This window comes from Pygocentrus nattereri, chromosome 2, assembly GCF_015220715.1.
Source record: "Pygocentrus nattereri isolate fPygNat1 chromosome 2, fPygNat1.pri, whole genome shotgun sequence".
NCBI classification, from domain to species: Eukaryota; Metazoa; Chordata; class Actinopteri; order Characiformes; family Serrasalmidae; genus Pygocentrus; species Pygocentrus nattereri.
Window position 1 is genome coordinate 15,318,311 of NC_051212.1, and position 125,700 is coordinate 15,444,010.

General features: G+C 39.0%; 3 protein-coding genes and 2 long non-coding RNA genes across 8 annotated transcripts; 3 read left to right on the plus strand and 2 right to left on the minus strand.

Moving 5' to 3' along the window:
* Window positions 1-4,056: 4,056 nt before the first annotated feature.
* On the plus strand, window positions 4,057-5,531 carry LOC119266038. Its single transcript, XR_005131824.1, has 3 exons — window positions 4,057-4,176; window positions 4,349-4,421; window positions 4,661-5,531. It is a non-coding gene; the product is annotated as an uncharacterized LOC119266038 (long non-coding RNA).
* An 8,924-nt stretch (window positions 5,532-14,455) lies between these two features.
* Window positions 14,456-94,421, minus strand: LOC108416654 (carcinoembryonic antigen-related cell adhesion molecule 5-like). Of its 3 annotated transcripts, XM_037547420.1 has the most exons (11): window positions 94,356-94,421; window positions 79,024-79,056; window positions 69,907-70,176; window positions 54,685-54,957; window positions 38,972-39,244; window positions 30,720-31,067; window positions 30,280-30,549; window positions 20,121-20,396; window positions 15,267-15,515; window positions 15,045-15,146; window positions 14,456-14,904 (listed from the first exon to the last, which is right to left on the minus strand). In XM_037547420.1, the coding sequence occupies exons 1-11, from the start codon at window positions 94,384-94,386 to the stop codon at window positions 14,876-14,878; spliced, it is 2,154 nt and encodes a 717-aa protein (XP_037403317.1). In that variant the 5' UTR covers window positions 94,387-94,421; the 3' UTR covers window positions 14,456-14,875. The 3 variants fall into 3 exon arrangements, with proteins under 3 accessions (XP_037403317.1, XP_037403321.1, XP_037403324.1); XM_037547424.1 differs by lacking the exon at window positions 69,907-70,176 and having other exon boundaries at window positions 14,458-14,904; XM_037547427.1 differs by lacking the exons at window positions 14,456-14,904; window positions 15,045-15,146; window positions 15,267-15,515 and adding an exon at window positions 18,809-18,878.
* Window positions 21,308-34,637, plus strand: LOC119266020. 2 transcript variants are annotated; one of them, XM_037547492.1, is made up of 2 exons: window positions 21,308-22,461; window positions 34,401-34,637. In XM_037547492.1, the coding sequence occupies exon 1, from the start codon at window positions 21,771-21,773 to the stop codon at window positions 22,431-22,433; it is 663 nt and encodes a 220-aa protein (XP_037403389.1). In that variant the 5' UTR covers window positions 21,308-21,770; the 3' UTR covers window positions 22,434-22,461; window positions 34,401-34,637. The 2 variants fall into 2 exon arrangements, with proteins under 2 accessions (XP_037403389.1, XP_037403381.1); XM_037547484.1 differs by lacking the exon at window positions 34,401-34,637 and adding an exon at window positions 30,927-31,012 and having other exon boundaries at window positions 21,330-22,461.
* Window positions 61,983-71,723, plus strand: LOC119266037. Its single transcript, XR_005131823.1, has 2 exons — window positions 61,983-62,272; window positions 71,469-71,723. It is a non-coding gene; the product is annotated as an uncharacterized LOC119266037 (long non-coding RNA).
* Window positions 94,422-112,993: 18,572 nt separating the features above from the next.
* LOC119262467 (sialoadhesin-like) lies at window positions 112,994-121,461 on the minus strand. The gene is made up of 5 exons (XM_037534718.1): window positions 121,366-121,461; window positions 120,687-120,993; window positions 118,029-118,277; window positions 117,808-117,909; window positions 112,994-113,126 (listed from the first exon to the last, which is right to left on the minus strand). Exons 1-5 carry the CDS (start codon window positions 121,459-121,461, stop codon window positions 113,035-113,037), a joined length of 846 nt encoding a protein of 281 aa, XP_037390615.1. The 3' UTR covers window positions 112,994-113,034.
* Between the last annotated feature and the right edge of the window lie 4,239 nt (window positions 121,462-125,700).

The window sequence follows — 125,700 nt, forward strand, 5'->3', positions numbered from 1 at the left end:
CTGTAGGTGTGAAATGGAGGAGTGGGTGGAGCCAGAAAAGAAAACAAACCAAAGCACATGTGCACTGCAGCAGAGACCCAGGAGGGGTAGTTTGTTACAAGAGAACTGTAAATATATTATTATTAATATTTATTAAACACTAAAGCTGAAAGAACAGAATTACATCTCAGTTTTGTTTACCTTTGAAACAAGAAGAGCTGTGAAGGATGAATATGACTGGCAATGAAATAAGAGGAAAGTACAACAAAATTAAAACAAAAATATATTTTTAAAAAAGGGATTGAACACTGTAGCTCACATAATGAAATTTACGAGTTATCAAATATATCAAAAATATTATATTAACCTGCATCAAGACCTTCTACATATTTCTTTTTTTTGCTGACAGCAGAAAGTTTGTTACAGTAATAACAATAAAACAAAGAATTTAGGAAAGCAAATATATCAACTGATCATACAGGGTAGTGGAGTCATTATTTAAAAACCTCTATTACTGACTTACCAGATGAAATGATCTCTAATTGGGGTTTAACATGTTCCTCAACTATGAAAGGTAAAGCACAGCCATGCAAACTGCTAAACCGCAAACTTGGGCTTCTCACAAGATCATAACCATGACCAAAGAAACTTTCTCCAGCTCCAGCTTCTGTTAAGGGTCACATTGAGTTCAGCTCATCAGGTTTAGCTGTGAAATACACAATGATGAACACTTCAAATTAGCCTTTAATTAAGTTAATTAAAATGATTTTAATGACAATTCATTCAGGTTAATGAACAAACTGTGCTCTTACCTCGAGCTCTGTAGCATTTCACCATCAGCACAATGGACACCAGCAGATACGGAGATGCTGCCATTAAACTACTGAGCAGACTGAACACTGAGAAAGAAGCTCCTGATTTAGATTCACCTGAAAAACAAAATCATTGCAGTGCTGAAACTGTTAGACTCATAAAATTATCAAATAATAAGAAAATTTGTAATTCTGTGTACTCGATCACCTCTGACTGAGATCCAGCTCTGTGAAGACTCTCCTTTCTCTGGGTGTTTACAGTGGTAGAGACCTTCATCTGACTTTGAGACAGTACGGATGGTCATCTCTCCTGTAGTCTGAGTCTGGAGGAGTGATCCATTCTTATAGAACTCAGCTGTGAGGTTTGAGGGCTTTGGGTCACGATATAAACAGCGCACAGTCAGAGGATCTCCCTCAGTCACAGGATGAACAGGACTGTCCAGAATCACAGCACCATCTGCAGGACAGAGTAAGAACAACACTGAAGAAAGAATTTGTAGAGAATACAGGAACTATAACTCAGTAGTAGAGCTCAGTACTGACGTGTATGAATGTGTCAATGTGGGATTCTTTGTGTATTTTCATATGTTAATATTTTCAGTAGATTAGTCCTGAAGTGATTTCCTCTTTTACCAGCTTCTCTGTGATTTTACTTCCATCTGGATTGGCCATTTAACTGAAAAACTGTTGCTTAAGTTGCTTTAAATGTACTTAAAATGTGATCATTGGCTCCACATGAAGGAAATATATCAACATGATTACTATGTGTAAGTAATTAACTTACTTAATTTAAGTTGATGTGTGTCATTCGTGTGAAACCAATGTAGACAATTAACTCATTTAAAATGATCCACTTTGTTTTCAGTGCAGTGTTTTTTATCTCTCTGAATCTCCTGCTGTTTCTCCACAGAACTAACTCAGCAATGTGTTCATTCCAAATTCACGTTGTTTTTTGTGTTTATATTCAGAACACAGGATTAAAAAATAAGATGCTCTTACACTACAGCAGCATCTCCTACATAGGAAAATAGAATTATAAACAGAAGTGGACAGGGGGCAATAAGGGAGGGTGGTCTTGCACGTACAGGAGGACATTGCACATACTAGACAAATACACCAGATAACAAGTAACAATAAATAAAGCAGTGACAGTAAACAGTCCAGGTGACTGGCAGTAAAGAATTATGAAGGTGGCAGTGATTACAATAGCATTACACTGTGAATATACTGTGTAGCAATGTGTAGCAGTATGTGTGGAAATAATAATACAATGTGAGAGAGCAACGTAAAATATCAGGAGGGGTCGCACATCAACAGACACTACTGAATACAGTGTAATGCTGCAGTATATACAATTCACCAGAATGCATAAACCTTCTAAACCACTTATCCTTCTGGGTCACAGGGTGCAATTTATACAATTAATAAAACTAAGCTATGCTACATCTGTGTTAGCTGTGAAGAGCTCTGTTGGTCTGGGGGAAGAAGCTGTCTCTGAGGCAGGTGATGTGCACTGTGTTGCTTCAGAAGCATTTGCCAGAGGAACAGGACATGAGCTGGGTGGGAGGTATTCGAGATGGTACACTGAACCCTTGCCTGGCAGCAGAATGCCTAAGTGTCCTGAAGTTGTGTGAAGTCAGAGCCTGTGATGTTGGAAGCAGTTCTGACAGTTCTTTGATCATTTTAGTTCTCTTTTTAATCTCCTAGAACCCATATTAAACACTTCTGGAAACAATGGATTCTCAAACATTTATTGATCCTGGGTGGTAGAACTTCCATCCTCTCTACACGAGCAGCACATAAGCAGGAAGAGAAAGAATATCAGGTAAATCAGTGAAGTGAGATCCCACAGGCTGATTAAAGGGGCGATTATAATGGCAGTTAATAGAGTATTGTGTGTAGTCTGAGGTTGGGCATTTCAATCATATCTGATATTCTGGATGCGTCTGCCTGTTGCGAAGTGAGAACAGTGTCATAACTGTCAATCAGTTGCTATAGCAATAGTTCAGGGTGCTCAGCGCCTGCAGTCATCACTAAAGATTTGCCTTCCTTTTGATTTGACTGGTCAGCACAGAAAAAAGTTTTGCGATATAGGCTTCCTGACCACTTTGAGTTTGTGTACCAGTCTTTTGCTCTGTACAAAAGGCAGCCATGCTGAGCGCAGACATCGGAGCACTAAAACAGTGTGCAAAATGAGTCTCAGTTGTGCCTCAATCTGCAAACAATGCACCCATTGTGAAACCTCCCAAAGCTACAGGCTTTCATATGCTGGACACACTTTAGCACAGTGACAAGGCGGTGATTCCCCTCTGAGTTTTTCTATTACTCTATCATATTAAACCTAGATAACTAATCCAAAGTAAGTGATGTGGCTTGACATTTATACTGAGAAAGATGTGACTTTAATAAACAGACTAATATGTCTGTTTTCAACATTACCAGCCTCGTCTCACTTCAGACAGTGCAGACACTAAACTCCCAACCTAAACACTCAATTTATCTACCAAACAAATAATTATTTGTCTGCACTGGAAACGGCTTTTCCAAAGTAAAGTTAGAGATTAACAGAACAGACAGAAATGTATAAAACTCAGATTAGAAGCCATTAACATAATTTATGATAAAACACAATTATACAGAAAATAAATTAGAATTAATAACAATTGACCTGAACAAGTATTCTGCCTAGAAATGTATTTACTTTAGTGTATGGCAGGGGTGTTGATCTCTGGTCCTAGAGGGCCTGCATGGCTGGCTGCAGGAGTTAGAATTTTAAAACGTACATAGCAGAATATTTAGGGGGTATGGAGCCATTTGGGGTTTGGGTCTGATGTTACTTCTGACTGAAACACGGACATATGAAGAACGTAAGCCATTCTTTAATGACACCCTTTCGTCTTTTATATTGCCATTTTACAGTGAATCGTGTCCTAAGTACTTTACCTCAAACATGTGATATTAAAGTTGTTTAGCATGTTTGCTGTATTTTATTATACGACAGGTAGTTCCGGCCACGCAAGCTGATTGGTTGAGAAGCGTTCTAACCCTGCTGTTATTTCACCATAACATCACAGAACTCCGTTATTGTGAGCAGGTCATGAGGGAGCGTATATGGAGGACTTTACAACGGCTTTGAAAGCAGCTCAGCCAGTCAGATTTTAGGACCGGAAGTTTCTGTGGTTAGTCGACAGCAACCACAACGAGAGATGTCTGCCTGCCGGCTCTGCTGCCAGGTCTGTTTTAGGACTTCCTGGTGTGTTTTTAATTCACAGTTAAAAACAGGAACATGGGGACAGCTCGGAACCAGACCTCCCCGGCTTCTGGGCTCATTGGTCCTCATGGCCTGTCCCCAGAAAACAGGGACACCTGGTCAATTTACTTCACTGTGAGTAGTAACGTGGCTAATATTACCAGCACTGTTAAATTCCACATGACTGGTAAAAGTAAATGATAGACAGCTAATGCTGAACTGGGTCATGGTGTCTCTGCATTTGACTGCCTTTATTAATATTTTATCATAAACTGCTCTGAACATGTGTTTATGATGTGATGTACAGCTGCCAGATTCCATCCTGGAGGATACAGTTACTTGTCAAAGTGGAGTTTGTGGAGATCAATCCAGCCAATCCAGTGAGTGAGTGAATAAAAGTGGATGAGAAATTCAGTTTAATTTTGATTGTTAGTCCAATTACAGTTTGTTTACATTGTTTGGAGATTTATTTATTACATTAAAAAGGATAAACTAATGGTGGGTCTTGGTTTCTAAAGACTCTAAATGTGAAACGTCTTTGCTGTTGTGTGTTTTTTAAGCAGTGTGTGCATTTAAAACATTTTAATATCCGTCATAAATCTTTATTTCTTTTGAACAGTTGACCGTTAGAAGCCTGTAAAGACACTTCCCATAACAGAAGGAATATAAAGAAGGAATATTTCACTACTTTACTCTGAGGGCGGCCCGGAGCGGCTAATCGGGAGATTCTGGACGATTCCCGATGGGCCGGCTCATGTCAGTCTCGAGTGTGGGCGGCTGGATGGGGGGATGATTTTGACATTTATCCGTCACTTATCTGATCTTTTTACATTCATTCTCCGTTCAACTATCTATTCATTCTCCATTCATCTGACAGCGCAGCCCCTACATCGCAGGAGGTCAGATGGGTTCTACCATCTGAGGGAATCCCCCCCCATGTTTAAGTTGGTTGGGTCCGCGAGTCTCTTTTCTGGAGCGGTAAATTAAATGTAGCAGCAGAGCAGCGCGAAGCGGCAGTCGGTGGTGATGGAGGCAGGAAGACGCCAGGTGGAGCCGAAAAGGCCAGGTTAAAATAAAGAAAGGCGCTGGAAGAAGAAGAAGCTGCCAGATGTGCTGAATGAACAGAGCTGTTCTCCAGAGGACAGACCCCAGCTGCAGCCGGGGAAGAGAGAGGTGGGAGTGACGCTGTACTGTCAGGGTGAGGCTGCTGCGCAACGTTTGCAGCGTCAGCTTAGCGTAGTTTATTCTGTAGAGCCCAACACACACCACTAATCTCAAATATCCAGTTTCAAGCTGAGAATAAATAAACAGGAGTGAAGACAAGGTACAACCTCTACCAACCATGGGTGGCGCCAAAGCAGGGGCTGGGGGGGGGGGGCACTGGACCCCCCTGAAATCTGACTGGACCCCCCAGGTGCCACCCCAGATGACTGACATGTCACAGCCCCGCACGTCTTGTAGAAAAGCGCCTGGTGCAGTTTGTAAGCGGTAAAACCTGTTGACTGCTAGGCCCCTCCTGTGCAGTAGGTGGCGCTGTGTATCACAGAATTGTAATCCACCCCACTGAAGGAGGAGGAGGAGTCAACCGCTCAGGAAGCTCCTCTAACTTTGTGTCTGGCTCTGATGTGAGTATGAAGTGGCTTTCTGTTCAGAAAGAGCTGAACCCACTGCAGCAGCCTAGGGAGCTACAGGCACTGTCGGACTCAAGGTGGGCTGCCGTAATCTGAGGGACAGACTTCCAGCAGTTCTCAGACTGTTGCAGGATCTTGGACTTGAAAGAAGTGGTGATAGATGAGTTGAGGCGAGGGGTCTTCTTTCTCAGATAGATGTGCAGCTCACAGGGCTATTAGTGACCTTGTGTAAAGTTCTTGGTGATGCTAAATGTCTTTCTGACCTGCTCCAGTCCAGCACACCTGATCTAGCTAGAGCTGTGGAGCTAGTAGGTGCACTTACAGACACTTTCCAGGACTACAGACATGAAAAGTACTTTGGGGAATTATGGAAAGAGGTTGAGGAGCTGGCTGAGCAATGCAAGATTGGTGTACAAACACAATATAAAAGACATCCTAGAATCAGCTCAAGATGTCTTGACTCACTGGTGATGAGCACTGTAGGCCAGAGAAACTGTGATGATGATCTCCAGAGCACTTTTCTATCAGGTGATTGACCGTCTCATAACTGAACTGAAGAGGCGTTTTACAAAGAAAAGCTGTGAGATTATGAAAGGGCTGCAGTCTCTGAACCCAGAGTGCAACTTCCCTTAATGAAGAGCCCCTGTTTGCCTTTGCACAGACCTGATGAATCAGATTTAATTGACCTCAAGCATGAGGTTCATCAAACCAAGCGGCTTTTAGATAGGAGAGTGAAGAGTGGATTAGACAGACCGTCTACAAAGAGTTTTTTCCATGAGATTTTCAGGCTTTATAAGATTGCTGTGGTCACTCCAGTCAGCACTGCTTCCTGTGAGCGAAGCTTCTCAGCTTTAAAACTGAATAAAACCCACCTTAGGACAACAATGGCTCATGACCGGTTAAGTCACCTTGGAGCTCTCAGTGTTGAGTCAAGGAGGCTACGTGCCCTCAACTTTGATGACCATGTGAAACATTTTTCTACTTCTCACCACAACCGAAGAATTATGCTCTTCTAAGATGAGAATTAAGTAGCTTGGCACTTTGACAGAATTCTTAGTGCGTGCTTGATAAGCTCTGTACTATGTTCATGCCGAGACGGCACCATTGATCATTTTTTTCTAAACAAATTTTGTGGGTATTTGCATGCGTCTGTTTTTACATTTATTATGTTGTACATTTTGGACATTGTTAATAAACTGCAAATTTCATACACAAATATTATCTCCTGTATGCTTAAGATGTACTTGATATGAAAAAGTACACTTACAGATTTTGATTGCAGTTGATTGTGTTTCTTAAATATTCATTGTCGTTGTTTGTGGACCCCCTAAAATAGCTTTGGCCACCCTCTGGCCACCCCAAGGATAAAAGTCTGGCTCTGCCACTGCTACCAACACTAACACTGAATGAGCTGGACTTAATGCTGAGCATGCAGACACAACTACCACTCCAGGAGTACAGAGACTGACTGGCCCAGAGCAGTAACCCCAGCACCCCATACTCCCAGAAGACCTCCCACAGGATATCTCAGAGATGATGTTCGGTTGACAACTTAGCACCTCTCTTCACCCAAGCATCCAGACTACATGATCCCAAGTCAAATGAAATTACTACAAAGTCAATCATTGACCTTTGACCTATGGAGTTCTGGTACCATGTACATGTATAAACATAAACCCCTGTGATTTTAGTTTGTATTGAGGTGACCCTCTAATCCACTGAAACTGCACAGCAGCCTATCAAGGAGTTTGGTTCCAGAGCCAACACTGTGAGTGGAGGTGAGCCCAACTATGTCTAGTTGGTACCTCTGAACCTCCCACACAATCTCCAGCTCCTTCCACCAGTGACAATACATTTAACACACCAAGAGCCAGTTTCCACCACAGGGGTCCACGCTGCCAAGGACCTCCCTGTCATCTCCCACTGCCTATAGGGCACTGCCCTTAGTCCCGTCGGACCTCGCAGGTGATGGGCCCACATGGTCCCCCCCGTGTGGCCTTTTCAGACTTAGCCTGGCGAGGTTAGGTGGGCTGCCCAGCCACCAGGTGCTCACCAAGGAACCCTACCCCCAGGCCTGGCTCCAGGGGTAGGTCCCGGTAGATGATTTCTTGTGTCCCTTTGTCACAGAGGATATCGATCATTAAAGTATTAAATAATAAAGCTTAAATCTAGCATCATAGAAAAGCATATATAGTTACAAAATAAGTAGCAAAATAGTTAAATTAAATACAAATTAAAGTTAGTAAAAATTAAATGCATTGCAGAAATAAAAAACTATAAAATAGAACATAAGGGATTAAAGCAATACACATACTATGGTTTTAAGATAAAGTGCAGTGCTAAACAAAGGTAAACAAGAATGTCTGTCTGTAAACTGGTCAGCTACATTTCTGACCTCATCTGGGAGTTTGTTCCAGCAGTTGGCAGCATAATGATTGAATGATGCCTCAACCTGTTTGGTTCAGGTTGCTGCTTACTGACTGGTCCCTTGTGATCAGAGAGGTCTTTTGGGTTTGTATACTACAAGCAGATCAGCAATGTCTTTTGGTCCAAGGCCATTCAGTGATTTTTATATAAATACAACACTTTAAAGTCCATTCTGTACTCACCTGATAGCCAGTGCAGTGATTTGAGGTAATGTTTTCAGATCTCTTAGTTCTCATAAGACCTCTAGCAGCTGCATTTTGAAGAAGCTGTCTGAGTGTGGACTTGGGAGGGCCAGTAAAGAGACCATTGCAGTAGTCCGGCCTGCTGAAGACAAATGAATTAGTTTTTCTTGGTCTTGTTGTGATGTGAATTTTTTTAACTTTGATATATTCTTGAGACAGTAAAATGTTGCTTCCGTTATTACTTTTACATGACTGTGTATATTCAGATCTGAATGAATTATTATGCAGAGATTTCTGGCTTGATCTTTAGTCTTGAGAGTTCTGTGTCTTTATTTTGTACAGACAGTATTCAGAATATAGAAATTCTGTTCTCAATCCAGCGTTTTAGTAAAATGCTAAATAAAAACCTCATTGTCTTGAGGTCTACTCTCTCACAGAGCTTTCTGCGTTGCATCACTGAGTTTCATTTCCTCATTAGCTGAAGATGTAATTGCCACTTATTTTCCAAAAAAGTCAAACCTCAACTGTCTAAATAACTTCCCTCTGCTCTAAAGCCTCAGACATTATATTCATAGACTGACTATGCGACCCATGAGATAGGACTGTTTTTCTGTGTTTGTATTTGTGGTTATGCTCTACATGCAAACACAGGATGCTGGGCCTCTACCTCTGAGCTCCATGGCTCTGCTCGTTTGGCAGGAATGAGACACTGCCTGTGAGAATCGTTCACAAACACACAGGGATGGGATGCAATGGGATATACTGTAACTGTATTACAATCTAACGGAAGTATTTGGAATACATATTCAGACTACAGAAATTAAGTATGTGTAGGTCGGGGCAATATAACAATATTTATCATTCTCATTATAAATTAAATCATGATATGTCACAATATGCTTTTCTGAGCATGTCATGATATCATCAGATATTAAGGTCAGTGGTACTGAGCTCTGCTACAGTCTGAATAGACTTATAAAATCAGTGTGAATGGACTAATAGAATTAATTTACTCCTTAAAATCCCAGGATTTTTACATACTAAAGCTTATTATTCATTAAGAACAGGGACTTCAATGTAACCTGGCTGAGCTATTCTTAGTGTGTAATTAAACTTTGGCCCTGCTGGTGGGCCTTGGCCATTTGAGGGGTTAACCTCAGTGTTACTAAACTCTTTTAAGGAATGATGGAACTTAATAGTCTCCTCAGTAGTGCACAAGTTCACAAGTGATAAACTTGGCATCGGTGTTATGCTGGACTGCGTTGCCTGGAAAGTAACATACGGCATTACGTGAAAATCACAAAGCTACTCGCTTTATAGTCTAATTTGCAAGCCTTAGTTATTGGGATTTATCTATTTTATTGTATTGTAAATGTATTCTGAATATGTTTTTATGTAATGAATACAATACTGAATACAGTTAGAACTATTTATCCAGTGTTCACCGATTGTGACTTTTTCAAGGTATTTTGCAGTGCAGTGCTTCTTATATTCTCTACACTGAGTAGTGATAAATCATCATTCTCCTACACAGATTAGTCCTAACTGAACTTTTACACATCATGATAAAGAGATTCTTGGAGAAAAGTGCTGTAAGCAGCTCTACTGTAGGGCAGTACAGCGATTCTGAGATTTGTCTAGTGATGATTAGTGATAACACTAATTGGCTTTGACACATTTATCATGTCCTCCTGAGCCTGCTGTGCTGAAATGCCCCTCCTGGCTGTACACAGTACTGCAGACAACAGCTCAGAATTATAAAACAGTGAGTGGTTTTGTTTTAGGTGTGTTCTGTTCATTACACACTGATTGCTGATTAAAGCTGAATATCAATACAATAGAGAACCATGCGTACCTGCTAATGTCATTTCTTGAGTGTAACTTCTTGAGCACTGCTCTGTGGCCACTGTTATCAGATCTTTCCCTGTGAGTCACAAACTCACATACAAATGTCTCTGTTACACTTTTGTTGCCATCACATGTGACATACAGTGACATTTACTAGAACAGTAGTCACAACTATGTTTCAGCAATATGGATTTTGCTTCTTCATTATCAAATAGTTTTAATGGAGCTAATCTTTGGTTTTGGTATTGAGAGTTTAGTTTTCTCCATCACAAAAAATAGAGATTATTCTCTCTTTTGGACCTTTGTGAGCTCATTATGTTATGAAATGTATGTATTGTCTATCATCATCATTACCATCATCATCATCATGTGAGTCTTTTATCATCATTATGTGTTTTAATTCTTCATCGTCATAATGTGTGTTGTCCTGAGTCCATCATCATCATCATCATATGTGTGTTGTCCTGAGTCCATCATCATCAGCATACACTGATCAGACATACCATTATGACCACCCCTTGTTTCTATGCTCATTGTCCATTTTATCAGCTCCACTTACTGTATAGGTTCACTTTCTACTTCTACAATTACAGACTGTTGTCCATCTGTTTCTCTGATACTTTGTTGGCCCCTGTTCTTCAGTGGTCAGGACCCTCACAGAGCAGGTACTATTTGGGTGGTGGATCATTCTCATATATTTATCTGTTTTACAGATCTGAATCAGATCAGGAGCTTGAGGCTAGCACTACTATCAAAGCATAAAGATGAGCTAATAATTAACTTATAAACATAAACTCGACAGTTTTGTGATGAGCTCATCCCAAACCTTCACTGTAAAGGTGGTCCTCAGTCAGTGACGTGTATTTCTTTGATCTTACTTTCCCAGTGGTTCAGCACTCGTGAATCTAAAGTTTTTTATTGGTGTTGGATGCTCTACCTATTGGTTTTCTTATTAAGTTGAATTCCTGCTCTTATATTAATTGAATACCAGCAATTCTTCTGCTGTATTATCATCACATCATCAGCTCAGTTCCTGTATGTATCCAGATGTTTCTCCATGGTGTCCTCAGGCTCATCCAGATAAATATCCATGAGCTGCTCAATTGCTTCTGCTTCAGCAGCCGTCATCTTCAGCTTCTCATTCTCTGTTTTGATATTAATTAATGCCATCAGTTTACCAGCCGTGTCATATTTATATCAGTTATTCATTTTCCTTACTCGCTCAGAGTTGTGCTGTTTGCAAAGTATTTCAGTAACTGTAATAGTAGCATCTGCTCTATCAGTGTTATCCTGTATTATTGTGCATTGTTTTCTATTTAAATGTGTGTAGTTTTCTTTATAGTGATTGCACATTGCAACCTCCTAGCAACACCCAAGCAACCACTTGTCAACATTTTAGCTACCACCTCAGATACTAAACACTTTGCAACACCATAGCAATCATGTGGCAGCAGCTTAACAACCACCTGTAATACCATAGCAACCACCCTGGACACCATGCCAACCACCTAGCAACACATTAGCAACTACCTTGATCTTGAACTGTCAAGTCACCAAGAAAATATGTTGCATGCAACTTGCAACCTTTAACTACAGACGTGCATTTTCCCATCAAAGTACGCTGGTCATCAAAATCTGTTGATGTCTGTGAGTTCAGTTGTGCAGAGATTATCAGCGCTTACAGAACAGAGAACAACTGAATTTTCACGAGAAAGTGTGTAATTAGTCCTGTTTAACTGGATTTAGTTCAGTCTAGTCTTTTTATATGTGGCACTGCTGGGGCCTTTGTATGTTTCAACTGAATCCCTGAAAAGCAAAATACTGTGATATTAATTAATTATTTGTCTTAGTTACAATAATTTACTGGAACTATCCTGCCTCAAATTACAGTAATTTACTGGAAGCCATTGTCCAGTTATTTATAGTTTTTATTTCAGCACCTGTACTATAATATAGTATTAGAATGCTTTACAGTGTTTATTGTATAGACTGTATGTGCTATAATGGGACTCCACAGCTGTTTGAGGACCCTCAGTTTAAAATGAACCAAAGCAAATCTTTCTAATGAGCTTCTGATAGCACAGAACATTCATTCATACTGTTATACAGTTAAGAGAACAATCACATTCCAAACATCATAGTTCTGTTTATCAACCACACCATAAACTCTGCTCCACATTACAGCAGTTACTGCACTGATTCCTGTCATTAAGACTCCAAAGACTGTTTTCCAGAAGACAGCGTTCTCCTGACACCCGTCAAATAGATTCGTCCATCAGACTTCATGGCTGAACTTTTCTCCTGGATGCTTCCATTTCTCAGTAATAGTACTTACAGATGAGCAAATCTATCAGCGCAGAATTTCAACAAGCTAATTAGTTGCAAAGTTGGCATCCAATGACAGTGCCATGCTTAAAGTCACTGTACAGCCCATCTGACTGCCAGTGTTTCTCTATGAAAAATCATGGCTATGTACTTGATTTTACACACTGATTTACAAAGATTGTAGCTAAAATATCTCAGTTCAATGTTGGGGTGTCTACATACTTTTGGCTGTACAGTGTATCTGTCCAGGAGAAACTTTTGTTTTAACTTTGTTTAAATTTTGTTTAACTTTGCCCTTTCGTGTGTAATGATTTTATCTTTAAAAGCTCTTCTGATGTTGATTCTTGTTTTAGCATCATCAAATATTGTGATTTGGCACCATTTTCATTCCTTAACATCCCTTAGTTCTATGTTAGCTAAAGCCTGCAAAGTAGCATTTTACGCATCAGAGGGACCTGCAGAGACATAAAAAACAGTAGTGTGCTGCTTATTCATATCAGTATATATACACCATCACTTTAGAACACAGTGTTTCAGGGTCGTGTGTCACCCTGTTTAAAATATTAATCTTGGAAATGCAGGCTAAGTATATTAACCTACATTTATTAGGGGACAGTCGTGGGCTGGAGGTTAGGAAACCAGCCCTGTGATGGGAGCAAGGCACCTAACCCACAACTGCTCCCCGGCCACCTTGGGTATGGCTGCTCACCGCACCGGGCAAGTGTGCTCAGTGCCCTCTAGTGTGTGTGTGTGTTCACTAGTGTGCATGTATGAGTGTATTTCACTGCATTGATGGGTTAAATGCGAAGGTCTAATTCCACAGTGTGCAAACACAGTTGGCTGATGGTTCTGAATTCAATTAGATAAACTTGGTTGTTGAACAAACTACACCACCTTTTAGGATTACAGGTGCTAGCGCTAACTAGCCTTGCAGTTTCCACTACAGGACTAACTAGCCTAGCAGTATCGGCTAAGTGATTAACTGGTGGGCCCAAAGTTTAATTACATCCTTCAGTACCACTTTAGAATAAGAATGCCCTTATAAAGCAATTACTCATGATTTAATATTAGTTTCATTAGTGGTTATTAGTTTAGTCATAAATACTTATAAATGCTTATACATTATATTTAAACACATTAATAAATGTGATGGAGAAGACTGAATAAGATCAGTAACAATAAACATCTGTTTAAAAATATAAATGAATGCGGGTTAAACATTAAGCAAACAGGTCATTGGTTCCCTTTTTATTTGTGTTTTAACTGCTCATTAATGATTTTAAGGTCTTTAACACCTAATTAATAATCATTAATAAACAAATTTTCAACCACTCATCAACACTTGTTTTAAAGTGGTACCCATACCAACTATAACTTAAGAATAGCTTAGGCAGTTTGCATTGAAATCCCTGTAGTTGCTGAATAAATAGCCTCAGTATGTAATTAAATCAGTGTTTCTGCTTATGATGAGCTACATCTCCACACAGTCAACTATTTCTGAACTTAAAACTTAAAAAAGCTCACTGGTACCTTTACTGGTACTCTCTGAAATCAACCCAATACACACTTCAGAGTGCACATTCTCATCCTACATTACAAGACATCCATGTAGAAAACCATGAGAAAACAAACTCTCAGAAACATACAACCTAAACACATATATAATAAATCATTTTTAAAAATGGGGACGCCTCCCAAATCAATTGTTCCTCACAAGGTTCAACAAATTAGGAGTGAAATAGTCCACAGAGGCAACACCATTCGAGAACATATGAAATGCCCATACAGGTTCTGAGTGGTAGGTACTACTAACAAAATAAGGATACTAAACATATTTAATATCAGGCCTCATACATTTGGAGTAGATACATCAATGGAATAGAAAGAACAACAATAATTCTGCTGTTATTATATTTATTAAAAATCAAAAGCAAACGGTACAGAATCACACTTCAGTTATGTCTAGCCTTCAAACGAAAGGAGATATGACAAAAAAGATACTACAGATGATAAAATACCACAACAACTACAAAAACAATTATAAAAGAAAAATACATCTTAATAAATGAATAAACTCTTAGCTTAGATAAAACATGCAAACTGTTCCAATGTGATTATATTTTAAAAGGAGATAAATTAAACTACATCAACACTACTCTTGCATATTTATGATGAAAGTACAATGTTTATTACACTATAACAATAAAATATTCTGTGCTTAAGCAAGCCAGTATCAACTGTTTATAAAGACAGAATTGAAAAATAAAAATATTAATAGTGACAAACAAATGAAGATGTGCAAAAATATTCATTAAGCATGAACCTGATTTACTGTGAATAAGAGAGAAAGAGGTTTAAAACACACAGTTGAATAATTCTAATGTAAAACTCATGACACTCATCATCATGCTCCAGCTTCTGTCACTGCTTGTTCTCCTCATCAGGTCTAGCTGTGAAATACACAGTGATGGACATTACTAATGAGTCAAAGCTCAAGTTCATATATTAATAGGGAATATTAGCTAATATAGAAAAGTCCATCTGAGTGTGTTTGTTATAAGTGACCCACAGGAAGACTGTGAGTTCTCACCTTGAGCTCTGTAGCATTTGACCCCCAGCACAATGGTCACCAGCAGATACGGAGACACTGCCATTAAACTACTGAGCAGACTGAAGACGGAGAACGAAGCTCCTGAAACACAATGAAATAACTGCAGTGTTGTAAGCGTTGGATGGATGATATTATAAAATAATAAAAAATAAATAAAATACAAATAAAAAACTGAAATGCTTTCTGTTAAAATCAGCAAACCTCTGACTGAGATCCAGCTCTGTGGAGACTCTCCTTTCTCTGGGTGTTTACAGTGGTAGAGACCTTCATCTGACTTTGAGACAGTACGGATGGTCATCTCTCCTGTAGTCTGAGTCTGGAGGAGTGATCCATTCTTATAGAACTCAGCTGTGAGGTTTGAGGGCTTTGGGTCACGATATAAACAGCGCAGAGTCAGAGGATCTCCCTCAGTCACAGGATGAACAGGACTGTCCAGAATCACAGCACCATCTGCAGGACAGAGTAAGAACAACACTGAAGAAAGAATTTGTAGAGAATACAGGAACTATAACTCAGAGATCTCTGTACTGACAGATCTAAATATGTAAATGTGGGATTGTAAAACTCATCAATGGCCTCATTCAATATTCAAGTTTGGTTTATATTCATATGTATTTAGAATAGAGGGCATTCAAAAATCCAATTAAATTCATTCACTAGAGCAGCATGCTTCTATGTATTGAAGTATAAGTGTAAATAGAAGTGCACAGGGGGCAACAGGGGAAGGAGATACTGCACACACAAGAAGGGTATTGTGCATACTAGACAAATACACCAGACAACAAGTAACAATAAAAAAAAAAGTGTCACCAAACATCCAGATGACTGTCAGAGAAGAATGAGATAGAGGGCAGTAGTTGCACTGACGTTACACTGTGTAGTTAAGTGTAGTACTATGTAGAGAAATACAGGAGATCAATGTAAGAGATCAAAAGAGGGGAAATACAAACAGTAAACTATTGAACACTACAGTGTAAAGCTGCAATATATACACACTTTCCCAGAACAGTTATATTTATGAGATACATCTTATAGAATTTTCTAGATAAACCGTGATACAAAATGTCCCTGTGCTGTGGGAAAAGGTGCAAGATGCAATATATTCAATATAAATATAAATAGGGAGTACAGGGCCAATCAGTGTTATGTTAAATGTTGAGCTCTAGTGGGACTGACTGTCAGAGAGTTTGAACGAGTCGTACCTGTAAAATACAGACTCTAGCATCAATATATACACAAAACAAACTGCCAAAAATACATAAATAAATAAATTACTAGCACAAATGCATCAAATGTCTCTGCAGTAACCAAATCTCATATTTCTGTGTACTTTAATGTAACAAGTCATAACTTTATTACAAGGTAATTTTGGACCATTTCTATTGGTTCATTCATCTAACTAACATGTTTAACACACGGTAAATGATTCATTCAGCCTTATGAGTCCATTAAACAGCAGATTAACCTCACAGTTTCCATGTAAATGAGTCCTAATGGAACTTAAAGGGCTAGAGAGACACAACAAACTAACAGGCTAACAGATTTTCAGTCTTTCAGTTCAGTTCTTTATAAGGATCTTCTCATCCCTACAGCACAGTCTGATCATTTCATTCCTGCAGTGTTTCAGCCTCACACATAATGCACAGTGACTCCAGTGGGTGGAGCATAATGACATTAATAACCTCAGTTATGATACTTTGTTTGGTTGATTTTCTAAGTGAAAATAAGTGAACACATAAATATGGCATATGTCCAGAAATCTTAGTGCACCGATTCTATTTATCTGCTGAATTTAAACTGTTAGAGGAAATAAAATTAAAAAACAAAATATAAAATTTGCCTTTTTTCTTTTGCACAAGCCACGTTTTTTGTGCTTTAAATGTGCAGAACTTTGTTCTCTGTAGAGGATGTTAACTTATTGTTAACTTTCACCATCAAAGCATAATTTGCATTTGACTGTACCCCTCCCCCACAGCAACCCCCAACGACCCTGATGGAGAAGCGGCTTAGAAAATGGATGGATGGATGGATCGATGGATGGATGGATGGATGTACCTACGTAGAGGTGGTCAAGACAACTTGCTGAAGTGCAGACCGAGCATCAGAATGGAGAATAAAGGGGATTTAAGTGACTTTGAACGTGGCGTGGTTGTTGGTGTCAGACAAGCTGGTCTGAGTATTTCAGAAACTGCTGATCTACTGGGATTTTCACACACAACCATCTCTAGAGTTTACAGAGAACGGTCCGAAAAAGAGGAAATATCCAGTGAGCGGTCAGTTGTGTGGACGAAAATGCCTTGTTGATGTGAGAGGTCAGAGGAGAATGGGCAGAGTGGTTCCAGGTGATAGAAAGACAACAGTAACTCAAATAACCAACCAAAATCTCTGAGGAACGTTTCCAACACCTTGTTGAAAGTATGCCACGAAGATTTAATGCAGTTCTGAAGGCAAAAGGGGTCCAACCTTTAACTAGTATGGTGTACCTAATAATGTGGCCGGTGAGTGTATTCAAATAATAAAAGCCTATAGCAGTTTAGCTCCGTCCATTTACACTGAAGTTATAAAGAGTGTTTCTTCCTGGGCCACTTTTTGAATGACCTGCAATACCAGTAATAAAACAGTCAGTTTAATTCTAAAGGATAAAGAAATGTTGGAAAATGTTCATGTAATTTTAATTACTGCTGTTTTAGAACATCAAACCACACAAACATTAAGTGGATTAAGTGGAAAACAAAATGCAGTGCAGGATATGGGTCCTTTATTCACTGTAACACTTTCAAATTCTGCAGTTTCTTACAATGTTTCAGTCAGAAAGCAGGAGCCCAGCTCCTCATGCAGGTCCTGTCTGGATCATATTGATGTTAGAAGATCATGTTAGTTTCTGAAGCTCTAATCCTAGAAAGCCTTTTTCACAGCCTTTAAACGGCTTGTTTGACGTGGAATTCCACAGATTTTTCTGAATGTATGTATAAATACAAAGTTAGGATTTAAACAGAGAGTGGTTTGATATGAATTGGCCTGTTCTGGAGAAATTTACTGATTCAGAATTGATCACAGTGGTGGTGATAGACACCAGATGTTTAAAGTGTTCAATGCCTCTAAAGCTCCCACAGAAAACGTCTTGAAATGGTTATGAAGTCATTCTCTGATTTATAAGAAATTGTTTATCTGTAATTTTGAGAAGATTTTGGCCTAAAATGCAATCAAAATTAATCATGCCCCAATGCAAATTAGGTTTATTAGCATAATTTACAAACTTTCAGCTGTTTCCAATAAACCAATCAAAGAAGAACAAATGAACTGGCTCAACACGACTAATATAACCAGTGGTTCCTCCAAATTCAACACAAACTGCCACTTTTAATGATCACTGCAGTCTTAGAATTATTCAACCCCCTGAACAGAATCCCTCATAAGAGCACTCATTTCCAAATCAGGTGTCTCAACCAATGCAGTTAATCAAGGACGTCGTGAGCTGCTTGAGATATTAGATATTAAAATAAAACACGTCAAATTCCTGGACAGACTAGAGGTCTGTTGACTGTGAAGTTTGTTTGCATGTTAGAAATATTTGACTGTTGTCCAAACAGTGCAGAGATCATAGCCTTGCACAAACAAGGAAAAGGAAACAAAAAGATATCAAAGGCACTGAATGTTCGTAGAGAAACAGCTGGAAGCATAATTCACAAGTTTAAGTTACAGGAACACAGGCTAGACTACCTGGACGTGGTCAAAGAGAGGATGCTGTCAACAACTGCCAGCAGATTCCTGAGGAGGCAGGTGGTCAGAAACCCTCGAGTGACTGCAAAAGACCTGCAGCAAGATTTGGCAGAATCAGCAGATACTGAGATTCCAGTTTCCACAGTAAGGTGTTTACTACACCCTGAAGGTCTCCATGCCTGAACTACTAAATGTGCACCTCTACTGACCCAAAAGAACAAGAAAAAGCAAAAACTCCAATATGTTGAAAACCATGGAGATAAGAGCCACAGAGATGTTGGGATTCTGTTCTGCGGAGCAATGAAACAAAACTGGAATATTTCTGGCCTATGGATCAGCAGTATGTCTGGAAAGGGAAGAATGAAGCATACGTCAAAAACAACACCCTGCCTACAGTGAAGCTGCTTTGCTTCCTCTGGTACTGGAAACCATGGAGTCATGGATTTAAACCTTCAGGAACAGCACGTAAAACAAGGAATATTAGTGAACTGGAAGCCATCGCCCATGAGGAACGGGCTAAGATTTATCAGGAACACTGCCAGAAGCTGCTGTCTAGCTATACATCATGAATGCAGCAGGTCATAACAGCAGAAGGGCGCTCTACACAGTACTAAAGACGCTCGTCATGAAGGGGTTTAATATTTCTGAGACTGCAGTGGTCATTAAAAGTGTCATTTTCTGTTGAGTTTGAAGAAACTGTTCATTAAATTAGTCGTGTTGAGTTATTTAAATTGTTCTTGTTTGGTTTATTGCAAACAGTTGAAACTTATTTTTTTCTAATAAACCTAATTTGTAAAGGGGCTGAATAATAATAATAATAATAATTTTGACTGTGATTGTAAATGCAGGCTGATCATATTTCATATTTACCACTATATCACTGTCAATATTACATTAAAACATGTGTAGCTTCACTGGTGGTTTAGGACAGAACATTAAACTGTTGTAATTCTGACCGCTGGTTCCCGTCACCACCACTGTAAAGACATAATAAGGGATTAAGTTTTTCTCTAATGCATCATTCCACATCAAAACATTCTGACTCTGTTCACATCTGAATGACTAAATTACGCCAGAATCAGAATAATATAAAAATATATAGTATAATTCTCCTTTTAGGCAGCGAGTCAGACAAACCAAAACTAGCCATGTGACACTTTATACATTCCTGTTCACACAGCAGACTTGATCTGAAGTTCCCACACAGCCTTAATAAAACTTTTAAATGTTAAGGTGAACTGATCATGAAGCTCTGTATATTAAACCTCTGCTGTCTGCATCCAGGTTATAGTCCATGTTTAGCACCAGATCAGTAGCAGAAAGTTTTCTACTCACCGGTGACGTTTATCCAGAGAGCATCACTGTAGTGAGTGTAGTAGACTGGGGTTCCTCTCCCAGCTCTGCACCAGTACTGTCCTCCATCAGAGACGCTGACTGAGCTGATGGTGTAGGAGTGTGTTTCAGTCTTGGTCTCATTCTCAGGGCTCTGTGTGTGTTTGGACCAGTAAAACCTCCATCCAGCAGACTGATCCAGCTTACAGTACAGAACCACTGGATTTCCTATCAGTGCAGCTCCTTTATGGCTTGATGTGAGTTCAGGTTTAGGTTTTTCTGCAGTTGGAGATGAAGCACACAGTTCAGACTAAACTCCCACCCTAAACACTCAATTTATCTACCAAACAAATCAGTTTGTTGTCACAAATCCACTTTTCCCAGAGTTCAGTTAAAGATTGAAACCCCATGCTAAAGTAACACACAGAAAGCTTTAAGAACAGAAAAATGTCCAAACCTCTGACAGAAGCCACTAAACACACCTTACATATAAAAATACAGACAGCCCTGAAGGGGAAGACGACAAAAAAGAGTTGCTGAAGTTTCATTCACAGTTTTTTCTCCTTCTGAGGTGCACTAGACAGGTAAGGTATGATAAAGAACTGGCTAACACGTTTAACCAGCAGCAGCAGCTGTTTTTTCCCTTACCCATCAGGAATCAAGGGAAATAGTTTTCACCAGGTCTCTGAAAGGTGAGGGGAAAAACAGCCACGCCCTGCTGATCAAAGCTGGTCTATAGTGCTGATTGTAGCCACAGTTGTAGCTCACAGTGATTTCTTTCACTTAGTCCTCAAAAGAGAAAGAGGAAAAAACGCGGCTCCCCTGCTGGCGAAAGATAGCATAGCATGCTAATTGATTTGCTAATGCACCTCTGAGGCTTGTTGACCTGTTTCATCGACTCGTCTTCAACTCCTCATGTACTGTCGCTCTTCAGAACCACACATGCTGCGTTTTAGCGATGCACACTAGACAAGTGGTCACACTAGAGATGCAGGCAGAAATAAATAGTCCTATACTCTCTCAGAGCGGTACGACACTGTCACTGGGGCAGGACCCTTTTTCTCACTGTGGTGGGACCCTCAGGGGTACATCTCAGTAGCTTAGTCAGGGAACATAACTGAACCATAATCCACTGAAATGATATTTTCTAAGTTGTCCTGACTCCACACTCCCCGCCTCGCCTGCAGGCTTTTTATTTCAGTGTTCTGTTTTAAAACATCGGTTTATAAAAAGGTCCAAATGAGGTTTTCTGAGGTTTGTCTCCCCTTGATAAATCCAGTCTTATCCGTACTTATTAGTGAGGAGAGAACAGACTCCAGTCTAATGGATCGCGCTTTACTGATTATGTTTTATGTCAGAATTAATGAAATTGGCTGATAATTAGAGCAGTCAGTAGCATGTTTATGTGGTTTTAGAATCAGTGTAATGAGGGCTGTATTGATGTGTTGGGGTGTAACTGCTTTCTGATAAATCTCAGAAATTGGAGGTGAGGAGGGAGTCACGTGACGCAATCTGAGAAATGGCCGCTTAGGGGGAGACCTCCGTGCACCATTGCAACTTTTGCTCTGAATTTCGACATTACGGCTCTCAGATTACATTTATCTCCTCTCTGAGTGAGTCAAGCAGCTATTCGACCTACAGTTGCTGGATAAAATGGCATCTAAACGCGTCAGTCCACCTAAAACCAGGCAACGTGATAACGCTAAAGATGGCGCGGGCGACCGAGAAGAGATTGCTAGCATACACGAGCTTCTCAATATAGTGGACCTGCAGGAAAGATCCCGCCGCAACACTCTGCGATTTCAGGGTTTTCCAGAGCATTGCGAAGGGAGAGGCCCAGCAAAATTCCTGTGGGATGTGATTCCTGAGATGCTCGGCTTGGAGTTCCCGTCTGGGCTCGTGGTGGAGCGATGTCACCGCTTGGCAGTCGCTCGTATGGGGAGCAACAGGCCGGAGAGAATTCCCATCACCCGGTTCCTTAACTGGGAGGACAAGGAGTCAGTAACCAACGCGGCGAGGGAAAAGGGTGAAATCCGCTGGAATGGCAACCTCATCCGGATCTTCCAGGACTATTCAAAGGAAACGGTGTCTTTGCGGCAAAGTGTTGAGAATGCAAGAGGCCGCAGGAAAGCTTTCAAACTGAAATACCCGGCGGTTCTCTGTATCGCTACGGGGGGCGGAGGAGAGCGGCGTTTTGAGAGTGCTCGCACCGCGCTGAGCTTCATTTCAGCCCTACAGCCGGTGGCCGAGCCCCCACCTGATGGCGCATTGTACCGCGGGGGTCCTGGACTTGATGTAGGCCAGATTGGCCGTTAAACATGGCTTAGCAACAGAGAACTTGAAGGTAATGTAAATATTGTTACGGACAGGTTTTATGTGCGTTACTGCTTAAGAGCGCCGCTCTTAACCACCCACTTCATTGTTTATACATAGTTTACGTGAATTTTGGTCTCTTGTAAATGTAAACCGCTTTTCTAGATACTTGCGCATGTGCAGAAGTGAGTTACTGATTGAACGGTTGTTATGGATCCCGCTCTGTTGGTTGTCTGGACAATATTAATCACTAAGCTCCTTTGCTCGCTTACATTAATAATGTCCTTGTCGATGCTCTCAGGTTACAATGAGCCCCACGTCCTGTCACGTCGTTTAGGGAGCCGTTTAGTCGAGTTACAGAGACTGTTTAAAGTTCGCTGTTGTGATGGTGACACTGCCCTTCTCGCTGCCACAGGCTTGCAGATCACGGACCTAGTTGGTGTGTTTTCGGGGCGCCAGGAGAGTGGAAGCCCATTTGTTTTATTTACATCATCTTGTTTTGTTTTTTCAGTTTGGTTGGTTGTTTTTCTGTTTTTACCCCAGTCATTGCTACTCCTTTTATTAGTGCCAGTGTATCTATTCATTCAAAGGATAAATACGATCTTGGGGATTTGGTCATTTTACATACTGAGCTAAATTTGGAAGATGATGGACAGGTGGTCACCATACTGCTGTAATGTCAAATTTAATGTCAGCTAAATTAGGAAATACACAGAGTTTGAGCAGAACCACATGGAACGTGAAAGGGTTAAATCACAATATTACAAGATGAAAAGTAATGTCTTTCTTGAAATCAAGAAATTATGATGTGGTCTTTTTGCAAGAAACACATCTCACAGACAAGGAGTGTAAGAGGCTTTGTAGAGACTGGGTGGGCAATGTTCTTTCTTGGGAAGGTTCAACCAAGAGCCGGGGAGGTGGCAATTCTCATCAATAAACATTTACAATTTCAATGTAAAAAAGAATTTAAAGATAGAAAGGGTAGAATTTTAATTGTTCAGGCAGAAATCCAGGGATAAACATTAATATTAGCAAATATCTAAGCACCTAATTTGGATGAGCCATTTTTTTTGGAGACCTAGAGTGCAGTATGAATAGAATGGGTAATCACCCAGTCATTCTAGGGGGGGATTTCAATCAGGTCTTGGACGTAGTGCTCGATCGGAGTAGACCATCCACTTCCCAACCCCGGAGATCAAAGCAGGTTCTTGAAAATCTATGCGAATCTTTAGGTTTGGTGGATATATGGCGCACTTTGAGTCCTACATTAAGGGACTACACATTTTTTTCCTCCCCACTTCAAACCTTTTCAAGAATTGATTTCTTCCTCATATCCAAAACATTAATGCCCGCAATTTTATCTTGTAAAATTGGGAATATAATAATCTCAGGTCATGCCTGCGTGACACTTTATATGCAACCATTCACCCAAACAATAAAATCTCATCGGTGGAGGCTAAACTGAAGTCTGCTGATGGATGAAGCATTTAGAACAGCACTTAATGCTGAGATTAAGATGTATTCAGAAACTAACCTGCCTACGGCATCAACTGCGGCTGTGGCTTGGGAAGCACTAAGGCCTTTTTGAGGGGACACATAATCCAACACTGTGCTTACAAAAAAAAGAATAGAACTGCAAGACAGTTGGAATTAGAGCAGAGAATCAGTGTCGCAGAAGATAAATTCAAAATACACTTGTCCAATGAGTCCCTACTCAAACTGGCACAACTAAAATATGAGTTTAATACTCTTCTCTCACAAAAAGTGGAATTCTCTCTTTTCAGAGCCAGGCAGAGGTATTTTGAGGAAGGAGATAAGGCTGGCAGACTACTTGCCAGCTACATAAAAAAACAGGAATCTTTAAGCACAATTTCCAGTATAAGAGATCTAGGTGGGGAATTAAAAACCTCTACAAAAGAGATTAATGAATCATTTTATAATTTCTATAAAAACCTTTACAGTACAGAGTTGGCGGTGGATGACGGTGAGATTGAATCCTTTCTTGACAAACTTAGTTTACCAGTATTCTCAACAGACCAGAAAGAGGAGCTTGACAAACCCGTATTTGAGGAGGAAATTGTAGATGCGATCACACTTTTAACCACCGGCAAATCACCTGGCCCAGACGGGTTTACAGTAGAATTTTACAAAATGTATTGTAAGGAATTAACCCCGTACTTACTGAATATGTATGAAGAATCTTTTGCAAATGGTTCTCTTCCGCCAACTCTGTCTGAAGCATTGATCTCTCTCATCCTCAAGAAGGGTAAAGACCCCCATAACTGTCAGAGCTATCGACCAATTTCTCTTATTAACTGTGATGCAAAAATTCTAGATAAGGTCTTAGCAAAGAGATTAGATAAAGTAGTGGAGACACTGGTACATCCTGACCAGGTTGGCTTTATCCATCAGCGCAACTCTACAGATAATATCAGAAGGTTCATTGACATCATGTGGCATGTTCAGAATGACCAGGAACCTATAGCTGCTCTGTCATTAGACGCCAAGAAGGCATTTGACCGGGTAGAGTGGCGCTATCTTTTGCTGACCCTGAAAGCTTTTGGATTTGGAGATGTCTTCATAAAGTGGATTCATATCTTGTACACAGGGCCCAAAGCCGCTGTTGTTACAAACGGGCTTATTTCACCATATTTTAGGCTACAAAGAGGAGTGCGCCAAGGATCGCCTTTATCCCCCCTTGTGTTTTCTTTGGCATTAGAGCCTCTTGCGGTAGCTGTAAGACTGAATCCAGACTTCCCTGGTGTTCAGATAGGCCAAAAGACCCATAAAATAATGCTGTACGCAGATGACATCTTAACATTTATTTCTAATCCCATAAGATCGGTGAATTCTCTCTTAACAACTATTGATTCATTTTCCAAACTATCAGGGTATAAAATAAATTGGTCTAAATGTGAAGCCCTCCCCCTGACATCTTATTGCCCTAAAACAGCATTCTAGCATTCTCTTCACGATTTCTATGGCCTCAGAAAGGAATAACATATCTCGGTGTCTTGTTCCCCCCAAATTTGTCTGATCTGAGTAGGGTTAACGTAGAACCTCTTCTGGATCATTTTAAAGCGGAAATAGACAGGTGGTCCCCACTCTATCTCTCATTGTGGGGAAAGGCCAATGTCCTTAAAATGAATGTTGCCCCAAAATTTAACTACATTATTCAGGCTCTACCAATCTCCATTCCTTTGAAATATTTTCATCATTTTGAGAAGCTTTGCAATGTTTTTCTTTGGAATGGTAAACGGCCTCGTATACGCCTGAGTAAATTACAAAAACCAGTGGATCAGGGAGGGCTGGGCATACCTAATCTCCTGCTCTACCACTATGCTTTTTGCTTGAGACACTTGGTGCGATGGTCACTTCCCCCTGAAAGAGCTCCACCTTGGTTCGATATAGAGAGCCATGTATGCCACCCCCTTCCTGTTATTAGTTGTCCTTCTGTTGTGAAGTCAGATCACCCAGTCATTTCACATCTTCAGTGGGTATGGTGCAAAGTCTCAAAGCTGGTTGGATTCAGTCCATTTTTGAACAACCTTTCCAGCATATGGTCAAATCCTAAATTATGTATTGGCAAGTCTCCGTTTCTGTGGAAGGTTTGGGTACTGCAGGGCATTCATATGGTGGAGGACCTACATGTAGGGGATTCTCTTAAATCCTTTGAGCGTCTCCAGCATGAATATGGACTTCCCCTTAACCAGAGTTGGCGGTATCTCCAAATTTGCAGTCTTTGCTTACACGTGTTTGGGGCTGGTACACAACCCCCACAGGCAAAGGATCAAAAACATTTCTTTAATTTGCTCGGCCTTGGTCATGAAGCATCTAGGTATTACTATATTCTGCTACAGAAGTCCATCAAACCCTCTTCGCTAAAACCAGCATGGGAAAAAGATTTAAATGTTACATTCACTGATAATGATTGGTTAAATATTCTAAGGAAATCAAAGAAAATGTCCAGAGAACTTAGAACTAGGCTTGTACAGTTTCAAATTATTAATCGCTTTTATTGGACACCCAGTAAGTTATTCAGAGCAAACTTGAAAGACTGCCCTATTTGCTGGAGGTGTTCTTTGGAAGGTACACTAATTCACTGTCTGTGGGATTGTTCGGTAATTCAGGACTTTTGGCTGCAGCTACACAGAACCATCGAAATGATAATCGGGGTACAGTATCCCTGTCTACCCAGCCTATATGTTTTGGGGGGTCCAGGCCCTTTGATTTCCATGACTGTTTATTACTGTGATTGGATCCAGACAGCTCTTATGGTAGGCAGGAGGCTACTATTGAGACACTGGAAGTCGTCTCAGGCTCCCACCTTAAGTGAATGGTACGAGTTATTAAATAGTGGCCTCCTATGAAAGACTCTCTTTCAGGTTGATAGGGACACCTAATCAGTATTTTAAGAAGTGGCAGAAATTCCTCGGTCATATTGGTTCAGACTCAGCAAACCCCACCTCATAGCGCACACCTGTCCAAATGATCCAATCACATCTGTTAAAGTAGTAGCACTACATATATACCCTCCTTTTATTTATTTTTATTTATTTGTTGGTTTGTTTTATTATTTATTATTATTATTATTACTATTTTTTCTTTTTGTTTTGAAAATAAACAATGTTGTACATCTTTGATTTTATAATTATAATAATAATAACATACTGTAACTTTCTTTTCCCTGCTCCTGACTTTGTGATATTTACTACTGTTTATTCTGAGGCTTTGTAAATTGTGTTAATTATAAAATGTTCAATAAAATACTGATCATATATAAGATAAGTGACCGAAAACGTTTATAAAATTCAGCTGGGAATCCATCTGGTCCATGTGATTTCTGATTTGGCATTTGATAGAGAGCTTTAAAGGGGTTTGTCTAATGATTCTGCCTGTTTTTTCATTAGTTTAGGAAGAGAGACACTCCTTAAAAAACGGTCCTCATTAATTTGAATAAAACTCTCCATTCCTGTTTCAAAATATCTTTCAAATTCTTCATCTGTAAGTAGAGAGGTGTTAAAGCACCTTCATGGAGGGGGTAGAGCTTTATGTTCTACAAGAAAAGAAATGTTAATAGGAGCATGATCTGAGATGATACTGCTAATGTCAGAGTCAATTATTCTGTGTGAAATGGAATTATTAGTTAGGATGATTTATGGTGTGGGGAGTAATATGTAAATTCTTTACTGTTAGGGTTCTGTGATCTTCAAATATCCACCAGTCCAAAATCTAACATGTATTGTTTGAGTGACTGATTGTACCAGTTTGTGCTGATGAGAAATTCACACATGCATTTAAGACTATATTAAAATCCCCACCAAGAACAAGGGAGGAATTAGGAAATTTAGATATCTCTGTGAAAAGTAAATGGAAGAAAGCTGGAGAGTCTGTATTAGGACCATAAATATTAGCGAAGGTTAGACTGTCCTTGACTGTGGTTCCATTAATGATAATGTAACGGCTGTCGGCATCTATTAAAGTTGAGCTGTTTCTCAGAGCAGGTCCTCAGCATCTTTATCCACATGCCAGTGGGATTCACCTCAGTAAATGGCTAGTCCTACTCCTGAAAAAATAATAAATAAAAACAAAAACACACGCTGCGTTCATCTTGTCCTGTTTAATAAATACGCTGATAAATAGTCTATATAAAATCAGTCATTTGTATGAGTACATCTGTAGCTAACATGAGCTGCTTTCTTCAACTCTGTGCCACAACAACACACAAAGAGTCTATATTCATTATTATCATTCAAATTACAAACTGATGCTGACGTCACCGCTCAATGATGTCACGCTAGTTGGTTTGAGCTGGGTCTGCTAATGGTCTGATATGTGTTTCATGTCTGTAGCTTCATCTGTTTAAAGTTAAGCGGTGCATTTCCAATCAATTTAAAATAAAATCTAGATTATAAATTCTAATGAAATGTGAATGAAACACTTTTGATGTCCAAAGAAACGCGTTTGGTGTGAAAGATGCTGTCAGTTATACACTGTGTGCACAATTATTAGACAAGTAAGTATTTTGAAAATGTATCATTTTTAGGCATATTTTCTAACTACAAGCTGGATAAACTTGAATGCTTAATGGATTTAAGCGTAGCAGGTGATGTGTATCTGTGTAATGAGGGAGGGTGTGGCCTAAGGAGGTCAACACCCTATATCAAGGTGTGCATAATTATTAGGCAGCTTTTTTCTTCAGGCAAAATGGGCCAAATAAGAGATTGAACTGACTCTGAAAAGTTAAAAATTACCAAAAGTCTCTCAGAGGGATGCAGAACTCTTGAAATGGCTAAGATATTTGGGCGAGATCACAGAACCATCAAACGTTTTGTTGCAAATAGTCAACAGGGTCGCAAGAAACGTGTTGAGAAAAAAAAGACGCAAATTAACTGCCAAGGATTTGAGAAGAATCAAGCGTGAAGCTACCAGGAACCCATTATCTTCCAGTTCTGTCATATTCCTGAACTGCAACCTAGCTGGAGTATCAAGAAGTACAAGATGTTCAGCGCTCAGAGACGTGGCCAAGGTAAGGAAGGCTGAAACCCGACCACCACTGAACAAGACACACAAGCTGAAGTGTCTAGACTGGTCCAAGAAGAATCTGAAGACAGATTTTTCAAAGGTTTTATGGACTGATGAAATGAGAGTGACTCTTGACGGACCAGATGGATGGGCCCGTGGCTGGATCAGTAACGGGACAGAGCTCCACTTCGAGTCAGACCCCAGCAAGGTGGAGGGTGGGGTACTGGTATGGGCTGGTATTATTAAAGATGAGCTGGTTGGACCTTTTCGGGTTGAAGATGGGCTCAAAATCAACTCCCAAGCCTACTGCCAGTTTTTAGAAGACACTTTCTTTAAGCAGTGGTCCAGAAAGAATAAGCATCTTTCAAAAGGACAATGATTTTTATGCAGGACATGCTCCATCACATGCATCCAAGTACTCCTCTGCATGGCTCGCCAGTAAAGGCGTTAAAGATGAAAAACTTATGATGTGGCCTCCTTCCTCACCTGACCTGAACCCAACTGAGAACTTGTGGGCAATTCCTAAACGGGAGATTTACAGTGAAGGAAAACAGGACACCTCTCTGAACAGGGTCTGGGAGGCTGTGGTTGCTGCTGCACAAAAATTTGATCGTCAACAGATCAAGAAACTGACAGACTCCATGAATGGAAGGCTTATCACTGTTATTGAAAAGAAGGGGGGCTATATGGGTCACTAATTTATTTTTTTTATTTCTTAGAAATGTTCATTGGAAAGCTTAGAGTTGTTTGTTTATAATTCTCACTTGAACAGATGAAAATAAAAAGGTGAGATGGGAAAATGTGTGTTTTTCATTTAGCTGCGTAATAATTCTGCACCATTATAGTTGCCCAGTAAATGTGCACGTATAGATATTCTCCTAAGAAACCCAAAACCTCACTTTCCATCCATCCATTTTCTAAGCCGCTTCTCCATCAGGGTCGCGGGGGGGATGCTGGAGCCTATCCCAGCAGTCATCAGGCGGAAGGCAGGATACACCCTGGACAGGTCGCCAGTCCATCGCAGGGCAGACAGACAGACACAGACAGTCACTCACACCTAGGGGCATGTCCAATTGACCTGACTTCACTTTATTTTTCTTAAACAGGTTTATTAAAATTGTGGATTAACCGAGAGCGCTGTAGTTGGTCATTAATAAAAATAATCCTCAAAAATAAGACTTGCCTAATAATTGTGCACAGTGTACACAATTCACTGTCTTGTGAATAAACTGCATGTGTAACATTTAGAAGCAGAGCATTAAAAGCAGTTCAGTGTTTCAAAGTAATAACAGCAGAAAGACTTTGTGACTGAGACGTTACTCACCTGATACAGTCAGTGTAACAGCATCACTGGTCTCTGAGTAACGCGGCTGTGTTGACTGTCTTCCTTTACAGGTATAAACTCCTCTATGAGACGCAGCAACGTTAGAAATGGTGTATTCATTCCTCTGTTGAGCTTCACTGAGAGGTTTACTATCCTTAAACCAGTAATACTGCCAATGATGTCCACTTCCTATATCACACGTGAGAGTGACTGTCTCTCCGGTGAACACAGGATCAGCTGGGTGTATTGTCACTGTAGCTTTTGGTCTCGCTGTAAAAACAGGACGAATAATTTAGAAACTTTTGGAACTTAAATATGAAATCAGAAGATGTGAGTTTTGAAAATAGTTATTGAATAATGGGATAAGTGAACATGAAATTACAGGAAATGCCTCCTCTATTTATTCTAAAGTCAAATTTGTGGCAAGAAAACAGACGAACCTGTAACTGTGATCACGACTGGAGCACTGCGATGTGTTTTGTAGACGTTGTAGTAGACATAGCGTTTCTTACTGTTGTCGTAGTAGTAGCCGTCATAGCGCTGGTAACTGTAGTCGAAGTAGTTTTTCCTGCGTGCTGCACATTTAAACTCTGTTCTTCCTTTGTCAGACACTGTTACTCTGACTGTGTTGGTCTCTTTATCTACAGGACTCTGAGGCTGTATTGGCTGAGAGTCTTTGTACCAGAGAAACTCCCATCCAGTAGACTCCACCTCACAGGTCAGAGTAACTGTGTCTCCAGTGTAGACAGAGCTCTGAGGATCCACCCTCACAGTCGGTGTGGGTTTTCCTGTTGGTATGAAATGATGAATCAGAGCCGCTTTTCATTTTACAACACAAGCAGTAGTTCAATCGTCTTATACACTGTATTTTATTAATGAGTCTTTAAATCTGCTGTCATTGTTTCTGAATGGGCTGCACCAACAAAGGTTAAACTTTAGCTCCTCACTGAACAGGAGTGTGAAGTTATATATACAGCATTACTAAAGCATTACTTCTTTATGGGTTCCTGAGGTTTGTAGCCTTCAAAGTAAAGTGGTGAATTATTTCTTTCCTTCTTTTTCACTGTTTGGTTACTGATGAAATAATTAGTGAACACCGTTAAATAATGTTTTTATTTAGAAAAGTATCTTTACGTGTAACACATGAATGAATCTACATTCATAGACTGTAATGAGGTGTTAAAGGCAGATCCACAGTGAGGGCAAACAGTACCTTCCCTAAAAAATCTCCATTCTTTACTTCAGAACTGAGTAGAAGTGCTAAAGCACACTCCTGGTAAGTGCAGCTTATGTGTACTCTAGCGTCTTTGTGTGTGGCTAACATGTTTCCTCACAGCTGCTGCGCTAGCTCACTGTTAGCGGGTTAGCTTGTGGCTACTGTGTAAGCTCAAGGCTAGCAGGCTGTGAGTAATTCAGATTAGTTTGGATAGTTTCCAATTAAAGTTTGTTTCAAATTGTTTAGTGTTAAATAAAACACTAATAAACTGATAATGATAAAGTAATTATGGCTCCTGGTTTCTTCATGACGACTGAATGTTAAATGTTCTTTAATTGTGTAAACGCCTTTATGATGATCTCATGATATTCGTATACAGTCCTCTCAAAAGTTTTAACTACCAAAGACCCATATTTGATCAGGTGGAATCATCATGTGTTTCTGTTTCTTCAGGACAGGTTGTCCTTCTCTGTCAGTCAGTGAAACTAGAAGAAAACTGTTTAAATATCTGGTGCTGTGTCTGTGAAGCTAAGACAATAAAAAGCTGAGAAAATACATTTTATATTTTTATTTGTTTGATTTTGATTTTGTCACATTCTAAAGCTTTAGCTCAGTGTTTATTTGCTGCTAGGAAACCGGCCTGAATGGATCAAGTAAAACCATTTTAAAGTCTCACATGTTGTTCTAATAAACTGAACATCAGGCACATTTTAAGGCGCTGCTTATTTCTATTGTATCAGGAATGTCTGTGTTCTATGCTGCATATTTGCAACTGTGCTGTTGTGTTTACTGAGCTGTATGTGCAGCTAAAACATTTTACTATTAGTGTTGTGTGTATTTATTTCTTTTGAAACATTGACAGAGGACTGTAAAGACAATTAGATGGATTAAGATTTTTTAAGATTAATAAAATCTTAATGATTGGCTTTCGTCGGTTATTTAATCATTAACAGTGATAAAGAAGCAAAATTTCACCACTTTACTTTGAGGGCCACAAACATGAAGCCATGAAGAAGTGATGCTTTAGTAAAGCTGAATATATAACTGAGCCCTCTATGAGGCGGTGACTCAGCATTCAGTCTTTCTATTTAGCTCCTGACCATCATGAAGACCCTATGAACATCATGAAGACCCTATGAACATCATGACAACAGATTTTTACATATTATTAAGCTTTAAACAATATTTTCACCCTTTGTCACGATCGGCTCCTCCCAGTCCTGTCCATGTGTTCATGTTTTGGTTTAGCCCCTTGTTTTTGTGACTCTGCCCCTGATTGTTTTCACCTGTCCCTCATCTTCCTGGTGTGTATTTAAGCCCTGAGTCTGCCCTTTGTTTTCGCTGGTCTTTGTATTGGTCTGTGTTTGATGTTTGCTTTATTTCAATCTCTGTCTGTGTAGTTGGTTTGATTCTGGTGTCGGTCATGTCGGCCCCACGATCTCTCCGTATTGGCTCTCTGACCCTGGACTGTCTCCACCCTGATTTTGGATTTGCCCTTAATAAATCCCGCTTATCTCAGCACGTGCGTCCGGCTCCTCGCTCCACGTTACACCCTTATTATCTTTTCATTATTTATCTGTGTTTTTCAAGGTGGATTTCACTGGACGATGGATTTCTGAACTGGATTACTGACTGGATTACTAGCTGAAATCTCCACAGAGCCATGATGGTCAGCATGATCTGTGAATCATGTCGCTGTTTTAACCCATTGTTGGAATATGAAGGGCAAAGAGCAGAGCAATAATATCGAGACTTTGGGTGATATTCCAGCCAAATTACGCACTGATGCTGAAGTCACCGCTCGATGACGTCACGCTACTTGGTTTGAGCTGCGTCTGCTGACTGGTCTGATATGTGTTTCGTGTCTGTAGCTTCATCTGTTTAAAGTTAAGCGGTGCATTTCCAATCGATTTAAAATCAAATCTAGATTATAAATTCTAAGATGAAGCCGTTTCTTCTGACTGTATGTTTTCAGAGATTCTGAGGCTTTTAGCGTTTGTGAAAAAGTTATTTTAGCTGGACCTCAGCTGCTCCTTCAGCTCGACTACAGTCATTCCAAAAGCAGAGGTGACCGTGTTTGGTCAGTGAGGTTTTGTCCACAGTGAGTTCACAAAAGTAAATAGAGGGTGAATAAAATACTTTTGCTGTCTGAAAAAACGCGTTTGGTGTGGAAGATGCTGTCAGTTATACACAAACAATTTACTGAATCTGAAACTGCAGGTGTAACATTTAGAAGCAGAGCATTAAAAGCAGTTCAGTGTTTCAAAGTAATAACAGCAGAAAGACTTTGTGACTGAGACGTTACTCACCTGATACAGTCAGTGTAACAGCATCACTGGTCTCTGAGTAACGCGGCTGTGTTGACTGTCTTCCTTTACAGGTATAATCTCCTCTATGAGACGCAGCAACATTAGAAATGGTGTATTCATTCCTCTGTTGAGCTTCACTGAGAGGTTTACTATGCTTAACCCAGTCATACTGCCAATGATGTCCACTTCCTATATCACACGTGAGAGTGACTGTCTCTCCGATGAACACAGGATCAGCTGGGTTTATTGTCACTGTAGCTTTTGGTCTCGCTGTAAAAACAGGACGAATAATTTAGAAACTTTTGAGACTAAAATATTCAATTTTCAAATATTATATTCAAATAATCCGACGATGCATGTGAGTTTGGAAAAATGACTGAATAATGGGATAACTGATCATAAGTGATATGAGAAATGCCTCCTCTGTTTATTCTAAAGTCAAATTTGTTGCAAGAAAACAGACGAACCTGTAACTTTGATCACGGCTGGAGCACTGGTCTGTGTTGTGTAGGCTCCTCTGCGTGCTGCACATCTAAACTCTGTTCTTCCTGCATGAGTCACTGTTACTCTGACTGTGTTGGTCTCTTTACCTACAGGACTCTGAGGCTGTAATGGCTGAAAGGCTTTGTACCAGAGAAACTCCCATCCAGTAGACTTCACCTCACAGGTCAGAGTAACTGTGTCTCCAGTGTAGACAGAGCGCTGAGGATCCACCCTCACAGTCGGTGTGGGTTTTCCTGTTGGTATGAAATGATGAATCAGAGCCGCTTTTCATTTTACAACACAAGCAGTAGTTCAATCGTCTTATACACTGTATTTTATTAATGAGTCTTTAAATCTGCTGTGATTGTTTCTGAATGGGCTGCACCAACAAAGGTTAAACTTTAGCTTGGATTAAATGAAGGTTTATCAATAACACTTTACAATAAGGATACATGACAACATTAATTCATAGCATTACTGAATTTGATGCCAACATGTTCTAAAAAAGGGACGGGGGCATGTTTACCACTCGGTTTCATCTCCTCTTTTGACAATGCTCTGTAAGCGTTTGGGAACCAAGGAGACCACTTGCTGTAGTTTTTAAAGTGAAATGTTTTCCCATTCTTGTTTGGTATAGGATTTCAGCTGCTCATCAATTCAGGGTCTCCTGTGTTGTATATTTCATTTTATAATGTGCCAAATGTTTTAGTGACTGTTCTGGACAGCAGGCAGGTCAGTTTAGCACCTGGACTCTTATTACTGAGCAATGCTGTTGTAATATGTGCAGATTGTGGTTTGACATTGTCTTGCTGAAATAAACAAGGCTTCTCTGAAAACAACAGAAATATGCCAAAACATGTATGTATTGTTCAGCATTAACGGTGCCTTCATAGATGTGCACGTCACCCATGTCATGTGTGCTAATGCACCCCTATACCATTAGGAATACTGGCTTTTGAACTGTGCATTGATAACAAGCTGAGTGGTCTATCGTCCAGAGGACACAGTGTCCATGATTTCCAAACAGAATCTTAAATGTAGATTTGTCTGACCACTTTCCCACTTCCTCTCAGTCCATTCTAAATGAGCTCAAGCCCAGAGAAGGTGGCAGCATTTCTGGATCCTGTTCATGTACAGTTTCTTCTTTGCGTTTAACTTGCATTTGCGGATGCAGTGATGAACTGTGTTCACAGACAGTAAACGGCAGAAGTTTTTCGAAGCCCATGCAGTGATTTCTACTACAGAATCATGTCTGTTTTAAATGCAGTGCCACCTGATGGCCCGAAGTTCACGGCCAGCAAATACTGTATTTTGGCCTTGTCCCTTGCATACAGAGATTTCTGCATATTCTCTGAGATGTTTAATGATATTCTGTACCATAGATGATGAAAAACAGAAGTTCTATGCTATTTTATTTTGAAAAATGTTATTCTTGAATTGTTCCACAATTTGATTGTGCAGTCTTTCACAGAGTGGTGTACCCCTCCTCATCTTTCCTTCTGAAAGACTCGGCCTCCCTGAGATGCTTTTTTAATACCCGATCATGTTACTGACCTGTTGTCAATAAACCACGAGGTGTTTTTTTTTTTTTTAGTTGTGATGTGAGACTGATAAGATTTACTTAGCTAATGTTAGCATGCTAGCTACAATGTTTGTTTATACTGTTTCTGGTAGCTGTAGCTCTTTATCGGATATGTAACAAAATTTAAGATATTAGGTCATTTTAAAGTAAAACTTAACAGTATCTGTATAGTATTTGTAAATAATGTGGCTAAAGTTACACAGCTGACATACACTGTATTGCCAAAAGTATTCACTCTCCCATCCAAATCATTGAATTCAGGTGTTCCAAACACTTCCATGGCCACAGGTGTATAAAACCATGCACCTAGGCCTGCAGACTGCTTCTACAAGCATTAGTGAAAGAATATGTCGCTCTCCGGAGCTCAGTGAATTCCAGCGTGGTACCGTGATCTGACGCCACCTGTGCTACAAGTCCAGTTGTGAAGTTTCCTCACTACTAAATATTCCACAGTCAACTGTCAGTGGTATTATAACAAAGTGGAAGCGATTAGAAACAATAGCAGCTCAGCCACGAAGTGGTGGGCCATGTAAAATGACAGCGTGGGGTCAGCAGATGCTGAGGTGCATAGTGCGCAGAGGTGGGCAACTTTCTGCAGAGTTAATTGCTACAGTCCTCCAAACTTCATGTGGCCTTTAGCTTAGCTCAAGAACAGAGTAGAGAGCTTCATGGAATGTGTTTCCATGGTCTGCTAAGATGCTTAGAAATATCTTAATATCCCTCATTGTCTTTCATTATTGTCCCCCCTGGCCCATAACCCAGATTTCTCTTTTCAGCTGAATAGCTCTGGACTCTCAGTTTGGTTTGACAGAGGGATTAAAAACATTTCCCACCATTTTTCTGGAAGTTTGCTCAAATCGTTTATACAACTTCAAGAAGAGTACGAGTTACCTAGGTCAGACTTTTAAAATATCTCCAGGTTCGTCACCTGATCATCTCAACTATTAAGGATGGGAGATTCAGAAAGGAATTAACCCGACCTTGAAGAGTTGCTAGTTAAGAAAAGCCAGGCTAGAGGGGTGATTTCACCAATTTATGGCATTTTGCTAAAACATGTTAAACCATCATCAGACAGTCTGAGAGGAGCCTGGGAGAGGGACTTGGGCCAACCAATCACAGAAGAGGACTGGTGCAGTGTTTGTAAAGACTTGTTTACCAAATGTTCCTCATCTGGTGTTCATGAGCTTAATGTTAAATTCATGAATAAGATATATTTTACACCTGTTTGCTTACAGAAGATGTTTCCAGATAGATCTAATTTGTGTTTTAAATGTAAAACTGAAAGAGGAACATTTTTTCATGCTTTCTGGCAGTGTAAAAGAATTGGCACTTTCTGGGACAGAGTACATATTAGGGTAGAAGAAATCTTCCAAACACCATTTCAGAAGAGTCTCCTGCCCTGTAGCTTTTGGGAACAGGAGTGGAACGTATTTTTTACACTGATAGCAAATTTTTACTTCTAATGCTTTCATTTCTGGCAAAAAAATGTATCCTAACTCGGTGGGCCAGCCCCTCTCCGCCATCTGTTGAGCAATGGCTTTCCCAGGCTGCAGCTCTGCTTCACTAAGGTTAAACAAACACTCTGAAATATTATCTGAATAGGAACATGTGCATATCACTGCTGTCGGAACAAAACATTGTATCTCCAAAATGGAAACTTTAGAGGAGAAGGAACAAACATACATTACTTTCAATGTAAGTTAATGGAACCAGACTTCTTTCCAAGTCATTTTAGGCCGTTTATTTTGGCCCATCTTTCATTAAATTTACAGACAATATAAAGGCCAAAACGTTTTTTCAAATTATCTTAAAAAATGAAAGTCAACAGAAATGGAGATACGAGGTTTGCTGAGGATGGTCAGCTGTAAAACAGTTACACAGTCAAGTCTTTAGGAACATAATGAAATGTTAAATAATGATTATAAACCACTAAAATACCCTTTGCAGTAAAAATAGCCTTATTCTAAAAACAGGAGCTGAGAGAACAGAAGAAAGAACAGAGTCTCAGAGCATAATTTACAGTCAGAGGCTGAACATGACGCTGTTATAATGATTAAAATTTCAATCATAATGATTTACAGAAAAGAGAGCACAGAAAACACTGCAAGGACGCAAGAAGTGGGGAATCAGCGAACCCTGATTTCAGAACTGTAGAAGTTACAAAAGAAAAACTTTCTGAACTTCATAATAATCTGAGTGGATCAAAGACTCAGTGTGAGCCTGTCTTAGAGCAGAGTTTGTGTTTCTAAATTTGCCGTAGCTGCTCTGGTGAAGTGAACGTGGTATTTTCACTACAGTGAGCTGAAGTCTGTACAAAGTTATAGACCAGTTCTGAAAGAAGCTTAATATTGTTTTTAAACTTCTAAATAATCATTCAATCTAATGAAGACGTTTTATTAAGCTCTGATTCATTAGTTAAGTATTAATAATCATTCAATGTAATGAAGACGTTTTATTAAGCTCTGATTCATTAGTTAAGTATTAGTAATCATTCAATGTAATGAAGACGTTTTATTAGGCTCTGATTCATTAGTTAAGTATTAATAATCATTCAATGTAATGAAGACGTTTTATTAAGCTCTGATTCATTAGTTAAGTATTAGTAATCATTCAATGTAATGAAGACGTTTTATTAGGCTCTGATTCATTAGTTAAGTATTAATAATCATTCAATGTAATGAAGACGTTTTATTAAGCTCTGATTCATTAGTTAAGTATTAGTAATCATTCAATGTAATGAAGACGTTTTATTAGGCTCTGATTCATTAGTTAAGTATTAATAATCATTCAATGTAATGAAGACGTTTTATTAAGCTCTGATTCATTAGTCAAGTATTAATAATCATTCAATGTAATGAAGACGTTTTATTGAGCTCTGATTCATTAGTTAAGTATTAATAATCATTCAATGTAATGAAGACGTTTTATTAAGCTCTGATTCATTAGTTAAGTATTAATAATCATTCAATGTAATGAAGACGTTTTATTAAGCTCTGATTCATTAGTTAAGTATTAATAATCATTCAATGTAATGAAGACGTTTTATTCAGCTCTGATTCATTAGTTAAGTATTAAGTGAGCTGAAAACTTTTTCACACTCACCTGATACAGTCAGTGTAACAGCATCACTGGTGTGTGAGTAGCGTGATGTTCCTCTCTCTGTTCCTCTACAGGTGTATGTTCCTCCGTCAGACGCTGTAACAGAGCTGATACTGTACTGCTGTTTATAACTGACAGCAGTGGATGAACCATCTTTAAACCAGCTGTACTGCCAGTTAGAGACTCCTCCTCCCTGTATGTCACATGTGAGAGTGACAGTCTCTCCACTGAACACCTGATCATCAGGCTGTATGGACACCGCAGGTTTTGGTCTCTCTGTGGAGAGAAAGAAATCCTCAGAACAAATAATTCAGATAAAGATGATTTCTACAGTGCTGTGAAAAAGTATTTGCCCCTCACGTGATTTCTTCTACTACTATTTTTACATTCTAAAACAAAGACAACACAAGTAAACACAAAATGCAGCTTTTAAATGATCCCTCCTTTATTGAAGATAAAGATTTATTCAATACCAAAACCATGTGACCGACCTATCAACCAAACTATTGTGAAAAAGTAATTGCCCCCAAAACCTAATATCTGGCTGTGCCAACTTTGGCAGTAACGACTACAATCAAACGTTTGTGATGACTTGTGATGCGTCTTTTACATTGAAGTGGAGAAATTTTGACCCACTCTTAAAACAGCAGACCGGCTTTAATTCGGCTGCACTGTGTGATTTTTCGAACATGAACTGCCCATTTAACAAGTTCAACTGCCCATTTAACATCTTGTCACAGCATCTCAATGGGATTCAAGTCAGCACTTTGACTCGGCCGCTCCAAAACCTTAAGTTTATGTCTCTTTGAGCCATTCAGAGGTGGATTTGCTGATGTGCTTCAGATTATTGTCCTGCTGCATAACCCCACTGCGCTAGAGCTTTAGGTCACACACACTACCACCACCATGTTTGAGTGCTGGTATTGGTGTGATTCGCTAATGGTGGAATGTGCTGGTAGCTTTACGCCAGATGTATCAGGACTCATGTTATCCAAAAGTTCCACCTTTGACTAATCAGCCCACAGAATGTGATCCCAAATGTCTTGGGGGTCATCTAAATAGTTTTTGGCAAATGCTGGACAAGCCTTTGTGTTTTTTTTTGTTTGTTTTGGTCAGTAATGGTTTGCATCTTGCAACTCTCCCATGGATGCCATTTTTGCACAGTGTGTTTCATGGACTTTAACTGACAACTGAGGCCTCCAGGTTTTACATTTGCTGGAGTCCCAGAGCCTTAGCAACAACTTTGTAACCCACTCCAGACTGGTTCATTTCAGTGAGTGTGTTTCATATCCATATTTGAGTCTCTTTAGATTGGGCATCATGTCATTCCTGAGACGTTCTAGCCTGCTTCACGTTGCCAGACAGGTTCTATTTAAGTGACATTTAGAGTCAACAGTTCTGGAGCGTATTTCAGGTATTGATTTCAGAATTAGGGTAAATTTACAAAAAAACAATGAAGTTAATAACATAATAAGACAAAATTGAAATATTTAATATTTTGTCTTTGTACTGTTTTTGTTTCATCACAGGTCAAACTAAATTTACTTTACCATATGTCAGTATGTTATGTCAATTAGTATAGTTAGTAGATGAGCCACTACATTAGCGACCCCCGCAGGCCACAGTGTCAGTAGACTGTCTGTAATTAGTGCCTCTTTTAGTAAAGCTGGCTTGTGTGTGTAGAAGCATTTAGCATGTGAGCACAGGGTCTCCACTGAGCTGCAGGACTGGGGGCCCTGATACTGACCTGATACTGACCTAATGAATGTGCATTTTGAGCAGTGGCATTGTTTATCCACAAAAATATCAGGAGAGATTATGCAAAGAAACAGTTTGGAACAATTTACTGAAGTGAACTGACTGGAGGAGTCGTGTGTTTCTTTACACCAAGAAGAAGGAGGAGCAATTACTTTGACAGAATACAGCATCAGATAATTACGCTCTTTATGACTTGTAATTAAAAAGGAGACAAACAAAAAAAAACAATCATTGATTTTCTACAGGTTTATCCAATTTAGGATTTTCTTGTGTTTCTGTTCTCAGGCCAGACTTACACTTTTACTACCTGTGAACAATGGCCTGCCTGCCTCCCTGTCTGTCTGTCTGTCTGATAGTCTGTCTGTCTGTCTGATAGTCTGTCTGATAGTCAGTCTGTCTGTCTGTCTGTCTGTCTGTCTGTCTGTCTGTCTGTCTGTCTGATAGTCTGTCTACCTGCCTGCCTGCCTCCCTGTCTGCCTCTCTGTCTGTCTGTCTGATAGTCTGTCTGATAGTCTCTCTGTCTGTCTGTCTGTCTGTCTGTCTGTCTGTCTGTCTGATAGTCAGTCTGTCTGTCTGTCTGTCTGATAGTCTGTCTGTCTGTCTGTCTGGTAGTCTGTCTATCTATCTATTTATCTATCTATCGATCTATTTATCTAATCATGTACTTTTTACATTTATTAATAATAATAATATATAATATAATATACAGCAATGTGTATTATTTACTTTTTACTGTGTTGTTTTTTAACCAATCCCATTTTATCTCCACAGTAACTGCATTCTTTTAAAGCCAAACCTTTTCAGGTCAGGGTCCTCATGCTGAGGCAGTGTTTGTCTCAGAACCCATCAAATATTTTCAGAAGCGAAATTAAACATAAACTCATCTTAAAATTCCTAATATTTTCAATTCATTTTGACACAAACTGTAATTTCCATCAAAAAATACAACAGAGTACCATGATAAACGAATGAAAATGCATCAGCCTGTATTGTGACTCAGTGAAACTGTGGAACAGAGAAATAATAAAATAATGACTCACTAATTTGTTCTGCAAACATGTTCTCATCTAAATCTGTTCTGATCCATGTTGTCAGCTAGCATAGTAGCCCACCCCGCTCTGAGCTCTGAGCTCTGATGATTTCTCAGACTAAAGCTTGTTTTACACTAGAATAACACAGCAGCTCAGCAGAGCAGAGTTCTACATCTTTATAGTGGCCGGGAGTTCAAAGCAGGAGCTGCACTGACTCTTCATGTTAAAACGGTTTAGTGTGAAATAACAATAACTTCTGTTTATTTATGGCGTCCATACTGTATTATAACTTTACAGGCTGGTCCAGTTACTGAAACACAAAACACCACCATGACTAGAATACCAGAACATGTAAACTGCATTCAGACGTATATTTACAGTAAGAATTACATGTTAAGACAAAAATCACAGTCACAAAAACTGCAAGGAATGATGGGAAGCTCTGTCCTCTATCACCACAACGTTCAGAGACAGGCAGACTCTCACACAATATAATCAGCAAATCACAGCTAATTACTGCATCACTCTTTACTGCAGTCCACTGCTTTAAGGAGGACAGTAGATCACTGCAGTGTTTCTGCTGTAAATGTGCAGCAGTTCTCTACAGTTTACAGCAGAATTATTCTGTAAATTAACTGCTGACGTCTGTCTTTCTGCACAAAGAAGCTGAAACGTATCAGCTGTGATTGGTTTACTCTGCCTGATCCACAGCTCTGAGTGACAGAGTCTCCACTGTAGACACGGCTCTGAAACACCATCACAGCTGGTTTATATTCTGCTTGCAGTAAAAATGAAAAGCTTTAGAAATATTTCAAACACATCTACTGTGTTAATAGTGATCATAGTAGACTACAGTAATTAGTTACGCCTGCTGTGTAAACTGAGTGGCCACTCACTGGACATTTTATCAGTAACACCTACATAAAGGTTCACTTTGTAGGTCTACACTGACCGACTGTAGCCCATCAGTCTCTGTCCAATTTATACGCTCCTTTAATGTTTACCTATATGGTAAGTGTTTCTGATAAAATGGCCACTGAGTGTAAGTACCTGTCTGCAGGTAACAACGGAAGGTAGGAGTACTGAATATACTGGTTTGTCAGTGAATTTTTATGGACATAACAGAAAATGTGTTACTCAAACATTTGAACATATAAAATGTAAAAACCTCTCGTTGTTGAAAGTTTATGCTTTGATCATGTAGTATTGAAATACTCGGATATATAACTTTTAACAGCCTGAAAACAAGTTACTGTGCTTTCTGCATCTTTCTGTACATATATGCAGGTTACTAGCTGTAGCCAGCAGGGTTAAGGGTGAGATGGGGACTTTTAATTTGAAAGCAGCCCCTGGAGGCAGTCATCTTCGTGCTCCAGGTGTGTTTCAGTCCCGCGATAGTTCGCCACAGTATCGTTTAGTCTCGTCCGGTCTTCTGCCGGTCGTAGTCAGCAGTCCGCGTCGGGGCTGCCGAGTTAAGATGGAAGAAAGTCGTGACGCGGGTCGTGGACGCTGCAAATCACGTGCGTGAGGACGATTTCCAGAGCGGCCCAAGCGGCGTCCGTGATCATAGAGCAGGTCGGGAGGTTCAGCAGTGAAGCTCCGCCCGTGAAGCCCCTAACGAGCAGGTAGGAGCTGCAACTCTCACCTCCACCCAGACTCGCCTAAACCAGTCTTAAACACCCGGACGTGGGTTTTACAGCTGGAGCCGCATTCAGGGGTCTAGCAGGGGTCTAGCAGGATTCAGGGGTCTAGCAGGATTCAGGGGCCAAGCAGGGGTGTAGCAGGATTCAGGGGTCTAGCAGGGGTCTAGCAGGATTCAGCGGGCTAGCAGGATTCAGGGGTCTAGCAGGGGTCTAGCAGGATTCAGGGGTCTAGCAGGATTCAGGGGTCAAGCAGGGGTGTAGCAGGATTCAGGGGTCTAGCAGGATTCAGGGGTCTAGCAGGGGTCTAGCAGGATTCAGGTGTCTAGCAGGGGTCTAGCAGGATTCAGGGGTCTAGCAGGATTCGGGGGTCTAGCAGGGGTCTAGCAGGATTCAGGGGTCTAGCAGGGGTCTAGCAGGATTCAGGGGTCTAGCAGGATTCAAGGGTTTAGCAGGGGTCTAGCAGGATTCAGGGGTCTAGCAGGATTCAGGTTTCTAGCAGGGGTCTAGCAGGATTCAGGGGTCTAGTAGGGGTCTAGCAGGAGCTGAGGAGCTCAGTCTTAAGTGGACTAACACCGTCATTGTCCAGGTCGAGCTGGTCCAGTTTAAGGGGATGTTGGCTTTAAAACCAGGCTGGTTTGAATAGTCGTGTGCCTGTCTGTGCTCTGCAGGGTGCTGGTGCCTGTGGGGGGATAATAGCCACTGTTTTCCTGTTTTCTCATGTTTTAATACTATGTATTAAATGTATGTTTGTAAAGACTTGTTTCCCAAATGTTCCTCATCTGGTTTTCATGAGCTTAATGTTAAATTCATGAATGGGATATATTTCACACCTGTTTGCTTACAGAAGATGTTTCCAGATAGATCTAATTTGTGTTTTAAATGTAAAACTGAAAGAGGAACATTTTTTCATGCTTTCTGGCAGTGTAAAAGAATTGGCACTTTCTGGGACAGAGTACATATTAGGGTAGAAGAAATCTTCCAAACACCATTTCAGAAGAGTCTCCTGCCCTGTAGCTTTTGGGAACAGGAGTGGAACGTATTTTTGATACTGATAGCAAATTTTTGTTTCTAATGCTTTCATTTCTGGCAAAAAAATGTATCCTAACTCGGTGGGCCAGCCCCTCTCCACCATCTGTTGAGCAATGGCTTTCCCAGGCTGCAGCTCTGCTTCACTAAGGTTAAACAAACAGTCTGAAATATTATCTGAATAGGAACATGTGCATATCACTGCTGTCGGAACAAAACATTGTATCTCCAAAATGGAAACTTTAGAGGAGAAGGAACAAACATACAATACTTTCAATGTAAGTCAATGGAACCAGACTTCTTTCCAAGTCATTTTAGGCCGTTTATTTTGGCCCATCTTTCATTAAATTTACAGACAACATAAAGGCCAAAACGTTTTTTCAAATTATCTTAAAAAATGAAAGTCAACAGAAATGGAGATACGAGGTTTGCTGAGGATGGTCAGCTGTAAAACAGTTACACAGTCAAGGCTTTAGGAACATAATGAAATGTTAAATAATGATTAACCACTAAAATACCCTTTGCTGTAAAAATAGCCTTATTCTAAAAACAGGAGCTGAGAGAACAGAAGAAAGAACAGAGTCTCAGAGCATAATTTACAGTCAGAGGCTGAACATGACGCTGTTATAATGAATAAAATTTCAATCATAATGATTTACAGAAAAGAGAGCACAGAAAACACTGCAAGGATGCAGGAAGTAGGGAATCAGCGAACCCTGATTTCAGAACTGTAGAAGTTACAAAAGAAAAACTTTCTGAACTTCATAATAATCTGAGTGGATCAAAGACTCAGTGTGAGCCTGTCTTAGAGCAGAGTTTGTGTTTCTAAATTTGCCGTAGCTGCTCTGGTGAAGTGAACGGGGTATTTTCACTACAGTGAGCTGAAGTCTGTATAAAGTTATAGACCAGTTCTGAAAGAAGCTTAATATTGTTTTTAAACTTCTAAATAATCATTCAATCTAATGAAGACGTTTTATTAAGCTCTGATTCATTAGTTAAGTATTAATAATCATTCAATGTAATGAAGACGTTTTATTAAGCTCTGATTCATTAGTTAAGCATTAATAATCATTCAATGTAATGAAGACGTTTTATTAAGCTCTGATTCATTAGTTAAGCATTAATAATCATTCAATGTAATGAAGACGTTTTATTAAGCTCTGATTCATTAGTTAAGCATTAATAATCATTCAATGTAATGAAGACGTTTTATTAAGCTCTGATTCATTAGTTAAGCATTAATAATCATTCAATGTAATGAAGACGTTTTATTAAGCTCTGATTCATTAGTTAAGCATTAATAATCATTCAATGTAATGAAGACGTTTTATTAAGCTCTGATTCATTAGTTAAGCATTAATAATCATTCAATGTAATGAAGACGTTTTATTAAGCTCTGATTCATTAGTTAAGTATTAATAATCATTCAATGTAATGAAGACGTTTTATTAAGCTCTGATTCATTAGTTAAGTATTAATAATCATTCAATGTAATGAAGACGTTTTATTAAGCTCTGATTCATTAGTTAAGTATTAATAATCATTCAATGTAATGAAGACGTTTTATTAAGCTCTGATTCATTAGTTAAGTATTAATAATCATTCAATGTAATGAAGACGTTTATTAAGCTCTGATTCATTAGTTAAGTATTAATAATCATTCAATGTAATGAAGACGTTTTATTAAGCTCTGATTCATTAGTTAAGTATTAATAATCATTCAATGTAATGAAGACGTTTTATTAAGCTCTGATTCATTAGTTAAGTATTAATAATCATTCAATGTAATGAAGACGTTTTATTAAGCTCTGATTCATTAGTTAAGTATTAATAATCATTCAATGTAATGAAGACGTTTATTAAGCTCTGATTCATTAGTTAAGTATTAATAATCATTCAATGTAATGAAGACGTTTTATTAAGCTCTGATTCATTAGTTAAGTATTAATAATCATTCAATGTAATTAAGTTTTATTAAGCTCTGATTCATTAGTTAAGTATTAATAATCATTCAATGTAATGAAGACGTTTTATTAAGCTCTGATTCATTAGTTAAGTATTAATAATCATTCAATGTAATGAAGACGTTTATTAAGCTCTGATTCATTAGTTAAGTATTAATAATCATTCAAGGTAATGAAGACGTTTTATTAAGCTCTGATTCATTAGTTAAGTATTAATAATCATTCAATGTAGTGAAGACGTTTTATTAAGCTCTGATTCATTAGTTAAGTATTAATAATCATTCAATGTAATGAAGACGTTTATTAAGCTCTGATTCATTAGTTAAGTATTAATAATCATTCAATGTAATGAAGACGTTTATTAAGCTCTGATTCATTAGTTAAGTATTAATAATCATTCAATGTAATGAAGACGTTTTATTAAGCTCTGATTCATTAGTTAAGTATTAATAATCATTCAATGTAATGAAGACGTTTTATTAAGCTCTGATTCATCAGTTAAGTATTAATAATCATTCAATGTAATGAAGACGTTTTATTAAGCTCTGATTCATCAGTTAAGTATTAATAATCATTCAATGTAATGAAGAAGTTTTATTTAGCTCTGATTCATTAGTTAAGTATTAATAATCATTCAATGTAATTAAGTTTTATTAAGCTCTGATTCATTAGTTAAGTATTAATAATCATTCAATGTAATGAAGACGTTTATTAAGCTCTGATTCATTAGTTAAGTATTAATAATCATTCAATGTAATGAAGACGTTTTATTAAGCTCTGATTCATTAGTTAAGTATTAATAATCATTCAATGTAATGAAGACGTTTTATTAAGCTCTGATTCATTAGTTAAGTATTAATAATCATTCAATGTAATGAAGACGTTTTATTAAGCTCTGATTCATTAGTTAAGTATTAATAATCATTCAATGTAATTAAGTTTTATTAAGCTCTGATTCATTAGTTAAGTATTAATAATCATTCAATGTAATGAAGACGTTTATTAAGCTCTGATTCATTAGTTAAGTATTAATAATCATTCAATGTAATGAAGACGTTTTATTAAGCTCTGATTCATTAGTTAAGTATTAATAATCATTCAATGTAATGAAGACGTTTATTAAGCTCTGATTCATTAGTTAAGTATTAATAATCATTCAAGGTAATGAAGACGTTTTATTAAGCTCTGATTCATTAGTTAAGTATTAATAATCATTCAATGTAATGAAGACGTTTATTAAGCTCTGATTCATTAGTTAAGTATTAATAATCATTCAATGTAGTGAAGACGTTTTATTAAGCTCTGATTCATTAGTTAAGTATTAATAATCATTCAATGTAATGAAGACGTTTATTAAGCTCTGATTCATTAGTTAAGTATTAATAATCATTCAATGTAATGAAGACGTTTTATTAAGCTCTGATTCATTAGTTAAGTATTAATAATCATTCAATGTAATGAAGACGTTTTATTAAGCTCTGATTCATTAGTTAAGTATTAATAATCATTCAATGTAATGAAGACGTTTTATTAAGCTCTGATTCATTAGTTAAGTATTAATAATCATTCAATGTAATGAAGACGTTTTATTAAGCTCTGATTCATCAGTTAAGTATTAATAATCATTCAATGTAATGAAGACGTTTTATTAAGCTCTGATTCATCAGTTAAGTATTAATAATCATTCAATGTAATGAAGAAGTTTTATTAAGCTTTGATTCATTAGTTAAGTATTAACAATCATTCAATGTAATGAAGACGTTTTATTAAGCTCTGATTCATTAGTTAAGTATTAATAATCATTCAATGTGATGAAAACGTTTATTAAGCTCTGATTCATCAGTTAAGTATTAATAATCATTCAATGTAATGAAGAAGTTTTATTAAGCTCTGATTCATTAGTTAAGTATTAATAATCATTCAATGTAATGAAGACATTTATTAAGCTCTGATTCATTAGTTAAGTATTAATAATCATTCAATGTAACGAAGAAGTTTTATTAAGCTCTGATTCATTAGTGAAGTATTAATAATCATTCAATGTAATTAAGTTTTATTAAGCTCTGATTCATTAGTTAAGTATTAATAATCATTCAATGTAATGAAGACGTTTTATTAAGCTCTGATTCATTAGTTAAGTATTAATAATCATTCAATGTAATGAAGACGTTTTATTAAGCTCTGATTCATTAGTGAAGTATTAATAATCATTCAATGTAATTAAGTTTTATTAAGCTCTGATTCATTAGTTAAGTATTAATAATCATTTAATGTAATGAAGACGTTTATTAAGCTCTGATTGATTAGTTAAGTATTAATAATCATTCAATGTAATGAAGACGTTTTATTAAGCTCTGATTCATTAGTCAAGTATTAATAATCATTCAATGTAATGAAGACGTTTTATTAAGCTCTGATTCATTAGTTAAGTATTAATAATCATTCAATGTAATGAAGACGTTTTATTAAGCTCTGATTCATTAGTTAAGTATTAATAATCATTCAATGTAATGAAGACGTTTATTAAGCTCTGATTGATTAGTTAAGTATTAATAATCATTCAATGTAATGAAGACGTTTTATTAAGCTCTGATTCATTAGTTAAGTATTAATAATCATTCAATGTAATGAAGACGTTTTATTAAGCTCTGATTCATTAGTTAAGTATTAATAATCATTCAATGTAATGAAGACGTTTATTAAGCTCTGATTCATTAAGTATTAATAATCATTCAATGTAATGAAGACGTTTTATTAAGCTCTGATTCATTAAGTATTAATAATCATGCAATGTAATGAAGACGTTTTATTAAGCTCTGATTCATTAGTCAAGTATTAATAATCATTCAATGTAATGAAGACGTTTTATTAAGCTCTGATTCATTAGTTAAGTATTAATAATCATTCAATGTAATGAAGTTTTATTAAGCTCTGATTCATTAAGTATTAATAATCATTCAATGTAATGAAGACGTTTTATTAAGCTCTGATTCATTAGTTAAGTATTAATAATCATTCAATGTAATGAAGTTTTATTAAGCTCTGATTCATTAAGTATTAATAATCATTCAATGTAATGAAGACGTTTATTAAGCTCTGATTCATTAAGTATTAATAATCATTCAATGTAATGAAGACGTTTTATTAAGCTCTGATTCATTAGTTAAGTATTAATAATCATTCAATGTAATGAAGACGTTTATTAAGCTCTGATTCATTAGTTAAGTATTAATAATCATTCAATGTAATGAAGACGTTTTATTAAGCTCTGATTCATTAGTTAAGTATTAATAATCATTCAATGTAATGAAGACGTTTTATTAAGCTCTGATTCATTAGTTAAGTATTAATAATCATTCAATGTAATGAAGACGTTTTATTAAGCTCTGATTCATTAAGTATTAATAATCATTCAATGTAATGAAGACGTTTTATTAAGCTCTGATTCATTAAGTATTAATAATCATGCAATGTAATGAAGACGTTTTATTAAGCTCTGATTCATTAGTCAAGTATTAATAATCATTCAATGTAATGAAGACGTTTTATTAAGCTCTGATTCATTAGTTAAGTATTAATAATCATTCAATGTAATGAAGTTTTATTAAGCTCTGATTCATTAAGTATTAATAATCATTCAATGTAATGAAGACGTTTATTAAGCTCTGATTCATTAAGTATTAATAATCATTCAATGTAATGAAGACGTTTTATTAAGCTCTGATTCATTAGTTAAGTATTAATAATCATTCAATGTAATGAAGACGTTTATTAAGCTCTGATTCATTAGTTAAGTATTAATAATCATTCAATGTAATGAAGACGTTTTATTAAGCTCTGATTCATTAGTTAAGTATTAATAATCATTCAATGTAATGAAGACGTTTTAAGCTCTGATTCATTAGTTAAGTATTAATAATCATTCAATGTAATGAAGACGTTTTATTAAGCTCTGATTCATTAGTTAAGTATTAATAATCATTCAATGTAATGAAGACGTTTTATTAAGCTCTGATTCATTAGTTAAGTATTAATAATCATTCAATGTAATGAAGACGTTTTATTAAGCTCTGATTCATTAGTTAAGTATTAATAATCATTCAATGTAATGAAGACGTTTATTAAGCTCTGATTCATTAGTTAAGTATTAATAATCATTCAATGTAATGAAGACGTTTTATTAAGCTCTGATTCATTAGTTAAGTATTAATAATCATTCAATGTAATGAAGTTTTATTAAGCTCTGATTCATTAAGTATTAATAATCATTCAATGTAATGAAGACGTTTTATTAAGCTCTGATTCATTAAGTATTAATAATCATTCAATGTAATGAAGACGTTTTATTAAGCTCTGATTCATTAATCAAGTATTAATAATCATTCAATGTAATGAAGACGTTTATTAAGCTCTGATTCATTAAGTATTAATAATCATTCAATGTAATGAAGACGTTTTATTAAGCTCTGATTCATTAGTTAAGTATTAATAATCATTCAATGTAATGAAGTTTTATTAAGCTCTGATTCATTAAGTATTAATAATCATTCAATGTAATGAAGACGTTTATTAAGCTCTGATTCATTAAGTATTAATAATCATTCAATGTAATGAAGACGTTTTATTAAGCTCTGATTCATTAGTTAAGTATTAATAATCATTCAATGTAATGAAGACGTTTATTAAGCTCTGATTCATTAGTTAAGTATTAATAATCATTCAATGTAATGAAGACGTTTTATTAAGCTCTGATTCATTAGTTAAGTATTAATAATCATTCAATGTAATGAAGACGTTTTATTAAGCTCTGATTCATTAGTTAAGTATTAATAATCATTCAATGTAATGAAGACGTTTTATTAAGCTCTGCTTCATTAAGTATTAATAATCATTCAATGTAATGAAGACGTTTTATTAAGCTCTGATTCATTAGTCAAGTATTAATAATCATTCAATGTAATGAAGACGTTTTATTAAGCTCTGATTCATTAGTTAAGTATTAATAATCATTCAATGTAATGAAGTTTTATTAAGCTCTGATTCATTAAGTATTAATAATCATTCAATGTAATGAAGACGTTTATTAAGCTCTGATTCATTAAGTATTAATAATCATTCAATGTAATGAAGACGTTTTATTAAGCTCTGATTCATTAGTTAAGTATTAATAATCATTCAATGTAATGAAGACGTTTTATTAAGCTCTGATTCATTAGTTAAGTATTAATAATCATTCAATGTAATGAAGACGTTTATTAAGCTCTGATTCATTAGTTAAGTATTAATAATCATTCAATGTAATGAAGACGTTTTATTAAGCTCTGATTCATTAGTTAAGTATTAATAATCATTCAATGTAATGAAGACGTTTTAAGCTCTGATTCATTAGTTAAGTATTAATAATCATTCAATGTAATGAAGACGTTTTATTAAGCTCTGATTCATCAGTTAAGTATTAATAATCATTCAATGTAATGAAGACGTTTTATTAAGCTCTGATTCATTAGTTAAGTATTAATAATCATTCAATGTAATGAAGACGTTTTATTAAGCTCTGATTCATTAGTTAAGTATTAATAATCATTCAATGTAATGAAGACGTTTTATTAAGCTCTGATTCATTAGTTAAGTATTAATAATCATTCAATGTAATGAAGACGTTTATTAAGCTCTGATTCATTAGTTAAGTATTAATAATCATTCAATGTAATGAAGTTTTATTAAGCTCTGATTCATTAAGTATTAATAATCATTCAATGTAATGAAGACGTTTTATTAAGCTCTGATTCATTAAGTATTAATAATCATTCAATGTAATGAAGACGTTTTATTAAGCTCTGATTCATTAATCAAGTATTAATAATCATTCAATGTAATGAAGACGTTTATTAAGCTCTGATTCATTAGTTAAGTATTAATAATCATTCAATGTAATGAAGACGTTTTATTAAGCTCTGATTCATTAGTTAAGTATTAATAATCATTCAATGTAATGAAGACGTTTTATTAAGCTCTGATTCATTAAGTATTAATAATCATTCAATGTAATGAAGACGTTTTATTAAGCTCTGATTCATTAGTTAAGTATTAATAATCATTCAATGTAATGAAGACGTTTTATTAAGCTCTGATTCATTAGTTAAGTATTAATAATCATTCAATGTAATGAAGACGTTTTATTAAGCTCTGATTCATTAGTCAAGTATTAATAATCATTCAATGTAATGAAGACGTTTTATTAAGCTCTGATTCATTAGTTAAGTATTAATAATCATTCAATGTAATGAAGACGTTTTATTAAGCTCTGATTCATTAGTTAAGTATTAATAATCATTCAATGTAATGAAGACGTTTTAAGCTCTGATTCATTAGTTAAGTATTAATAATCATTCAATGTAATGAAGACGTTTTATTAAGCTCTGATTCATTAGTTAAGTATTAATAATCATTCAATGTAATGAAGACGTTTTATTAAGCTCTGATTCATTAGTTAAGTATTAATAATCATTCAATGTAATGAAGACGTTTTATTAAGCTCTGATTCATTAGTTAAGTATAAATAATCATTCAATGTAATGAAGACGTTTTATTAAGCTCTGATTCATTAATCAAGTATTAATAATCATTCAATGTAATGAAGACGTTTATTAAGCTCTGATTCATTAGTTAAGTATTAATAATCATTCAATGTAATGAAGACGTTTTATTAAGCTCTGATTCATTAGTTAAGTATTAATAATCATTCAATGTAATGAAGACGTTTTATTAAGCTCTGATTCATTAGTTAAGTATTAATAATCATTCAATGTAATGAAGACGTTTTATTAAGCTCTGATTCATTAGTTAAGTATTAATAATCATTCAATGTAATGAAGACGTTTTATTAAGCTCTGATTCATTAGTTAAGTATTAATAATCATTCAATGTAATGAAGACGTTTTATTAAGCTCTGATTCATTAGTTAAGTATTAATAATCATTCAATGTAATGAAGACGTTTTATTAAGCTCTGATTCATTAGTCAAGTATTAATAATCATTCAATGTAATGAAGACGTTTTATTAAGCTCTGATTCATTAGTTAAGTATTAATAATCATTCAATGTAATGAAGATGTTTTATTAAGCTCTGATTCATTAGTTAAGTATTAATAATCATTCAATGTAATGAAGACGTTTTAAGCTCTGATTCATTAGTTAAGTATTAATAATCATTCAATGTAATGAAGACGTTTTATTAGGCTCTGATTCATTAGTTAAGTATTAATAATCATTCAATGTAATGAAGACGTTTTATTAAGCTCTGATTCATTAGTTAAGTATTAATAATCATTCAATGTAATGAAGACGTTTTATTAAGCTCTGATTCATTAGTTAAGTATTAATAATCATTCAATGTAATGAAGACGTTTTATTAAGCTCTGATTCATTAGTTAAGTATTAATAATCATTCAATGTAATGAAGACGTTTTATTAAGCTCTGATTCATTAGTTAAGTATAAATAATCATTCAATGTAATGAAGACGTTTTATTAAGCTCTGATTCATTAGTCAAGTATTAATAATCATTCAATGTAATGAAGACGTTTTATTGAGCTCTGATTCATTAGTTAAGTATTAATAATCATTTAATGTAATGAAGACGTTTTATTGAGCTCTGATTCATTAGTTAAGTATTAATAATCATTCAATGTAATGAAGACGTTTTATTAAGCTCTGATTCATTAGTTAAGTATTAATAATCATTCAATGTAATGAAGACGTTTTATTAAGCTCTGATTCATTAGTTAAGTATTAATAATCATTCAATGTAATGAAGACGTTTTATTAAGCTCTGATTCATTAGTGAAGTATTAATAATCATTCAATGTAATGAAGACGTTTTATTAAGCTCTGATTCATTAGTTAAGTATTAATAATCATTCAATGTAATGAAGACGTTTTATTAAGCTCTGATTCATTAGTTAAGTATTAATAATCATTCAATATAATGAAGATGTTTTATTAAGCTCTGATTCATTAGTTAAGTATTAATAATCATTCAATGTAATGAAGACGTTTTATTAAGCTCTGATTCATTAGTTAAGTATTAATAATCATTCAGTGTAATGAAGACGTTTTATTGAGCTCTGATTCATTAGTTAAGTATTAATAATCATTCAATGTAATGAAGATGTTTTATTAAGCTCTGATTCATTAGTTAAGTATTAATAATCATTCAATGTAATGAAGATGTTTTATTAAGCTCTGATTCATTAGTTAAGTATTAAGTGAGCTGAAAACTTTTTCACACTCACCTGATACAGTCAGTGTAACGGCTTCACTGGTGTGTGAGTAGCGTGATGTTCCTCTCACTGCTCCTCTACAGGTGTATGTTCCTCCGTCAGACGCTGTAACAGAGCTGATACTGTACTGCTGTTTATAACTGACAGCAGTGGATGAACCAGCTTTAAACCAGCTGTACTGCCAGTTAGAGACTCCTCCTCCCTGTATGTCACATCTGAGAGTGACAGCCTCTCCTCTGAACACCTGATCATCAGGCTGTATGGACACCGCAGGTTTTGGTCTCTCTGTGGAGAGAAAGAAATCCTCAGAACAAATAATTCAGATAAAGATGATTTCTACAGTGCTGTGAAAAAGTATTTGCCCCTCACCCGATTTCTTCTACTTCTATTTTTACATTCTAAAACAAAGACAACACAAGTAAACACAAAATGCAGCTTTTAAATGATCCCTCCTTTATTGAAGATAAAGATTTATTCAATACCAATACCATGTGACCTGCCTAACCTATCAACCAAACTACTGTGAAAAAGTATTTGCCCCCAAAACCTAATATCTGGTTGTGTCAACTTTGGCAATAACGACTACAATCAAACGTTTGTGATGACTTGTGATGCGTCTTTTACATCGAAGTGGAGGAATTTTGACCCACTCTTAAAACAGCAGAACTGCTTTAATTCGGCTGCACTGTGTGATTTTCGAACATGAACTGCCCGTTTAACATCTTGTCACAGCATCTCAATGGGATTCAAGTCAGCACTTTGACTCGGCCGCTCCAAAACCTTAAGTTTATGTCTCTTTGAGCCATTCAGAGGTGGATTTGCTGATGTGCTTCAGATTATTGTCCTGCTGCATAACCCCACTGCGCTAGAGCTTTAGGTCACACACACTACCACCACCATGTTTGAGTGCTGGTATTGGTGTGATTCTCTAATGGTGGAATGTGCTGGTAGCTTTACGCCAGATGTAACAGGACTCATGTTTTCCAAAAGTTCCACCTTTGACTAATCAGCCCACAGAATGTGATCCCAAAAGTCTTGGGGCTCATCTAAATAGTTTTTGGCAAATGCTGGACAAGCCTTTGTGGTTTTTTTTTTTTTTATTATTTTTATTTACTTATTTATTTTTTGTTTGTTTTTTGTTTGTTCATTTTATCTCCTCAGTAACTGCATTCTTTTAAAGCCAAACCTTTTCAGGTCAGGGTCCTCATGCAGAGGCAGTGTTTGTCTCACAACCCATCAAATATTTTGTGAAGCGAAATTAAACATAAACTCATCTTAAAATTCCTAATATTTTCAATTCATTTTGACACAAACTATTATTTCCATCAACAAATACAACAGAGTACCATGATAAACGAATGAAAATGCATAATCCTGTATTGTTACTCAGTGAAACTGTGGAACAGAGAAATAATAAAATAATGACTCACTAATTTGTTCTGCAAACATGTTCTCATCTAAATCTGTTCTGATCCATGTTGTCAGCTAGCATAGTAGCCCACCCGCTCTGAGCTCTGAGCTCTGATGATTTATCAGACTAAAGCTTGTTTTACACTAGAATAACACAGCAGCTCAGCAGAGCAGAGTTCTACATCTTTATAGTGGCCGGGAGTTCAAAGCAGGAGCTGCACTGACTCTTCATGATAAAACGGTTTAGTGTGAAATAACAATAACTTCTGTTTATTTATGGCGTCCATACTGTATTATAACTTTACAGGCTGGTCCAGTTACTGAAACACAAAACACCACCATGACTAGAATACCCAAACATGTAAACTGCATTCAGACGTATATTTACAGTAAGAATTACATGTTAAGACAAAAATCACAGTCACAAAAACTGCAAGAAATGATGGGAAGCTCTGTCCTCTATCACCACAATGTTCAGAGACAGGCAGCCTCTCACAATATAATCAGCAAATCACAGCTAATTACTGCATCACTCTTTACTGCAGTCTACTGCTTTAAGGAGGACAGTAGATCACTGCAGTGTTTCTGCTGTAAATGTGCAGCAGTTCTCTACAGTTTACAGCAGAATTATTCTGTAAATTAACGGCTGACGTCTGTCTTTCTGCACAAAGAAGCTGAAACGTATCAGCTGTGTTTGGTTTACTCTGCCTGATCCACAGCTCTGAGTGACAGAGTCTCCACTGTAGACACGGCTCTGAAACACCATCACAGCTGGTTTATATTCTGCTTGCAGTAAAAATGAAATGCTTTAGAAATATTTCAAAACACATCTACTGTGTTAATAGTGATCATAGTAGACTACAGTAATTAGTTAGGCCTGCTGTGTAAACTGAGTGGCCACTCACTGGACATTTTATCAGTAACACCTACATAACAGCTAATACATTCGGGGGCAGTCATGGGCTGGAGGTTAGGGAACCAGCCTCGTGACCAGAAGGTTGCTGGTACTGTCCTCGTATTACTCCGTACCTCCGTCTTCTGACACCATGTTGTAGTCTCGTGCTAACTATATAATATTAATACTGTGGGTTACTTCTAACAGTGATTCACAGAAGCAAGGATGCAGTACGACTTCTTTTACTCGGGTACTCAACAACACACACACATGCAGTGAGTAGCAATCAATCACCCACGTGGTGATAATGACAGGCTTACATAATCGAGCACAGAGTGCTCGCTCGTATACACCACATCCCTCTTTTCCAAGACTGAGACATGGTCCACGACTATCGCCATCTGAACTTAATACATTAACTAAAGTGTATTAACTCAAACTCACTCTTATTTCAAGATGTAGATTCCAGAGCACTATAAATCATATTTTCAGTAAACAATTGACTTTTCAGTAAATCAGTATCAAACACTTTTCTTGTCAAACTTTGCATTGTGTTCTGTTCACCTTTGTGTTTAGACTTTAAACAAATGTAAATAACTTCAACTTAAACAAATCTTCTCTTCTTCTGTAAATTTTAACATTCACACTTCCTTTTTTTTTTTTTAAACAACAAGAACAAACTAAATGACCTGTTATGTCGTCCACTGGACTAGTCCCTGTACCTGGTAGGGCGTCTGACTGCCCTACCAGATCTGGTGTAGCAAGTAGGCTCATTGTCTCTGTTCTCACGTGTTGGAATGTGTGGCGTCTCGTCTGGTGGTTGGTCTGATCTGGGTGTCTGAGGTGTTACCTCTGAGTCAATGTGTTCATCAGGGTCTGTGTTCTGGAAAGACTTGGATGTATCCTCCTCAGATTATGTCTATTCCTCCTGAACATCATACCTGCTGGAGTCTGCACGGTGTAGGAACGTGGTTCATCTCTCTGTTGTATAACAACCGCAGGCTCCCAACCTCGACGTGTCTGCATGTGCACAGTGTCACCTGAGCTCAGCACAGGAAGTGGCTTTGCATGCTGGTCATAGTGTTGTTTTTGACGGCGCTGTAGATCCTGTATTCTGTCATGGACATGCTGCGGTGTGGACTGTTTCAGCACAGCCCTGGAACAAGGACGTTTGCTCCGCAGGACACGTCCCATCAACATTTGTGCAGGTGACATGTTTAGTCCCGTCACCGGTGTGTTTCTCAGTGACAACAGTACAAGATGTGGGTCTGTGCCGGTCTGCATGGCTTTCGTTAGCGCATGTTTCACTGTCTTGATGGATCGCTCGGCCATTCCGTTTGACGAGGGAAAACCTGGGCTGGAGTGTGTGAGCTTGATCTCCCATGAAGCTGCAAATGATTTCATTTCGTAACTCACAAATGGGACGTGATCGCTCACCAGCTCTTTGGGGATCCCATGCCTTGCAAAAACAGATTTCATTTTCTGAATTACTGTATAAGCAGTTGTATCAGGCAGACTGAGCACTTCTGGATATTTGGTCAGATAATCAACTAGCAGAAGATACGACTGACCGTTCAGCACGAAGATGTCTGCTCCGACTTTCATCCATGGCAGTTCTGGAACCTGATGAGGAATGAGAAGTTCTCGCTGATGTTTGGGTTGTAGCTGCTGGCATTGTGCACATTTCTCAATCATGGTCTCTATGTCTCGTGCCATGCCAGGCCAGTAAAGGATTTTTCTTGCCTTCGCTTTTATACGCTGCACTCCTTGGTGTGCAAAATGCAATTTCTCTAATATCACATTCCTGAAGCTCTGGGGAATGACAATTTTCTCTCCTATCATGACAATGTCATTTTGGATGCTGATGTCATCTCGCATTGGCCAGTAACAGTGTAGTGACACTGTGGTCAAGACTGCGCTTCTTTGTGGGCCAGCCTTTCATGTGGTTTTTACATATGACTTGTAATACGCCATCAGTGGCGGTTGCCTCCTTCAATCCACTGAGCATTTCTTCACTCAGAGCTTCTGTGGCCTGTAAGGCATATACAACTTTCTCCTCGCATGGGTTTTCATCTATATGTTCACTGCCTCTGCCCACTCTGGCACGTGATAGAGTGTCGGCAATGTGCACGTCCTTGCCAGGAGTGTATGTTACATGCAGGTCATACCTTTGCAATTGTAGCATCACTGTTTGCAGACGTGCTGGTGCTTTGCTCAGCGGCTTGCGCATTATGACTTCTAGAGGCTTGTGATCGGATTGCACAGTCACTGGTCTGCTGTAGACATACTGGTGAAATTTCTTGGCAGCAAATACTATGGCAAGCAACTCTTTTTCTATCTGTGCGTACCTCTTTTCAGTGTCAGTGAGCGCACGCGAGGCATAGCACACTGGGCGGCCTTCCTGCAGCAGACAAGCTCCCAATCTTTTGAAGAATCCGCCTGTAGTGTAAGTGGTATCTTGTGATCAAAGTACCTGAGCACTGGGGTTTGTGTGAGGGGTTCCTTTAAAGTTTTCAGTGCTGCACTGTGGTGAGGACACCACTGCCATACCGTGTCCTTTTTCAACAACTGTCTGAGAGGAACTGTGAGTGAAGCTTCATTTGGAATGTTTTGTGCCAAGAACTTTGTCATTCCTAACAGACATGGGAGACTATTTATCATCAGGGGTTGGCATGTCAACGATTGCTTTGATCTTGGCATCATCTGCTCGCTGACCTGCTGCTGTGATGACATGTCCCAAGTATTTTACTGTGTCGACTTTGAACTGAATTTTGTCTTTGTTAAACTTCACATTTGCTATTTTCGCTCTCTCCATCACCTTATGCAGGATCACATCATGCTCCTGTTCCGATGATGCTGCAATAATCCTGTCATCAGCGATGACATGTACACCTGGAATGTCACCGAAGGTCTCACAATTCTTTTGTTGAAATACTTCGCTGGAAGATTTGATCCCGAACGGGAGTCTGAGGAAACCAAAGCGACCCACAGCGTGTTGAAAGTGCAGAGCTTTGATGACGGTTCATCCAACTTAATCTGCCAATATACATCCTTTTCATCTAGGATGGAGAAGATGGACTTTCCCACTAATTTGCTGCGAACATCTTCAGGAGTAGGAATTGAGTAGTGCTGACGTTTGACTGCTTGATTCAGGTCGCAAGGCTCCAGGTGAAGACCTCTGCATATCTCCGTAGTAGCTCCTCTTTGGTAGCTGGAAGTGGTCCTGTCTGTGGCAACTTGGCTGTGAGCACTTCAATCCTCTTCAGCAGCTGCAGCTCCTCACACGCATTTCCACCCAGAATCGGTTTGTCTGCATGGCTGGTTACATGGAAGTCAAGCATAGCTATGCATTTGGTTGTTTGGTTGCAGCTCCTGTGTCAAGCTTGAACTTCACTCTCTGTTATTCACAGTTTTTGCTTTTCTGGAACTGCCTTTCTCAGTGTCTGCTCTACATACCTTTGCGAAGTGGTTGTTTTTTCCACATTTGTGACGTTACACCATAAGCTGGGCATCGTCTGGGCTCATGTTTGTTTCCACACTTATGGCATCCATTTGTCGCTTGCTTTTTGCTGTTCATTTTGCTTTTGTTCCATCCTGTCCGTTTTTGTACAGTTGCTTTTTTCAACGTATCCACAGATGTATCATGTTTGACAGGTATTGATAACATTGTTTTAAGCTGTGTTTTTTCAAGCTCTGAAGATCTACCTATCTCTATGGCTTTGCGTAGCGTTAAATCAGTGTCTCTTAGCAGCCTCTCTTTCAACCGAGTATCATTTATGCTGAATACTAGCTTATCTCTAATCATATCATCTTCATTTCCTGAAAACCGCAGTTTTTACTTTTCTGGTGTAGTTCTGTGATAAATCTGTCCACCGATATTCCTGCTGACATCGTGTGCGACCAGAACTGATATCGTTCGAAGACAACGTGCTTTTGTGGACTGGAGTCGTCCCTGAATGCCTTCATAACGTCCTCCATCAGTACTGTGCTGTTTTCTCCGGTTGGGGTGACGGTGAGCGTGTTATACACCTCTAACGCTTCTTCGCCGACAGTGTGAAGTAGAATGGCTCTTTTAACCTTCTCCTCTTTATCCAACGCACCTGAAGCGTCCATGTACAGCCGGAACCCCTGTTCCCATCTACGGCAGTTTTCAGCTAAGCTACCTGTGAGTATCAGCAGCGACGGTGGCTTGAATTGCTCCATTTTGCGCCGTTGAATTGCAGCGCACACTGTGTTTGCTGTGGATAAGCTTCGAAAATTGTTTTCACGGTACTGTTGAAAAGTTTTCACGGTACTGTTGAAAAGTTTTCACGGTACTGTCCTCGTATTACTCCGTACCTCCGTCTTCTGACACCATGTTGTAGTCTTGTGCTAACTATATAATATTAATACTGTGGGTTACTTCTAACAGTGATACATGGAAGCAAGGATGCAGTACGACTTCTTTTACTCGGGCACTCAACAACAACACACACACGCAGTGAGTAGCAATCAATCACCCACGTGGTGATAATGACAGGCTCACATAATCGAGCACAGAGTGCTCGCTCGTATATACCACAGGGACTAATAAGTGTATCTTAATTAATAATTAAAGGTGCACTTTGTAGGTCTACACTGACCGACTGTAGCCCATCAGTCTCTGTCCAATTTATACGCTCCTTTAATGTTTACCTATATGGTAAGTGTTTCTGATAAAATGGCCACTGAGTGTAAGTACCTGTCTGCAGGTAACAACAGAAGGTAGGAGTACTGAATATACTGGTTTGTCAGTGAATTTTTATGGACATAACAGAAAATGTGTTACTCAAACATTTGAACATATAAAATGTAAAAACCTCTCGTTGTTGAAAGTTTATGCTTTGATCATGTAGTATTGAAATACTCGGATATATAACTTTTAACAGCCTGAAAACAAGTTGCTGTGCTTTCTGCATCTTTCTGTACATATATGCAGGTTACTAGCTGTAGCCAGCAGGGTTAAGGGTGAGATGGGGACTTTTAATTTGAAAGCAGCCCCTGGAGGCGGTCATCTTCGTGCTCCAGGTGTGTCTCAGTCCCGCGATAGTTCGCCACAGTATCGTTTAGTCTCGTCTGGTCTTCTGCCGGTCGTAGTCAGCAGTCCGCGTCGGGGCTGCCGAGTTAAGATGGAAGAAAGTCGTGACGCGGGTCGTGGACGCTGCAAATCACGTGCGTGAGGACGATTTCCAGAGCGGCCCAAGCGGCGTCCGTGATCATAGAGCAGGTCGGGAGGTTCAGCAGTGAAGCTCCGCCCGTGAAGCCCCTAACGAGCAGGTAGGAGCTCCAACTCTCACCTCCACCCAGACTCGCCTAAACCAGCCTTAAACACCCGGACGTGGGTTTTACAGCTGGAGCCGCATTCAGGGGTCTAGCAGGGGTCTAGCCGCATTCAGGGGTCTAGCAGGGGTCTAGCAGGATTCAGGGCTCTAGCAGCATTCAGGGGTCTAGCAGGATTCAGGGGTCTAGCAGGTGTGTAGCAGGGTTCAGGGGTCTAGCAGGGGTCTAGCAGGATTCAGGGGTCTAGCAGGGTTCAGGGGTCTAGCAGGGTTCAGGGGTCTAGCGGGATTCAGGGGTCTAGCAGGGGTCTAGCAGGATTCAGGGGTCTAGCAGGGGTCTAGCAGGATTCAGGGGTCTAGCAGGGGTCTAGCAGGATTCAGGGGTCTAGCAGGGGTCTAGCAGGATTCAGGGGTCTAGCAGGATTCAGGGGTCTAGCAGGGGTCTAGCAGGATTCAGGGGTCTAGCAGGATTCAGGGGTCTAGCAGGGGTCTAGCAGGATTCAGGGGTCTAGCAGGGGTCTAGCAGGGGTCTAGCAGGATTCAGGGGTCTAGCAGGATGCAGGGGTCTAGCAGCATTCAGGGGTCTAGCAGGATTCAGGGGTCTAGCAGGAGTCTAGCAGGATTCAGGGGTCTAGCAGGATTCAGGGGTCTAGCAGGGGTCTAGCAGGGTTCAGGGGTCTAGCAGGAGCTGAGGAGCTCAGTCTTAAGTGGACTAACACCGTGATTGTCCAGGTCGAGCTGGTCCAGTTTAAGGGGATGTTGGCTTTAAAAACAGGCTGGTTTGAATAGTCGTGTGCCTGTCTGTGCTCTGCAGGGTGCTGGTGCCTGTGGGGGGATAATAGCCACTGTTTTCCTGTGTTCTCCTGTTTTAATACTATTTTGGTGCTGCTTTCTCTTATACTGTTTTGGGACTGGACATCTGCTGTAGTGTTTGCTCCGAGGAGCTTTTATTCAGCCTGGTGCCTAAACTACGCAGTAAGGCTGTAAGGGTGGAGGTCCCTGATGGTTGGGTGGTGTGGTCCTGGGTGGTTAAGGGTCTTAGTGGTTTCAGGTCACCCTGGGAGACGAATCCCACCCCTCCTTGTGGTTTCGTTTGGGTGTAAATCTGCTTTTGATTTAAGGTTGAGATTTTCTTTCCTTGCTGTTTGTTTTGATTTAATTATTCATTTATTTAAATTTTTGGTTTTTGATTGTGCTTATTGGGTTTAATGTGGGGTGGCAGTGCACCATGAGGCCGAGGGCAGTGCTCTCTTCATGAGACGCTGGAGTTAATCGTGCCTGCATTTTCCTTTTTTGGGGAACAGCTGCCTGCCTCAGGGTAACAGCGTTATCTCATGCTCGTTGACTTTAGCCAACTTTTAAATTCGCTGTTGTGTAAATTTTAAATAGTATTTGTAAATTGAGATTAGAAATAATAAATTGTATTTTTTAGTCTTGGTACAGAGACAGTGGTTTCTGTTTAAGTCACCAAGTGCTCCCACTTGGTGAGGGCCACAAAAACTTGACAGACTGTAAAGACAATTTAAAAAATCTTAATGAATGGCTTTCGTCTGTTATTTCATCGTTAACAGTGATAAAGAAGCAATATTTCACCACTTTATTTTGAGGGCCACAAACATTTGAACATATAAAATGTAAAAACCTCTTGTTGTTGAAAGTTTATGCGTTGATCATGAAGTATTGAAATACTTGGATATATAACGTTTAACAGCCTGAAAACAAGTTACTGTGCTTTCTGCATCTTTCTGTACAAATATGCAATACCAAGGAACTGGTTTGTATCTAATTCACACTCACTGGTGGTTATCAGGCCTCACAAGAGGGAGCTGGTAGGACTCCAGCAGGTCTCAAATACATGTGCAGTTATAAAGTGTGTCTGTATGATGGAAACAGCTGAAGACAGACTGAAGATACTCCAGGTAAAATAGCTTTTTATTTAGAATAGGCTTTTGATAGTGGTTCATTCTGTTGGTTATTAGGAGTAAAATAAACATTAGCATAAGTCAGCCATGTTTTTATTGATTTATTGTCCTCTGGGCTTCAGGCTGAGTGCTAAACTCTGATACACAGCAAGACAGGCTTTATTTTTAATGAAGTTTCATATTTAATATCAGATATTTTAATACTCAACATCAATGTGAACTGAATGGCAGAGCTACATATCAAGTTTTAAACAATATTTTCACACTTTTTATCTTTTAAAATTAAATATGAAATAAGCTCATCATTTCTTTTATGTGGGATGGAAAGATTCCCAAAGTGAGGAAATCCTTGTTGCAGAGATTTAAATTTGATGGGGGCTCTGTTACTCTGCTACTCTGTTACTGGGCAGCTCATATTCAAAAAGTCTCGTGTTTGCTTCATTCCCCAAATTTGTTGTGGGTTAAAATTGAAATTCCCTCCCTTTCTTTATCTTCAGTATCTGCACTTCTACCTTCCTCCTTCCCTCTCAGGCTTACAGATCTTACCTCCAACCCCATAGTCCTCTCTACCCTTCTGATTTGGGTTCAATTTAGGCGCCACTTTAAACTTATGCCACCTTCATCATCTTTGCCTATATTGGAAAACCATTTATTCCCACCCGCCCTGAATGACACAGATTTTATTACCTGGCACAACAGAGGTATTAAATCCCTTCATGATCTTTATAAAGATGGTCTTTTTTGTAGCTTTGCTCAGTTATCAGCAGAATTCAACCTGCCTCCTTCCCACTTGTTTAGATACTTGCAGATTAGACACTGTGTCTTCTCTTTTTTTGGATTACATCCACCTACCTGTTGGATATCCCTTGGATAACTTTCTGTCTTTAGAGCCCTTTCAGAAATGTTGTATATCCAACATCTATTCAAAGCTTGTTCATCTGGACCTCTTCCATGAATAAAATTAAAAGATCTTGGGAATACGAGCTGGGCGTTGCCCTAACCGAACAATGGTGGGATAAGTCTATCGCCAAGGTGCGGGAAAGTGTACCTTGTGCAAGATTACAATTGATTCAGTTTAAAGTGTTGCACAGAGTTCACCGATCTAAATCTCAGCTTTCTAAATTTTATCTGAACACCACCAACGACCAATGTGATAAATGTCATACCTCACCGTGAAATCTGAGCCATGTGTATTTTTTCTGTCCCACTTTACGCAAGTTTTGGCTTGCTTACTTTAAAACTATGTCAAAAGTTCTAGGCGTGGATATTTGGCCTTTCTACAGATGTACTCCTGCTCACCAGCGGAAAATTGGACATTTTGGCTTTTACATCCTTATTAGTGAGGCGCCGCATTTTGTTGTTATGGAAATCTCCAAAACCCCCTTAATTTCAAGGTGGCTTTGCGATGTCCTGCACTTTCTTAGACCTGATAGGATGAGATTCACTCTGAGAGGCAATACTGCTGCGTTTTACTCGAAGTGGAACCTCTTTCTTTCTTATTTCAACTCTCTTCAGACCATGCCAGATGACTGACCCCGCCTCTTTTTATTTAATTTTATTTTTTATTATGTCATTTTTTTGTATGTATTTATTTATTTTTATTTTTTCTCCTCTGTATCACAATTCTCTAATCATATACTGTCATATTAATGTATTGGGAAAATTGGGCTGTTTGTTTATTAATGTAAAATTTACTTTGGGGATTGGGGTTATTAGGCAGGTGGCGCTAGGGGAAAGACTAAGGTGAAAGGGAAAACTTAATGGAGGGAGGGTAGAGAGGGAGTGGAAGGGTGTGTGGGAGGGGGAAGAGAAAAAGGGAAAAGAAGGGGAGGAGTTAGGAAAAAGGAAAATATTATAATCCAGATTGGTCCTTTTACTCATTCATTTATTTGTGTTTTTATATTTGTGACCAAACACCAGATACTGTTCATTAATTCATTCTGAATAATTTTACTGGATCTACAGTCAGTGTAGCTTTGGGTAGATCTACAGAAAGAAGAGAGCAGCAGTGCAGATTCAGAGAATTTAGAGTCAGTTTCATTAATAAAAACACAAACTCAAACATCTGGTCTCATCTGTGTTGCTGTGATACTGAGATTAATGAACACTGAAGAGATGATCTCACTCACCTGATACAGTCAGTGTAACAGCATCACTGGTGTGTGAGTAGCGTGATGTTCCTCTCTCTGTTCCTCTACAGGTGTATTTTCCTCTGTGAGACGCTGTAACAGAGCTGAATGTTAACTGTGCCAGGTTGTATGTTGTGTGATCATTCATAGTCCAGCTGTAGCTCCACTGAGTGTCTCCTCCTCCCTGTATGTCACATCTGAGAGTGACAGTCTCTCCACTGAACACCCAATCAGGCTGTATGGACACCACAGCTTTTGGTCTCTCTGTGGAGAGAAAGAAATCCTCAGACCAAATCATTGTGATGATGTTTTCTTTGTCTATATAAACTATAAAGCATGAACATTTTTCAGCTCCTTTATGGCTTGATGTGAGTTCAGGTTTAGGTTTTTCTGCAGTTGGAGATGAAGCACACAGTTCAGACTAAACTCCCACCCTAAACACTCAATTTATCTACCAAACAAATCAGTTTGTTGTCACAAATCCACTTTTGCCAGAGTTCAGTTAAAGATTGAAACCCCATGCTAAAGTAACACACAGAAAGCTTTAAGAACAGAAAAATGTCCAAACCTCTGACAGAAGCCACTAAACACACCTTACATATAAAAATACAGACAGCCCTGAAGGGGAAGACGACAAAAAAGAGAGTTGCTGAAGTTTCATTCACAGTTTTTTCTACTTCTGAGGTGCACTAGACAGGTAAGGTATGATAAAGAACTGGCTAACACGTTTAACCAGCAGCAGCAGCTGTTTTTTCCCTTACCCATCAGGAATCAAGGGAAATAGTTTTCACCAGGTCTCTGAAAGGTGAGGGGAAAAACAGCCACGCCCTGCTGATCAAAGCTGGTCTATAGTGCTGATTGTAGCCACAGTTGTAGCTCACAGTGATTTCTTTCACTTAGTCCTCAAAAGAGAAAGAGGAAAAAACGTGGCTCCCCTGCTGGCCAAAGATAGCATAGCATGCTAAGTGTTAGCTAATAGAGTTTTTAGTTTTTTAAGGGTGAAAATGATCTTAGAAAAACATTCTGCTGTTTTTTTGTTTGTTATACAGACAGAGAAAATAAATAAAGTGGAACTCAGACTCAATTATTTATTCATGTTACCCTCCAGAGCTTCTGTATTTATTTTCCCAAAGACAACATTAATATACCGTATTATATTTTCTGTGTTACCAATAATTTAATTTTACCCAAATTAACTGATGTTAATAAACTCAAACTTTGCAGTGATGATAATATAGAGCTTACCTTTCACTCTGAGAGTAACAGTGTTGCTGGGTTGTGATGATGAGGGTCTGTCATCTCTCTCTCCTCTACACCAGTACTGACCCTGATCCTGATCTGCTGCTGATGTGATGGTGAAGGTGTTTGTCTGAGGCTGACTGACTGCAGTTCTACTGCTGCCTTTATTCCACTGATATCTCCAGTTTCTGTGAGACTGTATCTCACACTTCAGAGTCACTGACTCTCCAGTGAACACAGGACTCCATCTGGGCTCAGTCAGTGTAGCTGTGGGTAAAGCTGAGAGAACAGAAGAAAGAAACTAATAATACTAATAATATTTATTACTAATAATGACATATAATATAAAACAATGTGTATTATTTACTTTTTACTGTGTTGTTTTTTAACCAATCCCATTTTATCTCCACAGTAACTGCATTCTTTTAAAGCCAAACCTTTTCAGGTCAGGGTCCTCGTGCAGAGGCAGTGTTTGTCTCACAACCCATCAAATATTTTGTGAAGCCAAATTAAACATAAACTCGTCTTAAAATTCCTAATATTTTCAATTCATTTTGACATAAACTGTAATTTCCATCAACAAACACAACAGAGTACCATGATAAAAGAATGAAAATGCATAATCCTGTGTAGCCCCTTGTAAATTGGTGGCTAACTTTTTATTTCATTTCATAAAGTGACCTTGTTTTAAAATGTTTAAAATTATTTAAAAACTGTATAAAAATGTTAAAATGCCATGTCTGATACTCCGGAGTTAAGTGTTCTCATTTGCTGTAAGTGAGTGAGTGTAAGTACCTGTCTGCAGGTAACAACGGAAGGTAGGAGTACTGAATATACTGGTTTGTCAGTGAATTTTTATGGATATAACAGAAAAAGTGTTACTCAAACATTTGAACATATAAAATGTAAAAACCTCTCGTTGTTGAAAGTTTATGCTTTGATCATGTAGTATTGAAATACTCGGATATATAATTTTTAACAGCCTGAAAACAAGTTACTGTGCTTTCTACATCTTTCTGTACATATATGCAGGTTACTAGCTGTAGCCAGCAGGGCGTGCGTGAGGACGATTTCCAGAGCGGCCCAAGCGGCGTCCGTGATCATAGAGCAGGTCGGGAGGTTCAGGAGGTAGGAGCTCCAACTCTCACCTCCACCCAGACTTGCCTAAACCAGCCTTAAACACCCGGACATGGGTTTTACAGCTGGAGCCGCATTCAGGGGTCTAGCCGGATTCAGGGGTCTAGCAGGATTCAGGGGTCTAGCAGGAGCTGAAGAGCTCAGTGTTAAGTGGACTAACACCGTCATTGTCCAGGTCGAGCTGGTCCAGTTTAAGGGGATGTTGGCTTTAAAAACAGGCTGGTTTGAATAGTCGTGTGCCTGTCTGTGCTCTGCAGGGTGCTGGTGCCTGTGGGGGGATAATAGCCACTGTTTTCCTGTTTTCTCCTGTTTTAATACTATTTTGGTGCTTTCTCTTATACTGTTTTGGGACTGGACATCTGCCGTAGTGTTTGCTCTGAGGAGCTTTTATTCAGCCTGGTGCCTAAACTACGCAGTAAGGCTGTAAGGGTGGAGGTCCCTGATGGTTGGGTGGTGTGGTCTTGGGTGGTTAAGGGTCTTAGTGGTTTCAGGTCACCCTGGGAGACGAATCCCACCCCTCCTTGTGGTTTCTGTTGGGTGTTAATCTGCTTTTGATATTAGGTTGAGATTTTCTTTCCTTGCTGTTTGTTTTGATTTAATTATTGATTTATTTAAATTTTTGGTTTTTGATTGTGCTCATTGGGTTTAATGTGGGGTGGCAGTGCACCATGAGGCCGAGGGCAGTGCTCTCTTCATGAGACGCTGGAGTTAATCGCGCCTGCATTTTCCTTTTTTGGGGAACGGCTGCCTGCCTCAGGGTAACGGCGTTATCTCATGCTCGTTGACTTTAGCCAACTTTTTAAGTCGCTGTTGTGCAAATTTTAAATAGTATTTGTAAAATGAGATTAGAAATAATAAATTGTATTTTTTAATCTTGTTACAGAGACAGTGGTTTCTGTTTGTCACCAAGTGCTCCCGCTTGGTGAGGGCCACAAAAACTTGACAGACTGTAAAGACAATTTAAAAAATCTTAATTATTGGCTTTCGTCTGTTATTTTTCAGGCTTTATTTTTAATTACGTTTCATATTTATTATTCGTTTTATTAAACCTCAAAATCAGTGTAAACTGAATGACAGAGCTACATATCAAGTTTTAAACAATATTTTCACCCTTATTACCTTTTTATTATTTATCTGTATTAAAACCACTTTATTATTTCAAAGTAATAACAGCAGAAAGACTTTGTGACTGAGACGTTACTCACCTGATACAGTCAGTGTAACAGCATTACTGGTCTCTGAGTAACGCGGCTCTGTTGACTGTCTTCCTTTACAGGTATAAACTCCTCCATGAGACGCAGCAACTTTAGAAATGGTGTATTCCTTCCTCTGTTGAGCTTCACCGAGAGATTTACTATCCTTAAACCACTCATAATACCAGTCATCTCCACTTCCTATATCACACGTGAGAGTGACTGTCTCTCCGGTGAACACAGGATCAGCTGGCTGTATTGTCACTGTAGCTTTTGGTCTCGCTGTAAAAACAGGACGAATAATTTAGAAACTTGGAGACTGAAATATTCAGTCAGAAGTTGCACGTGAGTTTGGAAAAATGACTGAATAATGATCCAGTTGACAAATCAGAATTAGTAGTCATAATAATAATAATAATAACAATAATAATAATAATAATAAATGGATAGGTTTCATTACAAAACACTGTTTATTCATTTGTAGCAATTTGAGAGTTTTGATTTAAATTATAGTTTATTTAAAAATAATTTTAATGGAAAAATATTCTTATTTTCTATTAAAAGTAGAGAACTAATATTTCCTGGTTGTAAAGCTCACTCTCAACAACTTATATCATTAAAAATGCAGACATGGTTTTGCCACAAAACCCTTCTTTTGTAAATGTGAAAGAGGCTGATCAGTTGAAGCAGATAAGTTACCCTTATTAGCCCCACAATGGGGAAATTTCCCCGCATTTAACCCATCCGTGAAATGAACCACCACATACACACTAATGAGCACACAAACACTAAGGGGCAGTGAGCACACTTGCTCGGAGCAGTGGGCAGCCCTATCCACGGCGCCTGGGGGCAGTTGAGGGTTGGGTGCCTTGCTCAAGGTCACCTCAATCATGTACTGTCGGTTCTGGGGATTGAACCACCAACCTTCCGGTCACAGGGCCGGCTCGCTAACCTCCAGCCCATGACTGCCTCCCTCAGTGTATCAGATGTATTAGATTGTGGTTTTTGAATGTGAAACGTCTTTAGACGTTCTGTTAACTCATCATTTCAAAAGAAATACAGACATATGTATCACTAATGTTAAAGCGTTAAATGCACATACTGCTTAAAACGCACGTCTCCAGGATACAGCTGTTTTTCTGGCTGTATTTCAGTCAAATTTAAGGTTTAGTTTAAGATTTTAGAGTAAGATTTTGGTTTAATGACCGCAAAGTGTTTCTCTGAATTTGTTCACGTCAGGAAACCTGAGCTACCAGTCGGTCTTCACATTGTCCTTTTAAAATAGTTCCCAGTAATCATATGTTAAATGAATATTAGATGAATCAGTAGTGTAACCCAACTTTATAATGGAATGAACTGTCAATCTTCATTTGATATTTAGTCAATAAATAGACCGTTTAATTGAAGCCGTCCTTTGTGTGTGTGTGTGTGTGTGTGTGTGTGTGTGTGTGTGTGTGTGTGTGTGTGTGTGTGTATAATTCACATTGACTGTTGATCTTTTGACTTTGGCTCACCTTCAACTCTAATTTGATGTAAAAGTAATAAACTAATTAATCTGCTTATTTCCTCTGCAGAGCTGCTGTTAGAGATTCTGCTGTCAGGTCTGTCTGTGTCTGAGCTCCATCATAAACAAGCTGCTGTGTAAGGTGAACAGAGAAAGAGCTGATTTACACTTTACAGTGTAAGATACCTGTGGAGAGGTGATGTGATCTGACAGTCAGTTTGATAAACACTGATTAGTTGATGTTTTATTGTGTATTTCATGTTTGTGTAACATGTTATTTGTTCACTTGTTATTTACTTCTTTCTTAATAAAGTTTAATGTGAAATATATAGTGTTTAATTTTTAAAGGATCCTCCATGTATTATATGTGAACTCTGTGTTCACGTCACTATATAGTAGTGTATCATAGTAGTGTAATAGTGTATCACTTCACTATAGGGGGCTCAAATACTGTTAACTATTGATGAAGATAATAATACATTAACTAATAACATAAGTAATAAACACATCATTAGTTATTAACATGAATAAAGATATTCAGACTAGTCAGTGGTTTTTCTTTCTCCAGTTGATGATTCTGTCTTGACTGAATTTAGATTAGATTTAGACTAAAATCACTGCAGACAGAAATCAACCAAGAAACAATTCCCACGTTGTTTAAAGGAAACAATGAATAAGGTAAAACACTTTAGTTAGCTGTTCATAGGCTGTTCATTCCTGTATGTAACGTACAGGGCAGCTGCCTTTGTTGAGCTGCTGAATGAACACATCTTACTGTAGGTCTGATTATAATAGTTTAATACTTTAATAATATGGTTTTCTGTTATTCTCTTAGTAAATAATCCACTAGTCTATTCTGTACTGATTTCACAGCATTTTGGCACATTATGCCACACATAATTCATAGCATTATTAATACAACCACAATGATGTGGAAATCATATAAACCATATTTTTAAAGCAAAACACTAAAGACAACATATCAAATGTTTAAAGTGAGAAATTTTGTTTTTTTGAAAAGTATTAATGTTTTGAAATTTTGAATTTGATGGCAACATGTTCTCAAAAAGGGACATGGGCATGTTTACCACTGGGTATCCTCTCCTCTTTTAACAATGCTCTGTAAGTGTCTGGGAACCAAGGAGACCACTTGCTGTAGTTTTTAAAGTGAAATGTTTTCCCATTCTTGTTTGGTATAGGATTTCAGCTGCTCATCAATTCAGGATCTCCTGTGTTGTATATTTCATTTTATAATGTGCCAAATGTTTTAGTGACTGTTCTGGACAGCAGGCAGGTCAGTTTAGCACCTGGATTCTTAATACTGAGCAATGCTGTTGTAATATGTGCAGATTGTGGTTTGACATTGTCTTGCTGAAGTAAACAAGGCTTCTCTGAAAACAACAGAAACATGCCAAAACATGTATATATTGTTCAGCATTAACGGTGCCTTCATAGATGTGCACGTCACCCATGTCATGTGTGCTAATGCACCCCTATACCATTAGGAATACTGGCTTTTGAACTGTGCATTGATAACAAGCTGAGTGGTCTGTAGTCTAAAACTTAACAATCTCTCAGTTTCATCAAGCCTATCTGTTAAAAATCTTGGTGTCATGATAGACGCTGATCTGTCCTTCGACACACATATAACTAATATTACTAGAACAGCTTTCCTGCATCTCCGCAATATCGCTAAATTAAGAAATTCATTATCTCTACAGGATGCAGAAAAGCTAGTTCATGCATTTATCACTTCAAGGCTAGATTATTGTAATGCCCTGCTGTCTGGATGTCACAGCAAAAGCCTTAACAAGCTTCAGCTAGTCCAGAACGCTGCAGCCAGAGTCCTCACAAGAACTAGGAAGTTTGACCATATTAGTCCAGTTTTATCAACCCTGCACTGGTTACCAGTTAAATTTCGCATTGATTATAAAATTCTATTACTGACATATAAAGCTCTAAACGGACTCGCCCCTCAGTACCTGAGTGAGCTCCTTTCCTACTATGAACCATCACGCCTACTTAGATCACAAGGTGCTGGCTTACTACTGGTACCTAGAATAAATAAAGCTACATCAGGGGGGAGAGCTTTCTCATACAGAGCCCCCCAGCTCTGGAATAATCTTCCTGCCAATGTTCGGGAATCAGACACAGCCCCAATCTTTAAGTCTAGGCTAAAAACTTATTTGTACAGTCAAGCATTTGGTGACTAGTCTTCCCTGTCAGGTCTAGACCTGCTGGAGTCTACACTCTACGCTCTGTTTTACTGTAATCTGTGGTCAGCCACTCTTTACAGTATTAACTCTGTTTTTTTTTTTCTCCTTTCTCTGCCGAGCTGATCAGCTGCCCATCCTGTGCGCCTGATGCTGTTGCCTCTACTGCCTTGATTGGTGCCGCTGCTCACCAGCCTTCTGGACCTGTTTGACCACCACTGAGCTTCTTGCTGTACAGCGCTGTGCAGTCCTCACCCTCAGATCTCTCTCTTTCTTTTCCCACTTTACTATAATACTTCTTACTAATAATGTTCGCTGTCCGGTGTCGACCATAGGAGGATGGGTTCCCCTTCTGAGTCTTGGTTCCTCTCAAGGTTTCTTCCTCTTTTAGGGAGTTTTTCCTTGCCACCGTCGCCGCTGGCTTGCTCATGGGGGCTCGGACCCGGAGTTTCTCTCTTCTTTTCTCTTCTCTCTGTAATGCTGATTGTTCTGTAAAGCTGCTTTGTGACAACACCTGTTGTAAAAAGCGCTATATAAATAAATTTTGCTTGCTTGCTTGCTTGCTAGTCCAGAGGACACAGTGTCCATGATTTCCAAATAGAATTTTGAATTAAGATTTGTCTGACCACTTTCCCACTTCCTCTCAGTCCATTCTAAATGAGCTCAGGCCCAAAGAAGGTGGCAGCATTTCTGGATCCTGTTTATGTACAGTTTCTTCTTTGCGTTTAACTTGCATTTGCGGATGCAGTGATCAACTGTGTTTACAAATAGTAAACGGCAGAAGTTTTTCTAAGCCCATGCAGTGATTTCTACTACAGAATCATGTCTGTTTTAAAAGCAGTGCCACCTGATGGCCCGAAGTTCACGGCCAGCAAATACTGTATTTTGGCCTTGTCCCTTGCATACAGAGATTTGCCCATATTCTCTGAGATGTTTAATGATATTCTGTACCATAGATGATGAAAAACAAAAGTTCTATGCTATTTTATGTTGAAAAACGTTATTCTTGAATTGTTCCACTATTTGATTGTTCCACTATTTGATTGATCATCTTTCCTTCTGAAAGACTCGGCCTCTCTGAGATGCTTTTTTTTTTTATACCCAATCATGTTACATACATATGTTGTCAATAAACCACCAGGTGGTTTTTTTTTAGCATTGCACAACTTTACCAGACTTTTTGTTTCCACCCTCACAACTTTCATTTGAACTTTCTATTGTTCAAAAAACTATAACATTTGTCAGTTTCAACATTGGATATGTGGTCTCTTTTTTTACTGTTCTCAATTAAATATAGGTTAAGTGATTTGCATATCATTGCATTTTGATTTACATTTTGCATAGCATCCCAACTTTTTTGGAAATAGGGCTGTAACTAAGAAAACAGCCGAAGGGCTCATTTTCAAACTATAACAGCATTGGTTAAAGCAGAGTTAGGTAAATGACTCATCAGCACAGCAGAGTCTCTGACAGGAATCAGTAAGTAAACTTCCATAATAGACCTCTATTTGTCAGTAAAACCAACAGCAGACATTTTATTTCAAGAGAACTCTTTATTATGAACCAGATTTTATTTAGTTGTGATGTGAGACTGATAAGATTCAAGTGCTACAAGTCCAGTCGTGAAGTTTCTTCACCATTAAATATTCCTCAGTCAACTGTCAGTGGTATTATAACACAGAGGAAGCGATTAGAAAGGACAGCAGCTCAGCCACGAAGTGGTAGGCCATGTAAAATGACAGCGTGATGTCAACGGATGCTGAGGCGCATAGTGCGCAGAGGTCTGCAACTTTCTGCAGAGTCAATCGCCACAGACCTCCAAACTTCATGTGACCTTCAGATTAGCTCAAGAACAGTGTAGAGCTTCATGGAATGGGTTTCCATGGCCGAGCAGCTGCATCCAAGCCTTACATCACCAAGTGCAATGCAAAGCGTTGAATGCAGTGGTGTAAAGCGCCTCCACTGGACTCTAGAGCAGTGGAGACGTGTTCTCTGGAGTGATGAATCACGCTTCTTCTTGGTAAAGTTTGGTGGAGGGGGGATTATGGTGTGGAGTTGTTTTTCAGGAGTTGGGCTCGGCCCCTTAGTTCCAGTGAAAGGAACTTTTAATACTTCAGCAGACCAGGAGATTTGACAATTTCATGCTCCCAACTTTCTGGGAAAAGTTTGGGGATGGCCCCTTCCTGTTCCAACATGACTGCACACCAGTGCACAAAGCAAGGTCCATAAAGACATGGATGAGTGAGTTTGGTGTGGAAGAACTTGACTGGCCTGCACAGAGTCCTGACCTCAACCCTACAGAACACCTTTGGGATGAATTAGAGTGAAGAATGATAAAAAATTCCCCTAAACACACCCTAACCCTTGAGGAAGGCCTTCCTTGAAGCTGTTATAGCTGCAAAGGGTGGACTGACATCATATTAAACCCTATTGATTAAGACTGGATGTCACTCAAGATCATATGTGTGTGAAGGCAGATGAGAGAACACTTTTGATAATATAGTGTAGTTAATTTTAGTTAGCTAGACTGTATATCACCACTTTTCTCTCAGTCTGCAGTCCATTACTTTAGATATAACAACGTTTGTCATGTTTGTCTTTTATTCTAAATTGTATCATCTTTTCTTTTTACAGGTTGTAATAAGCATGCATATCTTCAGCAAACAGGAAAAAGGTTTAAATATTAATAAATATTTCATTTTAATTTACAACAAAGCTAGTGCTGGGTCCTGTTCTGTTATATAGTGACTCAGTGCAGGTTAATCTTTCACTGTATGCTCTTACTTTCTAATATTATATATCAGAGTTTGATCATTTATTAATGTTAATAACCGCATTAGCTAATCTTCTAAACTATATCAATTAATCTTAGTCACTATATCAGTTGATCTTACTGTGTGAGCTGCAGTAAGATATACAGAAACAGTTACAGTAATTACAGTTAAACTGGTCAGCAGTGGTGGCCCAGTGGTGGTCCCTTTCCATTGATGGACGTGATAGAAAGCTGATAAACTGCAGTAACTGATCGGCTACAGTCAGTAGTTGTAGTCCTGTGAAGCGCACCTACAGTATACAAAATTTTGTCACCCCTGTCAAATGACAATATGTTGATTTTCTAACTGAAAATTAATCAATAATTAATCCTCAAAAGGAAACACACGACATTTAAAATAAATTATAATGGATTAATTGTCTTAAATTGATTTGAATTGAACGTTAAACAAGATGTACTGGTCAGACCTTCTGTACAGGACATATTTTGTGCTTTTATTTCCCTTAATTTGTTAAATTCAGCAAATAAACAGTAACTGTGTATTAAAGTGTGAGTGTACTTGTTTGTATGTAGGTACTAATGGAAGGTAGGAGTCTCTAATAAACTGGTCAGTCAGTATAAATCTGTTGATTCAAAAGGATTGTACAAATGAACCTTTTGAGCAGACAAATGTAAACATACAGTCTTAGCTGCTGAAATGCTCCTCTTGCTTCTGTTTTATTTGACTTAAAAAATACTTAAAACAAACATCCCAGCTAGAGAAATGTTAGAGACATTTATTTTTTGTATTTTTAGTGAAAACGTAAATTATAAATTTGGATTTAATTCTTCAATAATATTCGTAGTTTTGGCATTTGGGTAATATAAGAATTTAGCAGTGTAATTGCTTTAATGTGATGTAATCTGATTGGCTGCTGAGTTTAGTAAGAAAGGGTGATGAGCAGAAGCCTTGAGTCTAGGAGCATCACAGTCTTTTGACTGTCACGCTGATTAATTTAGAAGTCAGGATTCATCTTTTGTTTTGTATGCTTTTAAATTCATAGTAAAGATACAAACCACCACTTTGTGAACAACTGCGTGAGCAAATAGTCCAACAGTTTAAAAACAACGTTTCTCAACGTGCAAATGTAATTTCATCATCTACAGTCCATAATATCATCAAAAGATTCAGAGAATCTGGAGAAAGCAAGGCAGAAAACCAACATGCCTGTGACCTTCAATCCCTCAGGCGGCACTGCATTAAAAACCGACATCATTCTGTAATGGATATTCCCACATGGGCTCAGGAACACTTCAGAAAACCACTGTCAGTGAACACAGTTCGTCGCTCCATCTACAAGTGCAAGTTAAAACTCTGCCATGCAAAGTGAAAGCCAGATATCAACAACACCCAGAAACGCCGCCGGCTTCTCTGGGCCCGAGTTCATCTGAGATGGACTGATGCAAAGTGGAAAAGTGTCCTGTGGTCTGACGAGTCCACATTTCAGATTGTTTCTGGAAATCATCTTTTCTTTTTACAGGTTGTAATAATTAGAATTTATTATTATTATTATTATTATTATTATTATTTAGAATAATTTAGAAGTCAGGATTCATCTTTTGTTTTGTATGCTTTTAAATTCATAGTAAAGATACAAACCACCACTTTGTGAACAACTGCGTGAGCAAATAGTCCAACAGTTTAAAAACAACGTTTCTCAACGTGCAAATGTAATTTCATCATCTACAGTCCATAATATCATCAAAAGATTCAGAGAATCTGGAGAAAGCAAGGCAGAAAACCAACATGCCTGTGACCTTCAATCCCTCAGGCGGCACTGCATTAAAAACCGACATCATTCTGTAATGGATATTCCCACATGGGCTCAGGAACACTTCAGAAAACCACTGTCAGTGAACACAGTTCGTCGCTCCATCTACAAGTGCAAGTTAAAACTCTGCCATGCAAAGTGAAAGCCAGATATCAACAACACCCAGAAACGCCGCCGGCTTCTCTGGGCCCGAGTTCATCTGAGATGGACTGATGCAAAGTGGAAAAGTGTCCTGTGGTCTGACGAGTCCACATTTCAGATTGTTTCTGGAAATCATGGACATCGTGTCCTCCGGGCCAAAGAGGAAAAGGACTGTCTGGATTGTTATCAGCGCAAAGTTCAAAAGCCAGCATCTCTGATGGTGTTGGGGGTGTGTTAGTGCCCATGTCATGGGTAACTTGCACATCTGTGAAGGCACCATTAATGCTGAAAGGTACATACAGGTTTTGGAGCAACATATGCTGCCATCCAAGCAGCGTCTTTTTCAGGGACGTCCTGCTTATTTCAGCAAGACAATGCCAAGCCACATTCTGCTCGTGTTACAACAGCGTGGCTTCATAGTAAAAAAGAGTGCGGGTACTAGACTGGCCTGCCTGCAGTCCAGACCTGTCTCCCATTAAAAATGTGTGGTGCATTATGAAGCTCAAAATCCGACAACGTAGACCCCGGACTGTTGAGCAACTGAAGTTGTACATCAAGCATGAATGGGAAAGAATTCCACCTACAAAGCTTCAACAATTAGTGTCCTCAGTTCCCAAACGCTTATTGTAAAATAAAATGTTTATGAATATAAATTAGATAATTCACATAGAAACATCAAATGTTTACCTGTTTGTCCACTGTGGATGAGGACAGTCAGCACTAAAGCAGAGACAGAAACAGAGGATATGATGCATTAATATGAAAGATTAGCTGTTATCACAGGCAGATTTAATCTGAAAGGGCAGCACAGCAATACAGCCATTCCAACCTTCAACCAGGTGAAACATCTGGAGGTACAGTAACCTTATTGTCTTATATATAATGGCTTGTAAATAAAATCATAACAATTTGAACAATGATGTAGTGTAAAGGGGCTAAGCTGCTCCTTTGCTTCCTCCCATATTAGTAATGTATTCATGCTGCTTGCGTATAGGTTGGTCAAGTCAGTCCAGCACCTAGTTATATGACTCGGGTGAGAGTAGAAAAAAAGGTTAGGTTGCTCGCTGACCATCGCATGGACGAAGGTTAAACTCCAGCACTCCAAATATGGACGTATTTCAGCTTAGAAACACAGTAATTTCATAATGTTGATGGAGTTTAAAGGTTGTGGGGTCGGCACACACAGTGGTCATTCCTACAGACAGAGATTGTGCTGCAAACAAGTTCACAAACATCCTGTTTAGTGGATAAATAGTCAGATCAGTGACTTTTCTCAATAAAATATCAATTGTAAAAGATGATGATGATGCATTTGTTTACCGTCAGCAGATTTCTGAATTGTGGTTGTGAAATAATTTCATGCCTGGTGGACCCACCAGGAAATGTATGTGCAGCACAAGAGCTTTAACTAATATTTTATTTTAAATATTTATGAGTTTAACACATTGAAATGACGAGGTAAACAAAAAATGTTTTCTGTGAAAAGGTTATAGCACATTTTATAGTTTTTGCCCTTTTTCCCCCAAAAATGTTAAACTCAACAAATAAACAGAAACTTTGCAGTAAAATGTGCAGAAAAATGTCATATTTAAGTGTGTTTCTGTAGAGGATGTTGACTTTTAATCATTTAGAAAATCAACAAAACATGTCATCTGATCTATAAGCACCAAAATGAAAAGCTACATGTTCCGTATCACTCACACCACTCAGATGCAGACACAGCACTGCTGTACACTGACAGACACTCTTCTCAGTGAGAACCCAGTATAATTTCATTCACACAGCTGCTGTTATTTTAGTTCACATTCAATCATTTTCAGAAACACCCCCTTTAATTAATGCCGGTGTCTAAGCACATTCAGACCTACAGTGTCCTAAAATATTGGCACTCCTGGTAAACGTGAGCCAAACAGGCTGTAAAACATTCTTTACTGCTTATATTTTGATCTTTTATTCAAAATATTAACAAACATCTAACCCTTTATTGAAGTACAGTGATTGAAAAAAGAAAATCAGAAAATAAATCATGTTCTTAAATATGTGTGCGCTACAATTACTGGCACCCCTTCATGGCTCGCAATGCTTGAATGGTGTGGTCAGGCTGCAGTTCACAATGGGCCACTGTGGCCAGCTTCGATGATGGCTTGTTGGCGCTGTTTACTTCTGTCTAAAATTCTAAGACTATGCTCACAGTTTTCAGAACAAACTATTGTTGGCCAAAAAACTTTGTGAACCAAATGAACTGATGAAACTTGAAAACAGACGCAGCTCAGTTAGACTATTTAACATGCAAATGCAGTGAATCTAATAGTTAACAGCACTTCTCTCAAACTGCTGTGAGTAAAAACCAAAAATAAACTGAACAAAGACACGAAAAACACTAGTAACTAAAATCTGCAGATTCCAAGTGCAAAGAGAGAGAGAGAGAGAGAGAGAGAGAGAGAGAGAGAGAGAGAGAGAAGATTTTTTCCCCTTTGGACATTATATTTTGTGTGTGTGTGTGTGTGTGTGTGTGTGTGTATTAGCCTGCATATCTGCTCAAATTCTCCATAGGACATCGTCACATACACAGATTTTTGAGCATGGTTGTTTGAGCTGAACATAGTTTGAAACTGAAAGGGTCCAGCCTGCACCACCAGCTGCCAGCAGAGGGCGACAGCAGCAAGGTAGCAAGGTGCCCAGCCTACCCCGCGAGCTGCCAGCAGGGGGCGACAGCAGCAAGGTAGCAAGGTGCCCAGCCTGCACCACCAGCTGCAAGCAGAGAGTGATGACAACAAGGGGCCATAAGTTCGGGGAACTCCAATTCCCAGAAACCTTCGGGCTGATTAGGTCCAACCCGACACACCTGTAGACTCCCTACTTAAGGTTGTGGCAAACAGTAGCTCTTTGTTACACCTTTGTAGAGGGGTGACCAGTGCAGTACACAGCCCAGGTGGTCATTTCAACAATAAAAAAGAAAAGCGGGCTGAAAAAAAGAAACTGCCCCAAAACTACAGAAAGAAGAAAAGAGGGCTAAAAAGAATTGTCTGCCCCACAACTACTGAAAACACAAAAGGAGTGTTGAGCTGCTAAATGCTCCAAGCTATAGAAAAGACAACAACTGCAACATAAAGTCTACCTTCCCTTCAAGCTTCCAGCTGAAATTAATTTTTGTTTTCTCATTCTTTTATTTCACCTTCATAGTTCAACCTGTTTGAGCTGCTTTCAGCATTTTTGTTTATCCTTTTCCCGCCTCTTCATTTCCACCACCTTGAGGTGTTTTACCTGTTGTGACCTTCAGTACATCAGTGGTTCAGTACATAGTTGTTTGGGAGGGAAGGTGGTTCTGAGGTGGAAAAGGGGGCAGTTGAGGGGGTGGGGAGTGTGTCCTTGGAGCACTCAGATAATCAGTTGACATCCTTGTGCTTGGAGATTCTTTGTATCTCAAGTCAAATGTTTAACTTTGTCCAGAAAGTTCTGACCAGTTTAAGAATTAAAAGCCATGTCCTCAATAACCATGTATCCAAATTATTGTCCAGGGCCTTTGGACGAAAAACAGCCCCACTGGATTACAAATCCACCATCACGCTTCACAGTGCAGATGAAAAGTTTCTGCTTGGCTATTTTTTGTGTTCCCACCGAACTCACCTTTAGTCACCTTGTAGATAAAAAGCTCTAGTTTGATCTCATCTGACCATAAAACACTTTCCCACTGAAAGTTCTAGTAACATTTGACAAGCAGTAGAAGCTTGAGTTTGTTGGTCCTTAACAGCAGAGGCTTTCTTCTAGCAATGCCCCCAAACTACATGTGGTTATATAGGTGGTAGTTTACTGTGGTTTGGGGAAGCTCTGATAGCAAGAACTAAGTGTCGTCTCCAGTTCCCCTTAGTGACCCTTGGAGATTCTTTGTCCATGTCATCCATTCTCCTCACTTTGTATAGTGCCAGTATGGCCATACGTCCTCTTCCTGGCAGATTCTTAACATCTCCAGTTGTTTTCTTAATTCTTCTTAATTATTTCCATGATAGTGAATATAGGCAACAACTGTTAAGCTGATTTGGTGGAGCTCAACAACATTTTGTTGCACATTGTTGCTGGATTCTCTTTCTCAAAGTGATGGATGACTGTGTTTCACCTCCTGTATATTCCCCAGTGAAACAGGAAGTAGTGGCTGACCATTTGTGTTCCTAATCACTCAGGTGCACTTTAAAACATGAAATATGAAATGAGAATAAACTTCATTTAGATTTCTAGGGGTGCCAATAATTTAACATTTTTAACATTGAAGATTTTTTTACATTTAGGTTTTCTTTGATTAGATCTTAAATAGAGAAGATTTTTGCTAATATTTTGAATAAATCATAAAGTAATTGTTTTTACAGGTCATGTTGCTCATGATTAGCAAGGATGCCAGTATTTGTGGAGGGACACTGAAGATACTACAGTAACCAAAACACACAGAAGCACAGTAACAACTTGATACAGCAGCTCTCACACTGATGAAGACATAGAGGACCTTTACTCACAGATTATTACAGAGTGCAAAGGGTCATGTGTTTTGGTTTACTTTGCAGAGTTGCAGAGGTGGCTCATTCATTGCAGAAGTTCTAGGGTCCCTTCTAGTCTACCTTTGACTCATGGACAGAGGAGGAGGAGGTTTCCACAGGAAATTTCTTTTGGGGGGCTTGTGGTATGGAGGGGCTGTAAGGATATCTCACCAGTCCCTGTGTTGCCAGGTGAGGTGATGGGAATGCAGTGGATACAGAGTCCTCTGTGGCAGAAGGTCTAAAAGTTCTGCCTACTGCTCTGGAGATTATTAAGGAGACAGAGTAGAGCTCTATCGCCGCAGGCCTGCCTGGCTCTGTGGATGTCATGGCAGCCTGCCTGGTTCTGTGGACATTACAGCAGGCCACTTGGCTCCCTGGACATTGCAGCACGTCCCAGCAGAGTGGCTTAGCCTGCACCTGAGGATTTCAGTACAACCTCCAAGCTCCTTGACCGCAAGGCCTCAGAGTTTCCTAACCTGCGCATGGTCTCAGCATCTCCTAATGTGTCTTTGGTCTCCATGTCTTCTAACACACTAGTCCATGTGTCTCCTGTTCCTGTGCCCTGGGCGGCTTCTGTTTCTGATCTTGCTAACGGTCCTGTTCCTACACCTCGAGCGGCTCCGAGAGCTGCTAAAGTTGTTTCGCTGTCATGATCTCCTGTCCTGGCTCCCCATCATATTCCAGTGCTGGCTTCGCCTGCTCTTTGTCCCGTTCCAATAGACGCTTCTCATCCTGATCCAGTGCCGGCTTCACGTGCAGCTCCTGATCTGGTGCTGGTTTACCAAGACACTCCATTGTCAGCTTTTTGGCTTGTAGCTCCTCATGTTGCAGTGCTGGCTTCCTAAGCTGCTCCAGTGACGGCTTTTAGGATAAATTCTCCAGAGCTGTTTCCTAGTGACTGATTCTACCACACAGCTGCAGCTCATTCGAAGTGCATTAAGACTGCTGCATATACCCAGGGATGGGGGAGTAGCTAAGTAGTGCACTACTTTTTGAAGCTAGCTATAAATCTTAGTAGCTGTAGCGTACATCCACTAACACACCACCACCACGTCAGTGTTACTGCAGTGTTGAGAATGATCCATCACCCAAATAGTACCTGCGCTGAGGGTCCATGGGGGCTAAACAAAAGGGGGGCAAACAAAGTATCAGAGAAAAAGATGAACTACAGTCTGTAATTGTAGAACTACAAAGTGAACCTATTAAGTAAGTGGAGCTGATAAAATGGACAATGAGTGCAGAAACAATGAGGTGGTCATAACAGTATGTCTGAATCTTGTTAATGTTTTAAATTGGAGCAGTTTTAATTCAACAGTTTACAACATTGCACAAAATTCTCTGGTTTGTATTTGGCTATTTTTGTTGATGTTTTTGTATATTTGCAGTTTTTCAAGTGTGTGTGTGTGTGTGCGTGCGTTTGGTTGTTTTTTTTTTCCCTAGCACACAATTACATGCGTCTTGTTCACACTTTCATTTGGGTTTGTTTGGTGTGTCAGGTGGAGATTCTCACACAAACATTCTGACAATTGCGCGCTGAAAGTAGCTAAAAAGTAGCACCCTACTTTTCAAAATGTAACTAAAAATTAGCCACTACTCTTTGTAGAAAAGTAACTAAATTGTAGCAGCTACGCATTTCGAGAAAGTAGCTACAAAGTAGGTAACTACTAATTTTTCAGTAGCTATCCCAACCCAGCATATACCTTCTGAGTTCTCAGCCTTTTTCTTGTGTCCGGTTATCGCTGTTTTTGACCCCTGCTATTCTGTTTTGTCTGATTGTGGATCTGCATCTTTTCCTGCCTGCTTATGTGTTGACCCCCACCTGCTATGACGTTGAGTATCAGAATGCCCCTAATGAACTCACTTCACACTTGCACCCTGCCTCAGCCTCTGTTACACAAATAATATTTGTAATATAATACTGTGATTTATTGGTGAAGTGGGACACTCAATATTGTTCCTCCTCATTTTTCCATTTTTTCTTTCTAATTACTTACAGCACAGGGATATAAGTGTAGCAGAAAATGTAGAAAAACATTTGTAAACTTTTCTTATTTAATTTCTTTTGTCCCACTTTACCATTTGTCAGATTAGCAAAATGAGAGCGAATTTTGTGGCATCAGCATAGAGAAGTTAGTAAGTTAATAATTTAATTCTTCTCTTAGCCTAGGTCATGTACCCAAATCATTCAAACTAGCAGTGATTAAACCTTTGATAAAGAAGCCAAAGCGAATTGTCAAGCTACAGACCCATTTCCAACTTATTTATTTCTAAGATTTTAGAAAAAGCTGTAGCCCAGCGACTCTGTTCCTGTCTACATAAGAACAAGATGTATGAAAAATTCCAATCTGGTTTTAGGCCCCACCACAGCACAGAGACGGCTCTAGTTAAGATAACAAATGATCCTCTGATCAAGGCCACGTATCTCTGCTGGTACTGCTCAATCTAACTGCAGCTTCTGACACTAAAGATCATTCTCTTAGACAGACTACAAAACATGGTGGGAATTAGAGGAATAGAGTTATCCTGGTTCACATCCTACCTCACTGACTGTTTCAGTTCATACAATTAAATAATGCATCATCTAATTATACAAAAGTGAAATATGGAGTTCCACAAGGTTCTGTTTTAGGTCCTCTGTTATTCACATTATACATGTTACCATCAGGCTTAGTTATAAATAGATATGGAATTAGTTTCCACTGCTATGTTGATGATGCACAGCTGTACATATCAGCCAAACCAGAAGATAAATCCAGATTAAATAAAATAGAAGATTGTGTAAAAGATATAAGAAACTGGATGGTGCAGAATTTCCTTCTTTTAAACCCAGATAAAATAGTTCTCCTTCTTGGTCCAAAGGCTGCTCTGAATAAATGCTCAGATTTATTGTTAAATCTTGCTGACTTCTCTGTAATACCTGGTTCAGTAGCTAAAAACCTTGGTGTGATGATTGATTCAGATCTAACGTTTAATCAAGGTAATATTTACCTAATATTTAGGTAATATTACAAGGACAGCGTTTCTTCACCTTCAAAACATTTCAAAGTTTCAAAGTGCATTATCCTACATCAAAATTACACCATCAACCTCCAACTTCAGGCTCATGAATCCTGTCTGACACTCTCTTTACATCCAGAACACTTTTCCCAAGCTGTTCCTTTAGGATTATCCCTACTCCATTTCTCTTCCTCTCTACACCATGATGGAACAGTTTGAATCCACCTCCAATGTTCCTGGCCTTGCTTCCTTTCCATCTGGTCTCCTGAACACACAGAATATCTACCTTCCTTCTCTCCATCATGTCAGCAAGCTCTCTGCCTTTACCAGTCATTGTCCCTATGTTCAGAGTCCCTACTCTAACCTCCACACTCCTGCCTTTCCTTCTCTCTCACCGCCTTCTAACCCACCTTCCTCCTCTCCTCTTTGATGGTCTTCGACCTACAGTAGTCCAATTTCCACCGGCACCCTGCTGGTCAACAGCACCGGAGGCGGTCGTTGTTAACCCGGGCCTCGACCAATCCGGTATGGCAATCATATTTGTGATCCGCATGATAGTTTTGGCACAAGTTTTACACCGGATGCCCTTCCTGACGCAACCCTCACCATTTATCCGGGCTTGGGACCGGCAGCAGAAGTACATAAAGTACACCCCTAATGGCTGGTTTGCATTATCCCTACATGACGCTGAACAATTGGTTCATGCCTTTATAACTTCAAGGCTAGACTACTGTAATGCATTGTTGTCAGGATGCTCCAACAGGAACCTAAATAAACTCCAGTTAGTTCAGAATGCTGCAGCTAGAGTACTCACTAAAACCAGGAAATTTGATCACCAGCCCAGTTTTATCAGCATTACACTGGCTTCCTATCAAATTCCGTATTGACTATAAAACTCTCTTATTGACGTGTAAAGCCCTGCATGGTCTCTCACCGGAGTACCTGCAAGATCTTATTTCCCATTATGAACTGCCTCGCTTACTCAGATCCCAGGATGCTGGTTTTCTACTGGTTCCTAAAATTCTTAAGACTTCAATGGGTGGAAGAGCTTTTTCTTACAAAGCCACCAAATTGTGGAATAATCTCCCAGTTAATGTTCGGGACTCTGACACAGTCTCAACCTTTTAAGTCTAGACTGAAAACATTTTTGATAATTAGCCTTCCCCTTTAGATAAAGGCAGGAGATCCAGGGGTTCATGGGCATAGAGGCTTATGGTAAACTGAGATGTTGGTGCTGTTGACCCACCACTTCACGCGATCACACAGGTTTGTTGACAGTGGAGTGGGGGGATCCCAGTGTCTCAGGGTACTCTCATATCTATGCTACCTTCTGTTCTCTCCTTTTAGTCTGTGTTGTTATAGTTAGATCTGCCAGAGTCACTAACCACACTCTGGGGGAAATCATATTTATTACAGTCACACTCCTGACCAGAACTAATTTTGTCTCTTTACTCTTCCTGAGATAATGACTGCCCACCCATCCTGCTGAAGTCTGACCATCAGGGCCTCCTCACCATCAACAACCTGCTCTCCTGTTCATTTGTGCCAACTGCAACACCCTCAGTTACATCACTGTGCCATCCAGATGCACCAGCATTGAGATAGGATGGGACTGTTTCAGCTCACTCCCACTTTTCATGAAGACTCAGTCAGAAACTGCCTCTACCAGTGCAGTTTCTAAAGCTTTACTATCCAGTCATCAGAGATCCTCTTAGCTTTTATTTGGTATTTAGCTTATTAAATTGTAAACACTGTTTGACCAGAGGAGGATGGGTCTCCCCTTGTGAGTCTTGGTTCCTCCCAAGGTTTCTTCCTCCAGACTGAGGGAGTTTCCTTGCCACCGTCGCTTCTGGCTTGCTCACTGGGGGATATATGTTGTAACTGTGTGTTTTCAAACTTCTGTAAAGCTGCTTTGTGACTACATTTGTTATAAAAAGCACTATACAAATAAACTTGACTTGAATTGAATTGAGGAGGGCTGCACAACTTCAGTCCTGGCTGGTATTCAGCACAGTTTAGTTTTCTTTACTTGAACACACCCTCCAAACCAGGCAATTAACAGATAAATGTAATCAGGTGTATTTGTGTAGGTTAATCACAACTCTGCTGGACAATGGCCCTCCAGGTTGTCAATGTGGAACAAGACTGAGGGAACGCCATGATTACCATCACAAGAAGTGCCACAGCAGAAAGGCAGAGGTCACCAACAGCCATAAACTTGACCCTCACGGTGACCAACCCTTAACACACAACACCCCAATATGCAATAAGCCACAAATAACACACATCTAGTGGATTGATACAGTATTACTGTTAAACTGGGACGGCCACACAAGTCATTTTAAGAAGACTTCTGTCATGACATGCTTTCAAATAAATCAATAAATGCAATATTTATCAACAGTAATCCATCCATCCATCATCTAAGCCGCTTCTCCGTCAGGGTCGCGGATCAACAGTAATGATTACAGTAATCAGTAGTAACTACTGGCAAATATAGATTTTCATGCCTGTTAAAAGGAGATCCAGACGTTTGTGTTTGCTAGCTGGACAGATTTGGTTTGAGATTTTTATTTTAATCTGTAGACACTTGGATATCAGCCATAAATATAATTGTAATACATATTACATGTAAAATAAATTATTAAAAATGTTCTGTAACCAACGCCTCGCTGGTGATCTGAGAATTTGACGAGGCCACTAGTTTAAATGTGTTGCCAGAGGAGTTACTGTGTGAGGAAAACATAAAAAAATCTCTAATAAAGTAAAGTCATTATAGGCTCTGTGTACCTTCTGTTCATTTGACTTTCTTTTTAAAAACCAGAATTATCATAAAATCAAATAATAAACAGTAATGTAATAAAGTGTCATTTTCTAGTGATCTCCCTTTAGAATGTCCCATCATAAGTGGAAATAAATGTGCAGATCGCAGGTACGGAAGCTCAGAAGCCACAGAAATCAGGTCTGTTCTGGTGTATTGATCAGCTGTATTACTTTTTGTATAAGCACTTATATAGTTTGTACAGGTCAAATATACAAGAAAGAAATGATATGGGGAAGAAACTGAACTCCCACCATCTGACGGGAGCTTTGTGCTCCCCAGATCAGCTGCTCAAGTTTAAGAGGTTTTCTGTCGGTGTTGTCCCAAACTCCCCTCTGTGTGTGCGCGTATCTTACAGGCATGTCAGCACTAAATTATCCATTCTGTCTTTCAGTCATAATGACCAGTGCTGTAGCCTCTTGGTGAAGGAGACTCAGGAGAGACGCCTGCAGGAAAAGCTCATACAGGGCAGCTGAGCACTGAGGGTCACCTCCGCTCCCTCTGGGCTGTGGTGTCTGGGGTGCCCTATGATATTCAACGTTATGAGGCTGGTATGTTTGTCTAAGTTAAGGGGCCCTGTTGTGAAGGTCATGGTGCCATGGGTGATGGGCCTCTCGCTCCCTCTCTCTCAGTACCAGACAGATGAGATGAACTTATTTAATTGATATGTTGTGCCTTAGTTTCACGAAAACAACCACCCTATATAAAGCATGGGGTCAGAGCTGTTTTTCAGAGGAGTTTTCATATTGGTGTTGAACCCTCTCTCAGGCAATCCATGATGCTGATCTTCTTTTGTAATGAACCTTTTTATATACAAGTAAGACAGCAGAGATTCCTTCATCATCTTCATCATCTCTCTGATAAACAACAAGAATTTGGCGTCCCGAACTTCGGGCTTGTGGTTTGCGGCGTTGCCGGTCGAATTGTGCTGCTTTGTCGAAAAATGCTACCGTAGCGTTAATCGTCAGCAGACTCTATCGATCTGTGCTACTCCATCGAGAAATGCTACCTTATCGGTTTGCACTTCCAGTTGTGTGTTTCCCATTAAATAGAGCCTAACTCAGTATTATGACGCATTTAATTACAAAATCAAGTACATGCACTGTATGGACAAGGGAAGCATGGATTTAAATCCATTATAACTTCCTTATTAAATATTTTCCATGTGTAGCATATCTCGATAGACTAATATCACTATGCAGAAAAGTGCGATGAGAGCAGGCAGGATGCAAAACATTTATTAAGGAGCCTATATGAATGTTTATAGGTCAGGAAACAATAAAAAAGATAAGAAATTACTCACCTGAACTATACTCGACAGAAAGGGAGCAGATTAATGGGCGTGGAAACTTATGACAAGGCTGTGGGTCTGCGCATGCGCAAAAGCGCAAAGTAGCAAATATCGATGCGTAGCACAACTCGACAGAACACCGGTAACTTCAGCGACCTCCTCCCGTCCAAGCCGACAAACACAGTGAGCGTTTCTCCCGTGAGTGCGCGCTGGTTCGTCCGTTGGGGCTGTTGTGTTTTGCTGTCTGGCCGCTGATTTTATTGCGTTGTAAAACACCGCAATACGGGAGAGAACAAAAGAGAAAGGAAAGAAAATGGAGAGATAAAAATTAAGAGAAACAAGAGAAGACAAAGAAAATGGAGAAGAGGAAAAGTAAAGAGAGATGAGAACATAAGAGTGAAGAATAAAAGAGAAATAGGAATAAAGAAAAAGAGAGAATAAGAGTTAAAGAGAGACGCCGCAGGTTTGGACTAAAGCCCTCTGGGAGGCGGTTTTAGACGCGCCTAAAATCCTGGAAAAATCACTTGGTGAGTTTCGGGTCAGTTCTAAGGAACTGGAGGTGTAGAATGGGGAAAAATCAATGGTGTAGTTTGTAGTTTGTTTGTATGCTGGTGAGCAGCGTCTTCATACAACACTAGTAAATAAATGAGACCGAGGAGGCAGCGCGGAGCAGCTCGTCTGTTTCTTTACTAACTCACTCAACAAGAGAGGGCGGGAGGACACTTACTTCAAAATAAGAGTCTTACTGAACTGCAACACAACACAACCAGTTCCCACTCGATCACTAGTTGACGAACAGTGTCTGACGCAGCTTTTCACTGAATGATCTGCACCTCAGCAGGTGGCACAAATTATCAAGTATTTATAATAATACATATTTAAATAATAAATAATTATAAAATAAATCAAAGAAAATGGTACTAGCAAATACAGTCTGTGGGTAATGATATACAATTGGAAGATTTAATAATAATAATAATAATAATAAACCACATTTTCTATATTGAAGATGTCTGGTATGAAATTACTACTTGGTGTTTTAAGGAGGAAAAACATCTGTTATCTATAAAAATGACCTAAGTGCGCAAATCGTATTGAGTGGCTTATTGGACCTCGTGGGCTTATAAGATACTGAATGCTTGTCTGTTTCTTCCCTCGTCCACCGATGGTGTGGGAGAGTTGAGGAGCAGGAGAAGGAGGCGCAGATGAGAAGACAGCTGGCCAATGCATCACACGGATTGAGGCTTGCTGACGACAGCGTGTGCAGCTCCTAAATCCAGTTTGATCAAGGCCAGTGCAGTTTATCCACGAACTCTTAACAAATATCTGCATTCTAAATATGTATGTTTATTTATAGTTATTATTGTTGATACACATTTAGTCTGCTTTCACTTAAAGGCTATTATAGTAATGTTTCTCAATTTGGGGATAATAGAGTACATCCATTTGTTTACGTGTATATAAGATACTACATGCTGCAGTCAATTGAGAGGCTTGGCGACGGACTGACCAGTTAATGCTTTTAATTTATTAATTGAGTATAATTATTTGGTTTAAACTCAGTTACAAATGTGAGTTTTATTGTTGTGCATGGTTTATTCTGGTTTGAACTGTGTTGGGGATTCAATATTGAGACTGTCTGATGATTTGAGGTGCATGGGTGTGGAGTCATGTTGCATGTTGGCGCAGTTTTTATAAAAAAAACACACATATAAAACGTAACACAGCCTCCCAAAATGCCAGATCTAATCTAAACTAATGCTGTCCTCATCGTTCTTTAACCATGACAGTCTGATTTCTGAGCTCCTGCGACCGATGGGTGCAGTCTGCGGTTTATTGTTGGTTAATTTAAAGCAGTTAAAAATCAAGCCTTTATTCCACTGCTGTTTGTTTTTGATTTTATAATCTGTGAAACTGTAAAATGAAGCTATTTCTTTTTCGACTGAGAACAACTGTCAAAGCCAGAATTGACCCATTTGCCATTTTTCAATACTGGATTTTGAAATGAAAATCAAATGAAGGTACACAGACCTGAGGACCAGTCTGATGACCAACGGGGTAAAGAAATGAAGTATCGCACTCTGATTGTAAATTTTAACAATACTGTAAATTTTTACTCCCATTTTAACAGAATCACATGAAACATCTGGAGGTTCTAAGAAGATCGTTCTGCCTTTGTTCATTTCTTTTGTATTGTTTCTGTAAAGGAGATGTTGAGCTTGTTATAAAGGTTTGCTGAGCTGGAGAAAGTAATGTCTCTGAAAGTGTCCCACTGCAGCAACATTCACCTTCTATTATATTAATCTGAATAAAGTAAATTCAGCACATCAGTACGTTTATCACAGAGCACTGGCCAAACACTGCAGAGTCTCACAGTATATCTACAGCATCACTGACCACCAGCGCTGATACTGTCACTAATACATGATGAACCTACAGTAAGATCTACTGAATTATGATGTTACAGGTTGGACACACTGTGCTTTACCAGCAGGAGCGATAAACTCATCTTTCACAACAGAATTGATTTCTTACCCAGGAAGAAACACAATGTCCTGCCAATACACCTGCTCGGGTTAAAGGTCTTTTAAATAATCAATGAAATAACGAGATGACCACAGACTTGAAGACCTGAAAACTTCATGATCGGTAATCGATACTCAAATTCCAATCTCCAAATGATCCATTTTAAATATCATTACAGATTACACTCACCTCCCACTTTATTAGGTACACTAGTTAAAGGTCGGACCCCCTTTTGCCTTCAGAACTGCCTTAATTTTTAACACCTTTAATAGATGTTGGAAACGTTCCTCAGAGATTCTGTTTGTTTATTTGAGTTACTTTGTCATCTGACCTCTCACATCAACAAGGCATTTTCGTCCACACAACTGACCGCTCACTGGATATTTTCTCTTTTTCTGACCGTTCTCTGTAAAACCTAGATTTGGTTGTGTGAAAATTCCAGGAGATCAGCAGTTTCTGAAATACTCAGACCAGCCCGTCTGGCACCAACAACCACGCCACGTTCAAAGTCTCTTAAATCACCTTTCTTCCCCATTCTGATGCTCGGTCTGCACTTCAGCAAGTTGTCTTGACCACCTCTACATGCATAAACGCATTGAGTTGCAGCCATGTGATTGGCTGATTAGCTATTTGTGTTAACAAGCATTGAAAAGATGTACCTAATAAAGTGGCCGGTGAGTGTATATTGGATGCCACAGTAATGCTTTATAAAAGCTGCTTTAAGTCCTGGCTGTAACCGTCACCCACAACAGAAACAATTGGGAACATATTCCAGATGTTGTGGGATGTGAGGAGCTTCATGACTTCTGAATAAATGTTACTAACATATTATCTGCTCTGATTGGGAAAGAAATCTCTGTGGATCCAACTGTATTATTGCTTAACCAAGACTCCAGTTTAGCCCTGACAGGAAAACTAAAGAAGATCTGGATCACTGGTTTAACATCTGCTAAAAATCATTGTGCAGAGATGTTTTTCCAACATAATCTTAGTGTACGACACTATTTCTGCTACATGACCACAGTACTGTTAGAATCAGCTGCAGCTACAGTCAATAATGCTGGAGCATCTACTCTTCAGACGTGGAGACAGGTTTGTTTAATGTGGTGAAAAGATTGAAGCAAATGCTATGAAGCACATTATATAAGCCAGCATCTTTATTTTAATGTGTTTTCACTCATTTTATTACTTAACATCTTATTTATAGTTTGGTCAGTGATGTAAAGTACAGATGGAGGGGATGAATGGACCGGTCAGATGGGGGAGGGGTGTTTTTGGTTTGCTTCAGTTCTGAAATATTTTAATAAAATGCTGTATGACAGAAAATGAAAGAAAAGGTTGATAAAGTCACGCAAACTTCAACTTAAGAAAAAAATGAATGGAACCAAATATGTAATTTTGTATCCAGTGAATTTGAATGAGGAACACGCATAAGCAAAGGCATTATTAATCAACAACACGAAAGTGAGTGATATGTTTTAAATTTAGTTTTAGGCCATGACGTATTATTTAAAGTCATTTAAGAGTCACTCAGACGTGAGCTGTCTATTTTAATTAAATATTAATTTACTAATTTATATAAAACCTCATGACTTGACACACAAATACATGTTCATTGATAATGACCCACAATGCAGAGTAGAGCTCATATCATTTTCTAATAAACATGTCAAAGGACCTCCAACTGAAACTCTCCACACTCTGAATTCAGCATGACAGAAAAGCTTGTAAACCATCTGAACTACATACAGTTACTGAATCACACAGAAGCTGATCATCTCAGAGCCCTCAGACTGAATATTAACAACTTCATACAGCAGCTCTCACTCTAATGAAGACATAGAGAACATTTACTCACAGAGTATCACAGAGAGAGACCTGAACTCCATACTGTCCCCGTAATGACTGACTGACTGACTGACTGACTGACTGACTGACTGACTGACTGAGCAGTGCGTTCAACAATCAACTTCCTGTGTTCTTACACTCACAGCACACGTCACAGAGAGAGAGAGATGGAAAACAATACAATTCAGAAAAACAAAGGAAAAACTCCTGAGTGCCAACATCTGGATAAATCATCCAAGGATAAGTACTTACATCCTTTGTAGAATTGCTTTAGTTTAGCCATATTAGAAGGTTCTTGAAGAAGAACTGCCCCTTTAAGGTCCTTAAGAGTACAAGTCAGGACTGTGACTAGGCCCCTCCAAAACTTTAATCCATTCAGAGGTGGACCTGGCCTTGTGCATTGGGTCTTATTGTGTTGTGTAACCCATTTACACTTGAGCTTCAGATCACAGACCGAAGACTGGATGAAGTTCTATATTAGAGAGCAGAACTCATGGTTCCATTAATTATAGCAAGCTGACCACGTCTTTTAGCAGTGAAGCATCCCTACACCATCATACTACCACCACCATGTTTTACTGTTGATATGATGTTATTAGTAGAATACAGTGATAGCTTTACACCAGATGTTATGGGACCCGGAAAAAGTTCCACTTATTACTCATCAGTCCACAAAACATTCCAATATTTTTGGAGGTCATCAAGGTGATTTTTGGCAATTGTGAGAGGAATTTTCTTCTTTATTGTGTTTTTGCTTTGCAACTCTTTCATGGAGAACTCTTTCTAGTGGTGGAATCATGAACACTGACCTTCTCTGAGATGAGAATCATCTGCAGTCTCTTCGATGTGCATCTGGGTTGTTTTGTGATTTGCTGGATGAGTTGCTGCTGTGCTCTTGGAACAATGTTGATAGGCCTTTCACTTCTGGGAAAATTCATCATTGTTCCACAAGTTTTCTTCATTTGGAGAAAATGGCTCGCACTGTGGTTGACTGGAGTCCCAGAGCTTTGGAAATGGCTGTGTAACATTTTCATGATTTATACATTTTAATAACTCTTCTTAATTTTGGAATTTATTTTCATTGTGGCACAGTGTGCTGCTTGTTGAGATCTTTTGGACTACTTTACAGAGCTGGAAAGGTTCTGTTTAAATGATGATTAGATTCAACAGGGCTGGCAGAAATCAAGCTTGGATGTGTCTTATTGAATTGATCCAAATGATCAACTACTTTTGGTTAATTGGTTGATTTAGTAACTAAAGAGTGGCAAATACTCAAACATAGGGCCAGTTGGCATTGAATAACTTTTGCCTACATTAAGTGAAATAATTATTTAGAAAATGAAAAGACAAAACAAAAAACATTTTTACTCGTTATCTTTAAAATCTAGTAAAATAACTTTTATATAATTTTATATAATAAATTTTACTTTAACAGTTACTTTTTCACAGCACAGAGCTTTTACCACTGAGTGATTTTACCAGATTAAATTATTTTGATCAGTTTTTAATGGAATTAAAATGTTCTTTTAAAAAGACTTTACAGAATCATACAGTGTCTGAGAGAAACTGGCCAATGAAAGAGCACATTAGAGGGTCATCACATGGTGTAACATGTCAATGATCCCTAATCTGCACTAATCCAGAGACTTTACACTAAATATCAGTCATTTAAGGGAATCTTCATGTGCAGTACTTTCAAGCAGACTCAGCCGAGTCCTGAAACCATGTGCATCCAAATATGGTAGATAATTTGAAAAAGGAAGTGCAGAGAGAGCTTCATCTGTTTCTATATTTGATGCCAAACATGACTGGGTGAGAGATGTTACTGATTAGCATGCAAGCAGTCGGTACACATGGTTCATCATGTTGTGTTAATGGGGTTTTAGTACAAACGGATCATCAGTTCTACTCTTAGAGGCTGTGAGAGGCCTGATATCAGATTTAACCCCCTCTGTGCTGCTCTGGACTCAAACTGGAAGGTGCACATGTGTGTTTCAGTGCATGGTGTGATTGAGTGCGGCTGCGTAGGTTATGTGTCTGTTTTGATTGCTCAGATCATTTACAGTTTACTTTCTAGGTTTTTCTTCTGTTATTTCTATGCAATCAATTTGTAATTTTAGATTAAATCCAAGTAAAAGAACAGTCAGAGCTCAGTTGAGGCCCACTGTCGTCATGGAGCTTTCTGCATCACTGAGTTTCGATTCCTCTTTAGGTGAAGGTGTCATTGCCACTATTTAACTACAGAAGTCAGACCACAACCCTCTAAATAACTCCCCTCTGCTCTCAAACCTGAAACCTCTGGATTTCTGTGGCTGTATGACCAGTGAAACAGTGCTCAGAGGTTTTTTTTTTTTTTTAATGTAGTTCATGTTCTGCTTCAAGGTCAGTCCACACCAACTCTCCTAAGGCCTGTCTGTCACTTAATGGATCATCATGAATAAAATTCAAGCAGATTTTCAGTTTCACTCATGCAGCCATGTATAGGCTACATTTTATTGTTTTCAGTGCAGAAACAACCACAACAACTTGTTGAAGCTATTATTTGGCAAACATGAGACACTTTTGTGAGTCAGCAGTATTTGGGGGATTGAGTGCACTCTGTTGGATCTTTTTAGCATCATATAGGGGACAAACTGTTACACTGACAACAGAACACAAGAACTAAATGTCATACAGTGATCAGTACAGCGATTCTGAGATTTTGAAAGTTCTGTATTGTCCACATAACATGGATCAGTTTTCACACACTAACTATATTCTCCTGAGCTTGTCCTGCAGAAATGCTCCCACTGTCTGCACACAGGACTGCAGTTTTTTGTTTGTTTTTATTTATTTCTCTTTGGAAGTATCCGTATACATGAACAGATACAAATGCTGTGACTTTTTTATTTTACTTTTAATAACTGCAAAAACCTGTGAAATGTACTGTGTTACTAAAGTGACAGCAGAGCACGAGGCCTTTTAGCCCCTCCTCCACCTGTCAAACCCACAAAGCTGAACCAACATGGAGAGAAACCACAATGACCGTTTTAACACCCATGCTCGGAAATTCTGACACAGACAAAACACACCGTTTGTTCAAGAGCAGAAAAGATGTTATACTTCATTAAAAACAATGTTAAATGTAATGTAAACCATTAAGTTAATGTCATAATTAATAGTAGTCATTTTTGTGAGGTTACTCTAGGCTTCTCTTGCCTTATAGACCGTGTTATGTTAAATAACACACTGCATAAATAGGCCATATGTGTTCATATGTAGATCACAGTATAATATCTATGCAGTTCTGCAGTCAAAACATGAAGGTCAGTACTGATGCCCTGGGGGTTGATTTCTGCAAATAGCTCTCAAGAAAAATATAGTTTTTATTTTTGATGTTTTAGTGTGTTTTTTCCATAAAGTCTTGCAAATTAGTGATAATCAGTTGTAATTAAATTGAAAACACAATGTTTGCACTTGGTTGTAGTAAAGACTGACAGCATTAAGCAGCAGTGCTTAGCCAGTCAGTTAATGCTACCTTTTATGTGTATTAGCATTGTATGATTTTTTTTTTATGTATATAACATGTAAGCAGAAATGAAGCACCTGCCCTGCCTGTATTAGAATAAAAGAATTAGGTTTGGTTTCTACACATATCGACTGTACTGAGATCATTTGTTGACTTTTGCCACAACATTGATTTACAGCACTTTTCGTTCTTAACTGTCACCTCATTTATCAATATTGAGATACTTTGCTGAGAAACTTGATAAAATACATGACATTGTTCACTTTAATAATGTGGTGTGTTTTTATATTGTAATATTGACGTGTGAGCCATTATATATTGTGATAATAATATTCAAACTCTAACTGTAAATGTTCTTCATTCTTCTAGTTTTACTTTATACATTTTACATAACAACTGCATAACTGCTAAAATAAGTTCTGTGTGTTGGCTGTAGCCTCTTGACCTTGTCCCTCCACTTCTCAGACCATGTTGGTAGCCTTGGAGACCGACATCCAAGCCAGGTAGCCTATATAGACTCCTGCACCTGTGAATCCTGAAGTAACGTCCTTACACCCACTTGTATATATTTCTAGGAAGAAGTAAAAATGTAAGCTGTAACTAACTGACCTGTAATCCTGTAATTATTGTTGTGTATGATGACTGTAACTTTCTAGGTGATGCTGAATTTGCTCTTTGTGTGCACAACTGAACATTACTGTGTTTCTGAAGTGATGAGCAGAGCATACGGCCTTTCAGCACTAACTCCACTTGTCAGACCCACAAAGCTGAACTAACACATATAAACCACAATAAACACGTCAACACCCATTCTAGGAAATTCTGTCACAAACAGAAACACACAAACTGCTTCTTCAAGATAAGAAAAGATGATTAACATCAGCACAAACAGTGGTCAGTCATATTTCAGCTGTTCTCATATCTCCAGTTTTTTTGTTTTTCAGTCTCTGGTATAATTTGAGAATGTCTGTCTGTCCTTGACATGGTGTGTAAATGTCATGATGAGTGGAGGCAAAATTATGTAGAAAACAGATTGGTTATGTTGACTTACATTAAAAGTAAAGTATTTTTTTCCTTCTGCTGTAATTTTCAGAGATACACTATTCCAACTGCAGCAAATAGGTCTGAAAGCAGAGGCCAAACAAGGGAAAACATCAAGGGTATTAATGCCAGGTTCAAATAAATACGTGTGCAGGGATGTAGATGAAGGATCTCTCGTCTTACACTGTGATTAAACTGTAATTTGTTGTGTTTGTGTAGAGCACAGAGTATAATCTCTATGCAGTTCTACAGGCATTAAACTTCATCAAGCCAGTTTCTTTAGGCTGACTGTGCTGTCATAAGCTATATATGCAACCCCCCCCCTGGAGCCTCTTCCAGCTGTCATTGGGCGAAAGGCAGGATACACCCTGAACAGGTTGCCAGTCCATCACAGGGCAGTATATGCAAACTCTAATTCTGACTTTACTTTGTCTAGTTTTATTTGGTAAATGATTCAAGTTAGTGCTGTATGTTGACTATAACCTCTTGACTTTATTTCCTCACTGGTCAGTCCAAGTTTGTACCCATGAAGACAGACCTCCAAACCAGGTCTATACAGTCCTGCAACAATAAATCTAGAAGGAGAGTCCTTAAACCCACTGGTATATATTTTTATAGGCTAAAACAAAAAACGAATCCTTATGTAAACTCTATGTACCCTGCATCACCTACACCTTCACATTCTAACAGTCCCACGAGCACATTCTCTAAAAAGCCCATTTGTTGTATACTGCCACCTACTGTTTATCCCGTGTGCTGCTTACACATTCATGTTTACACTCCGAGGATCAGTCAGGGACACGTCAGAGACTCAGTAACAGACATCCACTCTTCTAGGATGTCTAAATATTATACAGGTGATTATACGGTATGTTATAGTGAACTGAAGCTCCTCAGTGGGAGTTTATTAGTACTGATATAATCACAGTGAGATTAACAATAGACGATAAATATTCGTCATCGCCCACATACAGTAACAAACTGTACAAATAGCTTGTTAAGTATTTAACAATAATTACTTGCTTATTGATTCTCTTCTTTTTTACTTCTTTTCTTTTTCTGGAGGGACTTGCTGTCCCTTTGCTGCTGTAACACTGAGAATTTCCCCATTGTGAGAATAATAAAGGATTATCTTATCTTATCTCATCATGGTGGTGTCTCCTGGCCAGAGTCTCCCATCCACCTCTCTGCAGTTATGAAAGGACCCTAATCCATGTGCTCATCGCTGAAGATCTTAATGTTTTGATTCAGTGTAGATGTAGTTCTGTGCTGATGTCTGCTTTTATAGATATTTATTTAGTGGGTATTTATGAAGATAATATACATTAGTTAGAATATAACAGTTTGCTCTACTTTAAGATTTAGATTAACAGTCACTGCTTTTCTCACATCTCAGTCAGGAACCATTTCCTCAAAAGTGAAACAGTTTATAGTAAAACATCTTTCAATGTTGGATTTTTTTTTTAAAGGAGGCTGAAGTCGTTTCTCATTCACCTGCTTCTTGTTCCACTTGTTCTGTTCCACCTTAAGTGGTGCTTGACTTGGCAGAATGTGCACCATTTAAGGTGGAACAGAAAAATTAAAATGAGAAGCTGGTGAATGAGAAGTGACTTCAGCCTCTCGACTTGGTGTTTGACAGTTTCTTCCTGCAGATTAAACATTTCAGGAAACCAGCTGGAGTGACTTATAAATGCAGATAAGTCAGTTTGTCTCCAAATGATCGATGTTCATCTTAAATCTTTCTCTTCGTCTTTTTGTCAGCTACAAGCTGGGCGAGACTGATATCTCTGTTGTTCAGACCAGCAGTCTGCACGTCAGTCTTCAGTGTTACAGGTTGATGAATTAGCAGTTATGCTTAACTCCAGCATTTCAGACCATTTATTGTGAAAACTGTGTTTGAACTGTGTGTTATAACGATTTTACAGCAAAGGAGGATTAAGATATATTACCTAACGCTCTAGTTGTGCTGTGGAGCCACAGCGGGGTAATAGAAGAGCCACGTGTTGCCGACCCGGCTTAGCTAAAGTGGAAAAAGCATTTTTGTAATAGACTATTACTAATAGTTGTGTGCAGAGCCAGCGCCACTGATGAGAATTTTGAGGCTGAAGTGTTGCTGAAGTTTTTTTATGAGGAAATCTGATTGACTTCGCTTTTACTTAGTCTACATTTTTGTTGGATATCAGGCCTTTGGGTGTGTAAGTTTGATTGTTGGTTATACAACTGATATACTTCAGTATTTGGCAGTAAATCCTGTGAAATTATGTGGTTTCAGTGGAGCTGCTGAGGACTGAGTGACACTATTCAAGTCCACTAATAAACAACAAATAATAAAACTGTAAATGCACCAGCTGTGGAGACAGAACTGTGGACAGAACAGCTTTTGACTGACAACAGTGAACAGCCAAGCTGAATGAGCTGCACTGCTGTGTCCAGTGTGTATTAGTATAGATTAGTATACATTAATGTTTTAAAAGGTTCCGGTTATTAAATAATATTGTAAGTAATGACGTGTGAATCACCTGAAATTAAGTTGGTTGGTTGGTGTAGTGGTTAACATCTCTACCTTCTACGCTGTAGACTGGGGTTCAGTCCTCCACCAGGGCAACCACCCTACACTATACCAATAAGAGTCCCTGGGCAAGACTCCTAACACCACCTTCACCCACCTGTGTAAAATTATCAAATTGTAAGTCGCTCTCGATAAGAGCGTTTGCCAAGTGCAGTAAATGATGCGCAATCAAATCTTGATCTTCACCTCATAATACTGTTCAGATACAGTTGGTCGACCCCCTTAGTGATCCCGAGTCAAATACAGGTGGGTCACCTACTGATCTCCAGTCAGTTTATACCATTTAGGTTCATAATAATGAACTTATTCAAACAGCACTTTGCTGATCAGCGATCAGGCAGTGAGATCAGGTTCTGATCACCTGACATGTTACTGTCTCCCCAGTATGAATTATAAACACATGAATAAATAAAACCTATAAAAATACAAACACTTTCCAACACCCAGTTCAAAAACAGCTTACATGCACAGATTTAGATTCCATACAGAACATGAATATGATTTATGATTTGATCTACTGCCAGAAGAAAATGATTAAAACAGAAAAACAGTTTCACATTTTTATTTTAAGGTCTGCATCATGTAGACAAATCCAATACAATACTGAAAATAATAATGATGAAAATGTGAGGTGATAAATTCGGGGTTCGTGATGCATTTACACCAATTTGACCAGCAGGTCAGTCTGCGGTGTTTTGAGCGCTTCAAAACAATGAATCATAGAGAGAGAATATACCCTGGAGTGTGTCTCTACTGGCTGAACTTCACAGCCTGAGTTCACAAAACCACCTCAATAATGAGAGTGCTGATCTAGAACCAGTGTTTGTGATTATGATCATCATAAATGCAGATGATTTGAATCTGAGATCAGTCTCTAACTCAGAACTGCTTTATGAACACCAATCTTGCTAAAGTTGAGGAGAGAGAGGATGTTGTTCTGCACTGGTTTTCTCAAAAGCACCTTAAAAGAAAGATGATTCTTAAATGGTAGAGCGAGCATCACACTGAACACTCTCTCTCTCCTAGACTGGGTTGATCCTAACACACAGATGCTTTTGTGAAGCTGAGTATCCCAGTGTCAGGATGGCCCAGTGGCACAGGGGGTAGTGCTGTCTCTTCAGAGCGAGAAGGGCCTGGGTTTGGTTAGGCGGGGCGACTGCAGTCCTTTCTGTATTGAGTTTGCATGTTCTCCCCGTGTCTGCACGGGTTTCTTTCAGGTTGTCTGGTTTCCTCCCACAGGCCAAAGACATGCAGCCAGGCCAACTGGACATGCTAAATTGCCCCTAGATGTGAATGTGTATGTCAGTGTATCTGCCCTGTGATCACCCAGTGACTGCTGGGATAGGCTCCAGCACTCACCCTGACCCAGAAGGATAAGCGTGTTCTCCCCGTGTCTGTGTGGGTTTTCTCCCACAGTTCAAGAGATACTAAGTTGCCCAGAGGGGTGTGTGTATAATAATAACCAGGACGTGAGTCAGGCCTGTTCAGCCCAGATAAATCTAGGCTGGTGATAAAAGCAGTACTAAGTTTTGGTCTCTGACCACGTTCCTCTGTATTTATGATGGTGATGGTCTCACAGTCAACCTGCCTTAACAATGGCAGATCTAAAGTGTCTTCTGCCTTGTTGATGAATGTAAGTGACTTTCTTTAAATATTTTGTAGCATCTGGAGCTCCCCGTTGTCCTTGGTGCCAGATGTTGGCCTATTGGGCGTGTCTGTCCTCTTCTTCTACTTTTACTCTCTTAGTTTTGTCTTTTCCTCTGTCCTACCTTTTGTCTTGCTTGCTCCTCTGATCTCAGCTCGTTATTAAAGCTTGTTGTGTGTTGTACTTGCTGTGAGAGTGAGCATTTAGTCCAAGTCCGAAGTATTTAATTCCCAATAAATCTCACATGAGCCTGTTAGTCTGAAAACTTATTACTTGACAAGGGCTTCACTGTCTTTATTCAAACATGTGGATTTAATGTTAATACCCATATAAAGTTTGCTTTGTGACAGATTCATGAACTGTACTTATCCACTACAGCAGAGCCTTATTTCAAGCTTGTAGCTGAACACAGTGCTGCTCATTGTGAGTGAGGGACATGCAGCTCGTCCCAGGTGAGTGCAGAATTGTAGAGGACTGCATGAGCAACAGTGAAGTAGTTTTTCCTTCTGTTGGTCTGCAGAAGACTCAAAGCCCTTTCTGAGAGCTCAGCTCGGCTCATATTGCTGCAGCATATCAGATAATTACGCTGCGCCGACACCGTTAAGCAATTTATAGACCAGTAATAGTATCTCAGTCTTTAAATGGATTTAAATAAAGGTCATTAATAACCCTAATTAGAGCTGATTCAGTACTTTGACTGAAATTAGTCTAGACAGCTGTTTAAGGGCAGCCAGTAAGTTGTTTGTGTAACCCTCGTCTCTCTACATGGCTCCCCAGCTGGGCTCTGCGTTGTTTTGATGGTAATGAAAGGGACCAGGAAGCGCAGGAATGTGGTGTGATCAACTGGTGGCGCTGTTTTATTGTCAAGCTCAGACAGCAGCTTGGCATTTCTTCAAGGAAGCACACAATACTGTCAATTCAGCAGTTTTCCCACTTCTAACTTACACTCCACGAAAGTCTCAGCTAACATTCACATTTTCCTCCATTTAAAATGTACACAGCACTCAATGGCATTCACCACTCTCATTAAATAAAACACACAAACTTCTTAAACAGTTTAAATTCCCAAGCCTACATATAAAACAGGTCACACCACCTTTTCACTTGCTATATTTACAAAAGAAAACACAAAAACAGCTTGAAAATATGCACTAATTTGGACCACTAACTGAACATAAGATGTTATCCAGTGGTAATCTGTCCAAAACCTTGATGGATATTAGATCTTTTTAAAGGATTAGTTGGGATTAATCACAGAGCACAGTCAGCCTATCTCACCTTCAAGGAAGCCCACAACACTGTGTCTTATTTACTAAACAGCAACAATAAAGAGAAACAACGCGTAGCGCATGTACTTCCACCTAGTGGCCACGACTAGTAACAACACCTTACATTTGAAAATGATTTTCTCAATGATTTTTCCCATGAAAGGTAGATTTGAAATGTCTGTAATTTACTCACTAGAGTTGCTTCTAGACTTTTCTTTTTTAAGAGGTTTAACAACCGTGCTAGGAAAATGCCCAACATGAGTGACGTGTTTACTTTCTGAAGTTTGTTTGCTGCTTTTTAAAAGTTTTTTTAGTATTAGTTGGTAACGTGTGAAGACTTCAAGTGGATCAACTAAAACTGAATTATTAATAGCACTAAACTGGGACATTTTAACCACGATACCTTAATGTAGTGATGCAGAGAACACAGGCTCTTTGGTGGATATAGATGTAGTAAAGGCTCGTCTGACATAGATTTAAGTGTTAAAGTATACAAACTCATTACATCTCTCAGCTGAAACTAATTCAGGGGCCATATATATAGATGACTTAGTTATTCAGCCATGTTGAAGAGTGTTCTGCTTTTGTTAATATTAATGTTGATGACGCTGGAGAAAAAAGATTTTCTAGCTTTGTGCATTATTGTGTTGTAATCAAGCAGCCGGTCTTTGGAGATTTCTTTGTAGATCTGAGGTTTGGTTTTACGCCATCAGTGTTCAACCTTCCTACATTCTCTCTTATGGAGCTGAAGTGCAGCAGCGTTCCTCCGAGACCTCGTTCATCGAGATCTCATTCATCACCACCTAAGCAGCAAAGCATCAACACAGTCAGATGGTTTGCATGGTGCAGCGCATTTTGCCCATGAGTAAGTGCAGCTGTGTGTCATTTATAAACCTTTTCTAAAGCAAATGTGTCTGTGTTTGATGTTTAGTGAGGACCACATTTCAAAGAAAACCATTTGAAAACCACATCCATAGATGATCATGACAGTGTGCGCTCAGTCAAATGCTTGGAGTCCAAAAGCGGGACTCTTCAGTCTTACATTGTAGTAAACAGAAAACACAAGAAATTCTGGATTTTATTTTTTTATTTGAAATATTCTAAATCCATCCATCCATCCATTTTCTAAGCTGCTTCTCCATCAGGGTCGCGGGGGGGAGCTGGAGCATATCCCAGCAGTCTTCGGGCGGAAGGCAGGATACACCCTGGACAGGTCGCCAGTCCATCGTAGGGCGAAATATTCTAAATGTATTTCATAATTATTTGCATTTTCTAGAAAAATAATGAATTTAGTTGAAACAGGCTTTTAAATGCCATTTATACAGCTCCATAAAAGTTCATTACAGGGTCATCAAAATGCAGTACATTTCAGAAAAAACTGCTTATGGTCTCTGATTTTACAGCCTGAGGTAGGAAAACAACAATATGTCCAGAATCACAGCACCATCTGCAGGACAGAGTAAGAACAACACTGAAGAAAGAATCTGTAGAGAATACAGGAACTATAACTCAGTAGTGGAGCTCAGTACTGACGTGTATGAATGTGTCAATGTGGGATTCTTTGTGTATTTTCATATGTTAATATTTTCAGTAGAAAAAAAGGATTTCAGTAGATTAGTCCTGAAGTGATTTCCTCTTTTACCAGCTTCTCTGTGATTTTACTTCCATCTGGATTGGCCATTTAACTGAAAAACTGTTGCTTAAAAGTTGCTTTAAATGTACTTCTAATGTGATCATTGGCTCCACATGAAGGAAATATATCAACATGATTACTATGTGTAAGTACTTAACTAACTTAATTTAAGTTGATATAATGTATGTCGGTGGCGCGGTGGGTAGCGCTGTCGCCTCGCAGCGAGAAGGACCTGGGTTTGAATCCCCAGCCGGGTGAACAGGGTTCTCTCTGTGTGGAGTTTGCATGTTCTCCCTGTGTCACCGGTTTCCTCCCACTGTCCAAAGACATGCAGTCAGGCCAATTGGACATTGGCTAAATTGCCCCTAGGTGTGAGTGACTGTCTGTCTGCCTTGCGATGGACTGGCGACCTGTCCAGGGTGTATCATGCCTTCTGCCCGATGACCGCTGGGATAGGCTCCAGCACCCCCCCCGTGACCCTGTCGGCGAAGCGGCTTAGAAAATGGATGGATGGATAATGTATGTAATTTGTGTGAAGCCAATGTACACAATTAAATCATTTAAAATGATCCACTTTGTTTTCAGTGCAGTGTTTTTTATCTCTCTGAATCTCCTGCTGTTTCTCCACTGAACTAACTCAGCAATGTGCTCATTCCAAATTCACACAGTTTTTTGTGTTTATATTCAGAACACGGGATTAAAAAATAAGATGCTCTTACACTCCAGCAGCAAGCTCCTACATATGAAAATAGAATTATAAACAGAAGTGGACAGGGGGCAATAAGGGAGGGTGGTCTTGCACATACAGGAGGACATTGCACATACTAGACAAATACACCAGATAACAAGTAACAATAAATAAAGCAGTGACAGTAAACAGTCCAGGTGACTGGCAGTAAAGAATTATGAAGGTGGCAGTGATTACAATAGCATTACACTGTGAATATACAGTGTAGCAATGTGTAGCAGTATGTGTGGAAATAATAATACAATGTGAGAGAGCAACGTAAAATATCACGAGGGGTCGCACATCAAGAGTACACTACTGAATACAGTGTAATGCTGCAGTATATACAATTCACCAGAATGCATAAACCTTCTAAACCACTTATCCTTCTGGGTCACGGGGTGCAATTTATACAATTAATAAAACTAAGCTATGCTACATCTGTGTTAGCTGTGAAGAGCTCTGTTGGTCTGGGGGAAGAAGCTGTCTCTGAGGCAGGTGATGTGCACTGCATTGCTTCAGAAGCATTTGCCAGAGGAACAGGACATGAGCTGGGTGGGAGGTATTCGAGATGGTACACTGAACCCTTGCCTGGCAGCAGAATGCCTAAGTGTCCTGAAGTTGTGTGAAGTCAGAGCCTGTGATGTTGGAAGCAGTTCTGACAGTTCTTTGATCATTTTAGTTCTCTTTTTAATCTCCTAGTACCCATATTAAACACTTCTGGAAACAATGGATGCTCAAACATTTATTGATCCTGGGTGGTAGAACTTCCATCCTCTCTACACGAGCAGCACATAAGCAGAAAGAGAAAGAATATCAGGGAAATCAGTGAAGCGAGATCCCACAGGCTGATTAAAGGGGCGATTATAATGGCAGTTAATAGAGTATTGTGTGGAGTCTGGGGTTGGGCATTTCAATCATAGCTGATATTCTGGATGCGTCTGCCTGTTGCCAAGTGAGAACAGTGTCATAACTGTCAATCAGTTGCTATAGCAATAGTTCAGGGTGCTCAGCGCCTGCAGTCATCACTAAAAGTTTGCCTTCCTTTTGATTTGACTGGTCAGCACAGAAAAAGTTTTGCGATATAGGCTTCCTGACCACTTTGAGTTTGTGTACCAGACTTTTGCTCTGTACAAAAGGCAGCTATATGTGGCTTGACATTTATACTGAGAAAGATGTGACTTTAATAAACAGACTAATATGTCTATTTTCAACATTACCAGCCTCGTCTCACTTCAGACAGTGCAGACACTAAACTCCCAATCTAAACACTCAGTTTATCTACCAAACAAATAATAATTTGTCTGCATTGGAAACGGCTTTTCCAGAGTAAAGTTAGAGATTAACAGAACGGACAGAAATGTATAAAACTCTGCTTAGAAGCCATTAACATAATTTATGATAAAACACACAATTATACAGAAAATAAATTAGAATTAATAACAATTGACCTGAACAAGTATTCTGCCTAGAAATGTATTTACTTTAGTGTATGGCAGGGGTGTTGATCTCTGGTCCTAGAGGGCCGGTGTCCAGCACAGTTTGGTGATTTACCTGCTCCAACACATCTGATTACACTTAACCTGCCAATTAAAAGATAAGTGGGTATGTTTGAGCTGGAAAACCTCCAAACTGGGCTTTCCAGAGTTGTGAACCCCTGGTGTACGGTATCATTGGCATGGAACCTTAGACTGCTGAATGAGGAGAAGAACGTCCAGTCGCCCATCGCTGTATATTGAGGTCATTTCATTGACTTTTTAAACTGTTTGTTGTATAATAATGAACATGTGATAACACAGCACTGTATAATGCAGCACTTTGCTTTATAAGTATATTTTGGTCACCAAATTACCACCGCAAGTCTTACGTAGTGCACTACGTAGGTATTTAAATACTGGCTCCTGCATCCCACAAGCACATAATATCACTAAGAATAGCCACGTGGGAATCAGCCATATCCATACTGATCAAATGGCCTGCGTGTCTGGCTGCAGGAGTTAGAATTTTAAAACGTACATAGCAGAATATTTAGGGGGTATGGAGCCATTTGGGGTTTGGGTCTGATGTTACTTCTGACTGAAACACGGACATATGAAGAACGTAAGCCATTCTTTAATGACACCCTTTCGTCTTTTAAATTGCCATATTACAGTGAATCGTGTCCTAAGTACTTTACCTCAAACATGTGATATTAAAGTTGTTTAGCATGTTTGCTGTATTTTATTATACGACAGGTAGTTCCGGCCACGCAAGCTGATTGGTTGAGAAGCGTTCTAACCCTGCTGTTATTTCACCATAACATCACTGGTTTTTCACAAACACTGTATCACTCCGCTGAGACGCTGTTGCTAAGCAACGACTTTGACAGCTGTAAGAGACGCTCAAGCCATTTGAACGTTTTCACTTATTACTTTGCGCAGAAACAGAAAATGGACACTAAAGATGACATTTGACCTACAGCTGATTTGGTCAGCTCTGAAGATGAGCAGGCGCAGTGATACAGAACTCCGTTATTGTGAGCAGGTCATGAGTGAGCGTATATGGAGGACTTTACAACGGCTTTGAAAGCAGCTCAGCCAGTCAGATTTTAGGACCGGAAGTTTCTGTGGTTAGTCGACAGCAACCACAACGAGAGATGTCTGCCTGCCGGCTCTGCTGCCAAGTCTGTTTTAGGACTTCCTGGTGTGTTTTTAATTCACAGTTAAAAACAGGAACATGGGGACAGCTCGGAACCAGACCTCCCTGGCTTCTGGGCACAGTCCTCATTGGTCCTCATGGCCTGTCCCCAGAAAACAGGGACACCTGGTCAATTTACTTCACTGTGAGTAGCAACGTGGCTAATATTACCAGCACTGTTAAATTCCACATGACTGGTAAAAGTAAATGATAGACAGCTAATGTTGAACTGGGTCATGGTGTCTCTGCATTTGACTGCCTTTATTAATATTTTATCATAAACTGCTCTGAACATGTGTTTATGATGTGATGTACAGCTGCCAGATTCCATCCTGGAGGATACAGTTACAGTCAAAGTGGAGTTTGTGGAGATCAATCCAGCCAATCCAGTGAGTGAGTGAATAAAAGTGGATGAGAAATTCAGTTTTATTTTGATTTTTTTTGCGATCAATTCTTTATTATGTTTAACGAAAGCAGTAACCAGTACTGCAAAAACACATAACACAAATCACACAAGCACAGATAGAACAAAAGACATAACAAGACCATAAAATAAAATAAAATAAAATAAAATAAAATAAAATAAAATAAAATAAAATAGGGGAGAAAAGAAAAAAAGGGGGGGGAGGGAGGAGTTTTTACACCATATTACATATTTTTCAGGGTTTCGATTGCATCGTACCAAATATTAATATTAGCTTCATTAGCACCATTAACTCGGGCAGTGGAGAGTTCCATGTACATTATGTCCAAGAAAGAAAAAGTCCAGGCTGTAATCGACAGAGAATGAGGAGGTTTCCAACGAACTGCGATCATTTTCTTTGCCGCAGTGAGTCCAGCCATAATAACACGTTTTTCACTTTTGGATAAAGAGAGTTCCGAAAAGTCATTAAACAGTAGACTAGGTATGATGGCGCGTATCTCCAGCGAAACAAGATTTGAAAGCCTAGAAGCAACCTTGTCCCAAAATGATGTTACAGGAGGGCATTCCCAATACATGTGAAGAAAAGTACCGCCAGCCTTTGTAGAACACAGTGTGCACGTGGGGTTATTAAGAATATTCATAAAGGAAGGTTTGCGAGGAGTGAGGTAGGTTCTGTGTATGTAGTTCCAATGAATTAACTGGTGATCAGGGTTCCGGGAAGCTTCTAGAATATTAGACCAGACCACCGCCCAATCAAAGTTATCATCTAAATCAGAGCAGTCCCGTTTCCAGAGCGTGTATGAGGTGAGAGGTAGATAGGATGTTTCCAATAGGAGCCGATAAAGCCTAGATACCATTCCCCTAGTCTTATCTGAATTACCAAATATGTTGTAAATGGGGTGGGTAGATAACCGATGCTGCGATGATATACCATTTGCTCTAAGGACAGACCTCAGCTGTAGATAAAAAAAAGAAGACGTGGGTAAGTTGAAACTAGACTGAATATCCTTAAACGATCGTAAGCCGTTATCATCAAAAATGTTTCCCAGATGAGAAATACCCCTATCGGCCCAAAGAGATGCGGTAATAGGCCTTCCTCCAATTAACAGGCCTCCGTTATTAAAAATTGGAGAATCTTCATGCCACTTACAAGGTATTTTAGCTAGCTTTTCCATGTCCCGCCATCTCTGAATGAGATATGAGATAATTGGCCCAAACCGTAGCTGGCATTGCTTATTACTAACGTTCGCAGAGAGAATATCCTCCAGTTTCCAAGGATGTACAGCATTTTCTCAATCGAGCGCCAGGAAACACTCATTTTTGAGTCCAGCATTTAAAACATTTTAATATCCGTCATAAATCTGTATTTCTTTTGAACAGTTGACCGTTAGAAGCCTGTAAAGACACTTCCCATAACAGAAGGAATATAAAGAAGGAATATTTCACTACTTTACTCTGAGGGCGGCCCGGAGCGGCTAATCGGGAGATTCGGGACGATTCCCGATGGGCCGGCTCATGTCAGTCTCGAGGGTGGGCGGCTGGATGGGGGGATGATTTTGACATTTATCCGTCACTTATCTGATCTTTTTACATTCATTCTCCGTTCAACTATCTATTCATTCTCCATTCATCTGACAGCGCAGCCCCTACATCGCAGGAGGTCAGATGGGTTCTACCATCTGAGGGAACCCCCCCCCCCATGTTTAAGTTGGTTGGGTCCGCGAGTCTCTTTTCTGGAGCGGTAAATTAAATGTAGCAGCAGAGCAGCGCGAAGCGGCAGTCGGTGGTGATGGAGGCAGGAAGACGCCAGGTGGAGCCGAAAAGGCCAGGTTAAAATAAAGAAAGGCGCTGGAAGAAGAAGAAGCTGCCAGATGTGCTGAATGAACAGAGCTGTTCTCCAGAGGACAGACCCCAGCTGCAGCCGGGGAAGAGAGAGGTGGGAGTGACGCTGTACTGTCAGGGTGAGGCTGCTGCGCAACGTTTCTGAAATCTGATTGGACCCCCAGGTGCCACCCCAGATGACTGACATGTCACAGCACCGCACGTCTTGTAGAAAAGCGCCTGGTGCAGTTTGTAAGCGGTAAAACCCGTTGACTGCTAGGCCCCTCCTGTGCAGTAGGTGGCGCTGTGTATCACAGAATTGTAATCCACCCCACTGAAGGAGGAGGAGGAGTCAACCGCTCAGGAAGCTCCTCTGACTTTGTGTCTGGCTCTGATGTGAGTATGAAGTGGCTTTCTGTTCAGAAAGAGCTGAACCCACTGCAGCAGCCTAGGGAGCTACAGGCACTGTCAGACACAAGGTGGGCTGCCGTAATCTGAGGGACAGACTTCCAGCAGTTCTCAGACTGTTGCAGGATCTTGGACTTGAAAGAAGTGGTGATAGATGAGTTGAGGCGAGGGGTCTTCTTTCTCAGATAGATGAGCAGCTCACAGGGCTATTAGTGACCTTGTGTAAAGTTCTTGGTCCAGTCCAGCACACCTGATCTAGCTAGGGCTGTGGAGCTAGTAGGTGCACTTACAGACACTTTCCAGGACTACAGACATGAAAAGGACTTTGGGGAGTTATGGAAAGAGGTTGAGGAGCTGGCTGAGCAATGCAAGATTGGTGAACAAACACAATATAAAAGACATCCTAGAATCAGCTCAAGATGTCTTGACTCACTGGTGATGAGCACTGTAGGCCAGAGAAACTGTGATGATGATCTCCAGAGCACTTTTCTATCAGGTGATTGTCTCATAACTGAACTGAAGAGGCGTTTTACAAAGAAAAGCTGTGAGATTATGAAAGGGCTGCAGTCTCTGAACCCAAAGAGTGCAACTTTCCTGAATGAAGAGCCCCTGTTTGCCTTTGCACAGACCTATGAGTCAGATTTAAGTCACCTCAAGCATGAGGTTCATCATGCATGAGGTTCAAGCATGAGGTACATTTCTGACCTCATCTGGGAGTTTGTTCCAGCAGTTGGCAGCATAATGATTGAATGATGCCTCACCCTGCTTGGTTCTGGTTGCTGCTTACTGACTGGTCCCCTGTGATCAGAGAGGTCTTTTGGGTTTGTATACTACAAGCAGATCAGCAATGTCTTTTGGTCCAAGGCCATTCAGTGATTTTTATATAAATACAACACTTTAAAGTCCATTCTGTACTCACCTCATAGCCAGTGCAGTGATTTGAGGTAATGTTTTCAGATCTCTTAGTTCTCATAAGACCTCTAGCAGCTGCATTTTGAAGAAGCTGTCTGAGTGTGGACTTGGGAGGGCCAGTAAAGAGACCATTGCAGTAGTCCGGCCTGCTGAAGACAAATTAATTAGTTTTTCTTGGTCTTGTTGTGATGTGAATTTTTTTAACTTTGATATATTCTTGAGACAGTAAAATGTTGCTTCCGTAATTACTTTTACATGACTGTGTATATTCAGATCTAAATGAATTATTATGCAGAGATTTCTGGCTGAGAGTTCTGTGTCTTTATTTTGTACAGACAGTATTCAGAATATTCTGTTCTCAATTCAGCGTTTTAGTAAAATGCTAAATAAAAACCTTGTTGTCTTGAGGTCTACTCTCTCACAGAGCTTTCTGCGTTGCATCACTGAGTTTCATTTCCTCATTAGCTGAAGATGTAATTGCCACTGATTTCCAAAAAAGTCAAACCTCAACTGTCTAAATAACTTCCCTCTGCTCTAAAGCCTCAGACATTATATTCATAGACTGACTACGTGACCCATGAGATAGGACTGTTTTTCTGTGTCTGTCTTTGTGGTTATGCTTTACATGCAAACACAGGATGCTGGGCCTCTACCTCTGAGCTCCATGGCTCTGCTCGTTTGGCAGGAATGAGACACTACCTGTGAGAATCGTTCACAAACACACAGGGATGGGATGCAATGGAATATACTGTAACTGTATTACAATCTAACGGAGGTATTTGGAATACATATTCAGACTACAGAAATTAAGTATGTGTAGGTCGGGGCAATATAACAATATTTATCATTCTCATTATAAATTACATCATGATGTGTCACAATATGCTTTTCTGAGCATGTCATGATATCATCAGATATTAATGTCAGTGGTACTGAGCTCTGCTACAGCCTGAATAGACTTATAAAATCAGTGTAACTAGACTAATAGAATTAATTTACTCCTTAAAATCCCAGGCTTTTTACATACTAAAGCTTATTATTCATTAAGAACAGGGACTTCAATGTAACCTGGCTGAGCTATTCTTAGTGTGTAATTAAACTTTGGCCCTGCTGGTGCGCCTTGGCCATTTGAGGGGTTAACCTCAGTGTTACTAAACTCTTTTAAGGAATGATGGAACTTAATAGTGTCCTCAGTAGTGCACAAGTTCACAAGTGATAAACTTGGCATCAGTGTTATGCTGGACTACGTTGCCTTGGAAAGTAACATACGGCATTAAGTGAAAATCACAAAGCTACTCGCTTTATAGTCTAATTTGCAAGCCTTTTTATTGGGATATGTCAAATTGTTTAGTTCATGAGACAACAGTGGAATTGTGGGAGCAGCAATGGAATGAAGTAGGTGATGAGATTAGCGATAATTTTGTATAAATTTTTTATGAAACATATTAACACATCATATCATAAAGAAAACTGCCAACCAGTAAAAGTGAAGAACACACTGAACTAAATAACAATGACAGCAGTAGAGTTTTTTTCACATGCTTTATCAATATGTATTGTAAATGTATTCTGAATGTTTTTATGTAATGAATACAGTACTGAATACAGTTAGAACTATTTATCCAGTGTTCACTGATTGTGACTTTTTCAAGGTATTTTGCAGTGCAGTGCTTCTTATATTCTCTACACTGAGTAGTGATAAATCATCATTCTCCTACACAGATTAGTCCTAACGGAACTTTTACACATCATGATGAAGAGATTCTTGGAGAAAAGTGCTGTAAGCAGCTCTACTGTAGGGCAGTACAGCGATTCTGAGATTTGTCTAGTGATGATTAGTGATAACACTAATTGGCTTTGACACATTTATCATGTCCTCCTGAGCCTGCTGTGCTGAAATGCCCCTCCTGGCTGTACACAGTACTGCAGACAACAGCTCAGAATTATAAAACAGTGAGTGTCTTTGTTTTAGGTGTGTTCTGTTCATTACACACTGATTGCTGATTAAAGCTGAATATCAATACAATAGAGAACCATACGTACCTTCTAGTGTCATTTCTTGAGTGTAACTTCTTGAGCACTCCTCTGTGGCCACTGTTATCAGATCTTTCCCTGTGAGTCACAAACTCACATAAAAATGTCTCTGTTACACTTTTGTTGCCATCACATGTGTCATACAGTGACATTTACTAGAACAGTAGTCACAACTATGTTTCAGCAATATGGATTTTGCTTCTTCATTATCAAATAGTTTAACTGTACCTCCTGCAGCATCTCACTGCAGACACGTATTTGCAGAATCACCCTTCACACTTTACTTCCATGAGCCCAGCTGAAAAAATCCATAGAAACCATTACGTGGTTCTGTTGATTCCTAATGGTTTTATAATGTGTTTTGACTTTTTGATGGTAGAATGTAATTAATGGTTTAACAGGTGCCCAGTGGGCGACTCTAAATGCAAATGGTTTTCTAATGGAATCAAAAGTTGTTCTATATGAAACAAGGAGAACTGCTGAGTCATTATTCCATGATAATGTGTCACATCTCCTGATTTTCCCAAGTCGTGGCTGTCTTGAGGGCAACAACTGCGATGAAGCCCTCAGGCCAAAAAACACATCAGCTAATCAAAGCTTGTCTTACAATGAAATTTCAAATGTTGGCTACTTAGAACAAAAGTTAACTAACCTGCTCCACAGCACACAGGAGCATAATCTGTAAATCTTAATGGAGCTAATCTTTGGTTTTGATATTGAGAGTTTAGTTTTCTCCATCACAAAAAATAGAGATTATTCTCTCTTTTGGACCTTTGTGAGCTCATTGTGGTACGAAATGTATGTATTGTCTATCATCATCATGTGGGTTGTCCCATGTCCATCATCATCATCATTACCATCATCATTATCATGTGTGTTGTCCTGAGTCTGTCTTCATCATGAGTCTATCATCATCATCATCATATGTGTGTTCTCCTGAGTCCATCATCATCAGCATACACTGATCAGACATACCATTATGACCACCCCTTGTTTCTATGCTCATTGTCCATTTTATCAGCTCCACTTACTGTATAGGTTCACTTTCTTCTTCTACAATTACAGACAGTGACGTGTATTTCTTTGATCTTGCTTTCTCAGTGGTTCAGCACTCGTGATTCTAAAGTTTTTTATTCGTGCTGGATGCTCTGCTTAGTGGTTTTCTTATTAAGTTGAATTCCTGCTCTTATATTAATTGAATACCAGCAGTTCTTCTGCTGTATTATCATCACATCATCAGCTCAGTTCCTGTATGTATCCAGATGATTCTCCATGGTGTCCTCAGGCTCATCCAGATGAATATCCATGAGCTGCTCATTTGCTTCTGCTTCAGCAGCTGTCATCTTCAGCTTCTCATTCTCTGTTTTGATATTAATTAATGCCATCAGTTTACCAGCCATGTCATATTTATGATATCAGTTATTAATTTCCTTACTCGCTCAGAGTTGTGCTGTTTGCAAAGTATTTCAGTAACTGTAATAGTAGCATCTGCTCTATCGGTGTTATCCTGTATTATTGTGTATTGTTTTCCATTTAAATGTGTGTAGTTTTCTTTATAGTGATTGCACATTGCAACCTCCTAGCAACACCCAAGCAACCACTTGTCAACATTTTAGCTACCACCTCAGATACCAAACACTTTGCAACGCCATAGCAATCATGTGGCAGCAGCTTAACAACCACCTGTAATACCATAGCAACCACCCCGGACACCATGCCAACCACCTAGCAACACATTAGCAATTACCTTGATCTTGAACTGTCAAGTCACAAAGAAAATATGTTGCATGCAACTTACAACCTTTAACTACAGACGTGCATTTTCACATCAAAGTACGCTGGTCATCAAAATCTGTTGATGTCTGTGAGTTCAGTTGTGCAGAGATTATCAGCGCTTACAGAACAGAGAACAACTGAACGTTCACAACAAATTAGGAGTGAAATAGTCCACAGAGGCAACACCATTCGAGAACATATGAAATGCCCATACAGGTTCTGAGTGGTAGGTACTACTACCAAAAAAAGGATACTAAACATATTTAATATCAGGCCTCATACATTTGGAGTAGATACATCAATGGAATAGAAAGAACAATAATAATTCTGCTGTAATTATTAAAATTTATTAAAAATCAAAAGCAAACGGTACAGAATCACACTTCAGTTATGTCTAGCCTTCAAACAAAAGGAGATATGACTGAAAAAAGATACTACAGATGATAAAATACCACGATAACTACAAAAACAATTATAAAAGAAAAATACATCTTAATAAATTAATAAACTCTTAGCTTAGATAAAACATGCAAACTGTTCCAATGTGATTATATTTTAAAAGGAGATAAATTAAACTACATCAACACTACTCTTGCATATTTATGATGAAAGTACAATGTTTATTACACTATAACAATAAAATATTCTGTGCTTAAGCAAGCCAGTATCAACTGTTTATAAAGACAGAACTGAAAAATAAAAATATTAAGTGACAAACAAATGAAGACGTGCAAAAATATTCATTAAGCATGAACCTGATTTACTGTGAATGAGAGAGAAAGAGGTTTAAAACACACAGTTGAATAATTCTAATGTAAAACTCATGACACTCATCATCATGCTCCAGCTTCTGTCACTGCTTGTTCTCCTCATCAGGTCTAGCTGTGAAATACACAGTGAGGGACATTACTAATGAGTCAAAGCTCAAGTTCATATATTAATAGGGAGTATTAGCTAATATAGAAAGGTCCATCTGAGTGTGTTTGTTATAAGTGACCCACAGGAAGACTGAGTTCTCACCTTGAGCTCTGTAGCATTTGACCCCCAACACAATGGTCACCAGCAGATACGGAGACACTGCCATTAAACTACTGAGCAGACTGAAGACGGAGAACGAAGCTCCTGAAACACAATGAAATAACTGCAGTGTTGTAAGCGTTGGACAGATGATATTATAAAATAATAAAAAACAAATAAATACAAATAAAAAATTGAAATGCTTTCTGTTAAAATCAGCAAACCTCTGACTGAGATCCAGCTCTGTGGAGACTCTCCTTTCTCTGGGTGTTTACAGTGGTAGAGACCTTCATCTGACTTTGAGACAGTATGGATGGTCATCTCTCCTGTAGTCTGAGTCTGGAGGAGTGATCCATTCTTATAGAACTCAGCTGTGAGGTTTGAGGGCTTTGGGTCACGATATAAACAGCGCAGAGTCAGAGGATCTCCCTCAGTCACAGAATGGACAGGACTGTCCAGAATCACAGAACCATCTGCAGGACAGAGTAAGAACAACACTGAAGAAAGAATTTGTAGAGAATACAGGAACTATAACTCAGAGATCTCTGTACTGACAGATCTAAATATGTAAATGTGGGATTGATACAAATTCTTTATGTATTTTCACACAGTAAAATTTTCAGTAGAAAAAGGTTTTCAGGAGTTTAGTCCTGGAGTAATTTCCTCTTTTACTGGTACTACTCTGTCATTTTACTTCCATCTGGATGGCCTTTAAACTGAAAAAAGTTGCTTAAAGGTTGCTTTAAATTTACTTGATTCAAATGTGAACATCCACATTATTATAATACATTACATCAATATATTTAATATGTATAAGTACTTAGGCTGATGTAATGTATTTCATTTGTGTGAAAACAATGTCCAACTCATCAATGGCCTCATTCAATATTCAAGTTTGGTTTATATTCATATGTATTTAGAATAGAGGGCATTCAAAAATCCAATTAAATTCATTCACTAGAGCAGCATGCTTCTACGTATTGAAGTATAAGTGTAAATAGAAGTGCACAGGGGGCAACAGGGGAAGGAGATACTGCACACACAAGAAGGGTATTGCACATACTAGACAAATACACCAGACAACAAGTAACAATAAATAAAAAAGTGTCACCAAACATCCAGATGACTGTCAGAGAAGAATGAGATAGAGGGCAGTAGCTGCACTGACATTACACTGTGTAGTTAAGTGTAGTACTATGTAGAGAAATACAGGAGATCAATGTAAGAGATCAAAAGAGGGGAAATACAAACAGTAAACTATTGAACACTACAGTGTAAAGCTGCAATATATACACACTTTCCCAGAACAGTTATATTTATGAGATACATCTTATAGAATTTTCTAGATAAACCGTGACACAAAATGTCCCTGTGCTGTGGGAAAAGGTGCAAGATGCAATATATTCAATATAAATATGAATAGGGAGTACAGGGCCAATCAGTGTTAGCTGACGGGTGATGCACACTGTGCTGCTTTGAAAGTTCTTGCCAGAGGGAAGTCAGAAGAAAATAACATCAGCTGGGAGAGACGCATCCAAGATGAGAGACTGAGCCCTCGCTCAGCCTGGGAATGCATGAATGTCCTGACGTTGTGTGAGATCAACGCCTGTGGTTTTGGAAAAAGTTCTGACAGTTCTTTGATCATTTTAGTCCTCTATTTAGTCTCCTAGTGTGCATATCCATATTAAACACTTCCTGAATTGGGAAACAGTGGATACTCAATCATTTGTTGATCCTGGGTGGTAGAACTTTCTACACTAGCAGCACGTTGGCAGGAGGAGAAAGAAAATCCAGAAAATCAGTGAAGCGAGATCCCACAGGCTGATTAAAGGGCCGATTACAATGGCAGCTGATAAAACATTGTGTATAGTCCGGGGTCGGGCACTTCAATCAGATTTGGTGTTCTGGGTGCGTCTGCCTGTTACTAAGTGACAGCAGCGTCATAACTGTCAGTAAGTTGTGCTAAATATTGTTTTGATATGTAGAGGCAGAAAGTTCTGTGATTTTCATTAACTAGCAAGTGTGGTGCTACCAGAAATAAACTAAACTACACTGTTTCATAAACAAAAACACAGCTACTGCCCAAATGAATGTAATGTTTTAAATAGGTTGCTTTAGGTGCATAAAATTTGGGACGGTATTAAATAAAGAGGGTAAGGCAGGTGTAAACCTCACAACACACGGGTAACAGAGTTTCAGAGATGAGCCAAAATAAAAAGATACGGTTTCTTTCTGAGCAATTTTTCCAATTATCTAACTTATCTAATTATCTAGTTATTTAAATTGTTCTTGTTTGTTTTTTTGCAAACAGCTGAAACATATTTTTTTCTAATAAACCTAATTTGTAAAGGGGCTGAATAATAATAATCATTTTGATTGTGATTGTACACGCAGGCTGTTCATATTTCATATTTACCACTATATCACTGTCAACATTACATTAAAACATGTGTAGCTTCACTGGTTGTTTAGGACAGAACATTAAACTGTTGTAATTCTGACCGCTGGTTCCCGTCACCACCACTGTAAAGACATAATAAGGGATTAAGTTTTTCTCTAATGCATCATTCCACATCAAAACATTCTGACTCTGTTCACATCTGAATGACTAAATTACGCCAGAATCAGAATAATATAAAAATATATAGTATAATTCTCCTTTTAGGCAGCGAGTCAGTCAAACCAAAACTAGCCATGTGACACTTTATACATTCCTGTTCACACAGCAGGCTTGATCTGAAGTTCCCACACAGCCTTAATAAAACTTTTAAATGTTAAAGGTGAACTGATCATGAAGCTCTGTATATTAAACCTCTGCTGTCTGCATCCAGGTTATAGTCCATGTTTAGCACCAAATCAGTAGCAGAAAGTTTTCTACTCACCAGTGACGTTTATCCAGAGAGCATCACTGTAGTGAGTGTAGTAGACTGGGGTTCCTCTCCCAGCTCTGCACCAGTACTGTCCTCCATCAGAGACACTGACTGAGCTGATGGTGTAGGAGTGTGTTTCAGTCTTGGTCTCATTCTCAGGGCTCTGTGTGTGTTTGGACCAGTAAAACCTCCATCCAGCGGACTGATCCAGCTTACAGTACAGAACCACTGGATTTCCTATCAGTGCAGCTCCTTTATGGCTTGATGTGAGTTCAGGTTTAGGTTTTTCTGCAGTTGGAGATGAAGCACACAGTTCAGACTAAACTCCCACCCTAAACACTCAATTTATCTACCAAACAAATCAGTTTGTTGTCACAAATCCACTTTTCCCAGAGTTCAGTTAAAGATTGAAACCCCATGCTAAAGTAACACACAGAAAGCTTTAAGAACAGAAAAATGTCCAAACCTCTGACAGAAGCCACTAAACACACCTTACATACATAAAAATACAGACAGCCCTGAAGGGGAAGACGACAAGAAAGAGAGTTGCTGAAGTTTCATCCACAGTTTTTTCTACTTCTGAGGTGCACTAGACAGGTAAGGTATGATAAAGAACTGGCTAACACGTTTAACCAGCAGCAGCAGCTGTTTTTTCCCTTACCCATCAGGAATCAAGGGAAATAGTTTTCACCAGGTCTCTGAAAGGTGAGGGGAAAAACAGCCACGCCCTGCTGATCAAAGCTGGTCTATAGTGCTGATTGTAGCCACAGTTGTAGCTCACAGTCATTTCTTTCACTTAGTCCTCAAAAGAGGAAGAGGAAAAAACGCGGCTCCCCTGCTGGCCAAAGATAGCATAGCATGCTAAGTGTTAGCTAATATTTTATTATACTGTTCTGAGTTTTTAGGTTTTTGAGATTGTAGAAAAACATTTGGCTGTTTTTGGTTTGTGTGATGGACCTGCGACCTGTCCAGGGCGTATCCTGCCTTCCACCCGATGACAGCAGGTAAAGGCTCCAGATACCAGGGTGTTTGGCAGGTGGTCAGTCGTTTAGGAGGAAGATTCAATATGAAGTTTAAAATATTCAGATGCACCTCTGAGGCTTGTTGACCTGTTTCATCGACTCGTCTTCAACTCCTCATGTACTGTCGCTCTTCACAACCACACATGCTGCGTTTTAGCGATGCACAAAGTGGTCGTGTAACCTGTAAATTAAGGATGTATATCTTCACCACTAAGGTCGATTCGATACACATCTCGATACACTGCTACCGATACGATATAACTGCGATACTCTGAAACCCCTTGTCGATACGATGCGATACAAATCACTCCTGTTCACGATATGATGCGATTCAAAAATGATTAGATAACGATATGACTTAATTATATGAGGATTCGGTTTGATAAGTGATCATTCGATACAGTTAGTTGAGGTTTGAGGATGTATTGGCCTGACCCATCAGTTTTCTTAACTCAATAGCACAACTCTACTTTACTCTCTAACAGGGGCGAGGCTAGGGTATTTTTAGTGGTGCTAGAGCACCACCGTGAGGTTGCTCAGCACCCCCTGGCTCAACACATTTTTTAAATATTATATTATGCAAAAAACTTGCTCTGCACCTGCGCAATACTTTGGTTCGACTGGCCAATCTGGCAACCCTGCTTCAAAACGAGGCTTGTGACCAGTCCACTTATCAACTATATCTCTTCTGATTGGTTGGCACATTCACGCGACTGCTTGCTGCTAGAATTGTCTACAGCTTGGCATTTTGTTCTGGTCGTAAGCTAGCTGTTCACATTCTACATTTCTGGATCTGCGAGGCAGCCAGCACCTGAGCTGGGGTGAGAAGGTATGTTTCTTCACTGCAAAAAAAAAATCTTAACAAGTAAAATTAAGTCATTTTAAGGCAATAAATCTTTTTTTCTCTGATAAGAATTTTTGACTTACTAGGCATTGCAAGTTTTAGGATTATTTTGCTTATTTTAAGTATAATGAACTTAATCAGTCTTACTTAGAATTTTTACCCTATTTTAAGTCATTTGAACTCAAAACAAGCACAAAAAAACTAACCGTTCAAGTTAATTAAATTTTTCAGTTTACATGCTAAAAACACAATGATTTGTACTTGATTTAAGATTCACTTCACTCATTTTGGGACTTTGTGATTGCTTATTTTAAGAAATCTTAATAAGAAAAAAAATCTTACCCCATTGGCAGATTAGTTTGCTTAATATAAGCATTTACGTCTTAATTTACATATATTTTGTCTATTTTTTTGCCAATGGATTTTTTGCAGTGTTCAGTAGACGTGTGTCGACTGATTATAATACATCATGGCGTTGTGGTTCACTGATAACTCAATCCTAGATTGGTCCGGTTATAAGCGAATGTGTGTGTGGCAATGCCTTGATGCAGCAGCTTTTCGTAGCTTAGTTAAAGTTAGCTGGCTAATGCTGGAGGGCATTTAGCCTACTTTGAAACCTTGTGAATGAAATATGGGTAAAGAGTGCAGCCGAGTGAACTTCCCCAACGTTAGACCGTGCATTTGGAGAGCTGTAGTTGGCCAAGTCAGTTGCATTTAGTTAATGGAACATTGGGAAAATCTGACCGATTGTCTGTCTTTCCATAGATGGACATACGTTCTTTTTTTAAGAACAAAGGTGAACGCTCAACTTCAAGTGAGAGAGAAAAAGACTGAAATAGTTTTGTCAGTTTATAACAGTCAATAGAATAGTCCCTTAATGTGGCTTGCAGTAGCTATCCTCTTTCATTGAATTTTAAGATGGAATTTAATGGAGAAAAAGATGAGCAGAGAGACCTGGTAAGGAATGGTAGTGGCTTATTTGAAATAGCTTCTCCCATCAATTATAGGGTTATATAATTGTTTGTCTATTAACACAGCTACATTAAGAAATGTGTTAATATTTGAAGACTGCTAGTAGGCTTACAATAAAATGTTTTTAGGAGAAAGGAAGAAGGATAGAGAGAGTGAGGACTGTGAAAGGGAGGAACATATACAAGTAGCGGGTAAGAAGAATAAAAACAGGCCACTGTTGTATATTATTTCATCCAAATACTGTTAATATTGTAAATTAATAGCTTTGTTATGTCTTTTATATATATATATATATATATATATATATATATATATATATATATATATATATATATATGGGTCAATGAATGTACTGATAATGTGCTGATAATCAACTCGCTCATTTAATGCATACAATGGTGGTATTAGCTGTGGTTGCACCACCCTGACTGCTATTACTAAAACGTCATTGACCCATATATATATATATATATATATATATATATATATATATATATAATTTTATTTTTATTTATTTTTTCTGAATCATGTTGCTACAGAAACAGAGGAGGAGGAGCATATTGGTGAAGGTGACAGGGAGTTCAGTGGAGAAGCAGAACAAGAACAGGCAGCAGCATCAGCATCAGTTTCGACAGAGACAGCTTTAGATTTAGGTGACAGAAACACAGGTCCTAAACAAGTAAAGCTAGCCCAATACCCACAAAGTGTGTTTGGCACACAAAAAAGGACCTTCCAGTTCAACTGGTTTCAAAGCTTTAATTGGCTTGAATACTCCTGTAAAAGGGATGCTGCATTCTGCTATGCATGCAGGGTGTTTGGGCGAAATTTAAAACAGGACGTATTTGTTAGTGGTGGTGTGAAAAATTGGAGGAAGGCACTCAGCTTCTACCACAAGCATGAATCCTCACAGTCCCATAAAGATAGTGTCATTCGTTGGCAGAGCTACAAAGCAAGTCTTTTGAAGGGTAGTGTCGTACAACAAATTGAGAGTGCTACTTCCACTGAAGTGCAAGAGAGCAGGGAGTACTTAAAACGCATTGTAGCAGTAACCTCCCTGTTGGGGAAACAGGGAATTCCATTCAGGGGTCACGATGAGTCTTGTGAAAGCCACGATAAAGGAATGTTTGCAGAATGCTTCAAACTGGTGCAGAAATTTGACCCATTTCTCAAAAGTTACACTCCTCCACTGAACACCACATATCTTTCAAGTTGCAGTCAGAATGAAATGGTACAGTGTTGTGCAGAGGAGGTCACTGCAAGTATTGTGAAGGAGATGAGGGAAGCGCAGATGTTTGCCATTATGGCTGATGAAGCCAGGGATGGAAAAAGGGAACAGCTATCACTCTGTGTGAGGTATGTCACAGGCAGAATGATTAAAGAAAGATTTCTAGCCCTAACAGAGTTGATGGGCTTTGATGCTGAGTCAATTGCCAACACCATTGAGCAACAGTTAGCTCTAAATGGCATTGGAGATCTCAAATGTGTGGCTCAAACGTACGATGGTGCAGCAGTGATGAGTGGGGCTGTGGGCGGTGTCCAGGCCCATTTCAGAAAGAAACACCCCGAAGCAGTGTATGTACATTGTTATGCCCACGAATTGAACCTTGTTTTATGTCACACATGCAGGGCAATTTCTGAGGCCAGAGAGTTTTTTGAAATATTGGAAAGTGTCTACTCATTTTTCAGTTCATCACTGGTGAACCACCACAAGTTTGTAGAGACACAAACAAGACTAGGGTTACAGCAAACTGAACTTGTCCAGTTGTCAAGCACACGTTGGGCATGCCAACTCCGTTCAGTAAATTGTGTTCTTGACAACTTCCCTGCCATCATTGAATGCCTCCTTGGTATTAATACACCTTTGGCTGTGGGACTGAGAGTGAAACTCTGCAAATTCTCCTCTGTGTACTTGCTTGTCATGTTCCACACTCTCCTGTCATTATGTGCAGGTTTGCACTTGTATCTGCAGAAGGAGAACATCGACCTTGCCAGAGCCATGGAGTACAAAAACGCAGTCACCGACTCCCTTAAGGAGAAGCGCAGTGACTCCACTGCTGGTGAGCTGCATGCCAGAGCATTGGCAATTTGTGATGCTAACAAACTGGTCGTCTCTGATGAATCATCTAAGCAGAGACGTAAAACTAAGAGAATGGTGGACTATGTGGTGGAGTCTAATTGTGGGGCTGGG

Bases quoted from the DNA above. Each gene is read 5' to 3' on its own strand.
- LOC108416654 (XM_037547420.1), bottom strand. From the start codon at position 94,386: ATGGAGTTCAGGTCTCTCTCTGTGATACTCT. The intron at 30,550-30,719 runs GTTCGTCTGTTT...CTGTTTTTACAG, and splicing joins AGTCGTGATCACAGTTACAG to CGAGACCAAAAGCTACAGTG. The intron at 15,516-20,120 runs GTGAGTAGAAAA...TCTGTCCTGCAG, and splicing joins TCTCTGGATAAACGTCACCG to ATGGTGCTGTGATTCTGGAC.
- LOC119266020 (XM_037547492.1), top strand. From the start codon at position 21,771: ATGGCATCTAAACGCGTCAGTCCACCTAAAACCAGGCAACGTGATAAC.
- LOC119262467 (XM_037534718.1), bottom strand. From the start codon at position 121,461: ATGACTGTGAGCTACAACTGTGGCTACAATCAGCACTATAGACCAGCT. The intron at 120,994-121,365 runs GTGAAAACTATT...GTGGGAGTTTAG, and splicing joins CCTCACCTTTCAGAGACCTG to TCTGAACTGTGTGCTTCATC. The intron at 117,910-118,028 runs GTTTGCTGATTT...ATTGTGTTTCAG, and splicing joins GAGCTGGATCTCAGTCAGAG to GAGCTTCGTTCTCCGTCTTC.